The sequence below is a fragment of the Mesocricetus auratus genome, unplaced genomic scaffold (genome assembly GCF_017639785.1).
Source record: "Mesocricetus auratus isolate SY011 unplaced genomic scaffold, BCM_Maur_2.0 Super-Scaffold_100013, whole genome shotgun sequence".
Taxonomy (NCBI): domain Eukaryota; kingdom Metazoa; phylum Chordata; class Mammalia; order Rodentia; family Cricetidae; genus Mesocricetus; species Mesocricetus auratus.
Window position 1 is genome coordinate 31,841,603 of NW_024429196.1, and position 144,179 is coordinate 31,985,781.

A 144,179-nucleotide genomic window follows, 5' to 3' on the forward strand; every position below is an offset into this window, starting at 1 on the left:
TCCAGGCCCACGTTTCCCTGGGCGTCTGTACCTTTTGGCTCCTGCTGGTCTGTTTCTTCAAGGATCCATGTGTCACATCCAGCAGCCTTCTTACAAAGATAAACAAATGCCTCGTTAATACCGCTCCTCATGAGCTCATGCACGGGATTTGAAAATGGACACACTTAGTTTCCCTTTCAGTATTTATCACCTTAACATAAAGAAAAAAAATACTGAAACAAGTACTGAAGAATTTCAGTTTATTTTTAAACAAAGAGATGCAATTTCAATAATTTAATACTGAACAACTAAGGAGATACACATTTAAAACGATGTAAATCCATAAAAACACAAATACCATATTTTGTATTCCATATGCTCTTCATCCATATATAAAGTTTAAATATGTAGCATATAGACACATAACATAATGTTTTACAGTCCTAGAGGGGGAAACTGCAAACAAATTTCTGTACTATAATTAAGAATGAAGTCTAGTGAAAGCAACATGGCTCGCTGAGTGAAAACACCTACCACCATGCCCTGAAATCAATCTCTGGTACCCTCATGGTATAAAGAGAACACTAACTCCTTCATACTATCCCCTGACCTGTACTCAGACGCTACGGTGGCATGTGTACACCCATATACATACACACACAAAAGAAATAAACAAATAAATTAAAAAGTAATAAAAGAATAAAATCTAATGGTTCCTCAAATAATTTTAAAATACTTGTGAGTTATTACTGAATAAATGCAGAAACTGTAACATAAAATTGGATTCTATAGGAACCTCATAAGAAGTCAGTTTCAAATCTGCAATGTCCTTTTAACTTTCCTTCAAGTCTCAACCAACTCAATATTAATTTTAATTGAAATGCAGCCTTTTGAGAAAATTCGTCTACTCCGTAAGCTTTGCCCAATAAACATACAGTTTACAGCAGAAACTATGAATCAGGTATAGTGGCTCATGCCTGTAATCCCAGCAACAGGGAGCCAGAGTCAGGAGGATGAAGAGTTTAAGGTCGCCTTCAGGTGCAGGACAACATGAGGCCTATCTGGACAGCTTGATACCATGTCACAAAAAGAAAAAAACAAAAACAAAACCAGAAAAAAGAAAGCAAGGAACAAGGAATTGGAGGCAAGGAAGGAAGGAAAGGAATGGAAAAGAAGAAAAAGTAACTATCTCTGAAAAAGCAGCATAACTGTTCTGCAAAATGCCCCTGAGTGTCACATGCTGCTGAAGCCTCACAAGAGTGAGAATATTCATCCTTTAAGCCATCTCTTAGTATATGCCTAAAACCAAGGCTGCCACAAGCTGCACAAAGATGAACTAGAGTGGCAATAAAGCCTCCAATTGTATTCTGTCCTTCCTGTCACCTGTCATGTCTGTCTTCTGTATGGAATCCCAAGTGTAAGGACTTTACAGGAATACCCACTTCCATGCACATGGCAGCTGACTTCAGCTGACATTTTAGTGCTGATGTTTGTATTCTGGTAGAGTTAAATTTTCTCAAGCAATGTTGAAAAGACTTCCCACCTCAGCTTTAAGGAAGATGATGATTGGTTCCCAGCTGTTATACCACCGGGGAGAAAGAAAAGCACTTTGTCCCATTGGATCAAGGTCCAAGCTGCTGCCTCTAAACGTCAGGTAATCTTGTGCCTGTGTAGGCAAAGAAGAGCATATATTGACATCTTGGTGAAAATGCTCATCAGAAAGATAGTCACAAAATAATTATTAATTTCACCTTACAGCTGATAGAAGGTAGATCTGTTTAATTTTTGAATATGTTCTTTATTGGTTATACATACTGGTCATACATACAGAGCAATCCTCACAAATCCCAGAATTCACTAGTTGTAAAATACAAATGTCATTAAGGTAATTCCAAGCAATACCACATGGATAGGGGAAAAGATGCCCGAGGGGCTGAATTGGCATCCAAACAGATTGTGAGTGCATGGCTATGAGCTGTTGCATGACATTTTCTGGGAGACTCAAACAAATGTCTATTCACCCCAGAAAGGGCACTGGCAAAAGAAACAACTCCACTCAACTGCTGTTCAGTGAACCAATGAGATTTTGAGATAGCTTAGAGAAGTATATGTGACTCAAAGAGTCATATCACAGAAAAGTCCACCCCAGTATGAGTAAAGACTCATGGCAGTGCCTCCCTGGAGCTTTTTTTCCCCTATAGAGAAGGATTTGCAGTAGCTGTAGTTTTGGTTTACAAGGAGAGAGGTCATTAAACATACAGAGAACAGGGGTAAAAGAATTATAAAACATCAAGCAGCAGTAAGACAGTAGAGCAATGCATCAGTCACTTAAACCACTCAGCAGAAACAGACTGGGAAAGTAGTCACCCAAAGCACCCGACCAATATCGAGGATCCCAGGGAGAATTTTTTCTCTTTCATGACACTTCCAATCAGTTATTCCTACCACAAGTGTTGTTATATCATGAGATAAGTAGTGTCTGAGTCTCTTGCTTTGGGAAGGTGCTTATCTTATGACTTACATCCCAGCAGTGTTCAAGGATACAACACCTTTACTGTAATGAATATTATCCTTCTATTCTGAAGGATACAGTATTTGTACTCTTAGTTGTTTGGCTGTCACCTTTCTTTTTGCTGTAGGGCAACCAGGCCAGACTGTCTTCAGGTAAGGGGTCTTGGAGGATACTCTAAGGCCCACATGCTTGGGGCAAAGAGAGGGACAAGGCAACACAGTGGACTTAGATAGCACATGCCAATTTACTAATACAATGCATGGCACAATATCACTGACCAACTCACAGGCAGCCCCACCAAAGCAAGCTCCTCCACCCCCTTATCTTTTGGTAATCTCTTACCAACACTAGGCAATTGGCTTTCTAAATCTCCTACATTTCATGAGCTTCATGAGCCTTGCAGGCTTTTGTAGATTCCCAAATCTTTTATCTTCCCTCCTTCCTCAAGGGGGAAATGTTACAATTCCTAGGATTTCTTCTCCAAGGCACAGGAATTTATTTGTGACATTTTACTACAAGCTCTTAAGTTTCTATGTGTATGACTTTCTTCCCTTATAAAAATTTGAAAGTCATTTGCCATATCAAAACCTAGAGAAGTACTGAAAGAAGCCAGTAAGATAATGGTTAAGAAATTACATTTGAAAATGCCATATAAGTGTAATGCTGTCACTATCCATTTGTGAAATTGTAGAGTGGAATGATCCAGAACATGTATGTCAAGTTAACAAGAGTCTCCACCCTTCATATTGGATCGCCATCTATGTCATGTCAGATCTTGCATCTTCTAACATCTCCTAGATAAGAGACATTCCCATCCTTAATATCTGATCACCTACTACATCAAACCAAACCCTTTCAGTTTTCATCCCCACACCTACCTCCAGGTAATGTCTGAACAACATGATCTACTTTCAATAACTCCTTTACAAGTTGTTTATACCTAAGTGTCCTCTTGCTGATATTTTTTCACTCGCTGTTCCCCCATTATTATGAAACCCTAATTTTTCTTGTATTTGAAGATGAATGCAATCTTCCTCCCCTATGGCAAAATACTCACTGAAGTGTTTCATCTCAAGTAAAGTATTTTGTACATGTTTAACAAGTGTCTGGATAGATTTCTTTCAAAAGAAGTAGGGATACTTTGTAATTTGTCAATTATGGTAACATAGACTGTGTATCCTAGAATATATGGAAGGTATTTCAGCTACTGAACACCTTCACTGTCTTCAATTCTCTACGATTCCATTTTACTAGACTTATGCTCTTCTTCTTCAAGAAAAAATATTCTAAAATTCTCTACAGATGTGACCTAGATTGTGGCAGTCAAAAGGAATTCTGAAAGAAAACAGTTCACTTCCTTCCAAGATCAGTGTTCTCCAATACAACTTGCTTGTATGAATAAGAAACTTTGCCCTTTATGACAAGGAAACACTAAGGTTACGATAGCTGAAAATTAATAAAAATATGAAAGAATTCAATGAATGAGTTAATGTTAACATTTACATAAAGATACTTTATATTTTCCAAGTTTGCTCCAATTCTATTGGCTAAGAGAGAGAAAGGATGATTCCTAGGGAGCCTGAAGAAGCCCCATCTGTTGTATTTACACTCCTTATCTTCAGTCCTTTTAACCTAACCATGAAACAGAAAACATGATATTTATGTTTTACCACTCTCTACTTTGGAAAAGGGAGAGGCTAAAGGCAAGTCTCCTGCCTCCTAAATTATTTTTCAATTTGCCTAATACAGCTTGTGGTTTCTATATCATCATTAGCTAAGCAGATTTCAAAATACAACAGTACATAAATTGGAGAGATAATGATAAAAGAATCATTCTCATTGTGGTGTAGATAACTTATTTTTGCTAAAAAGAAAAAATTGATGTGGCACTGTGGACTTAAGGGAAAGAAAGGGGGACTATGAATCATTGCTTTATGGGTTTCATGGGAGTGGAGGAATTTTCTTGTTTGGGGGCAATCCTTTCAAGGAAGCCCATGGTGTGAATACCTTTGGAAGGTGTGTTGGTTAGTCTTGTGTCAACTTGACATGAGCGAGAGTCACTTGAGAAGTAGGAAACTCAATTGAGAAAATGCCTCCTTAGAATTGTCCACAGGCAAATTCATAGAGCATTTTCTGCTTATGGACTGATGTGGGAAGATCCAAACCCTGTAGGTCATACCAGCCCTGAGGTGGTCCTAGGTTGTTTAAGAAAGCAGTGTGAGTAAGTCATGAACAACAAACCAGTAGGTAGTGTTCCTCCATAGCTTCTACCTCAGTTCCTGCCTCTAGGTTCCTGCCTTGAGTCACTTCTCTTAGTGTTGAAATCTTAACTGAAAACTGTAGATAGAAATAAACTCTTCCTTTCCAGTTTGCTTTTGGTCATGGTGTTCTACCTCAGCAATAGCTAAGATAGGTTTTGCTAGGAAAAGGGAGCAATATTTCTTGCATCCTTGAAGACACTTTCTGGGAGAAAACCATGCATGCTTGCTACCAATCTGGAAAGAATTGGCATTCCTGAACTTTTATGGTACAACCTTAATGGTACAACCAATGCTGTTTCAGATATTACCTGATCATCTTTTTCCAATTCATGGGGAGTACATTTTGAGGAATTAGCATGGGAAATAAATGATATTAGGTAAAAGACATTGCAGGAAGCAATAAGCCATCCTTTACCTCTGACACAGAAACCTCTTGTCTTCTGTCAGCCACCATGAAATAAACACCTTAACCTACAAAATGGAACACAAATTCCATAGCATTTAACACAAAGAAATTATGTAGAGCTAGAAAAATACATTCCAAGATGAGGTCTGTTTTTTTTATCTTTATCCAGAGTCAGAACTGTCTCGTTCTAAATTTGTAAGATAAAAAAGACCAGTGAATGATTTAAAAGCACACTTGCTTAAGGGGTAAACCCATCTCTTTTGTCTAAGAGCTCAGAAGCAAATGGCATGGCAAACATGTTTCTGGCTGTGTATTCTTACCATGGATATATTCATTTGGTCTGGCTACAAATTCTACTAATTTAATCTTCCTATTTCTTTCTAAACATACATTAATGCATACAACCATAAATAGTAACCAATTTATTCCTTAAATGTTCATGAACTGTAATAATCAATGCTTTAAAAGTATGGACATGTTTAAGAATATATAAAGTACGCAAGGTTACTGAAAGACTTGCCAAAGTACAGGGCCCCCTCATGGAGGAAAAAAGTAAATATCACATACCACATACATCTAGCCCTACCTGAGACAGACAAGCAAGATTTAAAACTAGGTCCTTAATATCTGATACTCAGGAGATTAAATAACAATAAAATATTCTTATAAAGCATACAGGTGGAAATATAACCTTTGGGCTAAAGAAAAAACTCAAAGCTAATGTCACCTCATGGGTACAACAAATGTTATCTCAGCAAAGTGACTTCATGAAAACTCATGGGCTTCCAGTGATGGGATAACGTTGGCTTAGAGTAATTAAAATAAATAGTGCTGTCGTTATGCTTTGCGGATTCAGTCAGTTAGTTAAATGGAATCCCTGCTGGGTTTGCTTCCTTATGAATCTAGCTGATACATATAAAGACAAGAAAGGTCATTTTTCCATAAGCAGTTTCATTGTTTTGACTTTAATCTGAAGCAAATTATTCTCCTTCCATAAAAGTGAAGAGGTTTAATAATGCAGGGTACTTTTCAAAGTCAGAAATGTAATATTGTGCCAACATATTAAAATCACATTCAGCTCATGTATTTGATTATAGGGTGGCTCTTTTTTAGTTTATATACTCATGAGATAAGGTATCTATGAACTTGTGATCAGCTAAGAAAACAGACCCAGGATCTAGGCAATCATAAACCTGAAATTACCATGGATACGAAGACCAGCCACATTGTTCTCTTGATAAACAACCCTTTGGAGTCTTCAGACATAACCAGTATTCACTATAATGGATTCAAATAAGTACTCAGTAGTAGGAGGAGTTAGAAATGGAAGGAAAATGCTTAAGTCTTTTTCTGTCTACTGTCTAATTATTATCATACTAAACCAAATGCAGTGTCTCTATTTGCTCATGCAATCTATTAGCATAAAGTCCTGGTTGGTTTCTTGGAGTACTCTTGATGTAAGTATTGCAAAAATTCCTTGTGGAAAACAGAGTTGATGAGTTCATGTCAAAGACAAGAATCACAGCTAAATGTTCTGCCTTCCCAGTCAACACAGGCAGGACCAGAGGCCAACAACCATTTTATATAGTCAAGAATGTAGTATCCAGACTGAGTAGACAGCTCAGTAGATAAAAGCATTTGCTGCCAAGCCTGGACACCTGACTTCAATCTCTGAACCCACAGAGTGGAAGAAAAGCCCCCATTTGTATTTCTCATTTGTGGATTGCAGAGGATGAGTCACTCATAGCATTCTTTGAGCATTTCTTTAAAGAGTAAGGTAACACTAACCACGTAGCATAGGCAAGTGCAGCCTTGACATGCATCAAATTGGGTGGTATATTAGTTCTGTGTTACTATGATAAAATATTTGAACATCATAGCAGCAAATGTAAAAGTTTTTTATACTTCTAGAATCCTGAAGCCAAAACACTCTGTCTAGTGATGGCTATTTTTATGTATTACTCAGTGTGTTTGAGTTTTTGGCCTGAGGCAGGAGCATGCCTGTGCACATGCAGAAGCCAGAGGAAGACTTCAGCTGCCCTGCTACTTTCTACTTCAGAACTCATAGAAATTGGAACTAGGCTGGCTGTCAGAAAGGATCAGCAATCCCCTGTTTCTATCTCCAGTGCTGGGGTTGGAGGCATGTGTGTGGTTATGGCTAGCTTTATGCTGGGTTGTTTGGGATTCAAAGGCAAGCCTGCAGAACGAAAGTGCTCCTAACCCTGAGCCCTTTTCCTAGCCCCTGGTGATGACTTCCTGACAGAGAACTGAGGCAGTGCAGGTTATCACATGGCAAGAAACAAGAGCTATGCATGTGTGCCACTTCCGAATCTATCTCCATTCTTACTCAGCCTTCATACTGCAGGTATTATTTAACCACAAGAGGCTCCATCTCTAAACACCATAGTTAGATTATTTTTACCTAGTTAATACGTCACTGTAAGAATTAAACTTCAAACCCTGAGCCCATATCCAAGCCATAGTTGTTAATGAAGGCGAATCTTGACGTCAAGCGTTGATAGCCATCTCAGCACCAACCCAATTGGAATCAAAGAGTTTAGGATGGAGTAATGAGATTAAATGAAAGATGCTGTCCTCTAGTGGTGTTGGACGACCCCTTTCAGAATGGAGTTGCATTCTAGGAGCGCCTGTGAATATCTAATGGGTAAATGCACCCCTGAGTAATCAAGGTAGATGAACAGGAGTATGAAAGAACAAGTAGATGAAGAAAGTAGAACCGGGTCAATGAGAAAGATATCTGCCTAAATCATCTGAAGAAAATTATATTGGAGCACTCATCTGTGTGTGTGTGTGTGTGTGTGTGTGTGTGTGTGTGTGTGTGAGTATATGCATACATACACGTGTTTATGTGTGTGCCTGCATATGTGCATGTGAGAGTATATTTGCATGAATGTGTGCACATATGTGTCCTTGAATGTGTATGCACTTGTAAATATGTATGTATGCATGTACTCACGTATATATGAATATATATGCATGTGTACATGTATGTATCTGTGTGTCAGTATATGTGTGCACATATATGTATATGCACGCATGAAAGCATATACATGTACATGTATGAATGTGTGAGTATGTGTCTGTAAATGGGTGCACAATGCCTGTTTGTCATTGAGAGTGGAAAATAAGCTGCAGTTCAGAAAACAGAAGCCTTTTGTTAAAATAAAACCACATGGAATTAGGTCATAAACTGTAACTTTATAAAAATTAACTGGAAATTAGCTACCGATAAATAATTTGTGCTCCAAAACTTTTAAATTTTATTAACATGCAGCCTGGAACTCAGCAAAGTTGTTGAGTATATGAAGAATGACAAAGGAGGGATGCTACTGCTACAAAGTAAACAGCAAATGTCACCCCAGAAAGGACAGAGGAAAGTGATGGGACATCCGTCCTGGAGTTGTGGCTGCTGTTGAAAAATTTGGTCGTGGAAAAATATGTGCTGACTTTGAGGATAAGGTTTCATGGTAAAGATAGAGATCAATGGTAACAGCAGGTCAGTGTGAGACAGGGTGAATGTCTTTTGAGGAATGATCCCTGAGGTTAATCCCTGGACTCTACATGCAAGTACATACATGAACAGACAGACAGACAGACAGACAGACAGACACATTGTGCCTACTACTCAATTCCAATATTTTAATGCCTTCACTTTATACAAACCACATTATATTTTCTGGTAACTAAAACTGTGTCAACTCTCCTTTCCCAGTACTTCTGTAAATGGATCTATGGTTCTTTAACCAAAACCACAAGTTCCAGAGTTTTTATTATTTGCAATTTTAAAAGAAATAGTATCATATATTCACCATAGTTTATATAATACTCCAGCAGGGGTGAAAATATAAATCTGCTTCAAAATACATTTATATCTTACATGCCACTATTAACATATTAATAAATAAATTTTATTATTGAAAGGCAGTTAGTAATAACATACACATCAGGTAAACTTATGCTACCAAATTAATTTATTGGCAAAGTTATCTATATAATGATGTTTCAAAATCTTCTTGAATCTGATTTCAAATTTAGCAGAAGAGTAACTCATACCTCCTTAGATTTATTTTTCACAATGGAACATTATCTGAATTTAACCTGGAGCCATGCATGAATAAATGTGTTCTTGGGCAAACAACAGAAACATTTCCCTCACATTGAAATGGCTATTAAAATTTCTTATCCCAGTGCTGGAGAGATGGCCCAATGGTTAGGAGAACTGATTGCTACTCCAGAGGACCAGGGTTTGAATTTTAGTATCCAAATGATGGCTTACAAGCATCCGTAACTCTAGTTCTAGAGTATTGGATTTCCTTTTATGGTCTCTTTAGCCACTGTTCACATGTGGTACACAGACATGCAATTCACAGATTTTGCAGGATGCAAAATTATAACAATGATGCAAATAGTAATAAAACATTGACAGCGATATGAAGAACCAAATATGGGGCTGAAGAGACAGCTCAGGTGGTGAGGTGCTTGGCATGCACAGGGGAGGAGATGAGCTCAGCCCCCAACACTGTAAAAAAAAGCCAGATGTGGTGGTGTGCATTTATAATCCCAGGGCTGGGAGGTAGAGACAGGAGCATGGATGGAGTTCACTGGCTGGCCAGCCTAGAACAATCACAGAGCCCTAGGTCCCAGTGAGAAACCCTTTCTCAAAACATACGAAAGCAGTGAAGCTCAAAAAGGATGGCTTCTGGTCTCCACACAAACACACGCAATTATACTTGTACACACACACACTCACACACTCACCATAGATAGTTTATTTAATGATTAATTCCAGACTTAAGAACATCCTCTTATATATGTTGACAAATTCTATTCAGAAGCAGGATGGTTTATGACTGGTCTGGTGTAGTCTGAAATAGAATGGTTTACCTATGGAAGTCTAGAATGATGACCTGACACAGCCTTGCCTTGAAGAGAAAACCATGCTGCCTGTGGGATGAATTAGAAGCTAAAGAGTCAACTTACTTAGTTCTTTGTAAACCAGACTTCCCAGCTGGATAACGTACTCAACAATGTACTCAACAATGTAGAGCAGAGCCCAATGCTATTGCAATTGAAATCCTATTTTAATCTCCCCTCTCAACTCTTGGAATGTTGAATTCGACAGAAATTTGGAAAGCCCTGTCTCTTTGATCTCTCCCCACAGCAGAGTGTGCTCATTTCTGAAGCAGAAATTTCACACTCTAGGGTTTAACATCTTCCAACATAGTTTTTAAGTCAAGGATGTTAAACATCCTCTCTAATAAGTGAAAGGCTGTTTGTCAACCCCTCTGCATCCTGTGTTTATATGAGGACATAGGAGGCAGGGGAGAAAGGCATGGAATGTGTGAGTTTCTGAGATGTCCAGCATTCCAGCAGGAAGTGGAGTCTGCAGCTCTATGGGGGAGTGTGTTGGTGTCTGGTGTGAGTGAAGAACCCACCCCCAGGAAACCACAGGACTTCAGTGTTGATAGAAACTCCTGCACTTTCTAACTCCTCACAGAAAAGCAGGGAAAACAAGCCACTGAAAGTCAACTGCAGGGTCCTCCTTAACAGTGCTTTCCATGGTGAAGCCTGTCTGAGTGTTTCTATTAGCACTCAGATTCCATGAAGCCCTCTCTGGTCAGCACATCAGAAGAGTTATGACTTAGCTGTGGTTGCTTAGAAATAGGCAGAACCAAGAAAGAGAATGAAGAGGGCAGAAGAGGGAGGATGAACCAGCTCTAAGACTTTCCCCAAGCATTCCCTGTACGTTTTGCCCACCTTCTGAGACCTTTTAGAGATGGATACATGCCTTAAATCCTGGTGAGCTTTACAAAGAACACTGGAAAAGCCAAGAGCTCTGAGATCCTGCTGTAACCTGTCCTGGACTCTTTTTTTCCTACATATCCTGGCTAGTTAGAACATGTGATCATGCAGCAAACCTTCAGCTCTGCAAATTTAATCTCATCTTTCATGGTGTGACTCAGTTCACAAGTGCATGACCTTCTGTGGGAAGGGATTTGCTTGGTTTACAGGTGTGGTGAGAGAAATGGCTCACACTCCTCCTTGCTTTCATCTAAGGAGCTTTAGGTACCTTCCCTGATATCATTAGCTGCATAACTGACTTGGCCTTTGTGATTTAATCAGAGAAGCACAATCAACCGGGAATGATTTGAATCTTAATGACTGGTTCAGGGCCACATGGTGGTTACTGACAAACCAAGAAGAATTTAAGAATATCAAAGATCAAGCAGGGTGTTGTAGCACCTGTAAGCCCAGCCCTATGGAAACTAGGATAGACATCCTGAGAACTCCCTGGGTCCACTTATTTTCACTTTCAGTGCTGGGGTTCCATATAGAGTAATGCCTTAATACAAGGGAAGGTGCTTAGTCTTACTGCAACATGATATGCCATGAATTGTTGATATCCATAGGAGGCCTGCCTCTTTTTGAAAAGAAACAGGGGAGGAGTGGATTGGGGCTTGGGGGAGATGTGGGGAGAAGAGAATAAGAGGAGAGGAGGGAGGGGAAACTTTAGTCAGGATGTAAAATAAATAAGTAATAATAAATTAAAAATATTTTTCATATAATAAAACAAGAATCGATATTTAAATCTGTGAGACACAGTCATTGTCTTGTAAGCTATCAGGAATACCCAAGGAAAAAAACTGACACTTCAATAAGTGGTGCTAGAAAAAGTACATATACACATGCTGAACAGTAATGTCAAACCATGATACCATTCCCCATACAACACCCACCTCAAATATTTAAATACAAGACCCCAAAGCACAAACATTATGAATGAAAACATAGGAGGTAATTTTTGTCTAATTGATTTCAGCAATAAATGTTTGACCATGACACCAGCAGTATTGACAGCAAGTAAAATGAATAAATAAAGTTTAAAAAGCAATGACTACAAACACAACCAATAGAAAACAAAAACCACAAATCAAATATTTGGGAATTAATATCTAAAATATTTGAAAAACCCTATTGCTAACAAACAAAAAGAAGACAAAAGTGCAGTAATCTATGTTTAAAATGGGGCTGGCATCTGCAGATTTCTTACATTTCTTCCAAGAATACATATAAAGCAAACAGGTATAAGTGGTGCTCAACAATAATGCCCTTCGAGGAAACAGAAACCATGATGTGATGTCTGCTCACATGGCAAAATTAAATGCTCTAAGTCATTTGGGAACTATAAATTGACACAGCCATTATGCAAGACAGTGTGGAGATTCCTAAAAATATTTAAAATAGAAATCCATACAATCCAGAAATTCCATATTTTAAGTAATGTCCATAATTATTAAATCACATTTTCCTGTATCTAGTATATCTACTGTATCTGAAATCGGTAAACAAAAGTCCATCTGTGGATAAGAATGTGAAGGAATGGAAAAATTCTCATAATCAAAAGTAAGGAGTTATTTGTAACCACATAGATAAATATGAAGGATATTATTCCAACTGGAATAAATTTAGCACAGAAAAAAAGTGTATGAGTCTGCTTATATACAGACTCTGACATAGTTCACTTCATAAAAGCTAGCAGGATAATGGAGTTTACTAAGGTTTGAAGTTGGAGGGAAAGATACACATAGAACATAGCATCATACCTACATAAAATAATAACTACAGATCTACCACCAGGCAATGTCTCTACAGTTAACAATAATGTATACACGTCATAATTCTAAGAGGTTGTATCATGTTAATCCCCTTACAACAACCTAAAAACAATAGTGATAATAACAGATAAATAGGTGGGAAGAAACCTCAAGGTGTAACCCAATGCATTCATGGCCTTCATGGTGGCCATTATTTTATGAGTGTATATTTAGCCACAAATTCATCCAATAAGTACATTTTGTCTGTACAACATTTTGCATGTTTGATCCCCTTAATAAAGTGGAATTTTGGAAAAAAGAACTGGGATAGTGGGAAAGTTATCCAGTAAAGTTATCCCACCACTTTGTGTGTTACCAACTACAAAACTTTTCTCTAAATTTCCATTCTCAATGATAAATGAAAATAATAAGAATATTGTCATCACAGTGTTGGAAAGCTTAAATGAAGTAATATTATTCTTATGTAATTTTTGGCACCACAACTATTTCTGACTACTGTTTTCCATTGCTGTAATAGGAATGATAAACACTAGAATTGTTATTAATGTCTTCTAATGAATATTTTCCAGATGAATAAATTTTAAACAGTATTCCACAATACTCATTTTTAGTAGAAGCAGAGAGGTAGACAAATTGGAATAAAATTTTGCTTCAGTAAATTTTAAGAAACATCTCCGAACACCAGGCAGACATTTGCGGAATCCATGAGATAAACACAAGCACAGAACCAGGCAGATACACTGCACTTGATAACTCCAACCATGGGCTTAATGAACTGCAATTTTATGTTACTTACTAAACTGCAATCCCAAGACCATGAGTAACTATTCTATCTTATTGTAGTTCAGAACCCTTCAGTGTTTTGTGTATACCAATTGATAATAATATAATTTACTTTAGAGTCATAAACTTGATAAACAGACAGCATTAACCTATTAAAATAAAGAAAATGGTTCCTTGCTTTATGTTTCTTCTGGTTATTTATCTGTATTTTGAACACTCTGAATGTCATGACCTCAGTGAGGTATAGCTTTCTCAGAGAGTTGTCAGCAAAGAGCTACTGTGTCCTGAAGAACTTCCAAAACATGCCACTTTCACATATTTAGCTAAAAAAAGAGAATTAGCCTATACTACTTCTCCTCCCCTCCACAATTACCTGAATTAAAGTATATGCTTGCATTTTATAAAGAATATTAACCATTATAAAAGAAATTTCTAATGGTAAAGGAATTTGTACTAGAAAGAGAGCTAATTTGAGACAACCACTATCACCAAGAACCTGTCTTTACTCACCCCACCCCTTCTCCCTCTGCCTCGCAGAACATCTGTCTCACTCCTCAGAAGCTCCAAAGTTGTATTCCTCCCAGTAGTTCAGTTGTATCCAAGTCTCTATCATCTAACTCCTTCTTTGGCTTTCACAGACTTAGGTATTGTGAACTTATACATAACTAAAATCATTTTCTGTTACCCTTTACAATTCCTTTTTTATCTCTTAGACTAGTCACAGAACCTAAATGGTAGAAGATAGCTCCCCTTCCCAGTGAATTTCCTGAATACAACTCCACTGATTGGGACTTTTGTAATTAATGGAAACGTGATCTCATAGTGTCTCTTCCTGTCCATCCATCATTTTAGTTTGAAATTCACAAGGAAAGATGCTCCAGGAACAAAGGAAAATTACAGCCAGTATCTCAAGACAAAAGATGAACGGATGCTGTGAGCATAAAGATACTTCAGAAGTCTGTTGGTGAGCCTTCTGTTAGATGTTGGTTAAATCCATTATTCCTAGTCCTGGAGCAGAGGGTTATGAACTTGATTCTTCCTTTTAAAACAGCAGCATCATTTGACCCCAGTTTTTCTCAGCAGTGTGCCCCATAGACATGTGGATCCAGATGTTAACAATTGAGTTGCAGAATGCTAAGCCCATTACGAGTTCCACGGCAGTGCTTGCTGAAATTGGCAATTATGTAGTCTAAAACACAAACCTACAAGTAAACATTTTCCATCAAATGCACTCTATTAGCCTCCTTCATTAAAGTCATTTTTTTCATTTTAATAATGCCATTATGATCAACTGTCAGTTACACTGAGGCTGTTTACGATGCTTATAAAGTGCCCAAAGCCTAGTCTAATAATGCATTAGCACTTCACCAGCTGGAGTCTTGTTGACAGCTACCAATTAATGGGAATATCTGCAGTAAACCACAGCTCCACCTTCTTGCAGTACACATGGAAATAGCCATCCTAATCTTCACAGAAACAGGAAACAACACATTACAGGTGCACATTTAAAACTGACATATTACATTTTACAAATAAGGAAAATCCCAGGTTTGAGGAATAGTTATTTACTAGTATAACAGAAATAAGCCCATACATCTGGCTGCTTAAAAGGCATGATTACCTCCACTGATCTGGAGAAAGAGAGTAATGAGAATGGGAAGGTAGCAATGACCACACCTTGCTTCCTGGAGGGCCACAGTCCCTGACTCGACATTTCTCTTATCCTTTATTCATAAATGGTTACTTCCTTTCATTAACTGCTCAGTGCTGTTTAATGAGGGTGAGAAGATACATAAGGGTTTTGAAAACTGAGATCGGTATCTATAAACAATGATGAAGTCTTTGAATCTACACCATGCCTTGGGGCTCTGCACCAATGCCATGGGAAGATCCACCTCTGGGATGTGGATGCTGTTTCTACAGGCACCCTTAGTAGTAGCACACTGATGTAGCATCGGTATGCCTATAGCATGCTCTTTTTGCTAATAGTCCCAAAGTTTTTGAAGAGACAAGTAGTTGTGTGTGTGTGTGTGTGTGTGTGTGTGTGTGTGTGTGTGTGTGTGTCTGTGTGTGTGTACATGCAAGTTGAGGTCAGAGGTTGACATCAGGGGTCTTCCAATATCACTCTCCAGTTTATCTTTTGAAATAAATCCTTTCATTTAATGCAAGGCTCACTTATTGACCAAACCAGCTGGCCTGAGATCTGGATATCTCCCTAGCATGGTGTGTCACAGGCTTATATAACCATGGATGGCTACTATCTAAGTGCTGGAAATCAAAGTCAAAATCAGTTCCTCTTTGTGTGACAAGTACTTTACTGACGGAGATGTCTCCCAGATAGATAGATAGATAGGTAAATAGATAGATAGATAGATAGATGGATAGATAGATGAGAGACAGAGAAACAAACTTTTTATATATTTTAAATATTATGTTTAAAATAATTTTATACTTTACATATTTTTTGCAAGCATACTATAATAACAAAAGCTATTTGAGGAGGATAAATTATCTCAGGCCAATGCCACCCACACATGCTTCTCTACATGGTATCTTTTAGTGCACCTGGATTGTATTACAAGGGCGAATACTAGCAAGCAGACATTCCCCTGCCCCAAACAGGAAGCTTCCACATAAGCATTTGCTTGATTTTTAACTCTTCCTCATGGAGCTGAGCTGTGAGAAGATTTTCTGGCAGATTGGCTCAGTTGGATGTATTTCTGACATCAGGAACTGTATTTTACAGGATTCTTCATCCATAAAATTAGGTGGTTAGACTAGATCATCTCTAAGGGATTTACCAGCTCAAACCTGGTATGATTCCATCATTTTGTGGTTTGGCTCTGAATTTTTCAATAACATTTTGCTCAGTATGGATTATTTAGCATCCTTATGATTTGTCACAAGAACAGGGTATTCCACAGTATTCAAGCCCAGCTCAAATGTACAGATTTATTTACTCTGGAGACAACTGAAAATGTTTCTTTAAACCAAATAAGTTTCACAAAAGTTAAACCTAAATATATATCTCAGTAAATCTCAAAATAGCAAATAAAATCTAAAGTAAGTCTTACTGCTTCTCCATTTGAGAATATAGAAATCCTATTTAGGATGTTTTTCAACACTGCAAGAAGATAAACAATTGCAAATTGCAATTATATATGTGATGCACACACACACACACACTTAGTATAATATAATCTGTTAGAAATGAAGGCATATGACTTCTAAGATATGGTCATGTGGGTCTATGGCAGGGTGTGCATGGTGGAGCAAAGGTCCCCTTCCCTCCACTCAATCTATATAAAGTCCAAAAGAGATTAACACAGCCTTGAGGAATGATCTCATGGCCACCAGATTACCAGCTGCATTCACTTCTCATGTGTCTGAAGCAGATACTTTATTGACCAATTCTAATAAAAGGGTGACCTTTTGGTTGACATTCAGCACAGGCTGATACCAGAATTGCAACAATTCAGGAGATGAGAAGCCAAAACCATGTCCACAAGCCTCGAACATTTCTCACCTCCAAAACTCAGGTGGAATGTCAGCTGTTTATTGCTGTTATTTCTTGGAGAAACTCTTGGTGTAGCAATAGAGTAGGGATGTAAAGCAATGTACTGTGTATTACTCATTAAACAACCTACTGCTGGAAGACATTTGGATTATTTTACCTTCTTTCTGGTGGTGCCACCAGAACTCTGATGAACAGCTCTGAACACATAAATAACTTTCTCCAAGGACATATTTCCAAAGAGAACATGTGGTACCCAATGCTGAATGTACTTACTAGGTTTGTATTGCTGCTTTTCCTGTTCTTTTCCCTAGACACTCCTATTTTACATTCTGGATAGAAAGAAGAAGAAACAAGTCTTTCTTCATTTATTTACCATGATCAAAAAATGTCCCCAATGGGAGGGCCTAGGTCCTGCCCTTAATGAAATGACAGACTCTGGAGAGTCCCCCATGGAGGGCCCCACTCTCCCTGGGGAACAGAATGAGGATTGGGTAGGGAGGGGTCTGGGGATCCTTGGAGGGTGGGGGAAGAGGGGAGGGAGAGGGAGTTGGGATTGACATGTGAAGCAAGCTTGTTTCTAATTTAAATTTAAAAAAAGGAAAAAATCTCCCCAATGGTACCTATGTCATAATCCATGACTGTAATTATCTATATCATTACATTACATAGCAAAAGGAACTTTGTAGATAGAACTGAGAAGGGAAGTTGGTAATAAAAATAATTGGGAATTTTCCATCACAGTAAGAAAATACTTGAGAACATCAGCTAAAAATAAAAAAAAAAGTTTATTTGGGGTTATAGTTTCACAAGATTCAGTCCTTGATTCCTTGGTCCTGTTACTTTGGAAGGGTGGTAAGAAAGAACAACATGGTAGGTAGAATATTTTAGAGGGAAGCTTCTCACCTCCTGGGGCCCAGGAAGCTAGAAGAGAGACAGACATAGTCTAGAGCATTTGTATCTTCTTAAGGGCATATCCCCAGTGATCTGACTTCCTTTCTGTAGGACCTAGCTCCTAAAAGTTTGACCACTTTCCAAGATATCAACTCAGGGTTCTTAGGAGGATTCTTAAGATCAGAAATACAACACGAGATAATCTTGGATAACTCATTATCTGAGTAGACCAAATGCAATTGCAAAGGGCTGTAAATGTAGATAGGTAAGAAAGAACAAACTGTCAGGAGTATGCAAAATGAGAACTCTAGCTACTGTTGCTGACTTTGAAGGTGGAGGAAGGAGCCAGAAGCCAAGGGATGAGCACACTTCACGACTCTAGACTCTAGAAAACAAAGAAGCTGGCTCTCTGCTGAAACTCCAGAAAGGAAGCCAGTAGCTAAATTCTCAACTTGATTTTAGCTGTGAGTGAGATCTGTGTCAGATTCCTCATCTCCTGAAATATCTTATAGTAGATTTGTGGAGTTTAAAGCTACAAAAAGCAAGCCATTGCACAGAAAACGAGCACATTCACTCCATATCTTAAATTTTTTTCTGTATTCATGTATAGTGAGCAAAATAGGCACAGATAGTTAACCAAACAGTTGCCAAATTGTCATGTCTGTAAAGTTACTGGATATTTCTCTCTTGCTGGCCACTAGATCTCTTTCTGTTCTATACCCCAATCTGTTATCTCATGTGCACATTTTGTTTACAATAACCTAGCTACAATCTTAATATTTTTTACATTTTTCTATTGCTTCATGAAGGTTGTTTTTACTTCTAAGACTCTTTTTTAGTGAATGGCTGCTGGGGAAAAATTAAACAAGTCAGAAATTAAAATGTAACATTGCCTCATATAAAATTTCCTTGCAGGAAAGAAGGAAAATAACTATCTTAGAAAGTCCAGAGTCCCCTCCCTTAGAAATCCACATTTTATGCGTTGTTTTATACAGAAGCAGAGCCTATGAAATCCTCCAAAGTTGTCATGTGGTCAATGGGAAGAAGCAAGGTGATGAAATGATCATGATCCAGAGCAGGCTAGGGTGAAGGCCAGCAGCCATCACAAAGGAAACTGAAAGCACACCCCAAAAGGGAAGCTATGTGTCTAACCAGGGAAACACAGGGGACTCTTCTATTGAAATCGCAGCATTCTTTCTTTAACAAGGATGTATAGTGGTAGAGAAATAATGCAATGAAAGACCCCTTTGTGTCATTATTAGAGTGAGATGCATCATAGAACAATTTATAACCAGTTTGCATATATGTAAAGTAGCATGAATGTGACTACAAATTCTAGATAGAATTGCTTCCAGATTGACACTCTACACAATTGAGGAAAGGATAATTAAAATTTCTCATAAATCCCAAATGTTGCCTGTTTTTACTCACACGTGAAATGAGCTGGTACTGTAGTTCAGTAGTTAGGCACAATGTCCTTCATCTCATCCCCTAAAAAAAACATGTGAAGCTAAAAATTTGGCCATTGGAACTAGAGAGATGGCTCAGTGGTTAAGAGTAGTTGCTGCTCTTGTACAGGACACAAATTTTGTTTGCAGACCCATGTCTAGTAGCTCATAACCACCAGTAACTCCAGCTCTGGCTGATTCTCTCTTCTGGCCTCCACAGGTACCTGTACTACATGAGCATAGTTCATGTAGACAGTCAGAGAAATGACAGATTGACAGTCATACAAAAAATAATAAAATTGTTTTTAAATTGAGCTTAAAGAAGGCAAGACAATGAAAAAGAGGATGAGAAAGGATGTTTGGGCTAAATATGGACAAAGTGCCTAGTCTATTTGTTGGACCTGTCATTATGCAACCAATCACTCTCTCTCTCTCTCTCTCTCTCTCTCTCTCTCTCTCTCTCTCTCTCTCTCTCTCTCTCTCTGTGTGTGTGTGTGTGTGTGTGTGTGTGTGTGTGTGTGTGTGTGTGTGTGTGTGTGAAAATTACCAGATGCTAGAAGGTCAGGGAGAAGAGGAAAAGGAGGAGATTTTCTAGGAAATCAGAGCTAAATGGGAGCAATAAGTTCTAGTATTATGCAGCCCACAGGATGACTGCAGTTTATAGCAATCCCTTCACTTTCTGAAAGGACAAAGTCTAAGGTCTCAAGTATAAAGACATGACAAAGCCTCAGAAATGCTAATTACCCTGATTCATCAGTACACACTGTCAATGGGTATGGCATTATCATGAGTCCCATAAACATATACATTATGATGTGTCCATTAAAAAGAAAATCCAGCACTTAGGGAAAGCTGATAAGACTTTCTTATGTTTCCTTGAACAGAGAAAGTATGGGCATGTGACAGTATCCTTCTGAGAAATGCTGGAGATCATGCCATGGATTCAAGTGTGTAGTTCCAAATGTCAGATAAACTTATATTAAATTCAAGGGTAGGGCTTCTTATTGGCCTATTATGTTTTCAAGAACATGGACAAACAAGGATGGTTAGCTCATTGTTTAACTTATAGTATGGCTGTTTGATTATAGAGGTATGAATTTACTCATTATTGACTGGTAAAAGGCATCTTTTTGTTTTAAAGATTTATGTCAGCATCCAGCTTAAAGGGATCAACTGCCTGATTTTAATCAACAAGGGCACTGCGAGTGTTGAAATCCACCTACTGCCTTAAATTTCTTATTGATTTCTACATAACTACTTTCTGTGAAAGAATTTCTTGGCAATCTTCTTACAACTAAGTCTGTATTTTTCTTAAGAACTTTAGAATGACCTCTATTTAACAGTATTTTTAGTTCAACTTTAATTATGCTATTAGTGGTAAATATTAGCTAATAGACTTTGGGGTGAATAATTGATCAATAAGACTACTATGCACTGACTATTTATATAAACAAGCTAATAGATTTGATCTAATGAAGCCTTCTTGAAATCAATCCTTTCTAAGCTAAATGTTGAAACGTAGGATCTCCACAAAACTGTCATAGCAAAACACAAATGTTTTATTTTCTGCTAAAAATTTAGTCTCACTTTAATAGCTTCTGTAAAAAGATTTTGTTCCCATTTTGCTACCACTAATCTGTCAAAACATGATAAAGAAGTTAAAATTAGGTTTTGCACTTTAGCCTGTTGTATTACGTGGGCATGGTTTTAGGTTGGGATATTATTGAAGAATAGCTATATTTTATTTTCTTCTTCCAGCAAGTAGAAGTGCCATAATATAGAATTGTAAATATTTTAAACAGACTTATGAAAGTATAATTTACACCCCATAAAATTAATCGATTTTAACTTCTGAATGCAATGACTTTTTAAAAACAAATTTACAAAGTAGTGAATCATTAACACACTCCAATTTTGGAATTGCAAAAGCATTCTATTACCACTTTGCAGTAATTTCTCATTCACACCTCTCATGTCATGTCATGACATGTGACAAGAACCTACTTTTAATCTGTGTATATTTGACATTACTTGACTATTTCATGTGAAGGGAATCATGTAACATGCTTCATTATGACTGATAATTTTTCTTAGCATAATACTTTTAAGTTTCCCTCATTATGACATGATTTGCAGTTCTTTCCTACTAAATAATATGTCCCTGTATTAATCTAGAACATTTAATTATCCAATTGTCAGTTAGTAGAAACTTACAAACTAACATTTTAACTATTACTAGAAAACCTACTATGCACATTTTCAGCAAGTCTTTGTAGGAAGACACACAATGATTTCCCCTGGGTAGATTCTTTGGGTCTGACCTGGTAGGGTTGATGATATATTTGTAGTTACCTTTATGTGAACAATTGTCTTTTAACCAATGGGAATATAAATCATGCTAAACTGCTTTCTAAAGCATCAGTTCAACTATTCTTACTATCAGTAATGTATAGAGGGTTCATGTTTCTTGGAAGATATTTGCTAGGGTCTGCCTTTTCATTATAGTCATTACTGGTTGTGTCATGTCATATAACACATCCCATGCCATTTCCCTAAGGGAAAGCACTTGGACATCTGCTTGTCAACACCTATATATTCTGTCTGGAGAACTGTGTATGCAATGGGTTCATATAGAAACAAATTCAAGTTACTTTAACATAAGTTTGTACATTCCAGGTAATGTAAAAGCATTGGATTCTTCAAAATGAGCGCTTACTGTTCACCATGTGCTAAGCTGCTTGCTTTATACCGTTAATTGGAAATTGTGAACAAGAATCCTGGAAAGAAGCTGTGTCTGCAGAGACTGATTGACTGATTAGGACTTCAGTGCTGTGAAGATGCTAAAATGTTACAGACCCAGAGACTAATTAACTTCCTTTGAGGCTTGCATTAACCCCTGAAACCATTTTATTCCCACCACTGTGTCAAAACTAACATTCTGTGACTAATAGACAGAAACCATTTTATGATGATATTTATGATTTATTAAAGCTTGCCTGAGGATTCAGAAAGCAAAGTCCGCCACAAGCCATAGAAGGCAGGCATACACCTTTAATTCCAACAGTTAGAAGCTAGGAAGTGGTGGTACACACCTTTAATATTAGGACTCAGGATTAAGAGGTAAACAGATCTCTCTGAGTCCAAGTTCACCCACATATACCAAAGATTGATCCAGTCCTAAAGAGAAACAGCTCACACAAAGATGATCTCAGCACCTAGGATTGCACACTTCTAATCCCAATTCTAGAGAGTTATAAAAGATAGGAGCAAAGTCTCAGTATCAAGCTTTTATTCTCCAGCCACTTTGAGAATAAGAACATTTTAGAGGTAAAAGCTCTCTGGTAGCTTGGGTGTTTTGCTTCCTTGATCTTAAGGTTGAACCCTAATATCAGTCTCTATATCATTTATTTGTCATGTTACATCTTTTGGAATCTGTTAACTTAGCAGACTACTAGTTTCCACTAACTAAAAGAATATAATCAGATAGCATCTTGGGCCTACAGGAAAGCTTCCCCAATCTTATAATCTCCTCTCTGATAGAACCTACAATATATTTTTAAACTTGCCTTCATTTACAAGTTCTTTTGTTTTGTGAAACTATAAAACTTCATGAAACTGATTCCATATTGGAAAATGGATTGAAGTAACTTAAATCTTTGTTCTTCAGCCATGATTACTTAAAATGGCTTCAGAGTAAACTTTCTTTTATTCCCTTTGAGATGGAAGCTATATTTTTGTGTCAACACCATCTTCTATGAGCTATATATTGAACTAATTGCTTTATCACCTAGCAGAAAAATGAAACAAAATTAGAATCACTGCACTCCCAATATCTTGAGCACATGTAGGAGACAACTTGCAGGAATCAGTTCTCTTTCCATGGTATGGATACTGGATATCTAACTCAGGATACGAGGCTTGGTGGAGGTATTGAGGTGTTTTAACCCACGGAGACATATCTGTGAAGATGAAACAAATACATTTTAATGTAGGTGACTCACAAATATGGACTGTTTCATCAGATAATAATAGATATTTTATTAATTTGAAGGAAGAAAATAGTCCTATCTTGATAGAAGAGAAACAACTGAAAGACCCCCAGAGTGGGGAGACCCTCACTCAAGTCTCGGGATAAGCTGACACCCCAATAATTCAAGAGAGACCGTTCTTGATGCAAGCACACGAGGTTTATTCGGGGAACTATTGGACTGGGGCCGAGCCCATAGCCCTCACAGAGGCAGAGGAGTTCAAACCCTAGTAGCTGCAGTAGGGGGTTTTTAAAAGGGAAAAACCAAAGGGGGGAATTAGGCAAACATCATAAAGGATGGGGAAGTTAAATGATAGCTTATGTCTTAACAGGAAGGTTGTCTCAAGCAAGCATTCTTTGGGCATTGTACAGTTAAACATTGAGCAGGAATGGGGTGAGCTAGTTCCTGGACCAGGGAGTGTTATCTTTTAAGTTTATCTTGAGGTCTCCGGTTTCTCAGGAGAGGGCAGAAGGACAAGTTACTCTGTTATGGGCTAGTCGCTAGGGGTCTAAAAATGTTGAGTTGGGATCTCTCACATCAAAGGCCATCTTAGCCTGGAACCTTTATGTACTCTTGAGGTTTTAGCATGCAGCGGTCAGTGGCAGTGTGGCTGCAAGTTCAAAATTCAGAGGAAATATATGAGACCCTTCCTTAAGAAATTAAAAAAGCTCTTTCCTGTTCCCATTCTTTCCTCTCTCCTGCTGCTCTGGTCCCCAGAGACCAGTACCTCCCCCCCCCCATTTCCCTATTTTACAATTATTTCCCTTAATAAAAACTCCTCTGCTTGAAAATTAAAACAAAATTAAGGAAGGAAGGAAGGAAGGAAGGAAGGAAGGAAGGAAGGAAGGAAAAAAGGGGAGGGAGGGAGGGAGGGAGGAAGGAAGCAAACAGGGCTAGCAAGGTAGCTTAATAGGGCAGTTCTTGCTTAATATGTACAAGACAATGGGATCATTCACCAACACTATGAAATAAATAAATAATAAATGTATTAAACCTTTATGAAGCAGAAGCATTCCCTTTTCAGACCTGCCTCAAGGCAAGGCATCCCTGTATACCACAATGGGAAAAGAAGATACATATATCTGTTGGCTGATAGTAATCAATATCAAATTGGCAGGGTCTAGAATCATCCAGGAGACTAACTTCTGGACATGTTCATAAGAGAGTTTCTAGATTGGGTAAATTGAAGAGAGAAGACACACATTGCCTGGTCGGTGTCATGCCATGAACTAGAGTTCTGAATGAAGAAAAAAAGAAAGCAAAGTGAGTACCAGCATTAACCTTTCTTTGTTTTCTGATGGAGCATGTAATATGACCAGCTACCATGGCTTCTCCATTTTGAAGGATTACACCCTCAAACTGTGGGAGAAAGTAAATCCTTCCTTTCTTCTGTCGTTTTTGTCAGGGATTTTGTCACACCAATAAAGAATACAAAACAAGCTATTAGGCCTTTGGCAGGTAAACTACGTTCTTTGTCTTATTTTTATCTTCTATTCATTTTAACAGAGAGTAGGATCGGCTTCATCTTATGCAACGAAGCCTAAGTTGAACAAAGTTAAGTAATTTGGCACAGAGAAGATTGCACAGCACCTGGGCTTGGCCAGACAAGAAATGTGAGTGGAAGGAAGCTCAGAGGAGACAAGAAAAGAGAAAATGTCTGATTGTGAAGAGCTGATAGAAGCCTGGGGATATTCTAAAGCAGTCTGCTGATTAAGAAAGGACACCTGCTGGAATATAGACATCAAGTAGTTTGTCAGAGAGAGAGAAGGTCTTCATTATTTTCATGATCCAAATGCTAAAATATATTTAAGCCATTAATAAAAGCTAAAATTTAAGTTAAAATTCAAATATTATGCATTCTCTGGAGCCTTATTTTATACATCTCAACACCTTGAAAGCAAAACGTAGCCTTTTCAGTATTTTCTAGAATATTGAAGTAAGGACTCCCTTATAATAGAAAAACATGAAGCCAGAAGTCTCACTTCAGGGCTAGCATTTCAGAGTCACATGCCAATACTTGGAAACTGTAGAATTTATAATATATACTCATTTATTCCATTTTTCTATTACCTGAAACTGAAGGGAACATGAGACTACTCATTGCGGGGAAGGTGGCTCAGTGGATAAGAGAACTTGTTGTACAAGCCAGAGGACTTAAGTTCAAATCACAGTATCTATGTGAAAGCCTGTTTAGCTGCACATGCCTGTAAATTTTCTCACTTTTGGGGGGCAAGGAGACAATGACAGGCAGATCATGAGAGTGAATTTGCTGAAATAAGCAATGAGAGAGCTTGTTAAGAATAATACATGGATGGAAAGTGGTACAGGAGAGCACCCCATCTCTTCCTCTAGTCTCAGCTTGCACACATGGGGATACACACATGAGCATGTGCCACACCCATACACAACATACAAGGAAAATAAAAATCATAAATTATGAAAATGCAGTTACTGCCTCCCTTACATTTATACCATCTAGGAATGTATCTAGTCCTGGGGCCTTTGCTTAGTCCATCAAGCAAAGAGATTATTTTCTGTTCCCAGCAAGCAGAGCATAAAAAATTCTTCCCATCAGCATTTTGTCAATCTCCCCCTAACAAGCTCCAGAGAAAAAAGAAAAGAAACAAATAAAAATCCAGAGAGACTGGAGATCCAAGTCATGGTCTGTGAAAACTGTTCAAGCAAAGAAACAAAAACCACGCACAATTGTAATCTGCTCTTGTACCTCCTCCCAAGGCAACATCTCTTCCCCTTAGTTGCTATCGTACTGTTACATCGCCCTATCTAGCTACTTGCCCTTTTAAAAGCCTACTTTTGGTGGGTAAAGGTGATGGCCATTTCATTAAAGTGCTTGCTATGAAAGGATGAAGACAGGAGTTTAGTCCTCCAGAACCCATGTAACACAGCCCAGCAGAGTTGTATGCACCAGTGGTTCTGGTTCTGGGAAGGTGTAGACAGCAGAATCCCTGGCGCTTGCTGGCAAAGCAATCTAACTTAATCAGCAAGATTCAGGTTCAATGACAGACTCTGTCTCATAAAGTAAGCTGGGGAGTAACTGAGGAAGACATTCAATGTTGTCCTCTGGCTTCTGCATGTGTAGGGAGAAGTGTTTTCAAGAAAAATGAGTGATAACCTTTCAGATTCTTCCTTATACACACTTGCTGCCCACATATATTGCCAAGTCTGAGATTTGATCTAGGGCTGAGCCTTGGGTGAAATCATGTGCCTCAGTCATGACCCTGGGAACTGGGCATCAGATACTCAAAGAGCATATTGTCATCTGTATCACGTAAGGATTATCATGAAGCAATCAACCATCTCCATAATCCCTAAACTAAAACCACTCTTGAAGATTCTAGTCTTGCTGCTTGTGTCTTGAGCTTGTTCTCCACACTCTTGATGGCTGAGTGTTCTCTTGTCTCTGTCCATCAGGTAGAAACAGAGACAGATGGATCTCTGAGACTCACTGACCAGCTGCTACTTTAACCTACTTGATGAGTTACAGGCCATCAAGTTATATGGACCCTAGCTCAGAAAAGATGAAAAGTGCCTGGGAAAACACCTAAAGTTGTCCTTTGACTCTCACAGGCATATGTACACAGTGCACCCCAATACCCACACACATACACACACAAAAGAAAGAAAGAGAGAGAGACAGAAAGGAAGGAAGAAAAAATAAAAAATAATATTGATGGCATAGTTTATTAAATGAAGAACTTTCTGGCAACTAGATTTTGTGTGAGGTTACAATTTAAATACTAATAAAATTCTTGTAAGTCTTTTCTCAGGTTACCACTGAGACTCCAGACCCTCTGGAAAAGTTCCCTTATATCAAAAGTTAGCCTAGTCAGTGTAAAGATTCAAGCATTATGCTGACCTGCTCCTACCACTTGGCAGAATCTACTCAGGAAGCACCCTGTTCAGCCAAGGTGCAAAGGAACCCTTTTAAAGAAAGACCTCTGTCCACTTATGCTCCCTTTCCACTCTCTTCTTTTTCCTGCTCCTCTGTTTCTGCTCTGTCTTTCCTCCTGTTCCCCTGGGGCAGACAGGACTTTTCCTGTCTCCCTCTTCTCTTCTTTACTCTGTCTCTGTGTCTCTTTACTTCTTTTCTATTTCCTTCCTCCTTTCCTCCCCTTTCTAATAAAACTTATGTTCTGTCTGCCTGGCATATTTGTCCCTCAACCTGGGTCAACCACCAAGGTCCTCCACACAATGTTCCCCATGTGCATTATCATAAGGAAAGCATTTAATTGGGGACTTGCTTACAGTTTCAGAGGCTATCTTGGCTAAGATTTCATTGCTGTGACAAAACACCATGACCAGGGCAACTCTTATAAAGAAAACATTTAACTATGATGAGTTATAATCCAGTGGTTTAGTTCATTATCATCATAGTGGGAAGCATGTTTGTCATGAAGCAGCAAGTGAGAGTGAGCCACTGAGCCTGGCTGGAGCTTCTAAAACCTCAAAGCTCACCCCCAGAGGCACACTTGCTCCAACAAGAACACACTTCTTAATAGTGTCACTCCCTATAGGCATGGGGGCCATTTTTATTCAAACAACCATAGAAGCTTCGTCCATAGTCATTATGGCAATGAACCTGTTGGCAGGCAGGCAGACATAGTACTGGAGAAGTAGTTGAGAGTTACGTTATGATACATAGGCAGAGAGAGACAAGGCCTTCCATGGGCTTTTGAAACCTTAATCCCACCCCCAATGATACACTTCCTTCAACAAGGCACACCTCTTATCCTTCTAATCCTGCCAAAGAGATCCATCCCTGGAGACCAAGCATTCAAATATGAGCCTATGGAGGTAATATTTATTCAGATCAACATATTTCAGTTGGGGACCCAATAGGTTTGAAGTCATATAACAATGTAAAACTGCATTCAATCCAACTTCTAAAGCTCCCAGAGCAGTATATCACAGTTTAAACAATGATTACAAGTTGAAAGTTCAAAGTCTTGTCTGAGAGTCTCTTAACTGTAACCCCCTATAAAATCAAAACAAAATAGCAAATCACATAATTCCAACATACAATGTCACAGACTATACATTATGATTCCAATACAGAGGAAAGGGAGTTTGGAAAGAAATAAAAAATCAAAGCAAGTCTGAAACTCAGCAGAGTAAACTCCAAATTCTGTATCTCTACATCTGTTGTCAAAGGGCTCTTTAGATTGCCAACATTTTTCAGCTTTTTTGACTGTAACAAATTTCTCTCTTGGGCTGGTTCCACATCCAGTCTGCATAATTCCTTGGCAGGTATTCCATGACTCTGACATCTCCAGAATCTTGGGATATCAAAAGCAAGCCAGGCTGTACCTTCACAGCTTCATTCAATGTCCCATGGGAGCCTCTATGTAGGAACACCACTGATATACCTAGAAGCTTTCCTTGGTTACAGATAGAGTTTGTACAACCAATTTCTTGTATCTTTGAGACTAAAGTCATAACTATGTGACCAAAGAAACCATGTACTGTTGCTTGATGGGGCTAGAACTTGGCTCTCTGTTTTATTACATTTACATCAACTTTCTGTTGTTGACGTTTTCCTTCACTATTTAAACTTTCCTTTAATTTCTTTTCAAAAATTGAAAGCTTATCTGGATGAGATCTTTCCCTGGGATCACCACTCCCTTTATTCCATTTACTATCAGGTTTTTTTTAAACTCTTTATCTCCTTGAGTACTGAACTTAGCTCCATTATACTTCCTGTGGCTCTTTTTGTTTCATCAAACTGTACATTTTATATCTCTTTGTCCAGCTTGTTTATTTTCATTATAGGTCTGCATGAGAGTAATAAGAATGCCACACTACAGTGTCAATACTAGGCTATCTTGAAATCTCTGCCAAAACCATCAATCCAAAACTCTTCCATTTAGCCCTAGGCAGATTTTTAGGACAAGGGCAAAATCAGCCATGTTCTTTGCCAAAATATCACAAGAATGGTCTCTAGGCTATTTATTAATAATGTTTATTAACATTGGACAGTGCTCCCACAGTTCAAATTGCCCTTAGCACTGTCTTCCATGCTTCTACTAGGATGCCCATTAAGCCCCACTTAAATCATTCAACTGGTTTCCTAGTTTAAACTCACAAAGTCTTCCATCATAATACTACACCTGGGCACCAACCGTCTTAGTCACTGTTCTATTGCTGTGAAGAGATAGCATGGCTACAGCAACTCTTACAAAAAGCATATAATTAAAGGCTTGTCATTATCCTCATGACAGTGTGTATGGCAGTGGGCATGGTGTTGGAGAAATAGTCGAGAGCTACATCCTGATGCATAGGCAGAATAAGAGACTGGGACGTCCATGGGCTTTTGAAATCTCAAGGTCTACTCCCAGTAACACACTTCTTCCAAGAAAACTACATCTCCTAATCCTTCTAATCCTATCAGAGTTCCACTCCCTGGAGACTCAGCATCCAAATATAAGCCTATACGTGTTGGGGGGGCATTATTATTCAAACCACCATACAATCCTGTCTAAACTCAGTCCAATCCTGTGTAAAATTCTACATTTCCTACATTGTACCACATCTTCACTTTACTTGTTTTTTTATTTGCCATTTTGCTTTATTTATTTGTATTTAATTTTTTTTATATTTTATTTTCCAGTTTAAATTTAGATAAGAAACGAGGTTGCTTCAAAAGTCAGTTCCAGGTCCCTCTCCCATTCCCTCCCCTCCTCCCGTGCCCTCTCCCCAACCCCCCCCCCTCCGTTAAACCTCATTCCCCCAGGGAGGGTGAGGCCCTCCATGGGCGTGTCCATAGTCTGTCATTTCATATGGGGCAGGGCCTAGACCCTTCCCCAAGAGTTCAGGGTGAGAGTGCACCTCACATTGTTCTATGGGAGTCCAAAGTCCGTGTGTATACTTGGGATGGGTACTGATCTGCTGCCCAAGGCTCAATAGATTACCTAGGCCTCCTCACTGACACCCAGATTCAGGGGGTCTTGATCAGTCCCATGCTGGATTCCCAGGCTGATGCCTGGAAACCACCTAGATGCAGCTCAACCTAAGAATGGATAAAGAAAATGTGGTACATCCACAAAATGTAGTACTACTTAGTGGTAAAAAAATAAAATAAAATCTTGAAATTTGCAGATAAATGGGAGGAACTGGAAAAAAAAACATCGTAAATGAAGTAACCCAGACCAGAAAGATAACCATAGTATGTACTCACTCATAAGTAGTGATTAGACATAAAGCTTAGGATAACCAACCTACAGTCCACAACCCCAGAGAAGCTAGGTAACAAGGAGGATCATGAGAGAGACCTACATGGATCCCCCTTGGAAGAGAAAATAGACAAGATCTCCTGAGTGAATTGGGAGCATGGGGAATGAAGGGAAAGGGGGAACGGGAGATAGGAAGGAGGAAGGAGCAGGGGGAGAACATGAGGGTACAGGATTGGCAAGCTGGGGGAAGAACAGAGAAGGAGAGCAAGGAAAGAGATATCTTGACAGAGAGAGCCATTATGGGATTAGTGAGAAACCTGGCACTAGGAAAATTCCCAGAAATCCACAAGGATGACCCCAGCTAAAACTCCAAGAAATATTGGAGAGGATGCCTGTTCTGGCCTTCTCCTATAAGCAGATTGGTGACTACCTTAATTGTCATCACAGAATAGTAACTGATAGCAGCAGATGCAGATATCCACAGCTAAGTCCTGGACTGAGCTTCCAGAGTCCAGTTGAAGAGAGGTAGAAGTGATATTATGAGCAAATGGGTCAAGACCACAATGGGGAAAGCCACAGAAAGAGCTGACCCAAGCTAGTGAGTGCTCATTGACTCTAGACTGATAGCTAGGGAACATGCATGAGACCAAATTAGGCCCTCTGAATGTGGGTTACAGTTGTGTGGCTTGGGCAGTGTGTTGGGCCACTGGCAGTGGAACAAGTATTTATCCCTAGTACATCAATTGATTTTTTTGAGTCCATTTCCTATGGAGGAGGCCTTGCTCAACCTAGATACATGGAGGAGGACCTTGTCCTGCCTCAAGCCATGTTATGGAGTTTGTTGACTCTGCATGGGAGGCCTCATCCTCTCTGAGAATTAGACTAGGTGAGGGGTAGTGAGGGTAGTAGAAGGATAGAAGCGAGAGATATTTTAATGTAAAACAAACAAAAAAGTAAATTGCTTAAAATTAAAAAATAATTAAAAACAAAGAATATATGACCCTCTATGAGCTATTCCTATTCAATGCACTACATGCCCATTCTTCAGTGCCATAGCAGCAGCTGCACACGGATACCCTGCAGCTCAGGCCATTGATGACTAATTCAAGATGGTAAACTGGGGACTTTAACTAGTTGTTTTGTTTCTTAATGATATGCATTCATTAACTGATATCTCCTAGTTTAAGATGTATTTTAACACCTCTACTTCAGATAAAGATGCGTGGGTCCCCAAACTTCCCTGGAACTTACTGGCTATAACCATTCTAGGTACATATTTTTGTTAATAGTTTGGGCTATTAGCGATGACCAACATAACAGTTTTGGGACTATTTTGAAGGACTGTTTTGGATTAGAAATAAGACTTAATAGAGACTGGATAGTTGGAACTACAGAGGAACCTTCTCCACAGAAACTGAGGCTTTGCTAACATTACCGTTACTTGCTGAGTGTGTTATCCAGAGGCTTTCCAACCATTAACCACAGGAAAATGTCGATGGTGCCAGGGATCACAGAACTACTGCTCCTGCTTCTGCTTACCACCCTCAACTCATTACCTTTTCTGCATCACTAGCTGCATTATGCTACTAGGGCTGCCATAACTAAGAACAATGATTGGATGACTGACTGTCCTCACATCGACAGTCTGGAAGTTCAAGATCCTGGTGTTGGCAGGATTAGATCCTTCTGAAGCTATGAGGAGAATCTGTCCTGTCTTTGTCTCCTTGGCTTATAGGCAGCTGTCTTCTCTCCATGTATCTGTGCGCTGTTTTCCCTCTATACACATTTCTCTCTACGTCTGTGTTGCTCTGTGTATTCGCATATCAATCATGTGAGAGATCACTCTGATGACATCACTCTGTTTATTTCCAGAGTTCATAGTTTCGTATTTGAGCACTACATCTATGTATCTCCCACCCTTGTCCTTCAAGCCCTCTTGTGCCCACTTTCCAAATTTGTAATCTATTCCTCTTATTAAGTATTTTATTTTACATTATATGTTATAAATGTTATATTATGTATGTGTATGCACACATGTACATATAATCCACTGAGTCCATTTATCTTTGCTCTTTAATACGTCCAGGATTGATGACTTGGGACTGCCAAAACCTCTATGGGAAACTGCCCCTAGAACCAACAGACTGTTCCTCTTTCAGCAGCTACTGACCTATTATAACTCTTCATCTAGGGGCAAGACCCTGTGGAATTTTCCCTGCCTTGTCATATCAACTTGTGTTGTCATGATCATCTTGTTCAGGCCACCATATTGCTGAAAATTCATGGGCATGTATTTTCTGTTGGTTTTGGTGGGCACAATCTGTCAGCAGGCTTTCTGGGCTTCTGGCTTTTAAGTACCTCTGTAAAACCTAACTTTAATTGAGATCACATTCAGGGATATAGATGGTTAGCATGGCAGCCTAAGAATTTTGAAGGAGCACACAATTCAACTTATCACTGTCTTAAATTTTATTTTTGTATGTATGTGTGTGTGTACATGTGTACACACATGCATGTGCACAGTGTGTGTAAAAACAGTACACCTACAATTTAGGGTCTATTACTATATAAAAGAAGAACATCCAAGGCAAAAATCTTGATCTTAGGTATACAAGTTAATTCTTTCCCCCCACACTGAGCATCATCAAATTTCTTTTCACCAATGGTTGGTAAGCTGTACACAATTTATCAAACTATTGAGTGGCCAGCTATTAACACAGATAGAATAAGGCAAACTCATTTAATAAAGTTGTGCTTGAGAGCAGAAAGTATGAGCTGACTCTAAGGATGCTTCAGAAAAGTTATATTATCTTTTTCTAGCAACTGCAGGTGGTCACACTTTACTGTGATAATAATAACTTTAAGCAAAGCTCATCTAGACCTATTTATATGTATCATATTGTTGCCTATTTAGCACAAGCTGTGTAGTGTAAATGAGGAGGCTGGTCTCCCAAAGAATTTTCAATCTATTAACATATTTTTAAAATATTGAAAACATAATGAGTCCAGAAAAAGTGCAATTCTACCAAAAATAATGTAGTTCACAATTTCTTCATAAAGAGTTTATTTTGTGTACAATGTTTAAATTTTTGCAGTCTGTTAAGAAGAGAGGGTATTAAGAAAGTAGGGCCTGAACACCCACTCTATTCCTCATAAGCAATTTGTCAGCAATCCTTTGGCCAAAACTATACATAAGGGTTAAGGAGATACCTCAGTGCATAAAGCTATTGCCTTATAAAACAGAAGAGGTGAGTTTGAATCCACAGAATATGCATAAAAGCTGGGTATGGTAGCACATATCTTTAATCCCAGCACTCCTATATGGAGATGGGGGGGGGGGACAGGAGAATCACTGCAAATGTGGTGGTCAGCTAGCTTGGTTTATACAGTGGCAAATAATAAAGCCTGTCTCAAACAAGGTAAAATGAGAGGACTAACACCAGAGGTTGTTGTCTAAACTCCTTTGTGTGCTCTGGCACATTCATGTAAACACAAACACACGAATATACACACCAAATTATATAAATGAGGCAAGTATATTACACTATGATATAGTAGGTCAATCATATTTTAAAAGTCACATGGAGAGAAGAATAACTAAAGAAATGCCTGGTTGGTTCAGGAATTTTTTAAAATTTAATTTAATTTTTTAAAAAAATTTAAATTTAAATTTAAATTGGAAACAAGGTTGCTTCACATGTCAGTCCCAGATCCCTTTCCCTCTCCTCCTCCCATGCCTTCCCACCCCCCCATCCCCGCATTTCCCTAGGGAGGGTGAGGCCCCCCATGGGGGTGTCCATAGTCTGTCATTTCATCCAGGGCAGGGCCTAGACCCTCCCCCAAGAGCCCAGGCTGAGAGTGCATCTCTCATTGTTGGATGGGCACCCAAAGTCCATTTGTATGCCAGGGATAAATACTGATCTACTACCCAAGGCCCCATAGATTTCCTAGGCCTCCTCACTGGCACCCACATTCAGGGGGTCTTGATCAGTTCCATGCTGGATTCCCAGCCATCAGTCTGGGATTCAAGAGCTACCCCTTGTCAGGTCAGCTGTTTCTGGCGGTTAAACCAGTCCAGTTTTAACCCCTTTGGTCATCAGTCCTCCCTCTTTGTCACTGGATTCCTTGAGTTCAGCTCAGTTTAGCTGTGGGAGTCTGTTTCTGCTACCATCAGCCATTGAATGAAGGTTCTGTGTCCCAGACTCTCTGGCTGTGGGCTGGGTTCAGGACTTTTTAAAACTTGATACAATAAAAAGATTGAGTTTGGTGATGGTGGCACAGGTCTTTAATACCAGCATTCAGGAGGCAGAAGCAGGCATATCTCTGTGATTTCAAGGTCAACCTGGTCCACAGAGCCAGTTCTAGGACAGCCAATCTACACAAAGTAACCCTGTCTCCAAAAAGAACATGAATAAATACGTAATAAAAATTGTCACTGTCTTGAAAGAAATGTTAGAGGCAACGCCTGTCTGAACAACTTATTGTGCGGCTATCCTAGATCTCACCAGCCAATGAGTCCTGAACAGGTACCTTCTCTTTCTGAACTGGGTTAAATAGAAACCCAAGGCACTTCATAACCTTTATATATTCCATCATAATGTGATTGCTGCCAGACAAGTACTCAAAAGCAAGGAGAAAAAGCCAACAGCTTCTTGACAAGTCTTTGCAAAGCCCTTTCTAGCCCATTACCTCCCAGCAATGCTTCCCTTACAGCTTCCACAAGTGCTGGTTTCCTTTCTAGTATCCTGAAATATTACAAGAACATCTTGGGTGGTGGTGAAGTCAACTTTTCAAAAAATTATGTGGCTCAGTAAGTTCACGATAAGGTTCAACCTTTGAGTAAACATCAGACTGCCCAATTGTAAGACGGATTTAGAGATACCCAGGATAATATGTATACTTGTTTTGCACTGAGATTGCTGTACTTCCTGAATCCAGTCAAGCTAGAAATACCAAAAGTGCAACCTTTCTCATGGTGTTTTTCCACTCCTTCACTGGGTCTCTGCCAGAAACTCAAAGAGAACAGAGAACAGCAATAATAAAAACTGTCTCCTTTGCAGGAACTGTGTCACAGGAATTCAACATGCTGTCTCTTTGTTAGCAATACTAGCGATAATGAGAATCCACTAGTTGTCACTGCTAGTGTTCCATGGATGAGTGTAGCAGGAAAGATGTCATAGCAAGGAAAACATATCTTTTCAATATAATTTGAAAGATTCACACAATTATTATTTAATTTTAGATACACATTTATTTACATATTCATCCCCCCATGCTTCTCACCAACCCCCCAACTCACCTACCACCCACTCCCCAGGGATAGTGAGACCCTCCACAGGGGATCATCAAAGTCTATCACATCATTTAGGGGAGGACCCAGGCCCTCCTTTCTGTATCTGGGCTGCAATAGGATCCCTCCATAGGGTAAGGGTTCCCAAAGTCCTTGGATCCACTGTTAGAGGTTCCATAGACTGCCTTTGCCTCCTAGCTGGTATCCACATTCAAAGGGCTTGATTTCGTCCAATGCTGGTTTCCCTGCTTTACAACTAGGGTCTGTGTGCTCTCATTAGGTCAGGTCAAATGTTTCTGTAGGTATCTCCTGTTCCGTCTGGTTCATTTTGTCATCTCTGCTCCTTTTCTGCAACTGGATTCTGGGAGTATGGCTCAATGCTCAGCTGTGGGTGCCTGTCTTTGCTTCAATCAGCTACTGGGTAAAGGCTCCAGGAATGGTAACCAAAGTAGTCATCAATCTCATTACAGGGGAAGGTCATCCAAGGCAGCCTCTCCACCACTGCCTAGATTCTTAGTTGGGGTTATCCCTGTGACTCCCCTACTGTTTCCTCTGTGCCAGACCTCTCTCCAAACCTGTACTGGTTTCCTTTATCAAGACATCTCCTTTCTTCCCCTCTTCTATTCCTCCTCTGTCTCAGTTCTCCTGTTCTGCTCCCCTCCTTCTCCCCTTCTCCTCTTTCCATCTCCTTCCTCTCTCCCCTCCCATGCTCCCAATTTGCTCAGGGGTTCTTGTCCCCATTCCCTTCTTTGGGGGACCATGAGTTTTTCTCTTTGGGTGAAAAGCAATGAAAAAAAAACAGACCAGTCAGGGTGGCTGAGTGGTCTAATGAACCAGATTCAAGGTCAGCTTCCTCGAAAAAACAGGGTCAAGGTTTCTGGAAAGGACCCATGTTCAGTTCCCAGCAACCACATTGGTCAGCTCATAATGAACTATTCCTCTAGCACTGGTGTATCCAATGCCCAGTTCTGGAGAGTCAGGACTGAGAGGCACTGAAGTCACATTCATAGGCATGTACATATACCCATAATATAGACAATAAACATAAATATTAAAAAATAAAAAACTTGAGATTTCCATTAAATCTTTAATTAATTAAACTAATCAAAAATTAAAATTTAATGTAAGCATATTTGAAAGAATCTTATCATTGCCTAGATTTTAAAATAGAAACTGTGAATAGAAGGGACTCTACCTGACAGAGAAGTTCATCTATGTGCACTAAACTGAGAAAGTCACGTCCTTTCACTAATAAAATTCTAAAACAGATGATTAATATAGCCAAGGACTGAGTTAGATTAATTAATTTGGCTAATTTGAAATAATATGGCACTTTGACAGCATAATTTAGTCTCAGCTCAGTGATGAAAAACGGACTTTAAGAGATTCTTCCTCAAATATTTTAGTCTTGCAATCATTTTAATTTCATGTTGATCTAATTAGTAATTCTAATCACAGGGGGGAGGAGAGAAAACTTTTTTTCTCAGTTCATGGTCAATAATTTTCCCCATGTGGACATTAGTACTTTCCCATTTCTCACCAGGGGTCTGGATGCCTTCCATCTGATAATGGATGATAATGGATGGATGGGCTTTTTACACAGCTTGGCTTACTCTGGGGAGACAGTGGGCCTGGTGACTCAAAATGTGTGACAGTCAAACTTGGTTCTTGGAATCCTACAGTGTTTCTTTCTCTACCTCCAGGATCACTTTTTTTTCTGAAAACAGGCAGCTCCACAGGTCAAAAAATGGTTCAAGAATTGTTTCCTTGGCTATATAAAAAATGGATGGATATACAGCAAGCATATGACAATGGGAAGTAAGGGGATAAAATCATGTCAGCCATCCAGACTCAAGAAAGAGATGACATATCTAACAGGACACTGCTTCTTATAATTCAAGTCCTGACTGCAGGGAAAGATGACTAGGGTGAACTAAGAGGATGGCAGTTATTAGAAGGAGAAAATTGAACTATAAATATCAATCAATATCACCTGACAGATGTGTGACTGGAAGGATGGAATGTAGGTCATTTCATAAGACACTATAGGGATATGGTCTGCTGCAGTTGGTCAAGCAGACACAATGGTAATGATGCCATCCTCTCCCAAAAGAGACAACCCACTTGAAAAAGCAGGAAAGCCACACACCTGCTTTCAATGCCATCAAGGGAAGCTCATGGATGACTCATTAGTCTGCTATATTTATTTCAACTTCCTATATTTTTTAATGTCAGAGGAAATTACTTATGAAATTGTGATCCTGTAAAATACTTGAGAGTTAAGTATTCCCAAGTATTACCCAATTCAAGTCAACATGAGAGCACTAAGATACAGGCAGATAAATGGCTTCTGTGTTGACTAATGTTGATTTGATATTTGGTTGGATTAAGAAAAGTCTAGTGCACTAGTAAGGCATACCTTTGAGTGTACTGTGATAGTAACCCCGTCAAAACAAGTGGGCATGTGTCTGCATCCTGAACTATTATGCTGTTACATTTCTCAGAGTTTTGATTTAATTAACACTAAGTCCTGAGATTCAGAGTTTATAAGCACTCTAAATGGCTCAGATATTATAAATTATAAAATGGAATGCTGACTATAGGCAAGTATTCTAAAAATTTTAAAAACTATCTATCTCTGTCTCTGTCTCTCTGCCTCTCTCTCTGTCTCTCTCTCTCTCTCATATGAATCAAGGCTATATCATATATTAGGCAACTTTTAAACCACTGAGCTATTAGGATAAAAAGAAATGAAGATAGGGTATCACTAAGATCAATCTTGATTTCATTCTGTGGTCCAGAGACCTGAGATCTACCTCAATCCTTTGTAAATGTCTTAATAGTTGGGCTAGGCCTGTGTCACCATGCCAGATTGTTCTTTACTATAATGTCTTTATTCTAAGTAGTCTTAAATAAATTTTCAAGGGTTAAATCAAGGCAGCAATAAGATTACAAAGAAACTTACAGCTTCAAAACTATTAATTTACTTATAATTTCAAAAAGAAAGCAACAAAAACAACAACAAAATTAAGTAAATAAGAAGATGCCTGACTCATTTTGTCTGGGTCTAAGAATTACATCATTACCTTGTGTCTCACTGAATTGTAAGTAACTTCCCACCAATTATGCTGGTAGGAAATTGGACAAGAAGCAGTCTAAAGAGCTGACTTGCACTATAGGTGAGCCACAAAAGAGTCATTGCTTTCTACAAGGTCCATGGGATGAGCTATCCTTAAATCTACACACTTGTGTAGGTGACTGTGGTCAACCTCCAGCCATAACCCCCAGACCACTGTGCCCACAGAAATGGTACCCTGTGATGAAAATGTTGCCTCTTGGTTTTCAGCTCCTTCTAGGCAATGAGACACCCAGGATTTGGAGCCTGTTTGGCTGAGAAGCAGCAGGTAGCAAAGACAGCTGCCTTCAACTCCATCAAAGACCACAGAAGAATAATATATAAACACTAAAATTTACAGAGATATCTTGCTACCTGGACAATCACTTGAAGTTCCTCTGTAACATTTGGGCATCCATCTTCCGCCTATAGGCCTCCATCTGTCTGGCAGACTTCTCAGCAAAGCAGGAAATTTCAAACTGTCCATCTGCATTAGCAGTCTGTCATTCATTTTTCTGTGTCCTGCAGAAAGTCTGGTAGACTCTTCCATGAATCAGGAACCCTGAAGGACTTTTTGAGTTCAGCAGTCACCAATTGGTGGGGTACAGAGCTAAATAGAGAATTCTCAGTAGAGGAGGCTAAAATGGCCAAGAGACACTTAAGAAAGTGCTCAACATCCTTAGCCATCAGGGAAATGCAAATCAAAACAACTCTGAGATACCATCTTACTCCTGTCAGAATGGCTAGAATCAAAAACACCGAAGACAATTTATGCTGGAGAGGATGTGGAGAGAGAGGAACACTCCTCCACTGCTGGTGGGAATGCCGACTCATACAGCCTCTTTGGAAATCAGTATGGAGATTCCTCAGGAAAATGGGAATTAATCTACCACTAGACCCAGCAATTCCACTCTTAGGCATTTATCCAAAGGAGGCAGGTTCATACAACAAGGGCATCTGCTCCACTATGTTCATAGCAGCATTGTTTGTAATAGCCCGAACCTGGAAGCAACCTAGATGCCCCTCAACTGAAGAGTGGATAGAGAAAATGTGGTACATTTACACAATGGAGTACTACTCAGCAGAAAAAAACAATGGAATCTTGAAATTCGCAGGGAAATGGATAGCACTGGAAGAAACCATCCTGAGTGAGGTAACCCAGTCGCAAAAAGACAAACATGGTATGTACTCACTCATATATGGATTCTAGATATGGATCAGGATAGAGCCAGTCTGCACTTCCACAGATAGAGAGTCTGGGAAACAGGAAAGAACCTAAAAGATATGCATATATGCATAGTACCCAAGAGAAGAGGATGGAGACAAGATCCTCTGAATGGATGGGGAACACGGCGAGGGGTGGGGGGGAGTGGGACCTGGGAAGAATAGAGGGGGTAAAGAGGAAGGGAGTTGGTCATGGGGGAACAGGAAGTTGAGGGGGTGGGGGTAGAATAGGGGGAAGAGGGAATCGTAGGATCGAAGACAGATCAGGCACCAGAGTGACCTCGAGTGATCTAAAGGTATAACATCAATTGGCAAGCTAAGCAATAGTGGAGGGACCACCTCGAATGCCCACTCCTGATAATGAACTTGATGTCTATAACCATCTGGGAGCCTTCATCCTATGACTGATGGAAGCAGAGGCAAACACACAACTAAGCACTGAACTGAACCCAAGGAACCCAGTGACAGAGAGAGAGGAGTGATGAGCAAATTGGCAAAGAATGGGCTGGCAAAACCAGCAGAGACAGCTGATCTGAACAGGGGAGTGCTCTTGGACCCCAGACCGACAGTGGGGAGGCCAGCATGGGACTGATCTGGACCCCCCCAAATGTGAGTGTCAGTGAGAAGGCCTGGGCAACCTATGGGGCCCTGAGCTGTGGATCAGTGTTTATCCCTGGTATACAAACTGTCTTCATGTGCCTATAGCACAAAGAGAGATGCTCTCTCAGCCTGGACTCTTAGGGGAGTGCCTTGACCCTACCAAGAGTAAAATGACAGACTCTAGATATCCCCTATGTGGAAGGATTTGGCAATAGGGTGGGAGGGGGGGGAAGGGGAGTGCGGGAGGAGGGGAGGGAGAGGGAACTGGGATTGACATGTAAAACAAGCTATTTAAAATTAAAATAAAAAATGATAAAAAAAAGAGTTTACTTTGCCACTGTATCACGTAGCATGGTACCTTCTTCAGACCAGATTTCTTTACAACCTCTTAGCTTCTGCCTCAGAATCTTTTTCCAGAAAATTCAAACAACAAATCTATCCAATGTATCTTATACATTATCTTCCTAGCCTTTTTTCTCCTCTTTCATAGGAAGGATAAGCAGAGGAGATGAAAGGTACATTTTCTGTACTCCAGTGGGCCTGAAAATATCAGGCAATAGCTCTTCCTAAGCTTTGAAATACGAAAACTAAAAATTATGGCTCAGTACATATTTGCAGCTTTAAACTTTACCCATAGCCCCAGTAGGTAGACATAGATGCATAAGGAAATTAAGAAATTAATTTTATATCATCTACTTATTCTTTATTTGGCTATCTATATTTGTTTATATATGTATTGGTTATCTATAACTACCTATTATCTGTCATCTATTTAGTATCCATTATTTCTTTGCACATATGTGTCTACATACAGCATTTGTGTGTGTGTGTGTATAAAGTACTACTTTTTGTTAGAAAAATAATTATGTTTTTATTTCTCTTAACGTCTAGAAGTTTAATGTTTGCATTGATTACATATGTAAACAATAAATCATAAATCAGGAAGTATTAGGAGTAAAGGGGACTTGCCACAATCTTTTCCTATCCCGTTACAATCATTGGAAAATAATTCAAAACATTGTGTATGCTCATTGCTACTTTTTTTTTATTTTGTTAATTTAAATTAGAAACAAGCTTGCTTCACATATAAATCCCAGCTCCCTCGCCCTCCCTTCCTCCCCCACCCCCTACCAAGCATACCAACCACACACCCCATCCCTCCTCTTCTCCCCAGGGAGGGTGAGGTCCTCCATGGGGGATCCCCAAAGTCTGCCATATCATTTGGCACAGGGCCTAGGCCCTCTCCCATGTGTCCAGGCTGAAAGATCATTCCTTGATGTGAAATGGGCTCCCAAAGTCCATTCATACACCAGGGATAAATACTGATCTACTACCCGAGTTCTTGTTACAAAAATACAACTATATCATAGGATTGTTTTTGAATTCTATCACAACTTTGATCGTGAGAATCAACCAAGATTTCCAGGAAACAATCTTCAGAGATAAAGTTCCTGCTTGTTTTTTGAGATGAAATATTGGATGGTGTTGCCTCTATTTGGCAGAGGCAGTTCAGATGCAGGTCTTCTGCCTCAAATAACATTTTGGTTTCCACTCCACAGTACTCTCATTTCAACCTTGTGTTTTGAATTAATTAAAATTTAGTTAGTAGGAAATGTCTAATCCTGTAATATGTAGTATAGAGAAATCTCAGTAAGGTGGGATTACACAAAACCAGGTGCCTGACTTCACAAGGTTAGCTCAGAAAGCATTCTCAGCTCTCAAAAATCTCTGGGCTCTAAATATTTCCAGTGTGCCAGCAGAGAGATGACACCAGTGAACTGTTAGAAATAATGATCTCAGGTCTCTCTCTCTAGATACAGTGCGTATAAAGCAGAAAAGGGAAATTCTTGGGTATCTACGAAAACAAACAAACAAGCAGAAACAACATCAACAAAAAAGATCTGCTCCTGTTCCCTCAAAATAGACACAGCTAGGCATAATAATGGCAGTTTCAATTTACCAGGATTTTGATGAATGTTTCTAGTGCCCCCAAATTAAAACAGGGTAAAAACTGAAACTTCCAGTATTTGCAAGACTTAAGTGAAACTTCAAGTTAACTCAAACATTTGCTGCTGATTTGAAGCTACCATAATTTTCACTTAACTAACACCTGTTCTTGTGGTAGGGCAAGCTACTCTGGTCATTTGTTAGCTTTCTAAGTCCTACAGAGCAAAAAAGAAAAGTTTTCATATAATGATAACCCATTACTATAATGCCTGACTTCCTGTGAACTCTAACATTGCTTTGAGCTTTTACTTTCAAGCATCTAAAATATTCAACTTTTTTAGTTCACTGATGTCATTCTCTACACGAGTTTATAATGTATGCCCATTAGAACAACCAAGATTTTACAATATATGCACGGGGAGTTTGAGTCTATTGTATATAAAAGTAGGTAATTATATAGAAATGACAGCAGATAGCAAGTTTTATTGAAACTCTAATTATATCTTGGTATTGCCACTTCTGACTTACAGTCTCAAAAAAACAAACACTAGAGGAAGTGCATGAAACCTAACTGGGGCGAAGATAATGGTTCAATGCAGAAAGCATTTGACACACAAGCCTGAAAAACTAAGTTGTATCCCAAGAACCTAGTTGAACCTCAGTGCATGGAGGTAATCCCAGTAGCCCAACTGTGAGATGGGAGATGAGGACAGGCAAATCCCCAGAGGCTAGCAGGACAGATACCCTGACCTACATAGCTGAAAACAAGAGACTTGACCTTAAGTGAAAGGTCAGGGCTGATACCTAAGGTTGTCCTCTTACTTCGTGGCATATGCATGTTCTGCTACACACACACAATACCTAACTAAATGATGTTCTTGGAATAAAAATCACCTCATGACACAATAGTTATCCTCATGGCCCTGCAGTTCAAACCACAGATACATGCCTTCTGTTCTGTATCACAAAGCTATTTGTCTCTACCTTCAAAATCTCTTTGTAAACTATATTTCTCCAGTGGTATGTGCACACTGGTGTCACCCTGTGCTACTATATTTAAAGAATAGCTGGGATCTAGTTCTTGTCCCTGCTACTTTTTTGTTACATAAGTTATGGCACAGTGTTTTTAGTTAGTGAGGAATATCTGATTAGACACTTCACAAATTACAAAGAAGAAAAGGTGAGACTTACTAGAAACCAATTCTGTTAAGAAATGTCTAAGTGATTAATTTGTTCTCCAATAGGTTAGGTTTTTGATAAAAATCATTCAATTACTTTAATTAGTCTATGGTTACATTACTAAGGAAACAAACAAATACATTTTAAACAAAAGAGGTGCTAATATAAAGCACTCAAAAATTAATGCCCATTGTGGTTGACAAGAAATTGGAAAGAAACATCAATAGAACCAAGTTTCATGCTATAGTAGAGGAATTGAGTAAAACAGTAACTCTGATGTCTCTCCCAGTATATGAAGTTGATGAATCTGCATTTTTACACACACACACACACACACACACACACACACAGAGAGAGAGAGAGAGAGAGACAGAGACAGAGAGAGACAGAGACAGAGAGAGACAAAGAGAGACAGAGAGAGACAGAGACAGAGTTTGGGTGGTCAGTAGGTAGGGGGTGGAATGGATCTGGGAAGAGTTTGGGGAGGAGAAAGCATAATAAAATACGTTGAATAAAAAGTTTAGTTAAAGGAAGGATCAGAAAGTGACCATTGTGATAGTCTACATTTTTGCACATTGTACCCAAAGAACAACCTTTCACCTGCCAGAAGTTTTTAGGATGTTATACTGTTCATTTAACATACTTCAGATGCTATGTGGTAGAGTCAATATTATGAGTCCTAAGCAGGAAGTTAACCCATGTACTTTTGTATGCTGACCCTTTTCCTACTGCATCCCTTATCAGTCACCACCCATGAGTCACTCAACAAACCAGTACATAGGTCTTGTTCGCCTTGTGACTTAGGAAAACATTCCAGAATGTCCGGTAAGGACAATATCAAAGTCTAACCCAAAAGTTGTAAATGACTATAAATGCTTGTGTTTAATTTGCCACAATTACAAGACAATAGAGATTGAAACTTAAGATGGCATCTCCAGTTTTCTTCTAATGCACCTCACTACCTACTTCTAGATGAGTTTCTCTCCAAGTTTCAAAAGGTAGGATGTTTCCAAGAAAAGCTGCCTAGTCTTAAAGGAGATTCTTATGTCTCCTGCTTCCTTTTATTAATCACTCTGTAAAAACAGAAAATAGCAAGAAAAGGTCTCTTATGTCCTAGTTCAACTGGCCAGGAAAATGTTTGTGATGGAAGTGGGAGGGTTGGTAAAATCGTGTTACTGTTAATTTTTATAACCAATTCATTTTGCACATCAGGATTGGAAGCTCCAGTAGATGTCAACCTTTGAGGGCAGATTGTCTATGTCCATGCTTATAGATTATTTGCATTTCTTATAGCCAGATCTTATTTGCACTGTGACTCAGGAGAACATTCCAGATGGACAAGGATCCCCTCTGGCCTCTGATCAACCAGAAAATTGGAGGATCAACTTAGCTGTATGGTCAGTCCTTTAGTCCACACATTTCCTAAGTTATTTTTCAAAATGTAAGAAACAGTTATGTAAGAGCCACAAAAAGTCAAAACTTACACCAAGTGAAGCCATCCTTCTCTTGCAAAGTGATAAAATGTTGACAGAGTGTTCTTTCCCACAGCCTTGAAGGACACAGTTAGGTAGGCATGGTCTTTAAGGACAGGCAAGCTGTAAATGCCTACAGAATTTCTGTGATCATAGCCCACTGGACATCTGGGCACCATCAGGGACTAATTGTCTGTAGCAGAGATATAAGTCACCCCTTCATTTCTAGAGACCAGACCTAAAATTTGGATGCAGTTTGACTCTACTAGATGTATTTTCCTACCTCCTGAGGCTAATAAAGTGAAATACTCATCTCATCTGGTTGGGAGAAGGGATTTCTGGTCCATCAATGCTTTATTGCTGAACACAATTCAATGCCAAACTTCTATGGGTTAAAACAGATAGATAGAGAGATGCTCTCTCTTTAAAAATGAAGTGCATAGGAGTGGGTCTTATGAATTGATGTTATCTCCCAAAGCACACAAGTTAAAGCCCTGACCCTCAGTTCCTCAAAATATGACTACATTTAATCATATGGTTAAAGCTAAATAATAAGGCTGCCTGAGCCAAGAAAGAATAGCTTGTAGAAGCTATGATTGCCTCCATTCTCTCACTACCCACTCCAGACATCACAGAGAAAATTTGACATTTAGTGGAATGCAAGTGTTTAAAAAGATCCACAAAATTCCATGCCCTCATTTTAGAAGTAAAGAAAGCACCCAAGACTTGAAGTCCATCTATCAGGTGCCCCAGACTCCAGTAGAGCATACGATGGTCACGATAAGCAACCCTAATTTCATCCCCTCATTCCGTAGGCAGAACACTTGGACATCCCTCCCTAAGCTGGAGTCTTTGGCATATGCTCTGGAATCATCCTTCTCTGATGATTCCTAGATATTCTGTAAATACATGAAACACACAGGGGGGCCTCTGAACCCCAAAGCTAGGCTTTCCTCTTAGTTTTCCCTCCCCACTGGTATCAGACATGAGTCCAAGAAAGATTCTTTTAAAATTGGATTTACAGTTCACAAAGCTCTTCTTTGGCTTATATGGTGCTTAAATCACATTCCTTCCCTAATATACAATTAATCAGGAATGATTACTTCACTGGATGACTCTATTAACTAACCCTCACAAATTTGTGATGCTTTTCTCCTCTGAGAACGCAGGACATAGGAGGAGAGTGTTTCACGACAACACGCCAGGCATTGGTAACGTTAAGAAATACTGTGTTCAACGCAACCAACCTTGACTTTTGACTTGACCTTGACTGATTAGGATGCTTCACTATGTTTCTGCCACTAATGCATGGTCTAGTGCTTATAAGGGAAGTGAAGAAGGTTCCTGTGGTCTGAAAGGCAGCTTTCCATGAAGCAGATTTTAGCAGCCACCCTAGTGGCATCTCCCTACTATCAACAAAGAAAGAAATCCAGACTCGTCCTCTCAGAACTTCTTTTCAAGAGCTTGGAAATCAGAATCCATGCCTGCCTCTCCCAATGTTCTCTACTGGCTCACTAAAGACTACAAGTTCTTTAAATGCAAACCACATATCTTGATTTTCTGGGCCAGCCCTAACAAAGTACCACAGAATGGAAAAGGGCAGCTTAAACAACACAAATTTATCTTCTCATAGTCCTGGAACTAGGAAGTCTGATGTCAAAATTTCAGAGGGTTGGTTCACAGTTAACTATCTTCTTCCTGAAATCTTTTTACATGCTTGTCCCCCTGTGTGTGCCAATGTGTTAATCTGTCTTTTATTTTTTAAGACATCAGGAGCATTAGATTCAGTCTAGTCATAATGACCTCATTTTTACCTTAATTATTTTATTCTTAGCATGCCAGTCTCTGTAAGACTTGTCACTTTTCTCTGAGTTTTTGGTTTAGGACACCCAGCACCTCATCTACACTTCATCTCAGTGGATCATCATCTTTTGCAAGCAGAAAGAAACAACCCAAAGGGCATGTTGAAGGTTTCACACAGGGCTGACCTATATAGATTATGGGTGCATTCCAAAGCCAATAGGAACAATGAGGAGAAAAGGGGTCAGCAGTGGCAGGAAGCAGGCTCTTTTCCACTTTCACCTCAAGGAAGGGGAGCAGAGGTCTTTCCTGGGGTAGGTATCAAGGAATCACAGGGAGCTGGAGCACTAAGAAAACACACACATTAACTCAAGAAAACTAATGTAGATAGGAAGAGGGGAAGTGATTAGCTCTTTCTTCTTGGTACCCAGTTCTGTGATATTGCTCCTGGGTGCTGAAACAAGTAAGAAGTCTAGAAGCATAGGACAGCAATACACAGGGTTTAACATAGTTTAAGGAACAGAAAGCCCTCACTCCTAAGTGGAAGGAGTTTCCACTTAGTTCCCACTATAACAGATTCTGTACTTTGTGTTACGTGTGCACATGTATGCATGTGGCATGCATATGTATATGTACATTTATATATTTATTTGCTTGTCAAAAACACTGAAGCGTTAAATCAGCTTAGGCCTATTATTATAATGTGACTTTCTGAGTATAGTTTACAAGTGGCAAGTCCAGGATATGAAGGAATTTCATCATCATATACTCCCCCAGAGATGCACAAGTAATCAAAGTGCTACTTCACTCATTTTTCAAGTTTGAGCTAGACACATTAGCAATACTGAGTAACCATTGTGCTTTTGGTAGCATCAACATGTAATAATGGGAAAGTTGCTTTACTCTCTGGTCACAATCTACCCCTTGTTTTTCTCATTGGATTTAAGAAATTTTATTTTATTTTGTAAAGAAGCTCATCCTATAAAGAAGAGAGATACAATTGGATGTATAATGATTTAATGACTCTACACAGGCCTGAGCCCCAGCATAGCATGCCTCACTGAACTGTCCCTTCATCCAGAAGCCAAAATCAGAGTAGGAAGTCTAAGCTTTGGAATCCAATCTCCTGGACCATAGCTTGAGATTGTAGGGACTGCAGCTCCCACAGCCAAGGATTTGCAGCAACAGAGGTTGCTTGATATCACCATTATCAAATAAGAAAGTCTTCCAGATCTTGGGTATAGTAACTATTTCACTGGCCTGTGCCCTACCAAATAAACACACCCTCCAAAATAAGGAAGTGAAGTTAACCATTGACTCAAATTTCATCTGGGTGCTTCAGTTAACCCAATATTTGCATTATGGTTCAAAGCCTAAATTCTAAATATGAGTCTGTTTCTTCCTCTACCTGTCCTTTGTCTTACCCTTCCTTCCCCCTCCTCCTGATGCTCAAACTCTTCTTCCTCTCTGCTGTTCCCATTCCTCATCTTCCTTATTCTTTTTGCTATCCTTTTTCTTTCCATTCCTCCCCACTTTCTTCACTTGCTTCTCTTATCCCTCTTATTCCTCCTCCCCATCCTCCTGATCCTTGTCTAATCCTCCTCCTCCCTATGCACTTCTGGAGTCATACCACCACCATGAAATCATTATCTGAGATTTTGATATGATCTCTGACTCTGAGAAGCTAAAGGAGTAGCTGGCTGTAGAAGGAGCAGATACTCAGGCTCGTTGTTGAATAGGAGACCAGTGTATGCTACTGTGGGGATTTACAGGATAATATATGTCCAATGAGATCCTAAGGTGACTCAGACAGAGCTCAGGAGCCCTGGAGACTCCTCATAGCCCTATTCTTTCATAGAAATGTACACATATTGTGTTGCCTTGTACATCCCTTAATCTAGTCAAATTGGCAGCCCAAACCAATCCTCATAGTACCTAGTGGCATAAAATAGTCTATGCATTCACAAGATCATAACCCACCATTGTTTCGTCTTACCTTACAAGCTCTCAGAAACACACACACACACACACACACACATACACACACACACACACACACACTGTCTCAAACTTAATTTAAAAAGTACATTAACACTGGGCAGTGGTGGCACACACCTTTGATCCCTGCACTGGGTGGGCAGAGACAGGCATATCTGTGAATTTGAGGAAAGCCTGGTTTGCAAAGCAAGTTCCAGGACAGCCAGAGCTATTACACAGGGACAAACAAAACAAACAAATAAAAATATGCCATCATTCTTAAATTATAAAGCTGCTAACTCTGTCTCCGTTCTTTAAATTTTTCTCTGTTATAGACAAGAATCAAGTTATATCCTGTATCACTTTATTTATTTGTCTATTTTATCACAGACCTAAAAACTAGAAAATTGAGAGATAAAATTCTCAGACACATGAAAATTCATATTTATCACATTAAACCCATAGATGTCAATTCTGTTCTAAATAATGTCTAGAATAAAAGTCACAATGGAAATTAGAAAACTACCATAAATAAAATATATTTTACCCATCATGCTAGTTTCCAAAAACAGTAATCCAGAAAATAATGACACAAACACTAGCTATGAAATGTTTACCATATGGTCTTGGTTCAGCTCTACTTCCAGTTTTTGCGACTTGCTAGTGAGGTCTTGAAAATCAATTAACCTCTATTTCATTCTGCTTTCTAAGTCTCAACAGAATAAAATAATATGCATTAAAATACATTAAAATAAAAAACCTGTTCAACTTTTAATATGAATCAAAGGAGTTATTTTATTGGAAAGTTGACCTATGTCTGGGGCCACAGTGATGTGAACATCTGATCTGTTCTGTGGCACATACTCCCACCACTACAATGCTATGCCAAAGCACATGCAGCCAAATGGCCATGAGGTAAATGTTCTGAAAATATAAGATAAAATAATTTTTTTCTTCTTTTTAGATTTTTTACCCTACTCTAGTATTTTGGTCATAGCCATTCAAAAATTAATTCAAAATTATGCAGTTATAAAAATGGTTTGAGTCTATTTGTGTGCCAAAGGTATAAAGTACTGAAATAAAACATTTTGTTTGTGTGTACAATGTGTGTATATGCATGTATGTGGAGGAGGGCCCATGTGTTGGTCCTTAAGTTTCATTTGAAACAAGGTCTTTGGTTAGTCTCTTCATATGCCAGGCTAATTAGCCTTATGGGATTCTCCCTGTCTCTACTTCTCATTTCACTGTAAGAGTGATGGGATTATAGATATGAGCTATGGATCCAGTTTTATGTGGGTTCAAGTGATCCAAACTCAGGGCTGCTCTCCCCTTTCACGTCCTCTCCATTTCATTTTTTCGTAACACACTTAGTCAAGTTGGTGCTTCCTGTTGGATGGTTAACAGATCTTGTGCATGCAGCCATTGCTGCTATGAGTTCTGGATGCAATGGTCATGTCACACCCAGAAGACTGCACTTCTCCCTAGCCTCTGGCACTTATATTCTTTCCACTGCCCTATTTTATGATGTTCCTTTCTTCTTTACGAAGAGTTGACACGTAAGTCCCACTGAGGACTTAGAACTCAACAGTACTTTATTCTTAGCATTTTGACCAGTAGTGAGTCTCAGCTGACTATTGCAGAGCAAAGCTTCTATGGTCAAGGTTGAAGGCAGCATTAATCTATGTGTACAAACATACATATTTAGAAGATAGTTTAAGGAACATGTCCATTTAGCAAGGCAATAGTGCCAAGTTCCAATACCCCAGACTCTGTAACCTCCCTATTTATGAGCATTCATTGTTTTGTTTTAGTCTAATTAATAACCTATAAAATACTAGGTTTCCTTATGGTACTTCCATATATATTAGGTTTGCTTGGTTCTTCTCCCCACTCCCTACCTTTCTCCATTTTCTTCTCCCCTCCTGACCCAGACTCTCCCCCTCCCAGTATTCTCCTATTTTCATATCACACATTAGTAGTTATTTTCTTTTTTCTATATACATGTATTGTGCTTTTTATTTGTTGTTCTTTTTATTTTTATTTTTAATTATTATTATTTTATTTAGGTTAGAAACAAGTTTTTTTCACCTGTCAATCCCAGCTCCCTCTCCCTCCCCTCTTCCCCGGCCCTCTCCACCAGGTCCCCCAGTTCCCCACCCAGTCTCTACTCCGATCCCCAGGGAGGGTGAGGCACTCCATGGTGGATCTTCAGCAACTGTCATTTCATGCAGGCCAGGGCTTAGGCCCTCCCCCAAGAGTCCTTGCTAAGAGAGCCTCCCATATTGTGGCATGGGCACTCAAAGTCTATTTGTACACCAGGGATAAGTACTACCCGTGGCCCCATAGATTACCTAGGCCTCCTCACTGACACTAACATTCAGGATGTCAGGTCAGTCCCATGCTTTCCACCCAGCCATCAATCTGGGGCCCTGTGTTCAGGCCAATTGTTTCTATGGGTTAAACCAGGCCAGTTTTAACTCCTTTGCCCATCAGTTCTCTCTTTCTGACACTGGATTCCAGGAGTTCAGTTCAGTATTTGTCTGTGTGTATCTGGCTCTGCTTTCATCAGTCGCTGGATGGAGGTTCTGTTTCCTAGACTCCCTAGCAGTGGGATTGTATGCTGGTACTCCCCTGATTCATGTTTAAAATCCATAAATAAGTGAGAACATACCATGTTTCTCTTTTTTCTGTGACTGGGTTACCTCTCTCAGGATGGTTTCTTCTAGTGCCTTCTATTTGCCTGCAAATCTCAAGATTCCATTTTTTCTGCTGAATAGTACTCCATTGTGTGAATGTATCACATTTTCTCTATCCACTCTTCAGTTGAGGAACATCTAGGTTGCTTCCAGGTTCTGGCTATTACAAATAATGCTGCTATGAACATAGTGAAACAGACATCCTTGCTGTATGAATGTGCATCTTTTGGGTATATGCCTAAGAGTGGAACTGCTGGGTCTTGTGGTTACTAGTCATTTTTCAAAAAAATTAAAACAGAGAATTTCATTATCTTGTTAACCAAAACAGGGATTTTCTTCCCAGAAATTTCTCTAGTCTATTTTGTATTCTGATACTTTATTGGTCAGATGATGACTCAGCCTTGGTTTGATATTACTTTAGTTGATTTTTAGTCTAGTCCATTTGACCCAGTTCTGGAGTTTAGTGCAAAGCACTGGCCACAAGATGCCTGTAATACCCTTTAGTTAATGAGCAAAGATCATACAATGAGGAAACCAGGGCTCAAAGAGCATCTATCTCCTGCCCACTTCATACTGCTGGTGATGAATAAGTAAAAACCCAAACCAAGACTGCATTGTTTCATTGCCTAGTATCACTCCTAAGATTGGAATAAGATGCTTAAGAAAGCAACTATTATTTAATATCACAGCACTTCAAATATTCAGTTCCCAGGCCATTGTTATGTCCAGTCTTCATTTCCCTAAATTCTTGTGTCTCCAATTATTTGTTATCCCCCACATAGTCCTAAATCTAAATGTGGTGCTTTGTTTGTCATCCTTTAATCACTGTGACGAAATTCAAGATCAACTTGAAAGGAGGAGCTTTTAATTTTTCTCAAGGTTTCATGAAGGTTCAGGGCACAGTCAGCTGACTCCAGTGTGGTAAGGCAGATAATGCTGTGGAGAATTTAAGAGAGCAAAGCGGCTCACCTCATGGCAGCCAGGAAGGCAAGAAGGAGCAGGAAAGACTGATCTCCAATGATGTCACTTCCTCTAACTGGACTCTTCCTCCTCAATGTTCTATCACCTTTTAAAATGGCCTCATGATCGATATGAAGCCTTAAAAATCACCTGGGCCTATGAGAACCATTTATATCCAATCTTTAGCTGTTCTCTAAATAAATAAATATCATTCTAAAGTGTTGAGTGCCAGGCTGGTGGTCTGGAGCAGTAGGTAAAAGCACTGACCATGAAAGTCTGAGAACTTGAGTTCACTTCCTGGATCCCAGGGTAGAAGGAGCCAATTGATTCCTTACAGTTCTCTGATTTCCACACATGCACACATGTGTGCCTATACTCACATACACATCATACATACATTCACACACACACACACACACACACTCACACCTAAAGAAAATTGTTTAATTTACCTTACCCTTTTCCTAGACGATTTTGTAGTAAATTCCCTACAGATTTTGTGTAGGAATTGCTGTAATTTATAATAGATGTAAGGATTATGAGCTTCCATGAATATTGGTAACTTTTCATTTATGCCAGAGGCTTTCCATGGCTTTTTGATAATTGATTCAGCAGAGACTGTAGAACTTCTTCCAGATGAAAGGCTGGGGTAAATATCGTATATCTGTATAAATGCCCTAAAATAGAAATTGGGTGAGAAGTCCTTAATACCTAACACCTAAATGAAGAGACCAGAGTGAATCTACACTCCTCTGTAGAGGGATGCCTGTTGTCTCTTATTGGTGGGATTATTTTTCTGCTCTTGATCTTATTTATGGAGGTTACCCTATGCACCAAGAAATGGGACCTCTTGAAAAAAATCGTCTAGGTTTATAAAAGAAAAACCTTCATATAACAGCTGGGCTTCAGCTGAAGTTATTGGCACCAGCAATTTGCTCTCCTTTGAACTTAAATTAAAATCTCAATGCCGATTTCGTTTTTTATGAAAAAACCTCCACAGAAAATATAATTACTGTAATGAAGATTCATTGCTCTTCATCGGGGATGTATGGCAACTATTTTGCTCAATTTACTGAGGAATGTCACAATAAAATGATGGGGGTAACCCCTTAAAAAACAACTACCAAAGATAATTCATAAAATGAGTCGATGAAACACAGTGGGAGGGTAGACAATTATCTGTGGAGGCTAAATATTGTGGGTGTCTGACACAGCAGCATAGTACAGCCAGCAGAACTGGGGCTCTATCAAAGAAAGCATTTTATTTTATATTCTATTGATTATGTCTCATAATAAAGTAGTAATTTGCATTTCTATAGTGTCTTTTATCTCACAGGACTTTATAGACACTGAATTATTTAGTTTTAGTAAATGTAGAAGAAGTCAGTTTCTTTACCTGCTAGCCCAAGGCATGGATGAGATAAATGACCTCACTGAGGGCAAAGGTCAGAAAAGGTAACACAGGATACCTTCATCTCATCTCCCATTTCTCACTCAAATAGGTGCTTCCTTTTCAACTCTGACCAGAATCACGCCATCATTATAGGACCTTAAAAACTGTGTAGCCACATAAGAACCTTCAAAAAACTGCATCTCTATCTGGGCACTATTTCTTTCTTGATTTCCTTTCATTATTGGGTAGTGCTTCATCCATCTTATTCCCAGATGCTCAGAGGGGGAAGAACTGGCTGGAGGTTGGGACTTTCATTCTGAATACCACTCAACATGAGGCACAAGTGTCTATCTCACCCACACGTCTGATTTTTGAGAGTGGTTTCAGGGTTTGCGTCTTTAAGTGTTACTGTGTTTGTGTGGACAGCAGAATAACATTGTCAGACATAATCTTGCATTCAAGCTTCCTTGTCTAGGTCATTCTCACTGAGCCTGAGGTAAGATCTATGAGGCCAGCGGGAAGGAAGAGGTCAGGAGGGGAGATGGGGCAATTGTGTCCCAGTTTAGAAGAGCTGAAGAAGAAAGATAATTTATTGAGAATGAGCGTGAGAATTCAGAATTAAGTACTAAGGGTCTTTTTCTGCTTGTGAGTCACCTTCCATGTTAAAATAATTAATTGGGAGGCCATTGGGTTGAAAAGGCTCCAACACCTTCGATCCCTATGTAATCAAGCTGAATACCAACTCAGTGTAGAGTAAAATGAAGCTTGTGTTTAACTAATCAGAAACTGTCAAATAATATCTGAGTAGACACTAGAAACAAAACCACTAACTAGATATCTTTCATCCTAACAATAAAATATTTTCTTTGTCATACTTCCATAAACTATTTTTTGTTTGTTGTTTTGAGGGTTTTGCTTGCTTCTTGAGTCATGGTTTAACTACATAGGCTAGGCTAAACTGGAACTCACTGTATTATTCAGGTTAGCCTTGATTTAAGACAATCCTCCTGCCACAGTTTCAAAAGTGCCAGGGATATAAAAATGAGACAATATTTAGCTTCCATAAGCGTCTATTTTTGAGTCAAATATTATTGTTTACTTATTCAGTTATTGAAATTAAGTGTTGTGGCTATATTCTCATAGAGTTTGCATCTAAATGCAGTAAGAGTTCCTTTTTAAATTTATTATACTCTATTGCATTAGGTTAATTTATGGTATACTCTGAGGATAATACCTCATACCCTTCTAACTCTCCCCACCTTCTCTCCTGTCCCTTTTTGTTCCCTTTGTTCTCTGACTTTGTTTTGCATCTGCTTTTATACCATCTGTAAATACATGAATTTTCAAGTGAAGAAGCAGCCTCCAGGTTAGGAGAAAAATCTTTGTTAGCTGTGCATTTAACAGAAGATCAGTATCTACAATGCATAAAGAGCTCAAAAAGCTAAACCCAAAAGTCTAATGGAAGACTTCCTCTTAGCTCCTTTTCCGGGTCCCTGAGCAGCTGAGGGCCAACACACCTTACTCATAGATCAACCATGGCTTTTCAAATAGGCCCTTTAAAAGACTTATTGCATGTAATGATTATTGTGTGTGTGCACTTTTGCACATGACATAATGTGCTTGCCAATGTCAGAGGATGACTTGATGGAATCATGTCTCTCCTTCCACTATGTGAGTCCCAGTAAAAAACCCAGGTCATTCTGTTTGGCAGCAAGTGATTTTAGCCACTGAGACACCTCATTGACTCCTATTTTGTTAAAACTTAAATGTATCCATGTTTATCTTTTAGCATCCCCAAAATGTTTTGTCTTACTTGAATTGAAGAAACTCCTCAGAGAGGGTGAGACCTACCATGGGGGATCATCAAAGTCTGTCAAGTCATTTGGGGCAGGACTGAGGCCCTTCTCACTCTATCTAGGCTGAGAGAGTATCCCTCCATAGGGAATGGGCTCCAAACAGCCAGTTCATGCACTAGGGATAAATAGTGGTTCCACTGCCAGTGGCCCCATAGAGAGTACAAGACCCCCAACTATCACCTACATTCAGGTCTTATGCAGGTTCCCCAGGTGTCAGTCTGGAGTCCATGAGCTCCCACTTGCTCAAGTCAGCTGTTTCTGTGGGTTTCCCCAACATGGTCTTGACTGCTTTTCTCATCATTCCTCACTCTCTACTACTGGGTTCCAGGAGTTCAGCTCAGTGCTTAGCTGTGAATCTCTGCGTCTGCTTCCATCAGCTATGGGATGAAGGCTCTATGATGGCATTTAAAGTAGTCATCAATCTCACTATAAGGGAATGGCATTTAAGGTAGCCTCTACACTATTGCTTAGATTATTACTTGGGGTCATCCTTGTGGATTCCTGGGAATTTTCCCTAGTGCCAGATTTCTCATTAAGCCCATAAAGGCTCCTCTATCAAGGTACCTCTTTACTTGCTCTCCTTCTCTGTCCTTCCCCCAAATCAACCTTCCTGATCCCTCATGTTCTCTTCCCACCTCGCCCTTCTCCCCTTGTCTGTCTCTTTATTTCTAAAGAACAAAAGTAGATTAGGTGCATATCAAATTCCAGCTTCTCAGGACTCAAGTTTCAAACATGTTTTTCTTTAGAACTGGTTGCTGGGATCTTACTCCATCCTGCTTTTAACTCCCTGGGCTTGTGTTCTCTACTGTAAGAATTGTGGCTACATACAGAATACACACAGTATGGAAGACAAACTGGGTCTATTACAGAGTAAATTGGAACACTCTCAAAGGTGAGAGTGCGCCATGCCCAGAAGGACCATTTCAAAGGAAAACATTCTCAGAGGTGAGAATGGACAAAAGCCAGAGAGAACAATGTCCTGTCTACAGTCTTTGGTAGAATCTTTACAATTTCTTAATGTTTCAAGACAGTTTTCCTAAAGGGCATTTTTCTGGGAAGGAGATTGGGTCTCCTTTGCATTAACTCTTAAGGCAGGGAACAATAGTGTGAATTTATTTTTATCATCATCTGTTGATCTTTGGGGTCGTTTAGAATGTCATTTCACTACAAAGGACAAAGAATAGGACTCGGGTCTCATTATTCTGAGCACTAATCAAAGTCCTGCAGATTTGGTTCTTGTTTTGACAAGCTGTTGATCAGAAAGGGGTCTGTTCTCAATAATCTCAAGTCTGCTAATATCTGACTAGCCAGCTAGCTGACAATACTGTCAATTGTCTAGCTGTCTAACAAGCAATCATTGACTAGAGTAAGCTAAATAATATTGCTATCATGTCATCTCTCCTCATCAGAAGGGAGGATCTATGTTAGCGACCAATGCCAGAAACAATTCTCGTGTCTCAAGATCATAGGAAAACAGCAAATACTGCTGATTCAATGTTTATTGTTAAAGTGAATTTTATCACAGTCTAATAGAATAGTGTAAGAACAATTTCCTTGTTGCATATGACTGTATTTATCTCAGAGCACTGCACAAAGAAAACTGGAAACGAAAGAGGAAAATACTGCAGAGCATCTCCTCCTCCCACAGTCGTCATCCATTCTCCTCCCCCACCGTGTTATGAGAATCATCAGGGTCTACATACTCTGAATGGTGCTCACAGGAAGTAGCTTTGTTTGGAACACAAAAATCACTCATGGTCCAGCTGCTTTCCATGCTAGACAAAAATGCCTTAGAGATGATGTAATGAAATGTATTTGAATAAACTCCTTACATTGGTGGGAACTATTTTAAACTGAAAGGAAAGAATTTCTCTTCAATGATCTCTTGCTCCTCTGAAAGCACTTGCAGACTTCTTCTATATCTACTGTTTTTTTTACAATTGAACCCACTACCAGCAGGATAGAATTTAGTCTGATGATGTAAAACACAAGTATTCATGGGGGAGGGGGCTTCTAATCCTGTCATTCTTCCACATTATCAATGCTGCACTGTGATTTGCTATGATATTTGGGTAGATTGCTTTCTTTACACTTTTATATTTTCCCCATTAGATGCAGAAGTATTGAATTTGCTTTATTATTTATGACTAGTGCTAAATGTTCTACTTAGAAGTTCCCTTTGTACTCACATGGCTTGGTAGTTCTTTCTGATGAATTCTATCTCTGATTTCATCAGGTTGTATTGCCATCCTTGGATCAACACACTTACTGACAGCTCACTTTAAAAATCTCCTGCATGGCAGTGCCCAAAACTGTGCCACATATTTATTTCATATTCTTTGGTCATTTACTTTACTTTCTTATCATCAGCTGCATTCTATTTAAGCAGGGTTATGTGAAAATATATTCTTTATGTACTTATTTATATGAATATGAACCATACTGGACAAAGAGCAGTAAAAGTAAAGGACTATGGAGCATTTAGTCAATGCACTGAACAAAACTCATCCTTAGAGGAGGATATAGGTGACAATTTTATGTAGCTAACATATCCCAAATTCTCTCTCTCTCCTTCCCCATCTCCCTCTTCCTCCCCATCTCTCTCTCTCTCTCTCTCTCTCTCTCTCTCTCTCTCTCTCTCTCTCTCTCTCTCTCTCTCTCTCACTCACTCACACACACACACACACACACACACACACACACACACACACACACACTCGGGCATAGAACACAAGACCCAAAGAATGTCTTTAATCTCTTTAATTAAACACTAAAAGTCCAAGTAATAAAATGTGTGGCCAGTATGCAGAATCCAAAGCTTCCTGTGTGCACTTTCTACCACATCACTGCATCTGGTGTGTCAGGACACAGGCTGCATGGAAGATAAGTATCGCTCACTGATATCTGAGTCCTTATCTCCATTTAGCAGGCAAAAGGATACGAGTGGGTCTGTGGTTCTGTAGCTGTTACTTAAGGAACCAATCTCCATCCAACAGCTCAGATACCCTGGAAGTGTATGTCATGCCCAGAATCCTGCCTTAGCAAGAGTTCTAGGTGATTTTATTATAATCTCAGAACTGAGTCTAAGCGTACCCACTGAAATTTCCAGATTCTTTTGTTCCAGAACAAATAATTGGACCTGGAGCACATGGAGAGTGATTTAAACAATTTATTAAGAAAAAAGAAATAAATTCCCAAAATGGAAAGGGGCCAGAGAGCTGGAACAGTTCCACAGCTGAAAACCTGGGTACCCCCTGATACCGACATACTATGATTTTGTATGTCATTTAAATAGAACCTGCCTTTCATAACGTATAATCAGTTTCTTTTGGACCTCATACTCTGTCTCTTACATGTAGCCCTGGGGACGGGGAGAAGTTTCTAATTTCTGTGAAGTGACTCCTTTCCTGTGTTAATCTTAGCACCTCTTTCTCATCTCCATGCCCTGCACTCCTGCCCCAAATCCAAAGGATCATAAGGTTTGGAAAAGAAAGAACTAAACTTACTTTAAGCAAAAAACTACATAATAATAAGGGTACATAGAAAGAATTGATATCTAAACTTTACCAGATATTTTTGAAAGTCAGAACCACCGTTTGCCATCTTCCTGTTTGAAAATAGACTGACAATTAGCACCAAGGAACACAGGTTTAGCTTCTCATCAACATAAGAATCTCAACACATTTCACACAGGTTCCCGTGAATGCTCTAATTGCCCTTGTTTTGGTGGCTTTGGTTGTTAAGATGCTATAAAAATTTTTGTCATTATTGAGTCTTCCGTGATCATTGTTGTCTCAATGTAAATTTTTCCCAAGAACACGTGTTTGTGAACAGTTGCTCCATAGCTAATGATGCTGTCCTGAGTAGTTGTGGAGACTGTCGAAGGTGGGGTCTGGTTGGAGATGGTAGTTACCTGGAAGGATGGAGATTCATGTCTTGAGAATTATAGCTAAGCCTTACTTGATTCAACATTTTTCTATTTACCAGTCCTGTGATATATGAGCATACAGTTTAAGCCCCCTTATTGCTACCATGTAGTAACCAACCGTGATAACCTTCTCCACCATGATAGACTATACCACCTCAAGCTATAAGCCAAAGTCAACCTCTCCTCCCTTCAGTTGATCCTCTTCCAGAGTTTAGTATTTGCTGTTTGGATGTTCAAATACATGTGTAAATCAGTCGATCTTTTTATGTCCAGTTGATTCCCAGACTGCTAAACCTTTGAAGACCATATGTTGAAAGAAAGGTTTTCTTTCCATAGAAGGTATATGTCCTAGGCTATTCATGTGAGTGACGTTCACATCAATATGCCTTCTTATAAGTTAGCTTATGGATAGTTGTGCGCAAGAAGTTTAAGGAATAGCATTTCTTGAAGGAGAGTGTGAAACATTAGAAATCCTCACAAAGCATTTCATTTTGAGCTAGTGCCTTGGCTTGGACAGTAAACTCACCTACTGTACAAGCCTTGTGACCTGAATTCAATCTCTGGAACCTATGTAAAAGTGGAAGCATAGAATTAACTTCACAAAGGTATCCTTTAACCTGCAAATACACACCGTGACATGTACACTGCATGTAACCATAATACATAAAAATAAGTAAAATTTGGAAACAACTTATCTCATGCCCTAATAATGTGCAAAAGAGATATTGCCCACATTGTCTCGTGAATATGCCCGTACTGAGAAAGCAGGTTCAAGCTGCTGATGATATGTAGAAGATCTAGATTCACACATAGGGAGGAAGCTAGCTGCAGTAGAGAATTGTATGTACAGGCAGTCATATACAGGAGAGGTTAGTGTTATGTACAGAGGAGATAAAAATCACTGTGGTGTCCAAGAGAGAGAGGTGAATTGTCCAGTACTCATGCAAATGGCAGACTAGACCCAAATGAAACCAGCAGGATTACAACATCATCTTTTACTGCCTGTGGAAGTTCTGGTAGACTGTCTTCATTTTTCTTATCTTCATAGTTTGAATGCAAACTGTTCCCCATCCATTCATGTGATTGAACATGTGGTTCTCAGCAGCACCTGGTGATTCTTGGAAGACTGTGGATTCTTTGGATGACGTTTCTATTTGGTAGACTTAAGACATTAAGTGTGATACTTTGAAGACTTTGATTTTTGATCCACCATGATTGAAGTGCTCTGTTACCCATTCCTGTTTCCACGGAACTGCTCTGCCATGCTTTCCTGCAAATGATAAACTCACCATCAAAAAACATGAGCCAGCTGGGCGCCTTTAATCCCAGCATCCGGGAGGCAGAGACAGGCGGATCTCTGTGAGTTTGAGGTCTACAGAGCTAGTTCCAGGACAACTTCCAAAAGAATACAGAGAAACCCTTTCTCAAAAAAAAAAGAAAGAAAGAAAGAAAGAAAGAAAACCATGAGACAAAATAAACCTTTTCCTCCCCAAAATTGTTTCTGTCAGATTTTGCCAACACAGCCAGTGTATTTGTTTGTAGAAAAGGGATAAAGCTATCACCATGGGTTTGCATTTAGACTGAGGTAAAATAACACATGTAAGTTGCCAGTATAAAATAACACATGTAAGTTCACTGTCTTCTCAGTGATCTGGTTAAAGTGTGAGCTCAGGCAGACCTGCTGCACAGCATTCTCAATCAGCAGCAAGCAGGATGCACTCCATCAGCGAGTCAAAGGTCTATGGAGGTATTTACTAGTCTGACAGCTAAAGACAAAAGCTGATGAGATCATGGAGACTTGTCAGGATGGACCCACCATCTCTTTCCATTTCAGGAATGCAGGTCTTCTGGATTTGACAATACAAGAAGCATGGTGTCTGGTTTCCCTCAAGTGTTTGTTTTTCTATAAAGGGAAATCTATCAGTTTAATACCTCATCTGCCAAGTAGGTCAAGTTCTAGACTGGGGGGGGGGGTCCCTAGGATTTCAATATATGGATCATGGATAATGTCTTGTGAGAAGAAAGTAATTACAGTTGTTATTCACGAGGAAACACAATGGTTTCTCTTGTCACCTGAAATGGTTCAAATCAACTGCGAGCCTAAAGGATAAAGAGACATGAAATTGGCATCTGGTGACTGAAAATGAAACGGCTGTTTGTATGTTTCCTTTCACATCTGTATCAGGTCATAAATATAGCAATTCTTGGGACAGAGGCAGCTGGGTGAGGGACAGAAGCCCTGATTTCTTGATCCGGAACAAGGAATGTCTCCCACAGTGAGATCGGAATTCATTTCTCTACATGCCTTGGCCATGTGGGTTGAAATATGTTGCCTATAACTGTCTTTCCAGACTTTCCCCTATGGAAGCTCTGCGTAAGATGTGGAAGAAGGCATGCCTTTGGCACAGCATTCAAACACAGAGACATGTCACTTCTATTATTGGCTACCCATGGTGTTTTGAGAATAGCGGAATGTAAGACCACAGGGATCTGACATGACTTTGTTACATATAGCACAGGATCCATCCCCTGATGGGTAATCTAAATAATCATCAAAGTGACATCATCTGAGGAGAAGCTGCGCACACATTTCTTGAGAAACATCTCCCTCCTACGCATTACTTATTTCCCAGTGTGTGCAATTCCTCCTAGAGGAATAACCCTTCTGCCTTTGATTACCTCCATAGTTCTCAGGATAAAGTCAGTATAACCACTCTACCACTGACCCATGGCCAAGTTTCTGTCCAATAAGATAAGAACAGAACTCCTGAGAGGCAGGATATGAAGTAAGCAAGTACATGCTCACCTTTGCATTAATTACTTGTTGTCATGACAAATATAGGTCAGAAACAACTTTTGATAAAAATCTCTGTGTGTATGTGTGTGGTTCTTGCACATTTCGGGACCAGAAGCTGACAATGGTTAACTTCTATCACCTTCCGCTTTGTTTGGGGGAGAGGGGACAGAGTCATGAGCCTTGAACTAGAAGTTTACAAGAAGCTGATTGGCCAGTTAACTCTTGGAGCCCACTTGTCTCTAACTCCTAATGATTAGGTTACATATGCATGCTGCTATGCCTAACCTTTACACAGGGGATAGGGATCTCAATGCAAGTCCTTATTTTTATACAGCAAGCAAGCACTCTACCCACTGAGTCATCTCCTCAACCTGACAAGAACAACTTAATTGAGGATGGATTGGTTTTAGCTCTGGGTTTCAGAGGACTGTAGTACACCATAACAAAAATGAATGGTAGAACTCATGGTTGTGAGAGCTTTTTCACATGGCAGCTATGACAGTATAATTACCAACTAGACACAATCTGGAATCATTTGTGAAGGGATCTAAAGGTAGCCTAGGCCAATAGTCTAGATGTTACTAATGCCAGAAGTCTACCATTCCCAAGGAAGCGAGTCCCAGCTATACCCATGGAAGAGAGCTCAGAAGCAGAGGACAGTGAAGTAGAAATTTCTAGTAAGACCTCCACCCTGATTGTGAGCTTCTGAGGAGCCCAGAACTGGATTCATGGTCTACAAAATCTGTCAGATGAGACATATTTGCTGTTTCAAGTCACCAATATTGGAACAACTTATTACGCAGTAGGAGATAAGCCGACACACTGGTCTGTTTGGTCATCATAAATATTTTTATTCCGTTTTCTTCAGTAAATTGACATAAGCCCTTCTAAGTGAGAGTCTGGTCTATTTTCAAAATCATGTAAATTTCTGTCAGGACTCCGAGCCATTCTGATAATTACAATCCACACTGAATTTTTCATCTACAAGACATAGAATCTATTGTCTAGACAAGACCAGACTCCCTTGGAGCACTCATTGCTGACCTTGGAACAGCATAGCCCCAAGTAGACTGCATGGGATTGACTGACAGCTGACAACAGTACAGATGTAGCACCATGCATGTACTCAGTAAGTTCTCAGCTACTGAGCAATATCTCCAACACTTTGCTGCTATTGTTGCCGTGATTACTTTTCATTTTGAAGTAGTGTCTTGATAAATTGCCCAGGCAGAACATGAACTTTCTAGGTAGTCTAGACAGGCTTTGAATGTGGGAGTTTTCTGCCTTAGTCTTCTAATTAATGGAGTCTACAGGCGTGTGCCATCATGCCCAGTGCGATTTTGTTTTTATTTATTTTTCCTGTGCTCATTATCACTCTCTTAATTCCTTCTCATTCTTCCTTCAAATTTTGAGGCCATGATACATTATTTATTATAGTCACCTAACTGTACAGTAGACCTCTTGAATTTACTCCTCTTATGTAACTGAAATTTTGTAGATTTGACCAGCATCTTTCCAACCTTCCTCAAACCATACTCACAGCCTCTTGCAAACTACCACTCCACTACTGTTTCTATGAGTTCAATATTTTCAGGTATCTCATGTAAGTGGGATCATGTAGTAGGTATCTTTCTGGGTTACATTGAATAGTACATTTCCTTTATCCATTTATCTGTTTTTGCATACCTATATGCATTCCTATACTGATTCCATGCTGTGCCTGTTGTGACCAGTGCTGTAAGAAATGTTGGTTTATATATATATATATATATATATATATATATATATATATATGTATATATATATATGTCTTTGACACATGAATATCTATTCTTTGGGGTAGATTCCCAGAAGTAAGATTACTTGAACCAGGAAGGACTTAATTACAAACAGATGGATTGTCATTACTAGCAGCATTCACATTTCTTTGGAAGCAAAACTGGAAAAGACAAGAGGTTAGAATTTAGGTGAGTAATGGCTGCCCAAATAAGGCAATTGTGGAACTAAGAGTAAGGAGTGAAGGACAGACAACAACTGGGAATCAAAATTAGGAAAACCTGGTGAAGCAGGAAGAAGATTGAAGGATGTGGAACTTGGGAAGACCAGCTTGAGTATGACCTATGTTTACTAGACTGGGTCACCTTTCTTCTGAGAATACCTCTGTTGATTTCAAAGGGCAATATCCAAGGGCAAGGGTTTGAAACCTTTATGGTGTGTGTGTGTGTGTGTGTGTGTGTGTGTGTGTGTGTGTGTGTATGTGCATGTGTGCACGTGCTCCTGCCTGCACCTGTGTTGAACATTCCCTTTAACTTAGCAATGGCTCTCAAGGAAATGGGAGGCTGATAAAATGCAGTCCTTTGAAATCCACGTGGTAAATATTCCAGAATATGAAAATAGAATCCTTGCTCATTCCTTGCCTTTTTGACAAACTTTAAAAACAAAAATAATATTTATATCCATGACTAACGGTTCATTTATAGATTCAGCATTACTCCTAAAGCTATAGAGCAAATTTTAAAATGTGCTAAGATGCTAAAAGTCAGTTTATTTTGATGACTACTTAGGCTTAGTTTGCATTCAATTTAGCAAAGAAAAATAACAACACATTCAATAAGAATGTTAAGGTATTATAAACAACCTAATAAGCAGGATGTTGTTTTCATTTGGTTTTATGAAAAGTAGACGTAAAGAATTATGCAAATCCATGCTTAATATCAAATACATTTATTTATGTATGTATGTTATATTTCCCATTCATAAATATAAAGAAGCTTTCTGTATAAGCTACTTTATTGCCTCATATAAGGTGTAATTCTAACTATGTAACAGTTTAGGTAAACCAGGCTTAGTCAAGTCATGTCTACATGCATAAATAACTTTTTCTAAATTAATACACCAGGCTATAAATTGGTAAATATAAATATTTTGAATTTTGGTTATGGCTGTTCCAGTTTTCACAATATCAAGCTGCTGATTTGAAAAAAATTCCCGTTGGTCTATAGTGTTGGTTCTTAGCATGTTGACACTGGTAAAAGATTATTTCAACAGCCAGTCATTATATAGACTGCTGATTGATGTCCCTAACAGAATTTAAATTTATATATTTTAGAGATAGGGTCCTAGTTATACTGGCTACAACAACGTTAGAAGAAAAGACATAGCAACTTAGACAGATTCAGGTGCTTTGTTGTGGAGTGTGTGTGTGTGTGTGTGTGTGTGTGTGTGTGTGTGTGTGTGTGTGTGTAGGCAATAATTTGTAAAGCTAAAGTTACCACCAATATTTTTGGAGACTGACTCATCTTGTTTTGTGACCAGGGTGACTCCTTCAATATCCTTAATTCTACATCCTCTTACCTGTGACTTTCTCTCTTAATTAATTTAGACAAAATTCATAACATAAAGGAAGAGTGAAAATAATATTTTAAGTATTGAAACAAAAAATGAAAATAATTTGAAACAGAACAAAGCAAAGCCTGTGAAAAGAAAGAGCATTTCTTCTTACATAATCAAATTTTATCTGAGAGTATCAGGGAAACTGGGAGATGCTAAGCCTGGGATTTCAGGCTGTACTTTCTTTATGTTTGCAGTTTAACTAAGCATCCTGCATGTAGCCATATGCAGCTGAATAGGGTTTGTAATTCGATTGGAATGTTGTGACTACACCTGTTGTTCTTATTATAAATGCCTAGTTCTTAGTTGGAACTATTTGTCACAATAATATCCTGTAGTGAAACTTCTACAAGATAATTACTTGGCATATAAACAATACAATGCTCCTTTTAACTGTTTTAAATGGATGCCTTCTAATTTTATCACCTACATTTTGTTCATATATTATTGGGTAAGGTAAATAAGAGCCAGTGAGCAGCTTTTCATTTGTTATTATTCCTTCCACTGTAATCTGAAATTAACAAGCAATATTTACTGCTTGCCATCCTCTCATTTTATAAACATCAGCTCCATTGTTTTCACACAAGGTGGAAAAACTATTGAGCTCAGTCTTTTGCTTTGAACAGTTACAGCAGTGTTTATAAAATCTTCCTCTGATAATACACCAGAAAGAGCTCTGTCCTCTTCATATTCTGTCTCACCCAGAGTTGGTCAATACTGGCCCAGCAGGAATACAGTGTAGGAGTGTAGGTGTGATTTTTTAAAACCTAACAAAAGCACTTCAAGGAAGGAATAGGTTTGCTTTGAGGTACAATTTGAGGGTACAGGCCATCATGGTGGGGTTTCATAGTAGAAAGGGCAGGAAGTAGCTATTCACATTGTTTTCCTTGTTAGGAAGCAAAAAAGAGATAAACACTGGTATTCAGATCCATTTCCCTTTTCTTCTCTAGCACCATGGTCCTTGAAATGCTGTCATCCACAATTAAAATGTGTCTTCCTACCTCAATTAAGGTAATCTAGAAGCCCCCTCATTGACATTCCCAGAAATTTGTCTCATGTGATAATTCTCAATCATGCCAAATTTACAAACAATTAGCCATCACAGGAGACAAGTATGGACTTCAATTTGTTCTCTTTTTTCCAATTTTTCTCTGCCCCCTTTTCCTAATCATTCTTTTATCTTGCTTCCCTCAACATTTATGGAAGAATTATTATGAACAGTGTACTTACATTTTAATTAATAAATAGTAAAAATAGAAAAATACAATATTAGGATGTTGGATTATTTATCTTTTGTTATGTATCTAACAAAGTGTGAGGCTGGATTTAATGAGTGTTGTCTGTCCCTATGTATTACATACTGTTACCCAATCATTTATGTCTTTTGCAAGTCTGGCACACTCAGAGGAGAGTGATAATGTCATTGGAGACTATCTGAACAGTATGGAAACAAGGGACTCTTTCTCTGGTCACCTTTCTTGCTCATAGAGCTCCTTTGGTTACATCATAGTACCTTGAGCAGAGAGGCAGCTCCCACATCTCTCCTGGGGGTCAGCAGCTTCCACACTTTCACTAACACTGCAGCTTCCACACTTTCACTAACACTGATCTACATGGTGAGAGCTCACTTCAGAGTCTCTACACATAACAAGGCACTTGAGAAGCCTTCCCATGTTTTTGATTCCTGTTCAGTGGTGGTGATTCACATAGTCTGAGAAGGAAACCTCAATCCCACATTCTTGCCACCCCAGACCTCAGCTCTGCTCTCTCTTAAGAATTGAAGTCTTGTCTATCTCTAGAGTAGAAAATTGGATCTAGAAGCTATTCAGTTCTAATTGTAGAAGACAGGCTAGAACAAGAATAGAGAACTTCTTGAGGAGAGAGATGAAGTCAAGGAGGACAAAGTACCGCTTGAAATATGAGCTGAGCCTGATGAAGCCAAGGTTTTGTGAGGAAATGACTAGACAGAGCCTTGGAGGTCTGTGCTAATGTGGAAGAAATTAAGAAACAAAGAAATTGAATAATAAGATATGCACATCCAAGAAACTTTGTTCAAATACTAGGAAGCTTCTAGAACCCCATATCCAGCCTAAAATCAGTTGCAGTACAACTCACCACCAGATGTAGAAGTGTAACTTACCCATGCTAGAGTTCATCACCGACTTCATTTTGCTTCTGGATAATATGTAAGCTTGTGTGAATGGCCATGTAACACAGCATGGATGCCAGTCATTCTACACAGCCGGAGAATGCACAAAATGGGGCATTAGAACACCTGGTGCTGTGATTACCATATGTTATTCCTGGAGTCAACAAGTAGGAGATTCCTGTTCTGGGGCCATTGGTTAATTAGAAGCCACTAAGGCAACAGTATTTGTCTATTAATATGGTAACGGTTGCTGTCATCTCTTGACTTGTCTTCAGAAGGGTTGCATGGGGCCAGGAGTAGTTGCATACACCAGTAGTCTCAGTAGTTTGGAGCATGTGGAGGAAGTATTGCCATGAGTTTGAGACTATATGTGATTATATAGTGAGTACCAGTTCAGGAAGACATAGCAAGACCTTGTCTCAAAAACATGGATAAAGGTACTACCTGATGTTTCCATTGAACATCACAAGCCTGAAACGAAGCAGTGTTTGAGATGTAAAAGTTATGGTGTCTTAACTGGTCCTGTAATTCTGTGAACCCCTACTCCAAAGGGCTAGAATTTGCTAACTGGTGACAGTTTTGCTAGGTCATCCATGTGCTTGTGAGCCATGTGTGTGTGTGTGTTGTATGAATATATGTATTCATAGTGTGTTCATGTATGTGTAAATGTGCCTGCATGTTCATATATAAGTCTATCACAGGCAGTGCTTTGTGAAAATCTCCTAGATGATTTGCAGTTCCCCTTCCCCAGTAAACATTGCTCTGTAGCAAAGTATAAGAGGAGCTCATTAGAATTTATCTAAAATAGGTTTAGCTCATTAAATGATAAGCTCCTAGCAACTAAAAGCCAGGTGTTGTGCTAAATATTGCAGACTTATTTAAAAAAGAAAAACATGATGTCTGTTATAACCTTAACATTTCTGAATCTTCAGAGCATGTACTGAGACGCTGGTCTCCAGTATAACTGTGTTTGGAGATGGGGTCTAGAGAAGGTGATGTGGTCAAGAAGCGAAGTCCTTATGAAAGGGGATCCTGTTTAAGAGGAAACCTAAGACATTTGGTTGTTTCCTGCCTCTGCCTTTGGAAGTCCTCTGAAGACATAACAAGAAGACATCCCTCTTCAAACCAAGAAGTGAACCCTCACCAGATTCTGAACCTTTGACTTCTCCAAAAGTGTGAGAAGACAAATTTTCAATTGTATAAACCACCCATTCTGGGGTATTTTATTTCCAAGTCTGATACGTGCCATCAATTCTGAATCAGAGTTGTTTTCTTACTCTCAAATTCTATTGTAAATCTAATAAAAATATTCCCCCTGAAAGCTAATTGGCACATAGAGAACCATTGAGTATGACTTGAAACATAGTCCTTAAAAAGCATCCATCCCAGACTCTGTGTGCCCCATTTCTGAATGAAGGGCAGGAGATGGGCATAGAGGAAAGACACTGATTCCATGTGTTTTTAAAATTTTACCCTTTTAATCTGTATGGATACTTATGAAATATCATAGTCATGGTATTTCTCCTATCCCATCATGATTTTCTTCCTGTCTCTGTGTCTTAAGCATTCACTGGATGCTTGCACTGTCCTGGGGAATGTTCCAGTTGATGACACCTGTGTTACATTTTAATTCCTGTGTGACACTGCAAGAATGCTGTCACAGAGGTTACAAAATTTACCTCAAGCTCAACAGTTGATCCCAGGGTAGCCACAATTTGAACTTGAGTCATTAAGATACCAAATACTGTGTCCCTAGTTGATTAGTTGAACATAAATATCTCAAACAAGTAAATGTGAACATTGGGATTCAAGACAGGCATCATCTGATTTATTTGCCACTTTAAAGAACATTTTACAATAGTCATTCTGAATGTGCTCATATTAGAGAAAACAATTTAGCAAACTTTCATGCAGTCATAACTCATATTCAACAATTTTCAATGATTTCCTTGTTTGATATGCCAGTCTCCACCAATCTCTGCTTTCCCTTTCAACAAATGAAATAAAAGAGCATCCGGTTTAATGCTGGGGCACAGAACTAATATCAAAATGCCTAAGCAGGGTGGGACTCTCTCTGGAGAGCCTCTTTTTTATCATTTTTTATTTTAATTTTAAATAGCTTGTTTTACATGTCAATCCCAGTTCCCTCTCCCTCCCCTCCTCCCGCACTCCCCTTCCCCCCCACCCTCCCACCCTATTGCCAAATCCTTCCACATAGGGGATATCTAGAGTCTGTCATTTCACTCTGGGTAGGGTCCAGGCACTCCCCTAAGAGTCCAGGCTGAGAGAGCATCCCTCTTTGTGCTATAGGCACACGATGACTGTTTGTATTCCAGGGATAGACACTGATCCACAGCTCAGGGCCCCATAGGTTGCCCAGGCCTTCTCGCTGACACTCACATTTGGGGGGTCCAGATCAGTCCCATGCTGGCCTCCCCACTGTCGCTCTGGGGTCCAAGAGCTCTCCTCTGTTCAGATCAGCTGTCTCTGCTGGTTTTGCCAGCCCATTCTTTGCCAAATTGCTCATCACTCATCTCTCTCTGTCACTGGGTTCCTTGGGTTCAGTTCAGTGATTAATTGTGTGTGTTGCCTCTGCTTCCATCAGTCATGTGGTCTTTCCCTCCGGTGTCTTCCCATCTCCTGTGTTTTGGATTCACACCTCTGTATGATAAATGTCTGTTTCATTCCTGAATTCATCCCCAAACTGGCCCATTTTCAAATCACCTTCTCCATTGTGTTTTTATTCAGTTTTGTATGAGACTGTGTGAGTACACGAGTAGTGTGTATGTATGTATGCATGTTGTAAACATTCATGTGTGTGCAGGTGTGCGTATTTATAGAAGCCAGAGGGGATTGCCAGGTGTCTTGCTTTTTCACTCCCCATTATATTTGTTTTGTGACACAGAAAGACTTCTTGCCAGCCAGCTTCAGTGATCCTTCGGTCTCTGCCCACCCTGGGGCAGGCTTTACAGAAATGTGAGGTCAAAATTTGTGTGCCAGCTAATTGTATGTCATTTTGACACAAGCTAGAATTATCTGAAATGAACTCACCTCAACTGAGAAAACGTCCCCATAAGATCCCACTGTACCACATTATCTTAATTAGTGCTTGATGAGGGAGGGCCCAGGTGTTTGTGTGTGGTCCACGCCTAAGATAGTGGTTCTAGGTACTGTAATAAAGCAAGCTGAACAAAGCATGATGACCATTATGGTAAGCAGCATCCCTCCATGGTCTCTGCATTAGCTCCTGCCCCTAGGTTGCTGCCTTGCATGAGTTCCTACTCTCACTGATTTTGATGAGAAACTGCTACATGGAACTTTGGGTGAAATAAACTTACGCTTTCCCCACCAAGTTGCTTTTGGTCATGGTGTTTCATCACAGCAACAGTAACCCTAAGAAATCTTGTTTTTTGTTGTTGTTGTTTCTTATGTGGACTCTAGGATCCAAACCCAGGTCCCTATATTTGCCTGGTAAGTGCTCTTTCCCACTGAAACATCTCATAGCCCCTCCATTGGAAATAAAACTGTGTTTGATTTTAGTCAAACTCATGGTGTTTCTGCTAAAATCAAATGTTACCTAGAATTCTCTGTGTGGGCCGGTGATCCTCTCTAAGGCTCAGACCAATAAATAATGTTTCTCATCTTTTCTTTCCACACCCACTTAACAACCCCCCCTCAAGGAACCATTTCCTTGGATGTAGAGGAAACACATACACTGTGAACAAACAGAATGAAAGCAGACAATAGGGGATGGCTCTTTCACATTTTTCTGTGTGTTACGGAGATAAGTTGACTGTATGGGATGGACGCTCTTTGGAATAAGGGAGCACTGGAAAACACATCACAAACACGTCACAGCCTGTGCATCAAAGTGAGTGGGTATCAGTTTAAAGCAGTCACCTACGTAAGGGAATTAACTCCAAGTAACACTTAACTATTAGCAAAAATCTAAAACTGGTTGCCAAGGCAAAAACTTTGTATCACAGAATGAAATCAAAGCATGCACTAACACTTCTAAAAGCAGTTTCAAGAAAATAACGATAAACTATTTGAGCTGATTGTTCAGTTTAAGGACCTAACTTTCTGGTTGGATGATTGAAGATGGCTCATATATTTCTTATGTTTTTTGGCATTTAATAATCAGTGTCTTTATAGCTAAGTGGATATCAGTATTTTTAAGGCAAAACATAATCTGGATGATGTGATTTCATGTTAGACTGGCTTAAAAATAGAAAACATTACACAGGGAACTACTAGTGTTCAAAGATGAAATATTGTACATACTTTTGAATTTCAGTATTACATTTTGAGTGATTTTGTCTCAACTATGTGTTTTTAAAGTATATAATAAGATTATACACTTAACTAAATAAGTGTCATATATTTAGACATAAAGCAGTTCACTGTCCCCTAACTTTCCTATGTGATTTTTCCATCAGTTCTCTCATGTAACCCATGGTCCCAGGCCAGCATTGCTGCTCTTCCTATTCTCAACTACAGCAAGTGCTTCTGTTTGATTTCCTTTACTAGCACAATTTTTAAAACATTTACTATGCTGTGGCATGCATTACTGTTTTTTCTTCTTTGCATTGCTAAGTAGCTTCTATTGTGTATATATTCCATAATGCTTAGTCATGTGTCAGTACATGCACATTTGGATTGCTTCCAGTGTTTACCGTTAATTCAATGCCATTATGAACACCTTTTTTTGAAGATGTGTGCGATAATGTATTCTAGTCCCTGGTTTGATTTTCTGCCATTTCAATTGTACGTAGTGAACTGTAGTCTGACAATATTAAATGGAATTTTCCAGAAATAAGTGATTCTTGAGTTTTAAATTGCATTCCATCCTGGATAGTGTGAAGAAATTGTGTGCTGTCCTGATCCTCCTTGATTAAAATGTGAATTCTCTCTTTGTACAACATATCCACCTTGCATACAATACCATCTTAGCAATTATTTAGTATGTCTGATTGCCATGGTATTAATGACTTTAGTAGTAATGACCCCAAGCATCAGGGTAGATATGGTGGCTTTCAGATATACCACTGAGAAGCTGTAGAGTTGCTCCTTTAAGTGGCAAGGTAAACTTTCTTTATAAGGAAAAAAACATGAATAGTGAGGTTGCTAAGATATCTAGAAAATGAGATATTTTGGTAGATAACAAAAGAGGCGACACATTCAAGTAATGTTTATTATAGCACATTGTTATATTCACTCAACTTTATTTGCTGTTCATATGTCATTGTGCCTAACTTATACTTTTAGGTTTACTTTTTGTTAAAATTTGTTTTTTTCATACAACATATTCTGATTACTGTTTCCCCTTCCCTAATTCCTCCCAGATCCTACTCACTTCCCCATTGACACAATATAAACCCTTTCACTCATTGGAAATAAAATGGGCAATTGAGCACAATAACAAACAAAAATAGGACAAAAAAACAAAGACTTGGACAAAGCAAACAGGAAAGAAGTAAAAAAAAAACACAAGAAACATATACAGACACAGAGCAAATAGGCTTGCACACACCAAAATACCATAAAAAAACACAAAATTGGAAACCATAATATATAAGCAAAAGACTTTTATGGTTTTAGAAAATGCCCATAGAAGCATTATAAGATAAAACACTCCAAAAATTCCATTTAATTCTTTTTGTGTTGGTCATCTACTGCTGGGCATGGGGCCTACACTTACACATAGGTTGTATACCCAATGAGACTTTATTTTTTGTGATCTGTTTTCAATTGGATTAGAGATGGGGCTTTTGTCTACTTCCTCTCTCAATTCTGGAACCCCATCAGTTAGATCTGTGTGACTGACCCTGTGCATGCTACCACAATCTCTGTGAGATCATGTGTGCACCAATCCTGTTGTGTCTAGAAGGCCTTGTTTCCTTGGTGTCTTCCACTGCCATTAGCTGTTTCAATCTTCCTGTCTCCTCTTCCAGAAAGTTCTCTGAGCCTTGAGGAGAGGGATTTGAGAAAGAAATCTCATTTATGGCTGAATATTTCAAGGTTTCTCAGTCTCTGCAGTTGTAAGATTTTGATTTTTGTTTCTATATACTCCAGGAAGAAGCTTCTCTGATGAAGGCTGAGTGAGACACTAATAATCTGATCATATTTGTCAAAATGAAATTTTACCATAGATACAGGAAAGTAGAGAATTACATATTGTATTGTCTGTAGTCTCAGGTACCTCCTGAAAGTCTTGGGGCATAACTAAATACTGAAGATGAAGGAGATTCTTCTGTTACCATTTCTCTTGAAGAAGTAGCTTGGAGTTGACTTATGTTGTATAATGCTTGTTAAGATGCTAGTTATCTAGTTTCCAGAGTATCTTATATTCTACATTTCTACAATCAGTAGGTAGATGTCATGTCATCTGTGTTTCCACCTGCTCTTAGTATTTCTACTTTTGTATAGTAAGGCTTTTAGTGAACACAATAACGTCTCTTTGTGACTTGAGTTTCTAGTGATTGATAATATTTGCTCTCCATTCTTTTTTGGAGAAGTGTCTTTAATCTTTCAATGACTTTGCTATTGCATTCATTTTATTCTTATTAGTGACACAGATGGCAATTATAAATGACAGATAAATGATATGGAAGATAGATAGATAGATAGATAGATAGATAGATAGATAGATATGACAGAGAGAGAAAGAATTGATAAATGATAGAATGCTGAAGTTATTCAGGTCTATATTAAACAGTATATTTCAGGGATAGAAAAAATAGAAAACACAATCATACAAGTTTTACTGTAGTACATTGTTATAATTAATCTTTTTATTATTTGTCATCATTAGTGTCTTTTGTTTTTTCTGGACACATGAGTTTTTTGAAAAATACTTTATAAAATTCCTACCAGATTGGGGATTTCTCTGTATTTCTTCATCAATGATTTTCAAAGAGCAGAAGTTTTCACAGCCTTTCTTTGTGTTTCCTAACTAGAGTATTCTGGTTCCTGTTAGAGCCCTGGCTGATGAAGCCCAGCAGAGACAAGCCCAATATGGGACACTTGACTATCAGATTTTTCTAGTCTTCTACCTGGTATCCAAAAGTCAAATGCTTTCAGAATGTCACACATATATACTACTCCTCATGGTCAGCTGCCCTTATCATACACAATTTCTTCACTGAAGATCCACACTGAGAGCTTGAGTTAATAAGAGAGCAGATAAGAACTAGCAAAGACCATCAAAGGGGTTTGTGTATACTCAGTGACATAGAAGAACATCTCCCAGTCTTATATCAAAAATATTGTGGTTACATTTAACAGAGGTTAGAAGCACAGTTCATAAAACCCACTGTTGTCTTTGCTTTGGGTCCATAGAAAACATTTACTTTGTTTATTGAGGACAGATTTATAGACCATGGAGTTAATGAAACGTGCTCTTCAGAGCCCTTAATTTCTATTAACTCATTTGTAAATTCCAGGAAGTGTGATCATACATTTATTGTAAGTGTATATACTTTATTTTCATTTATTGTATGTTCATATTTTAAAGAAGGCCTTCTTGCTTTAGATGGAGTATTTTGAGTTCTGCAAAATATTACAGGAAGTTAGCTAATAGTCTCTGAGTGACTTGGGCACATAGTCCCAAAGGCAGTGCTGTGAGTTTTGATAGAGGTGTGTGTGTGTGTGTGTGTGTGTGTGTGTGTGTGTGTGTGTGATACTCTATGGATAAATGTGTAAGGGATGTGTAAGGCATATGACTAAATGTGTGTGGAAAGATGTCTATATCTGAAAAGATGTGTGTGAAAGTGAGTACACATGGGTATAGAGGATTGTGTGTGTGGCTATGGTCTGTTGGGTAAGTGCGGAGTCTATGTATGTATCAGCATAGAGAGAGGGGTTGAAAATGAAGGGTAATCATCAATCTGGGAAGATAACTCAGAAAAATGTCTAGTAGCATAGTAGCATGTCTCTGTTTTCCTTGCTCCATTAAAAAAATAATCATGATCAAGTAATCAGTGGATTTTATAACACTTATTCCCACACTTCTAGGGAATATGACTTAATATAGAAGTCTGAAACGTACAAGCTTGTTATGGTGTTTCTAATATTGGCAGAGCAAAGTCAAGGACATGACCCTGGTTCAGATTTTAGTAGCAGAAATAGGAGATCCCCAACTACAGAATAAGAAGTGTTGGAGACTTTTAATATCAAAGTTCAGAGACATGGGAGGTAAAGTGGTTGGAAGAGAAAATTCCGTATTACAAATAGTCAAATGCAGGAGTGGAGGCTGGCCCAGTGGCTAAGATGCTGACCATAGGTTCCAAAGCCGATGTTTTTTCAGACCTAGGTCTGTATTTGTGATGTTGACTACATTTTGCGTGGACTGCTCCTGGTAAACAGCATCATGAATGACTTTCCCTTAAGGTGACTTGTCAGTATAGGGCTCCTCTACAACTACTTCCAGTTTTCTTAGAAAGAATGCATTCTCTGGTCTTTCTGTCCAGGCTCTATCCCCTTCTTCTTCCCATGGAGTCAGCCCTGCCTGGAGTGAGTTCTCATGACCCATCCCAGCTTCTTCATTCTATTCCAAAAGTTTTGAACTTAGGAAGTCTTTCAATTGGCCTTCCTTGTTTTAGTAGTCTGCTTTTGAGAAGTTGTCATGATCTAAACAAGTATATTCCTACCATTTAAAAATTTTAACCTAGGAAGGTATGTGTTAAATTGTATGTGTATGTATTGTGCATATACATGCACACATGTGTCCGTGAGATTGTGTGCATGTGTGTCTGTATGTGTGTGTGTATGTGTGATATATACTCACCCATGTAGATTGGTATGGAAACTAGAAGACCTCAGGTGTCACCCTCTGTTACTTACCATCCTACTGTTGAAGATCATCTCTCACTAAACTGTGGTCTACTAGTTCAGCTAGATTGGCTAACAAGCAAGTCTCTGGGGTCTATTTCTCCCTAGCCTTCCTAACCATGATTAGCATTTATGTGGATTCTGGGGATCCAAACTCAGATCCTCATGGTTACACAGTAAGCACTTCACCATTTGAGATGTCTCTCCAGACCTGTGTTATGTATTTTTATTATTTATATATTTGCATATGTTTTATATATGATATATGTTCATCAATTTACCATTTGTTATTGTTACCTATTCACAAGATTCTTGGCTTCCTTTTTTTCTATTTTCTACCATGTAAGGGAAACATGAAATACTCTGTGTTTTTAACCTTTACTGAAGAAAAGACACCATCCAATCCTCAGCTCCACCTGAGATTCTAATTTAACCCTGAAACAAATTTTGAGAATTCACTGGATGCGATCGCTGTATTTCTGTAAAACATTTATGTTCACTTCCGTCATTGCTAGATTCACTTCAGACTGTGGATGGACACATTGGAAACAAGTAAAGCTCCAGCTGCTTAAGAGACACATAGCTATCCAACAGTCTTCATCCATCCTTCATGTCCCTTAGAGCATGCAACTTCCATGTTTCTTTCTATGAACTACTCATGCTACAAATATTTTTGTTATTTCTAAGTATGTTCTTTTTTATATGTATACACATGTATGCAGGTGCCCCGTTAGAGTCCAGAAGAGAACGTTGTGTCCTCTGGAGCTGGAATTATAGGCAGCTGGAATTACAGGCACAACCTACCTGAGTGAGTGCTAGGAATCAAATTTGAGTCTCCTGCAAGGGCCACAATTTCTCTTAACTGCTAAACCATCTTTCCAGACTCTGTGCTGTTTTAAAGATGATCTCAAGTCTTCCCAATTGACTTTACCTACTAGAAAGTTATGGCCTGGAGGTTTGGTGGGCATATTATTTTGTATCTCTACCAGATGAATGGGATCACCTCTTCATATAGCTTCAAATTTTCAAATTTAGTGAATGGAGAGTGTGGGTCTCTGGGAGAAATTGTAGCCATGGGTCTCTTATCTAACTTCACCCATTGGGCATTTACCCTTTGTGTATGTAAAACCATTCCTTTTGAGGCAGTGAATCAGTAGCCCTCCTAGGCTTTAGGGACTTCCCTAACAACATTCTACATTTTTGTTTGATACGCTCATCTCTTGAACACAACTTTAGGTCTTTCTTTTAGAGTGGTTGGATTATCTCAAGCTGCCTAAGAAGACTGCATAGCTTTGGATAAGAATCACTTACCACAATCCTTTCTAAGATTAAAGTAGGCCTACAAGCTGGTGATTTATTTAAACAATGCTAACAGTGTTCTGAAGATGGGGAGGTGGAGATCAGCAATGCCTATAATGACCCCAAAGAAATAATTTAAAAGTACTTTCCCTTATAAAATGGTGGCTCTATAAAGCTTGAAGGTGTATTTTACATTTTTCTCTAAGACAACTCAAACTCAGAATTATCTAAAAGGAACGTGATTCAATCTGAAAAGGAGAGACTCCTGCTACCAAAATGCAATTATTTAACTTTTCATAATTTTAACAAATTGCTTAAGTTCCTGTTTCTTGGTTTTTGTCCTTAAATTGCTTCTTTAATATAGCCATGTTTATCTTTTTTCTTCTCAAATTCCTTTATTATAGAAAGAAAATATGCTTTATGGTAGGGTAAAGTGTGTAATTAAAAAGCCCAAGCATCTGCTATGTGTGAGAGGAATGTAAAATGCAACTGTGTTGCTTCTTTGTTTATGTCTGTCTGTCTTTTTTTCTTTTTCTTTTCTTTTCTTTTTTGTAAAAGTCTAAGAATACATCTTATGTCCTGGTGGTAAAAGCATAATGAAATAATGTCAAAGCAACCAAGTATCTCTACGTTGTTCTTGCCCTGTTTATCCCTGTCACCTGGTAGAAAAACCTTTACTTTTGAGGCTTCTGTGTCACATAAAACTAGAGTATAAATGTGTGTGCTGTTCTTTTAATCATATGTCTCTGTCACTCTCCCCTCAGATCCAACTAGAAACCCTGAGAGGGTCAAAGAACCACCTTTCCTCCCCTACACTTTCTTCTCCCAATAGACAAGGGGTTAACAAGCCCCAGATCTGCATGGTAAGTTGAGGTTGGTGTGGAATAGCTTCTGCAGTTGTCTCAGCAGCCTGTGCCCTGTGGCTCCCAGCAGTTTTTGTTCTCTTTACTTGCCCCCAGGCATCAGTCCCATTTTCCTGGCCTCTGGGATACATGGCCCATTACCCTCCTTCAATGGCTCCCCATTCTTTTCCCAACCACTAGAGATCAGAAATGGATTAAATGAAACCATCTGGAGAAATGAGCACCTCCAAGTGAGTCTCCCCATAGAAACAGCTGTCTCGAGCCACACAGGAGCAGACCTTCTAAATAGTTCACACAGGCACAACCATCATGCAATCTACCTCTGCATATTGCCTATATTGTATTCTTTCCAAGACATCAGCAAGATGTTGCTCATTTATGCAGAGAAAATTAGGATTAAAATGATCACTGGATCTACACTGGTGTGGCAGACTCAGATGAAAGCCAGGCTCATAGGACCTAGCTAAACCTGGGAAGGGCATATATACCTGATATGTAGGGACAGGACAGCAACAGTGCAGACTAGACTAGGTCTGAAGAAGCATCTCCGTAGTCAGGGCTAAGAATGGGGAAAGGCTGAGTTTGGAATGCCAAGGCTAGGACAAGCAACCCTCAGGGAGAAAAGAAGAGCTGTTGGTGAGATCAAGGGCTCAAGTTAGATGAACAGAGACTGGGCAGAGAGAAATGGACTAATTGTACTCCTGATTGAAGAAAAAAACATAGAGAGCTAGGTGCTTTCTGGGCCTGTGACTCTGTTTGTTCAGACACCTAAAATGGGGAGCCAGCATCTGTATTTGCTGATGTGAAACGTAGACTTTGTCTTAGAGTGCGTTCGGATGTGGGAAAAGTCAACTTGCCCTATTTTCTTAAGCACTCCTCTTTGCTTTTCTTGTTTGTGCAGCAAGAATAACTGTGCTACTGTATTTACGTGACAAGCTGCATAAGCAGACTGGGGAAAATAAGGCATAGAAGCTTTGTAGCCCCAGGGTGGCTGCTATGATTCAAGCACTAGACAGGCTCTGTACTCCACAGCTCATCTTCTTTCCCACATCTCCCTGCATTCCACTATTTTAGCCACGAATAAGGGATTTGAGGAGCCTTTCTAGCTTCCCCTCACTCCCTGCTATTTAATTAGGCTATGCAAATCAAGGCAATTCCATTCATTTGCCACTGGTAAAGAATGAGCATAATGTGTAGCCCAGGCTGGCCTCAAACTTGTGATCTTCCTGTCTCTACCTCCTTCAGCAAATCCTACAGGCATGTGGAGCCAGTGCTTATCCCTAGTGCACAAATGGACTTTAGGAGCCCATTCACTATGGAGGGATACTATTGCAGCCCAGATACATGAAAGAGGACTTAGTCCCTCCCTCAAAGGATGTGACAGACTTTGATGATCCCCCCTGGAAGGCCTAACTATGCTTGGAGAGTGGGTGGGGAGTGGGTTGGGGGGGTTAGTGGAGAGCATGGAATGATCTGAGAGAGAGGGAACTGGGATTGATATGTAAAATAAGATTGTTTCTAAAAGTAAAAAAAAAAAAGGATGAAAAAAAAAAGAGAATGAGCATAATGTCCAATCTTATCTGTCGAGAACATCATCTGCTATGGTGGATTCTGAGACCCGTAAAGTGGACAAAGCATGAACTCCTCTTACCACCCTTGTTAGTTTTACTGTGGAGATGTGATGGTTGGGGCTGCTGTAGACGTGAGGCTAGATGGCCTTCAGCTCTGTAAAAGGGAACCCTGAAATAGAAGCCACAGGCTGAGAACAGAGCACTGAGGAGCCTAGGGATATACTACAGGGCTTCCAAGTTGACTAACCTTGAGTTGCGTAGCCTGCCTCTGCCTTTTCATTTTCTACAGCAGTGTATTCCCTGTGCCAGTGGAACAACTTTTCATTTTATTTGGATGTTGTTACCTATATAGCCTTAAAGGAAGTTGTGTTTAGTAGGGGAAGGTCTTTTCACTGGAGCTTCAAATTTCAGGACAACCTGAGAGGATACTAACCAAAAGATTTTATTTTTTAAAAAATATTAAAAGCAATATTCAAAGAGCAACCCACAGCTCCCAGCCACCCCCCGCAACTCCCCAAGACATCAATGGTTTTCAGTCTTTTCCTGAAGGTTAGCATATTGCAGAATCTGGCCAGGCCAAGGTCAAGCTCCTGTTACTTCCTTGAGTGGAAGCTATCCACCCAGAAGCTCCATGCTGCATTTACTGGATTTTTACCACCTCTGGCAGGAAACAGGTGCACTGCCGTTCTTGCCCTTTCATAGGGCCAGGCTACACTCTGGTGCTAATTTCCTTAGACCTCTTTGTATGGGAAGCAGACAGGTTCATAATTACTTAAGTGACAGTGAGGTTGAGAAGCTGAGCTTTGTGGCACACATCTATACTCCCAGCACTGAGGAGTTGCTGCAAGTTTCTGGAATAGTTTCAGGCCAGCCAAGCCTGCATAGTAAGATGGCATCTCAAAAAAAAAAAAAAAAAAGAACAAGAAGGAAAGCAACTAAAGCTAGAGCTAAAATGAAGTGATCATTTTCACTAATTATTTTAAAACCTAAATTGGAGGCCTTAAGAACAGAAATTGTATTGGATAGCATTCTCTTTATGGTGCATACATGGCACTTAACTTAGTGAAAGAGGAAAGGAAAAACCCAGACTTCCTCTCATAGGAAAAATGGAAGCAATGTACTCACCTATTGTCACCTTAGGAAAATCATTATATGATGGTTGCAGGGAATTCTATGACTTACCAGATCTTCTAAAAGCATTGGGACCACTATGAATACCCCATTTGTTGGTCACCAGGGCAGAGCCAATAGAACATGTCTTGTATTAGAGAGAATGACACTATTATTTCTGTGTAATGTAGGGATGAGGTATGTCAGCCACTCATAATGTAATTAAACAAGGACAATTACTCTGAAAAGTACACACAACAATTCAATCTCCCAGGAGGATAATAGCATAGAGGGACCTCTGTATTTGAGCCAGTCCCAAGATCAAGGGGAAACTCTGAAAGCTACTAGAGAAACAGAGGGAATGGAAGGGAGAAAATATGTGAGAGAGGGGATAAAAGAAAAGGAGGAGGAAGAGGAGGAGAAGAAGAAGAAGAAGAAGAAGAAGAAGAAGAGGAAGAGGAAGAGGAAAAGGAAGAAGAAGAAGAAAGATGAGCAGTGTGCTCTAGATTCCTTGGTAGGGAATCCAGTGATCTCCCATCATGTATTACCTGAAGTAGTGACCCTACTTATCTGAATATACTTAATGAGCATCATATTGACAGAGCATATGGAGGGATGTGAAATTTTCAACTAAGTAGGGACATATATTTTCAAGGTTTTTTTGGATAGAAAGTTTGATGTCAAAGAGAAAGACCTTCATCCAAACTGTAATTAGAGATGATTTTTCTTTCCTTTCCACTTTTCATCTGTCTCTGCCAAAAAGATCATGGAAGATCTTCATATTTTCCTTCTACTGGACCCATCAAAAAAATCTCAGATGACTCAGAGCTCTATTCTCCAGCTCCTCATCTGCTTTTGTTCAGCTGGACACTTAAAATTTAGTTATAGTCCTCTATTAGTAGCAACCAGATCCTTGAACTGTATCTCTATGGTTGTCTTGTTGTGGGAAATAATATACATTTCTAATTATTTATTTGAGAAATACTGAGATACAAACTGCTCTCATGTGGTAAGAGTACTCTCTTAATAACCACCTGAATGTTTGTGCCCAATTATTCATGATAAAAGTTTGACTTTATCCATAGAAAGGTTTTGGATATTCAATTAAATAGATGCATATTCACAAAAAAATCATCCATACTCAATTTTATAAACTACCTCCAGGTTGCTAATGCTGACCTCAGTGTTTCCTTAACTTGCTCCCCAAGAACAGGATATGATCAACAAATTGAATGATTTTCTCTTTAATACAGAGTAACTGGTCTGCTCCTGAATAAATCACATTCAATTTTCCTTGGCATAATAGCTTCCTCTTTAGATTAAATGAGCCTTTTATTTTAGAAAAAATGTATACCATGTGAACTAATTATTGAAATAACTTTTTTGCATTTCAAATATGGATGTGGTACATGTAAAACAGGAACTTATAATTAATAGGATATTGGCTGGTTCAGTCATGTCTAATAATAGGCTGTATAATAAATCATAAAGTATTTTGCAATTAGGAAAATCCATACAAATTAAAAAAGCACTGTTAACTCAGTAACCTCAAGAAGCGTGGAGCAATGCATCACGGAACAATTACTACAATAAAGGCATTCCTGTTTAGAATGATTTCCCATTTATCAAATGCAAGAAACCTCTTGTTTTTATAGAAACTGCTCTGCTGGGTAAAGGGTACTAGAGAAATACTTACCTAATATCTCCAAAATGCTTGTTTCTCCTCCAGGAATTTTCCAAATGTCAAAATATTTGAAGAGCTCACCCCCTTAATTCTCTCACAGGTAGTGACTAAAGGATTCATTATTTCAATAATATCCAACAGTATAGCAATATTTATACAGGTTCTAGCATTTCCATTACCATGTGCTAATAAATGACCCACTATAAAGCAAAATTGAAACATCTGGGACAGCATCAGTATAGAAAAATTACAGTTTTTATGTAAACATCTTGTGTTTACTTTGAAAATATACAGGATAGGTTTTTGGTGGGGATTTTTGTTTTGTGTTTTGTTTGGTTTGGTTTTACATTATTTGCCATGTACAGAAAAAATGGGAAATAATTGTGTTACTCTTTGGGGGATTTGCTTTTATTGCTTCTTAAAAGATAAGAGCGGTGAAAATAGGTTTTACCTTGGATTACTGTTTACTTAATAGGTTTTTTCCTTCTGTGTCATGTTCCAAATTACACTTATAGAAAGCTAAAAGGTTATAAATTTGGTTAATATCATTATTTTATTGAGTATATGGTAGAAGGCTTCTTCAAGTCATTTAATGCAGCAGTTATTTGTGACATGAGGGCCTGGAAGGCATGTCATTTTCTAATGTAACTATCAAGTAGACCGACAGAGTTGAGATTCCCCGCTCTCATCTCTCTGTCCCACTGGATGCTCTCAGTCAGCTAATGTCTGTAGTACAGAGGAGCAGTCCATACAACTAACTGAGAACATCAAAATCAACACTTTGGTCACCTTTTCCAAAGCCCCACACTCACTTAATTCTATATAGTAACTCCATTGTGATGTGACCAAAACCTGAGCTATTAATACAAATTCCAGAGACACGTGGCCCTCCCATGATTGCCACTGCCTTTAATGGGATCCATCACAAGCTCCAAATGAGTGGTTGACACATTCCTAATGCTACCACAGATAGCATGTGTGCTTCATTTAACATTCTTGACATTAATGTGAGATCAGGACCACAAATCAGAGGGAAGCCCACCAGTCAAGCTCTATGTATGCAGGAAAGTTCCCACCCCTGCTGCTCAAACCTCTGCAGTTTTCCCCAGATAAAAGCGTTTTGCTACAAAAATCACATTTCTTAACTAGCTTAGGTGTTTGTTTTCATTAACTCACACCATTCTCTCAGTGACAGGATTTCCATGTCTTGGTAGATTTTCCATTTTTCCCCTTTCATTATTCTAGTTTAACAGGTTTTCATGCAAAAGCTAACACTGAACCACGAAGTGTCTGACTTTTTCCTTTGTTCAAACACATATAAGTATTTCTAACTTTTGCACAGAGTGCAGTAACCTATTGTAAACAAATCTATTGAGAATACTTTGTGAATGTGTGATGGTAGAATAACAAACAATGTATTCCATACTTGAAAGAGAAGGTGGAAACTGAAGTATTCTAATCACAAAAATAAGAACACAAGGTAGTGAATGATCATTAGTTTAGATGGAGACACTTCACAGAATGTACACAGTTTAAAATATTATGCTGAATTATTTATTCAAGTGTGAAAAATTTTTAAAAGCAAAATGGAATGTAAGGAAATAAAATAAAAAGCTAAGTGGTATCCTGGAAGAGACAAAGGATATTAGACAAAGTCTGAGGAAATTTGAGAAATCAGAGTCCCAGAACTCAAGAGAAATGTGAGGACAGTGCCTGGAATCCTAGTGCATGGTAAACAGAGAGAATCTCCAAGAGCAAGCTAGATAGCTAGACTAACAGAAATAGCTAACCCCAGACTTAGTGCCAGGTTCTGCCTCAACACATAAAATGAAGAGCAATCCAGGAAGAGAGACCTGGTGATAATCCTGGACCTACTCCACACATATGTGCATACATGTATACATGTACCTCCCCACACAAGAATGCCTTGACACATGTATACACTCATAACACACACACACACCACACTACACACACACACACACACACACACACACACACACCCTTCAAAGGCTTTCAGGAAATTCTGGGAATAAAGTATAAGCTTCCATTCTAACATTGTTTCTGTATTGAACCATTGATTGTTAGAAATATGTCAAATTAATATATTTTAATATAAAAACAATGGGATGTATATTTATGAATTATGGAAATGCTTCTTTCCAACTTTTCTGTGGGAGAAAACAACAGCAAAGGCCTTTATAATTTTTAAAATAAAGGAAATAAAGAAACAGAACATAGCAATATGCTAAAGGAAAGAAAGCCCATCAGCAACAAATGTATTTTATGTGATTCCATTCCTATACAATGTCCATAAGGGGGAAATATAAGCCAAGTGAAACATGATTAACAGTTACTGAGGACTGAGGATTGCACAGGGGTGGGAGGAAACGGTAGCGAGTGTGCCCAAGCCTTCTGTTTTAGATGATGAAAATATTCATATTTTATAAATTGACTGTGGTAATGGTTGCACATATTTGAGAACATACTAAAAACCATCAAATTGTGCAATTTTGCTGGGTGAATTGTACAGAATGGGAATTACATCTCAATAAAACTACTAATAAAATGCTCTAAACTAATTGTAGCCAGAGAATTCTATTGAAATGTACAGAGTCAGTAATGAGAGCTTCTTGAATTAGTGTTTTCAAAGATCCAATAAAATAAACACTAAATATGAGTCTTCATTACATATCAAATAGTCAAAAAATAGATTTAATTGAAAATATTGTCTTTCAAATCTCCTTCCTTCTGGATAAAAACTATGCAATTTTAAGGACTTGATAAAAAACACATTGATGTATTTTTGAAGTTTAAATAGCTATATTTAATCATGCTTAGTATCAAAGCATACAGAAGAAATGCACTGCATTTAGAAACCTACATTATTTATTAATTGCACAATTTAGATATTTTACTTTTTAAAGTGAACAGCTAAGCATTTTCACTCAGTTTATGAAGTCTTAGGAATTACCATACAAGTATCTAGTAAGGAAATCAAAACTTAGGACATAGCTTAATTGCCAGAGTGCTAGCCTAGCACACTCAAAGCCCGGGATTCATTTCTCAACATGGCACAAACTGGACTTGGTAGTACATGATTGTAATCTCAATACTTGAAAGATGAAGCTAGAAGTATCAGAAGTTCAAGGTTACCCTCAGCTGTATAGATAGTTGGAAGTCAACCTAAACTACGTGGGGCCATTTTAAAACTAGAGAGGAGACTAAGAAAACTGGGAGAAGAAGGAAGAGAAGGAAGAGGGAAAGGAAGGTGAGAGGTGACAAAGAAAGAAGAATGGAATCGTAGACAAAGGTAGATGAGAAGGTGACAAGAACACACTGGGTCAATGCATGCTTTCATTTTAACTCCTTCACGAAACCCAGAGTGCAAACAACTCTCTCCAGTGTTTTGTGTTTCTGCTTTCTTATTCTTTCTTTTTGTTTTTGGAGATGATTTCCTGACCCCATGCATTTTTTCTCATCTTTGGCTATACTCCTCTCTCACATTTCTGACTTTCTCCTCATCAACCATTTCTCCCAACCTATGAAAATATAAACCTACAGGGCATTTTTCAATACATCATAGTTCCTGATTACAGTTCTATTCCTGATCATGAGTTAGGAGTTTTATATTTCTATAAGACAGTATTGTGTCTTGTGACCATCTGTTAGAAACAAGAGTATCAGATCCACTTAAGGACCACTGCATCAGTATCTCTTAAGTAGTATTCAGTGGCTGTTTTCTCTTAAAAGAAACACTGAATTGTATTTTTTATTAACTATATATGTGTGTGTATGCATGTATGCATTATGTATATATGTATGTATGTATATATATGCATATTTATACATGTGTGCATGTGTGTGTGCACAAATAGATATGTGTGTGGGCATGTATACATATAATGATACTTGTAGGTATGTTTTCAGGGATTCCTGTTTGAGATTAAAGAAGGAGGAAAAGTTATATTTGAAGCACAATCCCAGAAATAAAATAAGCAACAACAACAAAAATCACCCTCTGTGAGTATGTATGATGCATACCCATGGTTGATCAATTCTGATCTAAGATAACCCAAGTTCTACTTTAGAGAACTCAGGATTTAGTGTTTGACAAGATGAGAAGTTATCAGATCTGAAGGATACTTTAGGTTTTGGGACAAGTCACCATGATGAGGGTCTCACACCTCTTCCAGGATCTCCTGTAATCTCCAGATCTTATGAACATGCAGTCAACTCTACATCACCCCAGCCTGCACTGGGGAAGCTTATCTAAAATCTTCTCTTGGTTATGTAAGATGGCAGAGAAATGAGCCAAGCAATCCTATGAACTAGAGACCCCCTCCAACCAAAGACTGTTCCAAATGTCATTGTTAGGTCATAGCTTCTTGGTGAATGAGGTGACAGATCAATGTATCTACAAGCAAAGACTTGCACGGTTCATCTGATTTTCTGAGTACATGACAGTAAAGTGTTCTACAGGTCTCCATGTATGACTCCAATAACTTACCCTGGATCATTATAGGATGATCTTCAACTTTGTTCCAAAACCAAATCTCTTTAACAGCCCGGTGTCACTGTGTAGAAACACTTGCAAAGTTCCTTGTTTCTAGAAGCAGACCCAGGACTGGACTTCCCTTCCAGCCCCTGGATAAGACATATCAGATGTTTCCTGTAATTAATTCAGTACTGGAAAATGAGTCTTACAAAGACAATGAGGGTGTTTCAAACGTCTGGTATCTACGTAGAAAATAGCTTCACACTATTGTCCTACTTCATCTTCCTGAAGCTCTCAGAAAAAGGAATTTTCAAACCAAGTGATGATGATTAATTAATTGTGATCAAGAGAACTGGAAACAGAATAAATATTTGCTACCAGAACAAGGACTAAAATAGAACAGCCTGGCTACCCAGACATTTTGGGGGGTCTTAGGGATTCTAATTCAGGGTCTCAAGTTTGTGTGACAAGTACTTTTAGCTCATAAGTCATCCTTCTGCCCTCCATTATTCTAATTATTTAGTGATCTAATCAGGATTTCATATTGCATGGAATCAATCAGGGCCTGCATTGGAACCTCATTATTCAGATAACTTATGTTTTGTCTTCTTAGGAAGTGAGGCAAACTGAACCATTCTGTATTTTGAATATGTTGAATCTGCCACTCAGAATGGAAATAGCAAATCTATTCATATAAGCAAAAGAAAAAGCATGTTATTTTTCCATAGTTAATTTTAATGAGCATGTACTAAGAATTTGCTCCCCACTGTGATGAATGCTATTGGAAACTGACCAAATATATGGTTTCTAGCTGATAAAAACTGGCAGCCTGGTGGCATAAGGTAGGGACAGAGGTGGATGAAACCAAGATTACCATGAAGTCGTGAACCTGTACTCATTAAGGAAAGTATTACAAACTGTGACTTTTGGTTAATTAACAACCAGTTTTATTCCTTGTTTTCCCAGGTTTAAGAAATTGGAAGTTAAATAATACTGCTGATGTGATCTAAGGGCTTGTTTATCTCTCTTCTCTGGGGTCCATTATACCATCACCCAGTGTTCATGATTCCATTTAATAAGAATGGAAGTCACACTTGGGTATTGGGAAGAGAATCTTCCCCTCCTGAATTTGTGTGGGGAAACCCCTTAGGGAATGACATTTTCTACAGCCTACTCATTGCTTTGTCTGAACCCAACAAGTTACTGCGCACAGTAATTAAGTAAGCACAACAGGCAAATTCAGACTTCAAGTGTCTGGCTTTTATGGTTACAGATGTTCTCTGCATAGTGTGTTCAGCAGTTCCTGGGGTCATAAATGTTTAATTTTTAATCTCTTTTTTATCGGTTTTGTGTAATGCAGACTGCTAGTATACCAAAAGAAATTTTATTAGTGTTTTATGAGCATGAAGTTTGCAATAATAAGAGCTTTAGTGAAATAAAATAAGGTGTGTTCTCTTTAAAAATGAATTTTACTTTATCTCAAAAAATAGATTAACATCCTTATTATAGAACACTAGTTATGTAGATTTCATTTGTAATATTATTTTCAATGAAAATCTATCTGTGGTCCTAATGCCATCCTGGGGCATTGTGAAACTTACCTTGTAGATGTATTGTTGGAAGTACACTGAGTTACATCATCTGTTTGTACTCCAAATGTCCTTTGAAATGATTGAAGGACTTGAAACAATAATCATTTCATCATGTATTTATCTTCTATGACACAAACAGCTGCCCTGTTGCTCAGTGGTTCTTGTGACACAAACAATATGTGCAGATGAAAAGCAAATTGTTGGTAAAACACCACAAGAAAGGACTGAGAAACACAGCATTGACATCACATGTTTACAAGTCCACTGTTTATTCCACACCTGGATTTCTGTTGTCCTGACAAAATCACATTGCAACATTGTCTGGGTGTGAGCCTTTGAAGTGAAACCTTCTGATATGTATTTTCCTTTATTATATATCCCATCATATGACTTGAGACATTAAAAGTCAATCTTTTATCTCCCATTCAGGATGGCATACCCTAAATTCACTGATGAGTGTGAATTAATTATAATATTTAAGAAAGCAGACTTGTTGAAAGCATGCAGATCTAACACATTCTTTGGTTCAAAATAGTTTTAAAAACGGAGTTAAAAAGCATGAACAATGTGGCCAACATCAAAAGTTTGACCTCATCCAAAGGATGAATAAGAAATGTGCCGTGTTGATGCTGTATACAGCCAATTACATTTTCCATCCAGTTCAGAATTCCTGTGACAAGCATAGACCATCATCCCATATGGGTTCTTCCTGTAAATTACAGATTCAGCTTTACTATCATACCATGAATAATAGCAAATACTACTTTGAATGAGAAATTTCCCCCATAAGCTTAAGTATTTGAATACTTGGTTCCTAATTGGTGACACTGTTTGGGGGAGACTTAAGAAATTAGTCTTGCTAAAGGATATCCATCAATAGGAAAAGACTTTGAGATCTCGTAGTCTCCCATAGCTTCCAGTTCCCTCTATCTGCATCCTGCTTGAGGTTTAAAATTAGAACCCTCAGCATCCTTCTCTGGCTGCCATCCCTGCCCTCTGATGCCGTGTCTCCCCACCATAATGGACTCTTATCCCTCTGGAACTGTAATCCTAATAAACTCTTCTACAAGCTATGTGCTTTGTAGCATTTTATCACAACAAGGAAAAATCACAAATACATTTACTTTAAACTAATTATATCCCGCTTTCCCTAATTTTCTCCAGAGTGGTCCAATTCTTTGATTAAGGGATATTTGTACTGTCCTCCCCTTCATGGTTAACCTAAATGAAGACTAGAATCCTTAAGCCATTGAGACCTTCTCAGTTCACAGGTGTCTAGTGAGTTGTTAGAAGGTGAATGGATGGTGCAGAATTCACACAGGTCTGAGCCTTTTCCCTCTACCCCAGTGTTTCATGGTTGTCTTAGTTTCTTTCTTATCTCTGTAACAAAATAACTGACAAGGGAGAAGGGGTGCATCTGGCTCAGAATTCCACTTTGCAGTCCATGGAAAGAAACATCACAGCAAAGCTAAAGCAGCAAGACCTGTAGAGAACTGCTTATGCTGCATCCACAGCCGAGCACAGTAAATTAGTATATACATGCTTAGTAGTGCCCAGTTTACTTTCTCCAGACAGCCCAAGTCATGCCCACATTAATAAGAATCTGGCCACATCGATCACGTAGCCAAGGTTTCCCAGAAGGGCAGACCAAGAGACACACCTCCCAGCTGATTATTTAGTCAAGTAGATGACACTAACCCTCACAGTGGTGGAGACAAAAGCCTGGTTTAGTACATGAAATTTTAGACACTCTGAACAAAGAAACTTGATACTTTTTTGCTGTTATTAAGATAGAGCCTGTATAGTCTATGATGGATGCCCTTGAACTTTGAGCTTCCTGTCACTACTTCTAAGGACTGGACTTATCCCTCTTACGCCTGGCTTTGGTATTCACCATATTGCAACGCATTAACTTTTAGAATTTATTTCAAAACTGACCAATCGGAAAGGGAGGACCCACATTTGAAAGACCTTTAGTTAATCCAGGAAAGCTGAGTGTCACCAAGAACTCTCAAGTTGGTTTGAAGAGGTGGGGAAATGAAAGTTTGTCTAGCAGAAAAAAAAACCACAGGAGTTGGAGATAACAACAATGAGTTAAACCACTTGCTTCCTTCACTGTATTATAAACAGTAGACATCCCAGGGCTCCTCATGTTTGCTTAAAACTTGAATAATAACAAGTATAAGTCGAGGGGAGGAAAAGGCCCTCTTATCTACACAACCACAGAGAAAGAGTGTTTAGAACTTAGGTCTTCTGGAACACTGACACAGATGGAAATAAAACAGTCTGTCATCAAGTTCAGAGAGTTGAAAAAAAGACTTTGCTCCATGTGAAATAAAGCTGTCTGCTGAGAAGTTTGGTATGTAATTCTCCATTATTGCAAAAAAAGTGAAATGCTTATTTCTTGGACTCTAATTGTCAATATTGCATGTGTAAGCTTCTGCATTAGCTGTCCATCTATGACCAAATAATCTGAGAAAACTAATTTAAATGAGAAATATTGATTTGAGGTCACACTGTGGTGAGGAAGAACCTCACTGGGAGAGAGTGTGTTGGAGCACTGCTGATCACCTCATCTCATGGTGGCCCAGAAGTCAGTGGGGATAAGGAGACCTCTGGGCCAACATGTACCCTTGCAGGACAAGTCCCTAGTGACCTACTTTCTCAGGTAACACTACCTCTCTGTAATACCATGAAATTATAAATCCATCCCAGTATTGACTCACTGATGAGATAGAGCTCACATGATCACCTTCCAAAAGTACCACTCTGAACACTGTTTATCTCTGAACTCTACTGCATCATGGACTAAGCATAAAAATTGTGAGTTTGGGGGGAACATTTTGGATCTAAACCATCAGAATTTCCAAAACCTTTCACTCATCTGAGACAGCAGCTACATCTGGAGAGAGTGGAACCTGTGGAGTTAGTTCCCTTTTGTCCCTGACTTGGGTTATGACAATTGTCTGTCATCTCCTGCAATAAGACACTTATCAATGTAAGCTCTATACACATTGTCCATTATTATCAAAATGCTTGAGATACTAAGTGAAGTACAGAGATGGTAATACCATTTTAAAATAAATTTACAAGAAATAGATAATTCAGTAGTGAAGAGCATGTACAGTTCTTGAAGAGGACTCAAGTTTGGTTTCTAGTACCTATATAGAGCAGGTCCAACTACTTATAACTCCAGCTGCAGGGGATCTGCTGCCCTCTTCTGGAGACCATGAGAATCTGAACCCCCTTATGCAAGTACCCACATACAGACAGATAAACACAATCAAAAATTAAAATAAAGCCAGGCGGTGGTGGCGCATGCCTTTAATCCCAGCACTCGGGAGGCAGAGGCAGGTGGATCTCTGTGAATTCGAGGCCAGGATGGACCGACAGCTCCAAAACAATACAGAGAAACCCTGTCTTGTAAAAAACAATAAATAAATAAATAAAATAAAAATAAATAAATACATAAAATTAAAATAATCTTGAAAAAACCTGCAAGTCTGTAAAAAATAAAAGTATTTATTTCTGTGTGATGAGCAAACCCAATCTCACTGTATTTAAAATCTGTAGTAAAATAATTTTTCAACATGAAGTCTTTTGAAAATAGTTTGAAATTTAAAGGAAAAGTGCTAATTTAACTGGTCATCTAGGTCATAATTCATATTTGTCAAACTATAAAGAGAAAGGAGGCCATGATCTTGGAAGAATCCCTCATATTTAAACTCCATATGTTTACCTATGAGCTATGAATAAAAAATATAATGTACATGTGCCTTCTGATTAGAAGAATAATAGGCAAAACTCAAAAAAACACCAAAACATTGAGAACTCTAGCAAGTATAGGAATCATGGGTTAAGGGGAGGGCTCTGATTGAAGTATAAGCAGTTTTATGACAAATAAAAGGGCCCTTACATTTTCCAAGCTACACTTCCATTAAATAATGCATGGCTGTAGCCCTGTGGATTTCCTTAGTCTATCCAGATCCACTTCAATTCATCAAGGTTGCCAGAGGAAGGTCAAACTCCTTCAAAAAGTGTGTGCTTCTTTTCTTCAAGTAACTCTTGCCCTTGGCAGCCTTTGGTGCCCTTTATAGTTAGTAAGATAAAAGGGAAATTCTTAATTAGATACCAGGGCTTGGATATAGGAGATATCCTTAGCACTAGCTCTTGTCCCTCTCATCTTTTCTATTTTTATCCAACTTTTCCCTCTTTCTTTAGGCAAATAATTACTCTGTGAGCAAAAGACATTATGGTGTGTATATATCCAGCAATGGGACACCATCTGGAGTCTTTTTATATTCAGACCTCTCCAATTGCCTCAGATACATCTTAGCTGATGGCCTTCATCCTTGAAATTAGACTAGTCCTGAATAAAGCATGTATATTAGTGCTTCATTATTCATGTATCTTGATTGTATCTTAACTTAGATACAATATACATAATGCTTCAGCCATTACCAATAATTCTCCTACTTTCACAGAATTGAGAACAGAACAGATGACAGAATAAATGTATATTGACCACTGTGACTAGGAAATGGTCACTGCAAGACCTCATGCTTTAATGGGTCAAAACATTAATAAATTATGGAGGTCAATGTCACTCAGAGAAGAAAGTGGTTGGCTTAGAACTCAGGAGATTTTATTTATTTTTAAAAGTTTAATGATCAATAGAAACAGCAGAATATCAACAGAGATTTTTTCAGTAAAAATCAATATATATTTTCTCACAAATGAGAGAGTAATAGATCCAAATGAAACTCTGTTTTTTATAGATTAGAAAGAGGAAGGACCTAAAGTTAATAACCAATAAATTATAAGAAGTAAATGGCAAAAGCTATAAATTTATTGCCTTGACTAGCATATGATTCAGACAAAAAAGAATGAGGGGGTGTATTTCTGGGTCCTCTATTCTGTTCTGTTGGATTACATCAGTGGGGCGGGAGTTAAATGACCCTTTCACAGGGGTCACATATCTTGCATACCAGATAGTTAGGTTATGATTTATAACAGTAGCAAAATTACAGTCATGAATTAGCAACTAAAATAATTTTATGGTTGGGGTACCAACAACAGGAGGAACTGTACTAAAAGGTCACAGCGTTAGAAAGGTTGAGAACCAATGGTCTGCGTGTTTGATTTTGTGTCCCATTATGTTTTTGATAATGTGTCTCTAAAATGTGATATGAGAAGAAGAGTTAGTATACCCCCAGTGCTGCTCATTTTGTTAAGGATTCTCTTGCCTATTTATAGCCTTTTATACAATGACATGAATTTCAGAATTAGGTTTTCTACTTTTGTGATGAATTTTTCTAGTATTTTGACAGGAATTGAATTGAATAGGTAGAATGATTTTGGTAATGTGTCCATTTTTACAATATTAGTTCTGTGAATTTAAGTAAAAGAAAATTTTCCATGTTAATGTGGTCTTATATTTGGTTTACAGGTGTTTTAACATGCATTTTTGTGTTTTTAAGAATCATGAAAATTGAACTATAATTTTCTGTTTTGTATGTGACCTTACTCAGTTTTGAAAGCTCAGAAAGTTTGTCTTTTTTTAGAGCATGTTTGTTAGTATTCTTTTTCCTTTCAATCTTTTGGAATTTGTTGAAAGCATTAATATTAGCACTTCCTTAAAGATTTGATATGATTCAGTAATGACATCTGACCAGAACTTATTTTTGGTTGGGAGATGTATTAATCTTATTATAGGTTATTGGGTTATAGATCTATTTAGGTTGTTTATAGCCACTTCATTTAATTTGATATGTCATGTATGTCTAGGAATTTACTCTCTTTTTGTTTTAGATTTTATTTTAGAGATACGAGTGTTTTGCCTACATGTATGCATGTGTACCTACCGTGTGTGTGTGTGTGTGTGTGTGTGTGTTTGTTGCATGTGGAGGTCAGAATAGGGCTTCATGTCCCACAAAATTGAAGTTAATAATGATTGTGAGCCATAATATGGATGCTGGAAAGGGAACCCAAGTGCTCTGTAAGAGCAGCAAGTATTTTAAATTGCTGAGACATGTCTCTAGGTCCTTTATTTTGTCTAATGCAAGCTTTCAAATTCTTCCTGCGTGGTTTTCTGGATTTCATTGTAATCTATAGTAACCCTCATTTTTATATCTCACATTTTATAAAACTCAGCTCTTCTCTTTTTTTCTTTTGACAACATTATTTTTCCCAAAGAACAAACTTTCTGTTTGTTTGACTTTAGATACTCTTCTTTTAGTCTCCGTTGCATTAATTTTGCTCCTGTATATAACATTTCTTCAAACTACATTTGATTGTTCCTTATTTCTATCTTCGTAAGAAATTGTGTTACATTATTGGATTGTTTATTTGAGCTCTTTCTGATGTTTTAAAATGTAAATACTCATAACCATGAGATTACCTTTAGATCAAACTGGCTAAGCTATGCCACAAAGGTTCTATTAAACTGCTTTCATTTACATTTGACTCTAAGAATTTCTTAATTTCTGTCATGATTGTTTTCAAAAACCCTCTGGTCATTCAAAAGTGCATTATCCAGTCCCTATGCTTTTGTGTAGCATCTTACTACTGATTTCTACTTTCATTATACTATTACCTGGTAAACTACAAGTGATAAGTTTGATTCTTTCATATTTAGTAAGCTTTGGTTACTGGTCTAAAATGTGATCTGTTTTAGAGAAGGTTCCACTGGGATTTTGAGAAGAACATGGATTCTGTATTTATGGGGTAGAATCTTATGTAGAATCTACTAAATCTATTTGACCTAGGATGTACTTTAAGTCTAATATTTTGTCATTGATGTTTAGATTATGTGACCTATCTAGAGAAGATAGTGGAGTACTGAAATTACTCACTGTTATTCAATAAGGAATTTTCTGATATTTTAGGTTCATTTGCACTTGCTTTATGAAACTAAAAGTCCCAATATATGATTATACATACATTTACAATTATATCTTCTTAACTAATTGTTCTCTTTATTAATACATTACAACCTTCTTTATCTCTTATAATTTTGTTTTAATATCTATTTTATCATGTACCAGTATGACTACAGCAACTTATTCACTTGATAGATTATTTTCCATCTTTTGACTCTGGATCTATAGGTGTCTTTGCTAGTAAGGTATGTTTCTTGTAGACAACATATGGCTGAAGCTCTTGTTTTAATCCACACAGCCAGTTCTCAGTCTACTTGTTGAGTTTGGTACATTTACATTTAACAATATTATATAATATTATTACTGAAAGCTTTTCATTGATTCTTAAAATTACTGTTTGCTTTTCTGGGTGATTTAATTTTTTGCTCTTTACTTTCTCCTCCCCTACTATTAGGAGTTTGCTAATTTCCTGTGTTAGACATGATGGATTTCTTTATAGCTATGCTCTGTTCATATAGTCTCTTCAAGAGACTTATTCTTTTCTTTTCTTTTTTGAGAGGAAAGGGTTTATTTGGCTTACACTTACACATTGCTGTTCATCACTGAAAGTAGTCAGGATAGGAACTCAAACAGGGCAGGAACCTGGAGGCAAGAACTGATGAAGAGGCCATCTAGGGGAGCTGCTAACTGGCTTGCTCCCCTGCTTTCTTATAGAACCCAGGACCACCTGCCCAGGGATGGTACCACCCACCAAGACCTGGACCCTCCCTCAATGATCACTAAGCAAGAAAATGCCTCACAATTGGATCTCATTGAGACATTTCATCAACTGAGGCTCTTTCTCTCTGATGACTCTAGCTTGTGTCAAGTTGATACACAAAACCAGCCAGTATACTATTGAAACACATCTCCAATATGGGCATAATATTTTATTGCTTGTAGTGTCTTTTCCTGCTTTGCACACATGAAGTCATGTGACCTCGCAACTATATAAAAGGTCCTTAGTGTGATGTTTAAATGGGGTATGTGTTGTCTCCAATACTCAGGTAGTTCCATTAGTCTTTGTGCTTCATGTTTCAACACAGGTGTCCCTGTTGTCATAACTTTGTCTGTCACTGTCCTGCCTGCCATCTTATGATCATGTATCACCCAACAATTTACAAGTGAATTTATCTGTTCCTGTTGTTTTATGTTGGAGAATATTATTTTAAGGTGTGTGACTTTTGTTTATGCTGCATTTGTTTAACTCTGTGAAGCTGTGTTACTGTGCCTGTCTAAAACACCTGATGGTGTAATAAAGAGCTGAATGGTCAATAGTGAGGCAGGAGCAAGAATAGGCAGGACTGGCAGGCAAAGAGTATAAATAAAAGGAGAAATGAGGAAGGAGAGCAAGAGAACAAGGAGAGGAGGACTTCAGAGATCAGCCACCCAGAAAGCCACAGAGTAAGAAGGGAAGGAAAGTATACAGAAATAGAAAAAGGAAAAATCCCAGATGCAAAAGGTAGTCAGAATACTTAAAGATAAGAAAAGCTGACTAAAAACAAGCCAAGTTAAGGCTGGCATTTGTAATTAAAAAAAACCCTCTGTCTATCATTTACTCGGGAGCTGGGAGGTGGCCAAAAGCCAAAAGTTCAAAAACATCCATTAGAGTTTTTCCCTTGCTAATTATGCTTAAGCCCCTTTATTACTTGTTTCTTTTACACGTATGTACTATGTATATGTAGTTTAAATGTGTACACATGTGTGTGGCTGCATATGCACGTACAAGTCAGAGGTTAACACAGTATCCTCCACTCTCTGTCTCCACCTTATCTTTCTTGTTTTGTTTTAAGACAGATCTCTCTGTGCAGCCCTGGCTGAGACTTATTCTTTTCTTGCTCTTATGATTGGAACTTTCTTATTCATCTTCTGTGTATAGTAGAACTTTATCTTCTGCAGCACTGGGTTGGTATTCATGAACTGAATTACATTGTGATTGTCTTAAATGTTCCTTATTCTGTCAGTTTACAAAGATGTTTGATGGCTATAGGAGTCTTTGTTGGCAGTCATTTACTTTCAATGATTGAAATTCAGAATACCATGTTTTCCAGGAGTTTAAAGTTGTTAATAAGTTAGTTGATGATATTCACATTAATGGATTTCATAAGTGAGTTGGTAGTTATCCCGGAAATTTTTAATACTGTTTCTTTGCTTTGTGTTTTTTACAAACTGAATATAAAATATCATGTGGATAGTCAGTTATGATCACATATATTTGAGATTCAATATGCTTCAAAGAAATTTGCATGTCGACTTCCTATAAACTTGGGGACTTTTCTTCTATGATTCTATTTAATATATTCTCTATACCTATGGGGCTTCAGTGCTTCTTCTATTCTATAGGTTCTTCAATTTTATATTATGATTGTCTCCCAGACTTTGTGATGCTCATGTTTTTGTTCTAATTAATACTTGGGTGCTATATTTCTGCAACATTTTGCTCGATAATTGGTATTCTTTCTCCTGCTTACTTTCCACACATTTAGACTTAAGTTTTGTGCATAACACATAGCAATAGGTATGAATCTAGCTGTAATCTTCTACATGCCAGCATCCGGTTATGCCAGCGCCATTTGTTGAATATGCTTTCTTTTTTCCAATGTATAATTTTAGTTTCTTTGTCAAAAATCAGGTGTTCGGAGGTGTTTGGGTTAATATCAGGGTTTTCAATTCAACTCCATTGATATACCTGTCTATTTTTGTGCCAATACCAAGCTGCTTTCAGGACTATCGATCTGTAGTGAATTCTCAATAGAGGAATCTAAAATGGCTGAAAGACACTTAAGAAAGTGCTCAACATACTTAGTCATCAGGGAAATGCAAATCAAAACAACTCTGAGATACCATCTTGCTCCTGTCAGAATGGCTAAAATCAAAAACACCTATGGCAGTTTATGCTGGAGAGGACTTGGAGAAAGGGGAACACTCTTCCACTGCTGGTGGGAGTGCCAACTTGTATAGTCACTTTGGAAATTATTATGCCAGTTCCTCAAAAAAATGGCAGTCTACCATAAGATCCAGCAATTCTGCTCTTAGGCATAAACCCAAAAGATGCACATTCGTACAACAAGGACATCTGTTCAACATGTTCATATCAGCACTACTTGTAATAGTCAGAACCTGGAAGCAATCTAGATGCCCCTCAACTGAAGAATGGATGGGGAAAATGTGGTACATTTACACAATGGAGTACTACTCAGCAGAAAAAAAAAACAATGAATGTTCAAATTTGCAGGCAAATGGATGGAACTAGAAGAAACCATCCTGAGTGAAGTAACCCAGTCACAAAAAGACAAACATGGTAGGTACTCATTCAAATATGGATTTTAGACATAGAGTAAATGATTACCAGCCTACAACCCATACCGCCAGAGAAGCTAGGAAACAAGGAGTACCCACAGAAAAACATATATGGTCCCCAGGAGAAGTGGAAAGGGACAAGATCTCCTAAGATAATAGGGAGCATGGGGGGAACAGAGAGGGAGCTAGGAGAAATAAAGGGAGAAGAGGAGGGGAGAGGAGGACATGAGGGAGCAAGAAGATTAAGTCAGGGGAAGAATAGAGGAGAGCAAAAAAGACATACCATAATAGAGGGAGCAATTTAGGTTTAAAGAGAAATCTGGCACTAGGGAAATGTCCAGAGATCTACAAGAATGACCCGAACTAACACTCCAAGCAATAGTGGAGAGGCTACCTTAAATGCCCTTCTCCAATAATGAGATTGATTACTACATTATATGCCATCCTAGATTCTTCATCCAGTAGCTGATGGAAGCAGAAGCAGGCACCCCCAGCTAAACACTGAGCTGAACTCCTAGAATTCAGTTGCAGAGAGAGAGGAATGATGAGCTGTTGGGGAAGTCCTGTGTATATGTCAATAAATTACTGCTGGCCAATAGGAATCTAGATAGGTGGGGCTAGGAGTCCAGGAGGATTCTGGGAAGGAGAAACACAAGAGAGTCGACATGTAACCGCCATGGGGTAGGAGCCCGGAACTATTCTCCGATAAGAGACATGCTTAGATTAACAATTATGGGGTAATTACTTAAGTCAGAGCTAGCTAGTATGAAACAAGCAAAGGCCAACAGCTTCATAATTAATATAGCTTCCTGTGTGTTTATTTGGGACTGATGCGGATCTAGGTCCAGGCTGGCGGAAAGGCTTTTCTCAAGGAAAAAGCTTCTCTTTACAATGAGCAAAGGGGTCAAGACCAGGCTGGAAACCCACAGAAACGTCTGACCAGAACACGGGGGAACTCATGGGCCCCTGACTGATAGCTGGGAAACCAGCACAGGACCAATCAAGATCCCCTGAATGTGGGCATCAGTCAGGAGGCCTGGGCAACCTATGGGGCCTGTGGTACTGGTTCAGTATTTATCCCTTGTATATGAATGGACTTTGGAAACCCTTTCCACATCTAGGGATTCTCAGGCTAGACACACCGGGGAGGGCCTAAACCCTGCTCAAAATGATATGACAGACTTTGAAGATTCCCCCATGGAAGGCCTCACTCTCTCTGGGGAGCAGATAGGGGAAGGGATTGGATTGGTGAGGGGCAGGGAAGGAGGGGAGAGAGAGGGAACTGGGATTGACATTTAAAACAAGCTTGTTTCTAATTTAAATTAAAAAAGAAAAAATGGTCAAGAAATCACAAGATACATGCTATTAAAAGGATGGTTTGTTATGGATCCTGAGAATAAGAGGCACATACATACTATATGGAGGAGCTCCAAGATAGTCATATGGAATGGAAAGTGAACTAGAAACAATATTTATAATGGGTTCAATAGACAAGGCAGGTTAAGCAGGCTTGGGCTTGCTTGATATGCATTGTATCATCAGGCTATGAAGTATAGGGCTGTCCATGGGTTTCTGGCAGTGGTTCTAGGGTAAGTAGGATGGTCAGTTGTCAGAGCTATACCTGAGCATGACAATAGATGGAAAATGTGTCTGGGGTGTAATATCTGGGTTAGTAGTCAAAACAAATGTAGATCAAAAGATGCCTTATAATGAAAGGATATGATGACCAGGAACAAGGAAGTCAAGACTATGTATCTCAGGAACATTAATGGGTGGTACAGAGCAAGGTGTTCCCAGCACATAACGTAGGACAGAATACAAAACATCCTGTTTGCAGAACTAAAATCATGGTCCATACGGTATAATTGATATAACATTTGTTTTCAATTCCTGAAAAATTGTCAAGGATACAGTTAACTATTTTTCACTGGCTTATGAGCCATATTTCACTATTAATGTCCCAGAGTATTGGGTCCCTATTGAAATAACAGAAATATGCCCTTTTTGGAACATGGAGTAAAGTCTACAGCTGGTGCACTGCCATTTCTACCTCCCACCCAAATAAAGAGACTGATTCATAAAGAAGCTGATTTACAAACAAGCAAGACGAAGCTAACAAGTGCCTGAAATAGATGTTGATTTTAAGTGAAATAAACTGTAACTACAACATTGAGCCCATAACCCTGGTAGTAAAATAAAATGAAGTGGAGGAAGCCACGCTGTAATAACAATTTAATATTCACCAGATTGTAGAGTGAATCTAGGAGGAGTCATTGCACATGCAAGAAGAAAATTACCACCCAATATAATTTGCCATGAGACGTATTCATGGTCACTGAGAGCTCCAAAATCTGAATAGTAATTTTCTTTAAAATGATGGCTGAGCATGGGTAAAATTTAACTCCTTTATCCACATCCTCCAGAGCAGAATAAGAATTGTCTGATGATGATAATATATGACACAATCTATTTATATGGCATAAGGTGGAGAAATGAGGTGGTTTTCAACATTAGTTCTTTGAATTGTTCGATGTTAGAAAGACACAACTTGAAACTGAAAAGGCCTGGGTACTAATCAAAGTCTTCACTCTAGATAGGTGTTCACTCTTTAAAGAAAAAGGAAATGAATCTGTTAAAATAGTGATGATATTCCAATTCCCAGAGAGGCAGTATGGTCCAAAGATCATTAAGCATTTTTCTAATTACTCAATTCAGGAAAAACAAATGAATACAATTTGTCAAATAAATGTTCGATGCTTGAAAAAATAGCCAAAAGCAGACCATTTGTAGCTTATATTCATAGGAGCATTATTTCTCTAGTAGCTCCAAGACGGAAACACCCCAGGGCCCTTCAACAAATTAACTATTTTAGCAAAATATAATGTATCTTTATAGAGGAATTATTCATTTTGAAAAGGAAGGATATTCTACAGTATATTACAATGTAGATGAACATTGATGATGTTATACTAACTGGAGTAATCAGCTTTCGTGTAGAAATATTGTACAAATACATATGTGTATACTATACCTACAGTAGCCAAGTTTGCAAAGATAGAAGGTAGAGTGCAATGATCAGGGTTTATAAGGAGGAAGATGCCTAGTGGTGTTGGCTCAATGGATACAGAGACTGAGTTTAGGATGACAAATATATATATAAACACCCCAGACATAGATGAGGATAATGGCTTGACAAAAGTGTAAATGTACATCATGTTGCTAAATGGTGACTCAAAAATGATAAAACTTTTATATTGTGTCTATTTTTCAGCTCTGAGAAGCACTCCAAATCTCATTTTCTGAAAAGATAGCAATGAGCAGATGCATCCTAAGATAACAGCTGCTATTCTCTAGGTAGTGATATTTTATTGATCAGACTTGGGCATGTCTCCTTGTTTTGGTAGCAGAGGCCGGACACCATGATGGCCAGACTGTGAAGGATAGAAATAGATCCTCTGCTTTTAGCACTGCTTTTTATAAGTTGGGAACATTGACACATTTATGCAAAATAAAACCCCAGAACTTTCCTCGTGTAATCTCTAAGAAGAATCAATTTATAAAGAACACTTCTTGATCTGCAACACACACACATGCCAAACCCCTTGGTTTTCTATAATCTAATTAATGAATGCAATAGAAACAAAATATATTAAGTCAAACTAGATTTACTGTTTTACTATTGTTCATCTACCAACTCTATAAAAGCATAGGCATAATTTTTATTTTTTACAATACGTACTGACTCTAAAGCTTATTCAAGAAGAAAGCTTTGGTGTGTCCCCACAGGGCTATCTACTTGATGCTTTATCCCACTAAGTTTTGGTGGTAGCTACACCCTCCCAACAGGAATGATGCTTCAACAGGGCTACCTAGATGTCAGTCTAGTTTTGCTTCCTTAGCATGGTGTTATCCTTTTACAACAAATATCATACTATCCTTGGATATTCTATACTCATAATCTACTTGTTACAGATATTATGGGCAAGTCTTGCATTTAGCAAGCTGTTCAGCATCTGAGTTCCACTAATACACCATTACATGTAAAAACATAATTTCTGCAAGAACAGACAAGACACCTCAACTATATAGCTTTTTGTTTAATGGGTTTGAGGTTTGGTTCTTTTTTAAATTTTGTTTTGTTTTATTTATGTTTTATTTCCTGGCTATGGTATAAGAGAAACTGGAGGAAATGGGTCATAATTATAATGCTTATTTATTGTGGCACATTTTCCTTGCTGGAATGTATGTCTGAAATATGATATTAAATTTTATTTTATTATTGATAAACATGTAACCCATGTCTGATTTATTATTATTGTCTTCCTTTTTATCTTCTTGTTTTAAAAAAATAGAATCAAATATTTTCATATACTCCTGAAACTATTACGGCCCTTAGAAATGTGTCCCTCGCCCATATTGAACTCGAGTTGGAAGAGGCGAGTCCGGTCTCAAAATGGAGGGCCATGATCCAAAGGAACCAGAACAGTTGAGGAAACTGTTTATTGGTGGTTTGAGCTTTGAAACCACAGATGATAGCTTAAGAGAACATTTTGAGAAATGGGGCACACTCACAGACTGTGTGGTAATGAGAGACCCCCAAACAAAATGTTCCAGGGGCTTTGGTTTTGTGACCTACTCTTGTGTTGAAGAGGTGGATGCTGCAATGTGTGCTCGGCCACACAAGGTTGATGGGCGTGTGGTGGAACCAAAGAGAGCCGTTTCTAGAGAGGATTCTGTAAAGCCTGGTGCCCATTTAACAGTGAAGAAAATTTTTGTTGGTGGTATTAAAGAAGATACAGAAGAATATAATCTGAGAGGCTACTTTGAAAAGTATGGCAAGATTGAAACCATAGAAGTTATGGAAGACAGGCAGAGTGGAAAAAAGAGAGGATTTGCTTTTGTAACTTTTGATGATCATGACACCGTTGATACAATTGTTGTTCAGAAATACCACACTATTAATGGGCATAATTGTGAGGTGAAAAAGGCTCTTTCTAAACAAGAGATGCAGTCTGCTGGATCACAGAGAGGTCGTGGAGGTGGATCTGGTAACTTTATGGGTCGTGGAGGAAACTTTGGAGGTGGTGGAGGAGGCTATGGTGGTGGAGGTGGTGGCAGCAGAGGTAGTTATGGAGGTGGTGATGATGGATATAATGGATTTGGAGGTGATGGTGGCAACTATGGTGGCAGTCCTGGTTACAGTAGTAGAGGAGGCTATGGTGGTGGTGGACCAGGATATGGAAACCAGGGTGGTGGATATGGTGGTGGTAGAGGAGGATATGATGGTTACAATGAAGGAGGAAATTTTGGTGGAGGTAACTATGGTGGTGGTGGTAACTATAATGACTTTGGAAATTATAGTGGACAACAGCAATCAAATTATGGACCCATGAAAGGGGGCAGTTTTGGTGGAAGAAGCTCTGGAAGTCCCTATGGTGGTGGCTATGGATCTGGTGGTGGAAGTGGTGGATATGGTAGCAGAAGGTTTTTTAAAAAATACAGCAGAAAAAGGCTACAGTTCTTAGCAGGAGAGAGAGCGAGGAGTTGTCAGGAAAGCTACACGTTACTTTGAGGCAGTCGTCCTAAATGCATTAGAGCAACTGTAAAAATCTGCCACAGGAGGAACGATGATCCATAGTCAGAAAAGTTACTGCAGCTTAAACAGTAAACCCTTCTTGTTCAGGACTGTCATAGCCACAGTTTGCAAAAAGTGCAGCTATTGATTAATGCAATGTAGTGTCAATTAGATGTACATTCCTGGGGTATTTTGTCTGTTGTAGCTTTGTCTTTCTTTTTCTTTTCATTACATCAGGTATATTGCCCTGTAAATTGTGGTAGTGGTACCAGGATTAAAAAATTAAGGAATTTTTAACTTTTCAAAAAAAAAAGAAAAGAAATGTGTCCCTCTGCCAAGTGGAAGAGTCATTCTGAATAACTGTCAGAGGATAATGGGTACAGTGAAAAAGAACAATGTCCCCTTTACTCCTTTGTCATAATTGGCCAACCATGGCAGTTCTAAACCACAAAGAGAAACCACAGACTTAATCAGCCAAAGCCTGTGATGGCACAATAGACACAGCAACTGTGGAAATAAAACACTGTTCTGTGTTTGTCACAGGCAAGAGACCTTAGGGCTGTAGGAGTCAAAGTTCTCCAAGACCAGACAGCAGTTTCTGTAACTCAGGCTTATTTATGGATAAATGTTTACATACACACTTGGATGTTGAAACTATTTCCTACTCCTCTAGACATTTTAGCAACCAAATTTCTTGCTTCCTTGTGATAACTAGTTCAATATCAACTTGACACAAGCTAGAGTCATTTCAGAAGAGTTAACCTCAAGTGAGAAAATACCCCCACCAAACTGAACTGTGAGAGAGCCTGTAGTGCATTTCTGACTGATACAGAAGGGCCCAGCTCACTATAGTGGGTGCAATCACTAGACTTTTGTCCTGGGCTCTATAAAAAAAAAAGAAGAGTAGGCTGAACAAGCCATGAGGATCAAGCCAGTAAACAGCAGTCCTCCATGGCTTTTGCCTCTGTTACTGAGTCCAGATGCTTTTGTTGAATTCCTGTACTTAACTTCTCTGAATGATGGGCAAACTGTAAGGGGAAATAACCCCTCACCCTCATCCTGTTGACTTTCTTCATGGTATTTTATCACAGCAATTGAAGCCTTAACTAAGATATTCTTCAGATATGCATCTACTCTGTTTTGAGTATATCTCTCCCTCTGAAATTCATATTTGAAACAAAACCCACAGTATCAAGAGGTAAATCCTTTTGGGAGAATGACTAAATCAAGAAGGGTCTGTTCTCCTGCATGGGATTAAGGTCTTTCAAAAGAGGCTGCTGAGTACTGCCTGACCAATTTGACATCTTATTCCTTTTTTTTTGAGTTAGTCACACAATTCATGTTTTGTCTTTTGATTTTTCACATTTCTAAGACAGGAGTTTGGCCATCCCATCCTTCTTCACACAGCACAGACATGGGGACAGAATGTCGTGAGCTACATAGGGAAGACTCAGTGTGAAAACCTCCCTGCTGTCAAAACCATCATGGGTGATTTTGGTCAAGATTTCACTAAAAGCAATTCTGTCTTTTTTGCTGGGGGTTATTTTATTTTAATTTTTTTTTCATTTTTTTATTTAAATTAGAAACAAGCTTGCTTCACTTGTCAATGCCAGCTCCCTCTTCCTCCCTTCTTCCCCTGCTCCCCACACCAGCCTCCACAGTCCCCTCCCAATCCCCACTCCAATCCCCAGAGAGGGTGAGGCTCTCCATTGGGGAATCTCCAGAGTTTGTCATTTCATCCAGGGCAGGGCCTAGGCCCTCCCCCAAGAGTCTAGGCTGAGAGAGCATCCCTCATTGTGGGATGGGCATCCAAAGTCCATTTATACACCAGGGATAAATACTACCCAAGGCTCCATAGATTGCCTAGGCCTCCTCACTGACTCCCACATTCAGGGGTCTGGATCAGGCCTATGCTGTCCTCTCAGCCATCAGTCTGGGGTCCAAGAGCTCCCTCTTGTTCATGTCAGCTGTTTCTGTGGATTAAATAAATCCAGTCTTGACCCCTTTGCTCACCACTCCTCCCTTTCTGTCACTGGATTTCAGTTCAGTTGAGTGTTTAGCTGTGGGTGTTTGCCTCTGCTTTCATTAGCCACTGGATGAAGGTTCTTTTTCCCAGACTCTCTGGCAGTGGGATTGCATTCCCAAGGGCCTTTCTAAATAGATGCAGCAACCAAGCCATAGAAGCCACACAGAGGAAGAAAGGCAAATGCAGACTCTGACTCCCAGATGTCCCTTCTTTGACCACAGCTTCTCAGGGCTGCTGTCCTTGGACAGAGGTCACCCAGCAGCTGGTCACAGGTTAAGCTTGGCTCAATAGCCATTCCCACTGGGGTCAAGAGTAAGTCCGGTAGAAGGTTTTGGGGGCTATGGTAAGCCGCTGCTGCCCCTCTTCAGCCCGAAGCTTCTCCTGCAGTCCGTTCTCGTCTTCCTTCTCAGCTTTGGCCCAGAAGCTATCATTGCCAACCCTCAGGATCTCAGATATGGCGTTGGTCTTCTGGTACACAGAGCCCACTAGGGCCTGAGGCCCGGTATCCTGGAAGTAGCTGCTTCCCCTATGGAAGCTGTAGTTGGCTCCAGAGGCCTTGGCAACCTTCTTCATGATGCACTCAGGATCCACATCCACCTCAGCCGGTGCATTGATGCGTACCCTTCAGGAAGTTGGCCATGGTGCTGATGTGGTTGGCTGGTGCATGCTCCCTTCTGCACATCATTCACACTCTCGCCTGTCCAGTTGATGAGGACAAACTTGGGCAGACCAGAGTTGGGGTTCTTCACCCTACAGAAGGTGTACATCACCTTCCTGCTGTTGAGCTCCTTCACCAGCTCCTCAGGGACTCCCTCTGCAGAGTCACAGGAAGGCTCAGAGGCAGTCTACACCCTGCCCACCAGTGCTTGCCTCACCTGGCCCCGGTGCCAGCAACACGGATATCATTGCTGTTGCCTTCATCTCGGTGACTATGCAAACGTAAGTCTCCCGCAGCACTGGTCCATTCCGGCTCATGTTCACTTCCAAGGCATGCCCCAATAACACCAGAGATGCTGTATCCTCTGCTTTCCCTGGCCTCCACTGGCAACGGGAAGCTCCGCCCCGGAAGCCAGAAAACTCGCCTCCAATGGCATCTTATTCTTACATTATGTTATTCTCACATTAAGTAAGAACACATCCTCAGCTGTCTATCCAAGAAGCCTCAATCACTATCTTGGAAGCAGAGCAACAACCCTCAAGTACCACATGGGATTTTTCTGATGTGTTGACAGTCAACTTTCTGACCTTTACAACTGTAAATAATAAATTCCTACTTTTTAAAATTACCCTCATTTAAGATATTCTGTTATAGCAGCATAAATGGGCAAAAATGGAACCCACCCCCCCACACACACACACAAAGCCTGGCATTTCTGCAGTAATTACTGCTCTCAGCACTGTGGTGACAATTGAAAAGCAAACAAGACACAGACTCGGGGTTTAACAAACTCACAAATCTCCATGTCATTGATCTTGCCTAATACATATGCCCCAGAATTTCCAGGAATAACCCTTAGGATTCTCCACCAATTACAAGCATAACAATCTTTCAAAATGTACCCACATTGCACCGTCCTTATGCTGTCTTCTCTGAGGCAGTTATAATACTTTGGGCTACATCTATATTATTGACAATTTAGTCATCCTGTTTTGTACTAAAGAAAATTGTCAATAGCTTATTTTCTCTTTTTTATTACAAATTCCTTGAGACAGTGGGTCATTTAATTCCTCATCAATGAGCCCATAAATGAGCCTCATACTGTTCATACACTTATTCATCCATTCAGCTTTCTGTTATAATAAAATGTGTATCAAAGATGTTCAATATTTTATGTGCTCTAGCATCAGAAACAAAAGTGGTGATTTTTTTAAATGATCATACATCCTTGTTTGCTGCTCATAGAGCAATAGTTGAAGCTAGAAGAGAGAAAAAGCTGCTGTTGCATTTTCTGTGGAATCATCGCTTTCCCCTGTATTTCTCAAATACAGCATTGTCTTAGCTACTTGTCCTGCACATTCAGTCAGGGAAAAAAGTAATGAGTACTTGCTGCTACTCAGCTTTCTTTCTCCACTTACACATCCAAGAGCCCAGATGAGGAAAGACTCCTCCCTCAGTGGGCAGGTCTTACCACGTCAGTTAAAGCAACAAAGATAATCCTTTATAGGAATACCTAAACACCCACATCCAGGAGATTCTAGATTCTGTCAAGCTGACAATTATGCCTAACCAGGACACCTCTTCCTGTTAAGCTATACATAAAACAAAGAACTATGTATAGGGTGAAATTTAGAACTCTGCCATTAGCCATGTGGTATATTACAGATGCATACAGATGAGGTAATAAAAGGGCGGTTTACCGCACCGCTGACCACACCCACTTTAGGCATGACTAAAGACATATACAGATGTTGGCGGTGAACTACGTCACTAGCCAGGCCCACTTTTGGGCATGGCTAGGGACATGTATGAAGGAAGGAATTAAAGACTGATCAGCAGATCCTCTCGCCCTCTTTCGGGCCTCCAGTTCAGCGATGGAAAAATACTCAGCTCATTTAGGTTGCTTGTTTTTCTCTTGTGAGTAATTTCTACAATAAATACTTATACTTTCAGTAAGTGTGCCGTTTATCGTTGCAGCATCAACTATGGAAGAAAGAAGTGGATCTTTTGGATTGGAGTTATTTAAGGTTTCAAGAAGAGCTAGCTAAGTCACTTTTCTAGGCTATGAGCTTAATGGTAAATAAAATGGTAAAAAAAAAGGAAATAGCTAACCAAAAACAGCAAGCATCAATGAGATGCTATAGGTGAAAGCAGAGATGCAAAGAGATGGGGTTTCCATTGCAGTTGTCAAAATAAATTCTCATAGACAAGTATTGGATTTAAGGCATTGAAAGTAAGTCTTTACAATATATTTTAAGAAAGAGCAAGTCCTAAACTAAAGTATTATTGAGTCTTGGAAATTCAAGTACTGAGTACCAAATTAAAGAACTTTATTAACCAAGTTTTAGCCTATCTCCAAAAATGTCAATGATCTCAATCAGTTCTTGGCATTTCTAAGTCTCTTCACAGAGCTCTTCAACGAATGTCTAACTGGTGGTCAGAAATCTGTCCATGAATGGAGACTGAATCAACCCAGCAATAGCCGCTTCTCTTCTTCACATCCTAGGAATACTCTAATTTCATCATGTGGAAAGATATGAAGGGCTGAAAATGCAAGGAGGATTCTTTCAGTTGCCCTGGGATATCATCTCTACTCTCTCTTTCCTAAGCCAACACAAACCTAAAAATGAAGAGTTCTCCACACATTTTGCCTTCCTTATACATCTATACACCCCAAAGTAGATACTTTCTTGCTCTGTTCTCCCGTGTCAGGTCATATGATCCTCAGGATAAGGTGAGGAGTGGGGGTAAATACATGCAAGAGTGTACTCAAACTCACAACTCAAGAGACTAATTAAAACCCACAGGAATACTTGGCTCCAACTGCTTGAAACAAGCTGGCTACCTATACTTTATCTCCATATTACTTCTCAAAAGATCCAGTCCCTTAACAAGCATAGCTTTTTCATGGGGGCTCCAAATATATTGAAGTGGTGATCTTTATTTTCCTTCTTTTTATCTTCCTTTTTGTCCTGATAACACCAGTGAGTGATTACAGTGGACAGCATTTAAAAGCTTCAGGGAGGTGTAAAACTCTGAAACAAAAAAATTAATGTAGAAAATGAAGTTAATGTGTAGGGTAGAATTGGGCTTTTTTCTTCAAATCCATTAATATAATTAAAATTAACATAATAACCACAATTCTGAAAGTCAAAGCCTTAGTTTTTCTTTGCTAACAGTTTACTTACATTGAATGCTCTGAGATTCATATCTCAAGAGAAATGAAACAGGACATAATGTTTAAAATGTATGTTCCTGACAGTAGAACATAGATTTCTTTAAAACAATCATAACATTTCTTTTTGATTAAAAATATGTTAATTTATTCTAGTAATCCAGAATCCTCGTAGGCGATGATAAGTGTTTCCATAATTGCTTGAGTAATATACTACTGCTGTTTTCACATCAAAAAATTAAATTTCCATGAAGCCTACTCCAAAAAAATTTCATAAAGTAATAGTGTGATTCTTACTCCATATCCATAAAGAATATATTCATAGCTTTTTTTCATTTAGATTCATTTCTGCTTAGGTTTGCTGTGACAATTTTCCTGCCTTGTGCTGTCTTGAGAAAGCAATCCTCTTCTGCTGCCTAAGAAAAAAAACAGTTCCAGGCAATGTGTACTTACATTCATTTTGATTCTTTCTCTAATTCCCATTCCACATTTTTTATTACTCAAGCAAAAACCCTCCTGTTGAATGGAAAAGTTGAATATTATGTTCATAGAATATATGCCTAAGTTAAGAATTATTTTTCTGCACGTATTGTATAAGTTATTTATCTCTTAGATATTTCATAGCTTCAACTTTTCAGAGTAGATTTCTCCAATAATGTATGAAGCTGTGTTCACCAACTTTGAAATCCAAGTGAGCACCTTTGTTTTACTATTCTTTCAAAATTACATACATTAAACAATGTATCTTAATCTTATTCAGCATTCATTACTACTCTCAAACTCTCCCAGGGTTCTTTTCTCAGACCATCCCCCTCCAGTCTCATGTTCTTTTTATATTATTATTACAACCCACTGCATCTAATTAGTGCTGCCCATATTCTCACAGATGTGAGGTCATCTACTGGGGCATGGGCAACCTACCAATGATACCCATCACAGAATCTATCAATTTCCAACAGCCCTGCAGCAGGGGTAGGGCCTCTGGAGCTGCTTACCCATTCATGCTATAACTTTTAGCTGTTTTGATGGTGTACTGATCTTGTGCAGATAAACACAGCTGCTTATCTGTGTGAGCAACAGTCATGTCCTATTCAGAAGACTGCATTTCACAACACTCCCCATTCTCTGGCTTTTACGTTCTTTCTGCTACTTCTCCTTTGATGTTCCCTGAGCCTTGGATTGGGCAGATATGGTATAGCTGTCACAATTTTTTAAGAAACACTCCAGTTGCTTATTCACAACACTCTGATCAGGTATGAATCTGTAGTAACTGCATCAAGAATGTTCTCTAAGGCTGAGAGAAGTGAGCACCTTCTGCACAGACACCATTTGATAGTCTTTCAGACAACAGTGTTTCAGAAGAAACGTTAGCTATGACAAAGGGACAGAGCTGAGGAAAGCAAGTTATTGAGGAATTCACTTTATCTCTTCGTTTCTGCTGAATATTAAACTTACAGCCACCTCATTTGGCTGAGTTTCTACTTAATGAGGCCAAACATCTATAATAGCCCTACATCTTATACCTCCAGGAGTGTATTGTCATATAATAAAGACTGTATGGCTTTATTTATTTATTTATTTATTTATTTATTTATTTATTTATTTTGGTTTTTCGAGACAGGGTTTCTCTGTGGCTTTGGAGGCTGTCCTGGAACTAGCTCTTGTAGACCAGGCTGGCCTCGAACTCACAGAGATCCTCCTGCCTCTGCCTCCCGAGTGCTGGGATTAAAGGCGTGCGCCACCACTGCCCGGCTGGCTTTATTATTATGCATTCACAAGAATGTAAATGTTTTCCCAATATGGAAAACAAAGACTCGAGGGCTTAGGAAGATGGCTCAGTGAGTAAGAGTGCACCATGCAATGTTGAGGACCTGAGTGTTGGCATTCACATTTCAGTGTGACCACAAACTGAAAAACTTCAAGGTCCCTGCCTCAAAAGTTTTCACTCAGGATGCAAAAGGAGACTCCACAATATGCATAGAAACCAAGTCTGAGGACTGTAGAAAAGAATCTTTTTGTGTCACGCTCATTCTATCCATGTGCTCTTTATTGTACTGTCTTTACTGTTCTCTATTCTAATTCTTTTGTCCTAATGTCTGTAATTTCTTATCTCTAATTCTCTGTCTCAATTCTAATTCTCTGTTTCATTCTTTCTTCTTTTTCTTCTTCCTCTTCATTTTCCTACTTACTTATTTTTCCCATATTCTTATCCTTTTACATTTCTGCTAATTTTTGCCAGCTTTTTCCTCCAGTTACCACCTTTCTATTTGTCTCTTACAAAATCTCTCTATCCCCAGAGGCTTGAAGCACAAGATATGAATTACAGACTTAGTTTTTCATTGGTCCCAAGCACATTCCTAAACAAAGCAATAAAGGCAAAGACATTGCCATAGCAACACAAGGTTCCAAGGCCATAGGAACAAATATGCCACCAGACAGGGAGGGCAGAGTGCCCAACAACAACTTTATGACACAGATCTATTGTTAGTAGACTGGCAAGTGAAAAATAAGCATGCTTTTCTTAGTAACCTTGGTTGGACATCTGTGTCTCTGACCTTGTACCTAGCTGTAAAATTTCAAACTTATGATACTTACAAAAGGCCTTTAGTTTGAACTTGTTCTAAGGTGAAAGTGAGATAATTGTGTGCAATTAGTCTGAATAAGAGAATAAGGCAAGTTATTAAGTGTCCATAGTCCTTGCGGAACAAATAGATTCATTTATGAAGCATGTCCCAGTATATATTCTATATATCAAAATTATATACCCAAAAAATGTCATCTTCTAGACCACCCAAAGATAATGAGCCCAGTAGATGTAATATTATCATGAGATGAACACACAGGCAGTGGGAAAATACCCAAAGCTATTCTAGGGAAGAAGTAAAGTTCTTAGGGAAGAAAGAAGTAAATCATGAAAGAAACTACAGACCGAAGCAACTGGTTTCCACAGCCACTGACCCCATGGCCTTGCCAAGTGGGGCTACCCCATCAGGAATCATGCATCTAGTGGGTTGATCTATTAAACACTAGTTAATACCTGCTGTATCTCTCATGGCCCCTGACAACCACACATTCTTGTAACCACAGCATAGTGCATAGAAGAAGCAGGAGGATCGCTGAAGTTTTCTGCCTGCTAGGTTCATGAGAGATTCTGTCTCAAAAGAATAAGGTGGGGAATGATAAGAGCAAGACACTCAGCATCTTCTCAGGCCTCTGTACACATGCATGAGTATACCCCCTTACACACACATGCACTACAGTGTGTCTGCATGTACACAAACAGTTACAAACATACACACACATGCAAGCACAGGAAGAAAGAAAGGAAGAAAGAAAGAAAGAAAAATAGAGGCTTTTTTCTCTATTAGTCAGATTCACATTTGAACTTGCCAACCCAAAGATATGAAGAGGAAGAGATTTGGAGTCCCATAACATTCATAGTCTTAGGTCTTAGTAGGTAGGGAATGTAGAACTGTTCAGATAAAGGGGAGTTCAGGCATGTCTGGGGGTTCCAACTGCATGTTCAGTTTTGATCTTAAGATTGGTTAGTCAGCTCTGCTGATGTCAGATCCAAGGTTGGCTCCAGTCAGGTTTAGTGAACAGTTGCTTCTGTCAAATATAGCAAAATCCTTGAGACTAGCTAAATAACTGCTGATTTGAAGCACCTGGAATCTATCTTGTCCACATGTTTCCATTCAAGGTCTAAGTCACTGCCCCTCCCCCCACAAAAGCCCAAATGGAAGCTCTAAAATATATGGCCGTGACACTAAACTAATTGGAATGCATTTAATGAGCAGTAGACATTTTGCAGGATACATTTAAATCCTTTATTAATGGTGTCAGCTGTTGACAAATTAGTGTAACTCTGGCATAGCAGGAAACATACCTCACTGCCCAGTGCCTTATGGACTCCATCTATGTGAGTGAGGGAATGCTCAGCTGCAGTCTTAGCAGTGAGAGCTGAATGGAACAATTGTATTTACATAACAATGCTGCTATGCTCCCAATGAATATCTATTAGGCTCAGGAAGTACCCAGATTCAATTCCTAATCTGCACATGTCTCCTTAGTGAGTTTAAGATGACTCCCTATTCTGGTAACTTCACCCTACATGTCTGTTAGCCACTCAGATGAGACTTGCTGAACAGTGTATTGGCTGCCATGCTCCCACCAGTCCCCAGACTGCTGAATTTGTCTAAAGAACTATGGCAACAATGACTCCTTTATGGTAATCATGTGCTGATGATCCAGACAGCATCACTTCAAATACAAGATCAAAATGAGCACAACTAATGGAGCCATCAAAGAAATCAGTTGAAAGTCCCGATTTGAAAACATTCACACACGGCACATTCCTCACCAGAATTTTTCCCAGGGGAAACTGCCTGGAAGAGTTGGGGTGTAGCCAAGAAGGCTGCAGTCTGCTCTGTGCCAGGCTGCCCTCTCCCAACTTTCATCTGGCTGAGTTCATCCCAGGAAACCTCGAGGATTCCAAAGCATGCAAGAGGAGCCTAGGCAATGTCCGGGATTCTCACATCTCCTGGTGAGCTCTGTGCCATTGTGTTCTTGGGAGCAGATTCAAACTGGAATGCCCATGGTGCAGAAATGAAGGGCTCTGGGAGACAACTGAGCACACAGTTGAAGTATGTGGGTCAAGATAAAAAGTAGCCCATACTCAAACCACGACACAGTTGTGTAGTGGGGTCTCAAGGGCCAGATTTCCACTCCAGAGTAGTAACCATGGAATATGCAGGAACTTTAAAAATTTGGTGTAAGAAAACCAGTTCTGGAAAGAAGATTTTAAAGCATAGTGGGTCATTTATTCAGAGATGTTAACAGAACCCCTTGGAGGCAAAAATGTTAAGATACAGTTTTAGGAAAGATTAATCCGCTCAGGATATGTTGAGATGAATTTATCACTTATAGACAACTTAAACATTATGATAGAGACAATCATTTTTACATAGTTACAACTTTTTTTAAACAAATGGTCCAAGAGGCTGATGACATATCAAAACATTGACAAACATTAGCACTCTTTAGCAACACTCTGCACGATTATAAACCTACTCTAGTAAGGTAAACAAGCATTAGGGATTTAGCTAACTAGGCATGTTGTGTACTTGGCTTATGGGAAGCTATGTGTTCTCAGTGCTACATAAATTAAGCATAGTAATCATGGTGTCTTAGTTCTGTTACTATTACCATGATGAAACAGTATGACCAAAAGCAAGTTGGGGGAGGAGAGGGTTTATTTGGCTTACACTTCCACATCTTAATTCATTATTGAAAGAAGTCAGGGCAGGAACTCAAACATAGGAACCCAGAAGCAGGAGCTGATGCTGAGGTCATGGAGTACTACTACTTACTGGCTTGCACCTCATGGCTTGCTCATTCTTATTTCTTGTAGAACTAGGACCACCAGTCCAGGGGTTGTACCACCACAATGGGTTGGGCTTTCCCAAATCTATTACTAATAAAGAGAACACTCTACAGGCTTGCCAACAGCCTGATTTTATGGAGGCATTTTCTAAATTGAGGTTTCCTCCTCTCAGATAACTTTTGCTTGTGTCTACAATCTCAGCACTTGAGAGTTAGAGGCAGGAAGGTCAGAAGTTCAAGGTCATCTTCAGATACTTAGAGTTCAAGGCCAGCTGAACTACTTGAGACCTTTTCTTTAAATATTAAACAAATTAAACAGCAGTTTTAGCACATGTTCAAGTCAGGGATCCTACCCATTTATTTCGTGGTAATCCCAGGTATAGGTCACTCTGGAAAAGTTCTTAGCCATTGTAGTCATTTGCCTTCTCAAATTTGAAAGACCTGTGTGTGTGTGTGTGTGTGTGTGTGTGTGTGTGTGTGTGTGTGTGTATGTCTCTGTAAGCATGTCTGTGTGTGTTCTATGGAGTCTCATCTTCACTCATGGCCCTGAAGTTGCATTTTAAAATGTGAAGTGGCAAGAACTGATTCTGACTTTCTGAAGTTTTCTTCATTTGGCTCCTTTTTGCCATCCACCAGTTACAGAGAATATGTGGAATTATGCCCACGACACTGTTTTTAACCATCTCTTCCCCCTCCTCTGGAATGAGATAAGCAAGCCCTGACTTCCAGGACTGATGATACTCCTATCAATTAAACCCAAATGCGCACCTTGTTATTAAAAAATAGTTTACAGAATATCTGCCTCCACATAGGATAGACTAAGACTAGAGCAAGACCTCTGTGTAATTGCATCTGAACACATACCAGTAATGTGCATTACTCAAGCCATAAAAGGAAATGGGGCTGCATGCCATTTCTTCACTAATTACAGATTTAGTCCTGCTGTAGTCTGTTCTGCTTCTGATTGGTTTATAATGATACCCAGGTACAGAAATACCTGTTTCCTGACAGCATCCAGTCGAGAATGGACCTCCATATCCTCTGACTGACCTCAAAACCATCTAAAGCGTTCCTCAAGTCTTTTAACACTGTCTAGCCGAAATATTCTTGTGTTCACCCTCATGACAACTCGCCTAAGCTTAAGGATGTCCTGACTATCCTTGACTGAAGTCCACTGATGTCCCACCCTCATGACAACACTTTTGAGCATAGCCAGAACTTCACTTGTTTCAGGCAGACAACTTGTAAATCTCCATTTCTAGCTAACTTATCATTTGGATCACACTCCAATTTTCAGATGCCAACTAAATATTCCCAGATGCCACATTGCAGGAGATTTCAAATTCAATTTGCTCCAAAGTAAACTCATCATTTTTCCTCCTATAAAGTCTCTGAATTCTCTGTACATCCCATTTCGAATAATGGTGCAATGAAATTTTAGTCCCTTGAGCTTTAAATATGAAAGAGAACCTATAGGAAAGTTTAAAAGTTGCTTAATACTATATCAGGAGCACTTAAACTCTTAACCAAGTGTGAAATTTTATTTGAGTATTGTCAAAGGAAAAATTATTCTGACACTTGTTAGTAAGTGTTCAAGAAGGGACTGTTGCAATGGAGGTTTGTAATTTAGGAAGTGATTTACTCAACTATAAATAAAACAGGAAAAGGTAGGCATTTAAAACCAAGGAGCAAAGCAGACCATCACCTTGAAGAAATGTGAGGACTGATCTTTTCAAGACAACTGTAAGGATTCTTGCTGGAGACAGAGCAGGCTGGTGAGATCGTGAAGGTGAGGGCCTTCCAAATTAACCCACGTTTTTTTCTGTTGAAACTGGATTTAGATGACCTGGGACAGAGCAAAAGGTCTAGTCTTGAAGGGGTTCAGAGGAGAGTCACTCAAATATGGTCAATGGAAGCATATTTGTCAGTATGAATAACTTTGTTAATACTTTATTTTGTTTTCTTGTTTACCAAGAAAAATATCAAAACAGCCAAAAGTTAAAGTCTTAAAGCACAAGAAGGAAAGAAGGTGTTCTTCATCTGTCCAGACCATGATTAGTTATTAATTCTAAGATGTAAATTGCCCAACTACATTATTTTCTTGTTTTGTTCCCTTTATTTGTGGTGCTATTTATACACTGCAGTTCTCTTCAGTATTTTCACTACCCTCATATCAGGGCCAGTGAAAGAGAGTTGCCACTTACTAAAATACCTAAAATATTGTAGGGACACTGTACCTGTTTGATTTTACACCACCCTTCTGCCTCTGTTCTGAGACTACCCAAGTACCTAGCACTGGAAGTGTCTTTTCTTTCTTTTTTGTCTGGAGTGTAAAGCAAAGTAATTAGTGATGTTTGGTAACAGTCTTGCTGCATAGAATGATACTTCCTGACACTACGTTCTCAGACAAGTCACTTAGAAAATTTTCTTTTTCTTCATTTTTCTCCCCTTTAATAATTTTACTTTCAATAATACATGTAACCACTGTATGCATTGCCACAGTGGTTTAGAAAGTTCAAACAATGAAAAACAGGATGGTCTATGAAAATCAGAAACTAATTCCAAAATATAATTCAGGTGATTGACCAAATAAGAGTCAGGCATGACTTACTAAACAGCATACTTACACACCAGATAGTGGTCAGTACAATAACCCTTCCATAGTAGTCTTTAATTAGTCTACATAAAAATAAAAATTACTTGCTTTTACATCGAAAATTTGAAATTTTTGATAAAATGAAATGTCCAAAGTATTCTCTGTAAGTGCTAAAAAATAAAATTTGTAATACTACAAGGATATTTTGGATATAGTTTTATTTCTTAATTTATACATTAAATCCCATTTGCAAACTCCAACTTTGTTTCCAAAGAACCATTGTACACTCTGTATCTAGATTATTTATTTGCTTTTGTTTGTTTTAATGAAACAAAGGCGCCTGGGATATAACTTAATTTGCAGTGTGCTTATCTGGTGTACACTAAGCCTGGAGTCCTATCCCCAGTCCTGTGTGAATCAAGTATGTTAGTGTATGTCTCTAATCTCAGCACTCAGTAGGAAGAGGAGGAAGAACAGGAACACAGAGTTACCTTCAACTAAGTAGCTAATTCATGGCCAGTTCAGAATACTCCAGATCCTATCTAACTATAAAGGGGTGGCATTCGTCAGGGAACTGAGGAGATGATTCCGTGGATAAAGCTCTTGACATACAAACATGAAGACTGTAATTCCTTTAAAATAGAAAAAGAAATAAGCAAGTGTATTGGCTCCTTATATAAAAACAGGAGTTCCTTGGGGCAAGCTGACTAGTCACACTAGTCAGTCAGCAATCTCTTGGTTCAACTGAGAACCACTACCTCAATGAAATAAAGTGGAGCATGATTAAGGAGGACACAGATGTCAGCCTCAGACTTCCCCACATACATGCATTTCATTCATGCACACAGGTGCTCATAAGTCTGTGTGTGAGTGTGTGTGTTCACACACATGCATACATATGTAAAATGTAAAACAAATCGTAACTAAATATAAAATAAAATGAAACAACAAAGCAAACCTGTCTTGGCTCTCACAACTACCTCTGAATTTCCAGAAACAATTCAGTTCCCTCTCTTCCAGCTCCTAGGCTTCCCTCAGATACCATTTAGAGCAGTAAGATGTGCTTCCATCAGGCTGTAAACTTGTTCAGTGCAGAATGATGGCTGCTCATCACTGCACCTCTGCTGCATTTAACAGCATCCACTCCAGTTCATGTGAATGCTTAATGAGGGAAAAGACACATGTGCATGGCATCAAGCAGATCTGAACCTCAAATCAGGGGCAAATTTGTGTTTTCTAACTGCTGTGAAGCCATTTGCCCTCTTAGAGAAAGAAAACTTGCCTATCCCCTTATGAACTAAGAGTTGTGCCAACATAAGCTATCTGTTGAAAAGCATATGGTAGATCTTAAAATGTGTGTGATTACGGGGAACCAACAAGCATCAGGGCACTGGTTAGGAAGAGATGTCTACAATGTTAGAAATTGGGACACAATAAAGGACAAAGTGCTTGTAAAAACCTGAATTCAAGGTACACATGAGTCACTCCCTTAACTATTAATATCTACTCATGCATGTTCCCTCTTGTCATATGAAATAAATTAAATAACCTTTGGCTTCTTTGTCAATATGGTGATCCTTATTAACAGAAAGTTCAAAACTAGAATGTACAAATTATAATGCTAAGTGGTCATTTTGTGAAAAGAGAAAAGTATGATATGTCCGTGGCTTTCAATAAATTTAATTTTAATGAATATTTTGCTAATCATTTGGTAATGTCATGCAATATGTTTTGATCATATTCACCCCATCTCTTCCCATTGAGCCCTCCAGAATAACCCTCCACATTCCTAAAACTTCATGCCCCTCTTCTTTATTTAAATTTAATAGCCTATCAACTCCAATTTTTCCCATCCATATGCTCCTGTGTATGGAGCTATCCACTAGAGCACAGTGGACCAACCAGGAGTCACATACTTGAAGAAAACGGATTCTTTTTCCCTCGGAAACCATCAGCTGCTCATAGAGCCACAGTTAGGGGTGGGGCTTCCCACTGCATGCTAGAACTCTGACTGACTTGACTCTGTGCAAGCAACCACAGTTTTGTGCACTCATGAGGGGCTGTCACGGGCCTCTATCCACTGGGCTATGGAGCCAGCCCAAGAAAATTTTAGGTAAAAGGTTTCTTCTGTCATCTTTCCTCTTTGTGGCACCATGTTTTTCCATCTTTAAAATTTTGTTTTCCTGTCTTACAGATGTTCCTTCTATGAATTGTTCCCATCATGTTATCTTATGCCCATTTACTCCTATGATTATCATTCTTTTTAGAGTTTCAGACTTGATAAACAAGACACTAGGCTGTAGCCTTCTGAACCATCTCCCTATCACAGACTTTTATGTTTTAGGACTTTGGTACATATTTTATGACTAACGATTAAATGGATCAAAAATATGAATCAAAATAGATCACCACTCAGAAAACCACAATAAAAGTAAAGCATGTTAGTACTTATTAGTTCTTAATACTTTGAAACATAAAAATAATTTTGTAACATTTTACATTTTGAAATACTGATGACACATGTAACATAAACTTAGTAATGGTAACCATTCTAACGGCTACAATTCAGTGGTGTTAACTATATGCTATATAGTCATAGCTACTTTCCTTCACCGGGATGTTCTCCTCTTCCCAAAATGAAACTCTGCTTTTATTGGATATCTCCACAGCACCAGTCCCTGCTGTGCACCTACATCATCTCCATTTTTTTGTCACTGTGGCTCACACTGCTATGATCCTGGGCGGGTGTGCAAATATCTGCTAGAGGAGGGAGGACCATGTTTTCCTTTCCCGTGGTGTATATGTACAAAAGTGGGATTAGAGGGTCCTGTAGTCCCACTACATTTAAGTTTCTGAGGAGCCTCCAGGCTCCTTTCTACATTGCTTCATTTTACATGCCCACTAGTGACATGCTAGGTTTACAGTTTCTCTGAACTCCCATTAGCTCTTGTTATTTTCTGGTGTTTTTCTAATCGGCAGTCTAATGGGTATCTCACTGTGGTTTTCATTTATATTTCTCTAATGGTCAGTGATACTCAGTCACCTTTTCTTGATCTTGGAGTTTATTGGTCATTTTCACTTATTTATATTTCTGCTGAGGCATTTATGGTAGTCAACATATAAGGGTATTTGAACTTGCTGTGTCAAGAGCTATACTATTTTTGTGTGTATTATGTGTATTTATATACGTGTTCATATATATATATACATATATATGCACAAGTGTGTAAGTGTATATGCATGTAGGTAAGTAAGTGGGTGCATATTTGGAGACCATAAGTCAACCTCAAGTGTCTTCCTTAGGTTTTCACAGTATTTCTTGAGACAGACCATCTCACTGTCTTGGAACCTGCTGGATTCAGGTAAATTGGCTAGAAAATGAGTCATGGGCTTCCTCCTGTCACTACCTCTCCACTGCTGCAATTATAAGTATGCCCCTCCACCTGCAGATTTGTCAATGAGAGTTCTGAGGCTCCAACTGCTGTCTCAGCTCCTACAGGAAGCCCTTTACAATCTGAGTCATCTCCCAAGACCTCCATTGCTGTTTTAGTGCTTTATTGTGGATCATGACTTAAAAACAATTGTCTATCTGGTATTGGAGCTTTTTATGAGTTATCTAATTTGATTGGCAGGAGACTCAGTCCACATTTTAAAGTTGCATTACTGGTTACTGACCCAACTTGAACACAGGATTTGGGTGGTGATGTGAGCATGTTAAACTCAGTGTATTAATGCTGCATAGGGACTGACTATTAGCCAAAAGCAAATCTCTCAGCTACTTTGAATATTCTTTCATACAAATTCATTTTAGTTGAGACAAGACTCTAACAAAGGATAGAGATAACAGGTAACTACTTTCATCTTAGGGCAATGTGAACCCTGATTTACACTTCCCAAATGCTTTATTTTATGCCTACATATAGCCTAGAAAGTTATTTAAGTTCCAATGCAGATGGCTCTTCAGCTTGATTAATGCTATTAACTAAAATGCTGTTATGCATAAAGGAGAAAAAATGAAAAGACCAGTTAAGCACTTTTTAAAAAATTAGCCCTGGGGCAAGTTCATTAACAAAACTGAAACTGTTTTTTTGAGTAATTTATACATTATCTGCTTGTACATATAGTGTAATAGAAAAGAGATTATTTGCTCAATTAATAATAGCAACATCATCTCTCTTGCTGGATTGAGGATCTCTCTCAGTATTTTTCTTATAAATCTATTCTTCTATCACATGCATAGGAACAGTCTTCCACTAAGAAGCATATATTTGGGTCCAGGAAAGGTCAAAGTGGCCTTTTAAGCAGAAAATGAGTGAGTGAGGATACTTGGCAGCTCTGAGTAATCTATACTCAGAATGTCTCACATAAGTCTCCTGTCCACCTGAAACAGCATTGAGGGTTGAAATCGCTTTCTTTCTCTGCTTCCTTGTCCCCATCAGTTAGTATGAGACTTCTGACACTAATTCTGTGACAAAGGGCATTTTAAAGAAGACACTTTCCTGTTTCCCAGACTCTCTATCTGTGGAAGTGCAGACTGGCACTATCCTGATCCATATCTAAAATCCATATATGAGTGAGTACATACCATGTTTGTCTTTTTTGCGACTGGGTTACCTCACTCAGGATGATTTGCAAATTGGCAAAAAATGGGCTGGCAAAACCAGCAGAGACAGCTGATCTGAACAGGGGAGAGCTCTTGGACCCCAGACCGACAGTGGGGAGGCCAGCATGGGACTGATCTGGACCCCCCCAAATGTGAGTGTCAGTGAGAAGGCCTGGGCAACCTATGGGGCCCTGAGCTGTGGATCAGTGTCTATCCCTGGTATACAAACTGTCTTCATGTGCCTATAGCACAAAGAGAGATGCTCTCTCAGCCTGGACTCTTAGGGGAGTGCCTGGACCCTACCAAGAGTAAAATGACAGACTCTAGATATCCCGTATGTGGAAGGATTTGGCAATAGGGTGGGAGGGAGGGGGGGAAGGGGAGTGCGGGAGGATGGGAGGATGGGAGGGAGAGGGAACTGGGATTGACATGTAAAACAAGCTATTTAAAATTAAAATAAAAAATGATAAAAAAAAGAAGACACTTAAATAATGTTTTCATCATGGGAGGCTTTCTTCTAACAATCCTTGTAGATCTTAAGTCTCTAGATTTAATTGTGAAGTATAGTCCTCCTGGAGTTTTCTGTATATGTTCAAGTATGTGCAGGTACGTATGTGCAGGAAAAGTATGTTTACATTGTGCGCATATGTGTGCTTACAGAGGACATCCTTCGCTGTATTCTTCCAGTGCCTTCTATCTTGTTACTTTTAGAAAGGCTCTCTCACTAAACCCAAAGTTTACTGATTCAGCTGCACTGTCTAGCCAGTGATCCCAGGGACATATCTGCCTTCCTTTTTCCTCAGTGCTTGGATTATAAGTGTGTGTCACTGTACCCAGTTTGGTGCTGTTGCTGTATTTATTTTGTTGTTGTTTTTTATTTTTAAATTTAAATTAAAAGCTGTATTTATTTTTACACAAGGGCTTTGGAGATTGAACACAGGCCTTTATGGTTGGGATGAAAACACTTTACAAATAGGACTATATGTCTTGGAAATAGTTGAAAGTGGATTAAGTCTGCTCAGAAGCCTTGGCAATCAAAGGATGAAGCTGACCAGGCCTCACACCTGCAGAAGAGCTCAGAGGTACTTCATCTGAAAGCCTTTTAACATGGGCCACCAGGCACATGCCAGCTCCCCTGTGGCCACAGCTTAGCCACTGATGTCAGGTCAAAATGAAACAAATAGAACAAAAAAGATGTTCCTCTTATTGCAGCCCACTGTCAGTCAGCAAAGAGCTGGAGCCAGCTTGGGAAAGTGATGGAGAATAAAGATTAGCCCTGGGGCCCTGTGGTGCCTGAAATCTGCACTGTACAACTGAATTTCTTAGCAAAATGCTTATGTTTACAGAAAAACTCACTATGAATGATGGTAGATGTAGTAGAAGAGACATTTTAAATTTCGTTAATTTGCCAGGCAGTTAGATATCTTCCAAACAATGGGCTCAGTGAACATTTGATGAGAGAAGAAGTTGATAATGAGTGGCCAATCAAAATTTGTGCTTCTAAAGTCAAATATGTATGTGAAATGGGAAAGCTTAGCCAGTTTTAAATAGATATCTTCCAGAAGAATTTTGCCTGTCTAATAGGATAAGCCTGGATCATGAAAGATTATTGACCACACAAATTGTGACTGATCCAGTGAAGAATCATGCATGCAAAAAGGCATACTCAGTGGCTGAGAGTGTGGTTCTATGACTGTGGAATCTTGAGGACTAGAGTTCAGATTCCCAAAGCATATGTGTAGCATTTAACTATAATATCATTATTCCTAAAATGGGGTAGGCAGACTAGAGAATCTCTGGAAGGTACTTAGCTCATCCATATGTGGTTTATCATTGTGCTGTCATGTTTTAAAGAAAAAGCAAGGTAGAAGACAAGGACAGATACAAAAGGCTGTCTTCTGACCTCTACACAACAGCCATTGGATATGTATGCCTACATCCACACACATGAACATGCACACTACACAAATATATCATTTAGATACAAAAAAAATCAACACCCTAATGCCTTTTTTCTAGAACTGAGGCTTGAAACCAGAGCCTTACACATAGGCTCTGTATAGGTAGTCATTCACCTATACAACCCCTGTAACTCAATTTCTTAGTCATAATATAAAAGTAAGATTGTAGGACTGGAGAGATGACTCAGTGGTTAAGAGCACTGACTGTTCTGCCAGAGGACCTGGGTTCAGATCCCAGCACCCACATGTAACTCAACACTGTACCTCCAAGATCTGACACTCTCACACAGATGCATATAAAATAAAACTAAAGAAAGAAAAAAAGTAAGATTGCAAAAATAACTCATCAATGTTTTCCCATTTGTTGTCTTAGGATAACATGATTTTGAAAACATAGTGCTAAATATATTTTGCTTTTTATTTTTCTGTGTTATTAAAAGAAAATTGCACATGGTATAGTAACATACTTACCTTCTAATGAATACTGAAGCTTCAAGACTCCCTCAGATAAGTAATATGCTGACTTCCTCATGTGTCGCTAAGAGATGACATAGCAGCTCCTTTTTCCAAATTAACTTGACTTCTAAACTCTATTTTGTGGGCACATGCAAATGTTCATTGAAATACGAATTTCCCACAGTAAACAGTTTCAGAACCTGTCACGATATCATCTTCATAGTGGGCTCAGTCTAATTCAGACTCCTTTCCTTGACATGGTTCCTCTTCTCACAAATTCACAACTTCTTGTATATTTACCAAACCTGTCAACTGGCAGGATCAAGATATAGTCAGTGAGTCAGGCATCACTGCTCATATACCACTTAATATTCAATCCATTTGCCTAAATTAAACATTCACATGACTTTATATATAAACAATCAAGCTTATGCCACACAGACTTGTAAAACATAATTGAAACCATCAGTTCATTGTATAAAATTACCTTAAATGTTTTCACCGTTTTAAAATACAGAAAAGAAATATAAAAATAATCATATTAATAAAAAGTATCATTATTAGGAACTGGTGCTTCTTTTGAACTAAAAAACACTGCTACTTAAGCTAAATTTCAACTTAATTGCATTGTTGCAGGTGTTGGGGGATTGAAGAATATTTCAGAATAACCAAATGAGTTAAATATATACATACAGCCACTGAAACACTATTGACTTCTAGCCCAAAGTCAAAAAACAAAACAAGGAAGACACAGCCTTTCTTTTGACAAGAAAGACAGGATATCTGTTTCGCCAGTCACCTAACACCAATGGACAGTTTTAAGCCCACTAAAATATAATATTGTTGGCTTGTGCCTGAAAATCTGCAGAAAACAAAAGGAAACATCCATTTCTTTAGCAAATTAAAATATTAAATATTTAATAAAATATTAAAACAAATATTTTGCACCATAAAATGGATAAAAAACAATTGACTTCTGTGTCTTTGGCAACTCATGTGATAAACCACGGGTTCATGTGTTAAATGTAGATTCCTTTAGAGTATATGAATTACCTTTCCCTTTCAATGCACATGTCTTCCAGCTTCTAAGTAAAAAAAGACACTGACACCATATGCTTTGAATTTTTCTGAAATATTTGCAAAGTGCTTGAGGAAACTTACCTCCACCTTCTGCTGTATTCCACAATCTCTGCCTGAGCTATGCTTAAATAAGCTATTTTGAGACTGACTCATCCTGTATGCGCATTTGTTTCTTCCAAACACACCACCTTTTCACAAAGCCAGCTAGAGTAGTTATAGCTTAGAGATATAATCTATCTCCCTAAGCCTTTCTGGATCATTAAGTCAAGCCCTAGCGGAGGTCTAGAGTAACTGTGAACCGGCTTGGGCTGGTTGCACAATAGGACGTGCTTCTGTCCCACTTCATCATTTTTTTCAAATGAAATGAAAGATCTGGGTGTCGCTGTCAGGATGCTGAATGGAAATTATGAATCTACCCTGACTTGCTATAGGGTCATCACTAACCCACCTGCTTGTGTCTCAGTTTCTTCATCTAAAGAAACACAATTGACAATAGCCACTTCTATATGTATGATAAGCCTTGGCCAAGTTAGTGGGTTCAAAACTTCAACAGTGACACCTAGGGTACTACCCACAGCTGAGAAACATTCGATCTAATTGTGCTGGTTTCTTGCCGAATAGAATGATGGATGGAAAAGAGTTGTGAAGTAAAATGCAAAATTCCCAGTTTGTTTTCCTTTTCAGGTAAAGGAAGGATCGTTAGTCTAATTGAGATATATCCTGTTCACTATCTATGTTGTCATTTGCTAAGTGTGCACCCCAGCCACTCTGACTCTTGCTTCTCAAATCTGAATCTGATTCTGTCAGATTCCAAGATCCAAAGAGTAGCTAAAGCCCATTCACTTCCAGGTAATATGTGTTCTTTCCTGTGAGTAGGATGCTCGGTGAAGTCAAGGTCCTGTGAAATATGTAGAAGGAAGTTTCCCACTCAAAAGTATTAAGAATTCCCTGGTATCCAAAGCAGAGTACAAGATGGAATCCAGGATGGCATGTCAAAGACTAGATCACTCATTAATTCTATGGTTTAAAAAAAATAAGACTCTTCAGACCCTGTATTTTATCTTCAAGTCTCTTAAATGAAACCTACTTTAAAGGCTTAGTAAATGTTCTACATTTATCCTATGCCTCTGTTCTTGTAATTCTGTGTTATTCTTTTAGGTGCCTGGGAATTAGCATAATAAAAATGTTATGGTTTTGTTTGTTGAGAACAAACAATTACTATGGTAAGACTTCTGTATATATCGGTTTAATGTTTGTAAATCCCCAAAAAGTTAATATTAGCCACAAACACACACAGGCAGACACATACTCATTTTAGATACAGAAGTAACTGGAGGTAATTATGCAACTGATCCCTAGGAGCAGCTAAGACACCTTCAAGGATGTCTTCAATTATGGCTAGAACCCAATAATTTCTTGATGCAAACTGCTTTTTACTGTTCTGCTGTGCTACCCAGGGAAGTTTATTTAAAAAGCAACTGTCCTGTCCTCTTCTCCTATCCTACCAACTCTTCTGTTGTTAAACAGGGGAACTAACCTTAGACATTCTTTAAATTCACTGAGAACAATAAAGGCTATGGCGTTATGGCTTTCATAAAAAGAAAAATGCAAGTGATTTCAGTACCAAGAGAGAATGAGTGCCAGCATCTGCAGGGAGTAGGCATCACACTAAGCCCACTCATCAGCCATAATGCATTCACAGGGCTATGTTTTTTATCATTCTAGAATCTTCACCCTTACTTGAACTTGAAGGTTCTTGAAGTTCTACTGCATTTATGGGAATCCACAGAGCTTTCGATTTTTCTTATCATGCTATTTTGTTGCATTGCTGAGAAGCCAGCCCTCTATCACTGAATTTCACCCCTATTCCATGAGGATTTGCTTCAGTTTTCATTTTCTAAGATGGCTTGGTTTCTGATAATCATTGCTTTTAATTATTCATTAACTGTTTTTTGCTTTTGCTTATCAAAAACGCAGTGAAGAACTGAAACATTCTGTCTTTCACTTTTTTCAGAAAAAAAGTTAACTAGCCCTGGTTATCTCACCCCTATCTACATTTTACGTGTCTGTGAAGTTCAGTTACTAGTGGTGGGTTCTAACTCCCCTGTATAAATTCTCTAGTAGATTCTAGAGCCTGGATCAGCTTCCTGAACAACCCATCTATAAAGGTTTATAGCCTTGTAAAACTATGTCAGCAAAATTCTCCATGCTCAAATGGGCAGCTAAGATTAATTCTATTCTTTTTAATGGGCAGATCTCTTAGAAAAGCAAAGGCAATTCATTGAATTATGGTGTTCTAAGCTGACTGTTAAACCAGTTAATTTATTTATGACCTATTTTACTGTAGAAATAGCAGTTCCACTGTATACCTCCACATGAAAATAAACGATTTTGGTAAATTGTAGTTGTCTCTATTTGGTGCTTCATCCTATCTTTTCTCCAGACATCAGTTGGCTCTCTGTCTTCTTCCTGATATTATTCAAGTGTATAATAACAAATCACATTGACATGTATTGCACCTGAACCAGAGACAGCTTTAATATCCAAGATACACTGCACCCAACTCCAGTGATAGAATCAGGTCTTATATACAGATGTTTCTCATTTAGACTAGCAAATGCAATATGTACCTCCCACACACATATGAAGGTGAGGGTGTGTGAGTTTTGTCTCCAGAACTGTCACCTAATAATGTGGTTGTTCAAATTACAGGTGCTATCTCAAAGTTTAGCCATTTGTGTGGAAACCTCATTCAAGTAAGTCAAATTATGAAAAGTACAGGCTTTGCTGCAGGCTGGATTTTATTCACTTGTAAAGTTTCAGTGACATTCTTTCTTATACATCTTGAAATAGTGCCTTGTTACCTTGACTTTAAAGCAGGAAGTTGGAAAAGCAAGAAAAAGGGGAACAAGGGAGAAATGCTATTTGCAACAACTTTTACCTGAGTTTTCTCACTAGCAATCTGGAGATTAACCCCCGGACCATGGGAAACACTAAGAGGCTGAAAAGTAAACCAGACTAAGAACAAGGGAAAGCTTCTGGCTGAGTATACATCTGGTGCCATTCATGTCCACATAGAAATAAATCAAGCTGGTTGGCTTCTATAGCTTTGCCAGGGTTATAAAGAGACTAGGAACTGGGCATGCAGCTCAATTGATAGAGTTCTTGCCTAGAATGCACAAGGACATGAGTTAGATCTCCACTCCACATTGAAAATAAAAAAGGCGCAATAATACACACATGTAATCTCAACACTCAAGACATAGAATCCAGGAGTATCAGATATGCAATGTCATTCTCAGTTACCTTGCGAATCTGAAGGAATCCTGAGCTACATGAGACCCTGGATAAAGGAATAATAGAAAAAAGAATGAAAGAAAGTAGGTACTGAGAGATTAATATGACAGGAAAATGTCTTCATTTACTATTTCAACTTGGGGAATGGGCTAGACAGGAGGCCCAGCACTTAACAGCACTTCTCTTGAAGAGAACCTGAGTTTAGTTCCCAACATCCACAGGATGACCTCTTCTGGACTTCATAGGCAGGCCTAGGCATATATGTGATACATAAACATATATGTAGGCCAGCATTAATACACATAAAATAAAAATATCTTTTTAAAATGATGCACTTATGAAACTGGATGACAATTGTTCTCATTCTCATAAAATGTATTTGTATTTGGTGGGCCACTAGATATGAAGCAGATTATGTACCTTTGACCACACAGTACTAAGAAGTGCCTCTCAATTATAAACTGCATCTCCACTAAAGGAGCCTCAGTCCTTCCTAGGCTACCTTCCTGCATATTAAACAGCACAGGCACTTCTTGTTGCATTCATGGTAAGCTGGGAAATTCTGAATCTTATTAAAACTATTCTTGTTTCATTTTGTTGCTGTAACAAACACAATTCCAAAAAAAAAAAAAACAAAAACCTTTAGGGTATGAAAGGATTTATTCGTGCCACTCGAACCCCCCTCAAAAAAAAAACACCAACAAGACTGAGTGCCTCATTTGGATGTAGATCCATATTCAAAATGAAGAAGAAACATCTCTGCTTTTCATGCTGTAAGTGAAGAGAATTGTTCATTCAAATGCTAAGAAGGAGGACTGGAGAAATGGCTCAGCAGTTAAGAGCACTGGCTGTTCTACTAGAGTGCCTGGGTTCAACACCCAGAACCCAAGTGGCAGCTCACAACTGTCTGTAACTCTAGTTCCAGGGGATCTCAAATGCTAAGTAGGAATGGGAGAGAAATGGTGAATAAGATAGTTTTGTTAAATGTTTCTAAATATTGAGAATGACACAGTGTATTAGTTAGTACTTTAAAAACTTCATAAAACCAGTGTCACACAAGAGAAAACCAAGGAATAATAGAGTTTATTATGTGTTGCTAAATTTGGTAGAGGGAATAGCCTGGGAAGTACTATTGCAGACATAACATTCTTAGGATGAAATCTGAATGAAGAAATAATTTGTGTGTACTGGAGTCACCTATTTATGGATTCACAAGGCATAGATGGCTGAGTTGATTCAATTGAATGTGGTTTGCTCTGTTTTTACTACTCATCTGACTCTGGGGGTTTAAATAGCTAATTAATTGGTATTCCTGTCTTTTAAATTCATTTCTCAGTTGATAGTAAGACTAGAAGCTTATTATGGGTAAAAGGAGCTACAGAAAATGAATAGAGCCATGAGATAGAAGAGTTATATGTAGGCTTGTGTTCAGGTTTAGATATGAAATAAATCTTGAGTTCTCATGTGATGATGACTTGGTTCTCCAAGTACAAGGTTCAGAGGTGAGACCTTGGGGAAGCAGTTAAATTATGAGTGCTCTGACCTACTCAATCGATCAATCTACAGCTGAACTGATGATAGGGAGGTAGCTGAAATTATGGAACATAGTCCTTGGTGGAGAAAATTGGTTGCTAGGAGTGTGATTTTTAAAAGCACGTTTTGTCATAGGACCCTTCTTTCTCTGTCCCTCTGTTTCCTGAGCACCCTATAGTGATCACTCCCATCTATTATACGCTCACACTTCTGGTAAGTTCTACTATACTTGCAGCTTAAAGTAGTGGGGCCAGCTGACCACAGATTTTAAGCTTTTGAAATCAGAAGCCAAAATAAACCATTCATACTTTAAATTGTTTTCTCAGGAATTTTGTCACAGTGATTAGGAGGTGTCGAACACACCCTGAAAAGCGGGTGGTTGCCAACCAACAAGAATAGACCATGAAGGGAAACCTCAGCAGTGAGACAAGAGAACTTAGATAGAACCTCCAGGGAAGGCTCTGAGTTAAAGACTGTATGCCCTTCTCTTGAGTTCAGCAATTCACTCTCAGGAAGAACATTGCTTCTCCTAAGGAAAGTGTCTTCCCAAAAAAGACTATGCAAGGGAAAAGCTCCACAGTGTGTGCGAAATTTCCTCTTCTATTGAGAAAACCTATCAGCTACAGAAGACCAACATCATCCCATATAAATTTTCAAAATATTCAATGATCATAAAACAATCATGCTACTCATCAACATAACTACATAGCCATGCCATCTGCCGATTCAATTTTCGCTGTATTATTTTTTTATTTTTACTTTCCTTATTTTATGTGTTTATTTCTACATATGCCTATGCATATATTTGAGTAGAGGTCCAACGTTAATGTTGCATTTCTTCCTCAGTTGCTCTCGACTTTTTGGTTTGAGGTCTCCATTGAACCTGAGTTTAGAATACTTGCAGGAGTGACTGGCCAGCAGATGCTAAGGATTCATAAGTCTCTTCCTCCCAGGACTGAGATTAAAGGCACATGTCTCCACGTCTAGCTTTTTATGCAGCTTCTGGAGAGTATAACTTGGCTTCTCATGCTTTTACAGCAACCATTTGACCCACTCACTGGGCCATTTCCCCATTCCTCCAGTTTTCATGTTCTGAAAAAAAAAATAGCCACTGGAACAGTGGTCCTCAACCTTCCTAATACTATGACTCTTTAATATACTTCCTCATATTATGGCGACCTCCCAACCATAAAATTTCTTAGCTGCTACTTTGTAACTATAATTTTACTACAGTTATGAATCAAAATGTAAATATCTGATACAAGGACATCTGAAATGTCACTCCTAAAGGGATTGTGGCCTGCAGATGGAGAACCACTGCCCTAGCACATGCTGTGAATGAGTACCACTAGGGGAGCTATGCATCACTGTGGGTGCCTTCTATTAGCTCCCCCCTCATCCTGAACTTCTCACCTGGGAGTGTGGTGTCTCTCCCTAGCAGTCAGGTTGTGCACTGCATCACTATTCCCATCCTGCCCTTCAAAGACCTCCACAGCCATGACACCAGTTCCTCCTGTGGATTTGCCAACTGTGCTCTGCAATTGTATATGTCATCTGACTGCATCCATGCTGCTGACATCACAGTTTCCATAGCAACTAATGTATTTCTACAGGGAGAGACGGAGAGTTCTCAACTATAAATAGAGTGAAAATTGAAGAAAATGAGCAATAGAACTAAATGCAGGTGATGGGCTTGTGCTTGTGGCAGAGGGATCTTGCATATTAAGGGTGAAGGTCAATATTAAGGGCTGACTTCCAAGTTTTTGCTGTTGAGATTGCCAAAGTCCCGGTTATCTTCAGTTCTGTGATCTGTATGGCACTTTCCATATCATTGAATACACATAAACACTTATTTTCAGAGAAAATCATTCTCTCCATTCTCTCTCTCTCTTTCTCTCTGTATGTGTGTGTGTATGTGTGTGTGTGTGTTGTTTTTATCAGCACAAAATGATAATTACAAAGAGTATGCAGCATTTCAGTATAGCTATACATAAATTACCAAGACTGATACAACCAGATATTTTTTAAAAATGTCTTGAAGAATGGTCTCTTACTTAAGAGCAAATAATAAAAAGGAGCAAGTAAATCATTATAGATTAGTCAACAGTGAGCTTGAAAGGATTGTCACATATATAGGATCTGAGGCAATGTGGTTCAAAAATTTGCAGCTCACTCTACAACAGATGCAAGGGGGAATTTACAAGTATCTGATTGCCCCATCTGAGTGTCTGCAACACAGACTTCTCTCCTATTGTCTTTATACACCCAATCTACCCTGGAGGGGGAGAAATAATGACAATTTAGAGCATTAATTATTCAAACTAATCATAGAATCACAGGTTTAGCAAGAGACTTGAAATACACCACCTAGTCCTCTCCTTTCCTTCAGGCAAGATACTGAACATCCAAGACTACAGATTTCGCCAATTTTCCATAATAAGAAACATTCCAGACAGAGTCTTTAACATTACTTGAAAAAGGAATATACTAAAAGACATGTTAATATAGAAGGAGAAAATTTCATGAGGCCTCAACCCTGAAAAAGAATTACAACTACAAAATGCTGAGAGTAGAAAAAAAGTGGGGGATGGTAGGCTTCCCTAGGGGAGGAGCCCCCAAATTCGTTATCTAATACCAAGAAATCACATATAAGTAACATTATACAGACTGATCAGGTTTTATTTTATGTATGCACTCGTGAGTGAGTGTGTGTGTGTGTGTGCATGTTAAACAATTAAAAAGCAGAAGTCATAGATTTGAGAAAGTTCATAATATGACCAATCCCTCCTTTTATAAAGATGCAAAGGGAGGCACATGCAAGGGTTGGATCATCCCATGTGGGAAAGCTAGGTGTTAGGCAGGTTTCAGGGAATGCTGCCCCATGTTGTGTACCCTCAAAAACAAGATGAAAAGGAGAGAGACGGAAAGAAGATAAGGGGAATGAAAAGAGGGAGGCTGGAAGGGAGAAAAAGAATCAAGAAAGGGAGGGAATGGAAAGCATGCTCATAGAATTTGTCAACTTCATGGTGTAATTGTTCTTTCTTTGAGCAGTGTATAGCTGCCTAGGTGATGTTAACGAGCACAGATCCAGGAAGAGATGTATACTATTGACTCACATGAATTGGAGCAAGCCAGTATTAACACATCACTGAAAAGTCTCAATCCTTTATGATCTTTATTTGTGCTTCTATGAATTTCAACCAATCATTAAAAACAAAAATCCTGTGTGTAATTGAAAATCACATTCGAGAACTGGGTAGATGGTCAGTCAGTAAGGACATGGCTTGCAAGCATGAGGACATGAGTATAATGCCAAGTACCCATGTAAAAAGCTAAGCATAGTGGCATATGCTTTTTATCTCTGTCAGCCAGACTAACTTATTCAGTGAGCCCCAAGTTTCTATATCAAAGAAAAGTGGATAGCTTATAACGAATGATACCCGAAGCTTGCCTCTAACCTCCACATCACTTACACACACCTGCACATGCATGGGCACGCATCCCCTAGACGCACACACACACACACACACACACACACACACACACACACACACACATAGAGGTGTGGGACATTCAAATTAAAGATCTATCGTCATAGAAAGTCAAACTATGTTCAGCATTTAGAAGATTCAGCAAAGTTAATGTTACTTTTCCCCTGAGCAATATAATTCTTTTTTTTATTTTAATTTTAAATAGCTTGTTTTACATGTCAATCCCAGTTCCCTCTCCCTCCCCTCCTCCCGCACTCCCCTTCCACCCTCCCTCCCACCCTATTGCCAAATCCTTCCACATAGAGGATGTCTAGAGTCTATCATTTTACTCTTGGTAGGGTCAAGGTACTCCCCTAAGAGTCCAGGCTGAGAGAGCATCTCTCTTTGTGCTATAGGCACATGAAGACAGATTGTATACCAGGGATAGACACTGATCCACAGCTCAGGGCCCCATAGGTTGTCCAGGCCTTCTCACTGACACTCACATTTGGGGGGGTCCAGATCAGTCCCATTCTGGCCTCCTCACTGTCGGTCTGGGGTCCAAGAGCACTCCCCTGTTCAGATCAGCTGTCTCTGCTGGTTTTGCCAGCCCATTCTTTGCCAATTTGCTCATCATTCCTCTCTCTCTGTCACTGGGTTCCTTGGGTTCAGTTCAGTGCTTAGCTGTGTGTTTGCCTCTGCTTCCATCAGTCCCAGGATGAAGGCTCCCGGATAGTTATAGACATCAAGTTCATTATCAGGAATGGGCATTCGAGGTGGTCCTTCCACTATTGCTTAGCTTGCCAATTGATGTTATACCTTTAGATCACTCGAGGTCACTCTGGTGCCTGATCTGTCTTCGATCCTATGATTCCCTCTTCCCCCTATTCTACCCCCACCCCCTCAACTTCCTGTTCCCCCATGACCAATATAATTCTTAACACAATGTTAGCCAAAGACGTATTTGTGCTAACATTTACATGGAAAGGTAAGAAAGTAGAATAGCTTGAATAATTCTTACAAATTGGAAGGATATGTTTTATTACTACTGAGCTGTAATGATTAATGAGTGTGGCATTGGTGAAGAAACACACCCAGCTTAAGCAAGTAGAGAACTCAGACATTGAACAGCCCAAACACCAAGTAGGATATTAAAGAAACAAAGGCAGTTTGGGAGAAAAGGTCATTTGTCTAAACTATGTGCTGCAGAAAGCTTTGTGTACAATATTCCTGTGAAAAATTGGTATGTGGCTATCTCTTCAGAATCCTGCCTTTATTTCCTTTAGGTAAACCATGTGGTCTGTACATACAATTAAATAGTATTCATTATTAAAAAAGAGAGGCATTTTTACACAGGCTTCTTTAAAGAACTTTGAAGATATTACACTAAATTAAATACACAGTTCAGTAAAGAATGCAAACCAAATGAATATTCTCACATGAGGCATTGTTAGAGCAGCTGAACTTGATTTAAAAAAAAACAAAACAGATAGTTGAATGGTGGTTGGTTGAGACTTGGAACCATTGCATAATGTATCTAAACAACTCGTTTTAGGCATATTTAACTAAAGAGCAGGGGATGAATGTAAGGGACCAAGCATTGAAAATGTTTAACTCCATTAGCCTTTTGTTCTAGTTGCACGAAGTGGCAGAGGAGCTCTCAGTGCCTATCAATGCACAGCAAAAATGAAACAGTGTTATTATGCCAGCTGTTGGTGATGATGTGGAGAAGGTAAGCCATTCATACAAGACTTCAAGAAAGATCCACGGTGGGAAATAGTCTGGCGGTTTCTAACAACACTACACATGAACTTCTCTTGTAAATCAACAAGCATAGGTTAGGCCTGGCTTCCTGAGAAATAAAGACTTAACATGTACGTGACAATTACAAAATCTGTCTTCATACCAGCGAAAATATGAACTCATACCTCCTTTCTTGTATGCCTGAAAGGCCATATACACCATAGGTTATTCACAGACTAGATAGTCACTAGAAGAAAAAGGCAGCTGCCTTGTGACATATGCTGCAATGCGGTAGCTCTCCAGGCCATTAGACTGGGTGGGAAATGTTGTTCTTGAAATGTCCTAATTGTTTGATTTCATTTAGAAAACATGTTTAGTGATACCAGAGATGGAGGAGACAGTGTCTGTGGCCAGGGGACAGGCACCAGGGATGGGAGTGGAGAAGCAGCATAGCACATGGGAGTACCTCTGGGATGTGTAGCATTTCTATACTAAAATCTATCTACTAAGTGAGATTAATATACTCATGGGATAACACTGCCTTGGACACTACACACACATCCACACGTACAAATGTGTGAAAAATGGATAAATGCCAAATAAGGTTTGTGAGATACAGTGAATGATACTGTACCAAGAATAAATGCCTCTCCACCTTCAGGCTAAGAACAAATGAAACTCCTGTCAAAATCTTAGATTTAACTTTTCACTACTGCTATATAATATGATATCATTGGGAGAAGTTGGCTAAAAGACATAAAACTGCAAACTATTTTTACAACTTTCTATTATTCTGTGATTATACTGATACAAAGAGTATTTTTTCAACAAATTGCAAAGCAGTAAGTGCAACCATCCAAAAGAAAGATATTAACATTGTCTGTAAGTATTCATAAGGGCTGGTGAATAGCTCAGCGGGAAAATTCACTTGTTGTCAACCCTCAAGACCCCAGTGGAATCCACAGATCCCACATAGTAGAAGCCTAGAATCAACTCCTGCAAGTTGTTCTCTGACATACACACCTGCACCATGGCACACAAACACCAACAAATAATAGATAAATGTATGTAATTTCAAAAAAAATTTAAATAGTGGGCTGCAGAAATAGCTTGGCAATTTACAACACTGCTCTTGCCAAGGATGCAAGTTCAAGTCCCAACAACCATGTAACACCAATGTTGGTTGGCTCATGACCCCCTTTAATTCCAGCTCCAAAGGATCCAGCAATTCTGCATTACACTGAGGGCAGAGATCTACATGCAGACACAAACATATACAAATAATTTTAAAATGACTCAAAGTAAGTACATTTAAAAAATAAAAGTTCACTGTGCCAAACATCAGGGTTCAAATTCTTCCTATAACCTATCTATTTCACTACTTAAAGTTTGATGAAGATTGAGAAGTTCTAAGAAACAGTTGAATGTCTTTTTAAGTGACTATAAATAATTTCAGGCATTTTCTGGGTCTGCACAGCCCAGGGTTTGAGCTTGGATTCTAAGGAGATGGAATTCATAGTACAACATTGTGGGACAGAATACCTGCCCATCTAAATGCATGCTGTTCTTTCTGGTTCATTTCCATGAAAAGCATCATGTGTTCTCACCTTAGGACCTCCAGACATTCTCATCTGTCACTTGTGAACAACTTCTTCCTCCCAATGCTCTTGCCACATAATGGGTGCTGGCAGTTTTGTTCTGCTATGCTGGCAGCCCCGGGGCTGTGAAATCAGATGAACAAATAACCAGAAATGTAACACACCCAGCAAGGGACAAAGGGAACATTTTCACTAAGTGTTAAAGTTTTAACAGAGCAATGGATATTTCTTTAAATGGAGACAAGTTGCATAAATTGCATACAAATGACACCACTTATGCAATATATATTGAAAATAAGTGTTCTTTCTACTATAACTGAATGTGACTTCAAAAGCTCATCATAATCATCATCATCCTTATTATTATTGGCTGGGCATGAAGCTCAGTTTCCAGAGTGTTCACCCAGCATTTATGAAGCTCAAGATTGAGTCTCTAGCATCAGATAAACTGAGTATGGTAGCACATAGCTTTTATGTGATCCATTCAATTTAGGAGGTGGAAACAGAAAGATCAGAAGCTCAGAGTCATTCTTAACTTCATAGTGGGTTCAAACCTAACATGAGATTTATGCTATACTGTACATACATAATTATTTTGATACTGCTATAAAAGTCATCTACAGTAATGACAATAATAATGCCTCACCTCCAAGAATTGGAAAAGAGGAAGAGATGGAAATCAGAATGAAAACATTAACTCTTGGAAAGATTATTTCTTTTTAATTTTTAGAAGTAAAGGGAATATAGAATGTCTTGCATCTAAACTTTTATCAACCATGCTGCATCTTTTAAAGATAATGCACGTGTCTCACATCTTTCAAAGGATAATAGCAAAATATATTTTCTCTGATCAACCTGGAAGACCCTGTGTCACTAGCTAACACAGATTCTGCAGTCAACACCTCCTAGCATAACTTGCCATGATATAATTACCTCCTGTGCAAGTCAGCCCTTGGGAACTCAGTCAGTGCCAAGCACAGAACACCAGCAGACAGACATATGGTCCTCCCTCTCCCTCTGTGATATTTTTATTCAGGAATTTCCGTGTAGGCCCTGAGATTTGGCTGCTGCATTCCTGAATCTGTCTTGTGAGGCTGCTTTGCCCACAGTAACTCATAGGCGCTGCCTCTGGATATAGGGAAAAAATGATACATAATTGAGCCAAATAGATTATTTTAATGGACCTGGCCCATGGGATATCAAGCTCATTTTATAAGCAAATGTAATGAATTGTAATGAATGTCCTCATTTGAAAATGGTATGTGTATGCCATAAAGGTACCACAATGCTTGTCATCCCAGGTTCATGTGGGAAGGGACAATAGGGAAACTCTTCATAAGGAATGCTTATGAAGCCAGAATTTTATATACTTAAGTATTACATATGGATTTTAAATAAGAATAATGAGATACGTAAATCTAATACATATGACCTCCAAAGTAGAAGTCAGCAAAACAGAAATAGCGTGTATCAAATTATTATAGGCTTCTTACAAGCTTTGTAATTTCAAAGATTTTCTTTAAAGGAAACAGTTTCTTGTTTGACCTGGTGACTCATGCATGCAAACCAAATACAAAAGGATGGCTGTGGGTTAGTGCACACCTAAAGGTACAGAGTAAGCTCTAGGCCAGGCTAAGCTATGCAATGTAGAGTAAGACATGTTGCAAAACAAAAAGAAACAAAGAGGTAAGGTAGGGGTGGTTAAGTGCCATCAGGTTGTACTATATAACATATGAGAGTTATCTAAAACAAATTTAAAATTAAAAATACAATGTATATTACAAACAAAAGGAAGGATGGGGAAGGAGGAAGGGAGAGAGGGACAATAGGAGGGAGGGAAGGAGTGGGGAAGAAGACAGAGCACCAATGCACACAGTACAATTTTTTAATTTTAAAAATAAGCAAACAAACTAATGGAAAGCATTTATTCTCTTTGAAATTTAATTTCAATGAAGGCTTCTTCAGAGATCCTCCCACCACCCCCAACCCCACCGACATTTTCAAATATCTGGGTTCTTCCAACCCAGCTCTGCAATGACCCTCAATCAATTGCTGTCTGCCTCTGTCATCAAGAAAGACAATAAACCATCAAATCACAGACTTGTACAGTAATTTTCTTCAACGAATCAACTGTCCATGAAGGATACCAACAAGAAAATGGTTGCACAGTGTCATGGACTGCAGCTATTGAACTCATGGAGCAGAGGTATTTCTCCACCATAAGGAAACCTGTGGTTTGATGGAGTATGCATCACCTGCAATTAAGTTCAGTGCCTTCTCCAATTTGTTCTGCGCTTCAGGAAGTTGGGTACTGTGACCATCTTCGTGGTTCCTAAGATTATGGTGATGCCCTTCAGTGGAACATGATGGAAGGAAACCCTATGTTGGAAAGAGAAATGGCCAGATTTTCATTTGCCATTCAACTGCAGGGTTGATGTGGGAGCTCCCCAAATCTTTGATGGATCTGCATCTCTTTCCAGACCTTGAAATATGAGTACATTATCTCACATCCAATAGTTGTACACCTATAGTGAGCTACCTTTTCCCACAAAGGGGGTAAAACCTGACCAAGATCTACCCAAGACAAATGAGAAAAGGGCACATGCCAGAATGTAAGAGGGACAGAGTCACTTTCTGCAGTTTGAAATAATGCTATTTGATGCGGACACTTAAAAAAATGGGATGTGGGCAAAGAAGAATAGGAAGGGAAACATAGATAATAAGAAGTATGTGGACTCAATCATGAATTGGCCTGTGTTCCACACTAAAGGATGAGAAACTTACTCAATAGACTAAGGAAAGATGAGCCCTGGAGAAAGTAGGAAGGCATCAACATTCAGGGAAAGCAGGTGTAAGATAACCATTCATTCAAGAAGTTTGTAAAACTGAAAGGACACGGTTTGGTTTTGTGGTTTGAGAATTCAAAAGCAAACATCCTAAAGTGAAAAAACGGTTCAAGGAAGCTCAAGGGATCCACACTGCAGTTCAGACCCATGTTGTCTAAGAATTTATATGGTGTCCTATTGTGGTTTCTCAGTACAACTGACTCCCTCAACAATTAAATTGGCTTCATAGGAAAGGGGGAAATAAAAGAAAAAGTAACCAAGGGAAAGTGTTGCATCATTAAAGACAGTTCTGTTCTATAGAGGATGCTTATTAGCTTATTTTGTGCATAAGACAAAGTAACTTTTGTGAGACATGGGGCTGGAAAGATGGCTGAGGAGGAAGAGTGCTTGCTTCAGAAGCTAGAGGACCTGAGTTAGAATCCACAGCACCCCCATAAAAAGTCAGGTATGAATCGAGTGGGGGAGGCATATGCCTTTAATCCCAGCATTTAGCGGTCAGAGGCAGGCAGATCTCTGAGTTTGAGGTCAGACTGGCCTACAGGTGAGTTCTAGGACAGACAGTGTTTTTGAAAAACCAACAACAACAACAATAACCCAAAACCAGAAAAAATAACAACAAAAAATGAACATGGAGCCCCTAGTGTGTATGCTTCTATCCAGGGTACTGGTAGAGACACAAGAGGATCTCAGGGGATTAAGAGCGCCAACCTCAAAGAAATAAAGTGGAGATCAATAAAAAGGACAGTTAATGTCATGTATTGGTCTCCACACAAATGAATACTAATCATAAATGTATTGTGTGTATGCCTACAGACAAATGTGAATACATTACAACATATACCATATACATATACACAGAGAGCTTGATGAATTTGAGGCTAGCCTAATTATAAACAAGGTAAGTCCCAAACCAGTCTGATCTGAAGTTCTTCTTATCTCAAAGAAATAAAATGAATTAAAATAAAAAGCAAAATTCAGAAAAACAACAAAAATATTCAATTAAGTATTGAATCAATTTTAAAGAAAGTAGATTGATTTGCAGGTCTGCCATTTCCATTTTGGCCACTGAAGCAGGTAGATCTTCACCTCTCTTTCCATTCCTCCAAGTCCATTGCCCCATTCTCATCAGCAGCTCTGTAGCAGACTGCCTGCCAAGGCTTCTTCTGACTCTCCCCATTCCCAGGGAATTAAGTAGATCCTGTTGGAACTCCCTGATCTCATCTCTTTAGGACCCCTGGTCTCCTCCCTCTTAGCCCATACCCATTCCTACATGTACATGCTCAATATCTAACACCCCCAGAAAAAAATTTCCTACTAGGCAACACAGAGCCACCATACTCTCCTAAGAACCAGATAGGGCAGCAGAAACAAAGGAGCAAAACACCCACCCAACAACGACAATACTAGATATCAATACCTAGAATTATAGTCTTCCCGATCCCAGTTGTCTAGGTACCAGTATAAATGCAAGCAATAATATCCAGGACAGATGTCTGCACTAGAGTCCAGAAACCCCACCACAGCAGGTCATGAGTATTCCAACATAGCTGAAACACACACACACTTAAAACAGCCTTTATGAATATAATAGAAGTCCTTAAAGAGGATATGAATAAATCTATAAAAACAAACAGTGGAAGGTAATTAATAAAACATTTCAAGACCTGAATGAACATGGAAATTGAATCAATTAATAAAACCCAACTCTGGAACTTAAAATTTTAGGATTTTAAGCAGGAATCTCAGAAACAAGTCTCACTAACAAACAAGAGATGAAGAGATTCTCAGGCACTGAAGACATGATAGAAAAAATTAATACATTGGGTTCAGCTCAGTTGCAGCAGGCCTTCAATATTAAAACATAGCCAAAGCACAATAAAATGTTCTTAAAATAACCTTTATAAATATGATAGAGGTAAATAAGGATAAATAAGGACAGATGTTCTTAAAGAAAAAAATAAATGTTTCCCTTAAAGAAATCTATGAACACCAGATTTTGGTACTGTAAACCTTTTTTCCTAACACTAGGGAGGTAGAGGCAGGCACGTCTCAGTGAGTTCAATGTCAGCCTCGTCTACAAAGTGAG

General features: G+C 38.9%; 1 protein-coding gene across 1 annotated transcript; it reads left to right on the top strand.

Annotated features, from left to right (window-relative positions):
- Positions 1 to 104,510: 104,510 nt before the first annotated feature.
- On the top strand, positions 104,511 to 105,943 carry LOC106021472 (heterogeneous nuclear ribonucleoprotein A3-like). Its single transcript, XM_040755568.1, has one exon. The coding sequence runs from the start codon at positions 104,548 to 104,550 to the stop codon at positions 105,664 to 105,666; it is 1,119 nt and encodes a 372-aa protein (XP_040611502.1). The 5' UTR covers positions 104,511 to 104,547; the 3' UTR covers positions 105,667 to 105,943.
- Positions 105,944 to 144,179: the final 38,236 nt, after the last annotated feature.

Excerpts from the sequence above, each read along its gene's own strand:
- LOC106021472 (XM_040755568.1), top strand. The coding sequence starts at position 104,548 with ATGGAGGGCCATGATCCAAAGGAACCAGAACAGTTGAGGAAACTGTTT.